Raw genomic sequence first — 131759 nt, 5'->3', positions numbered from 1 at the left:
TCAGCGGTATCATAAATCATAAATGTTATTATACATACAGAATCTGGACCGGTTAATAAACTAAAACAAACAAGAAAGAAAGAAAGATAATTGCTTCTTTTAACTCTGAGGATTTGAGTCTTTAATCAAAAATGTTTTGTAGGAGTGAACTTTTAGATGTGGTGTATAAACAGCTCTGACTCTAAATTCTGATTGGACTGGTTTTGTTCAAAAATAGTCAATATATAGCCTATATCACAATAAACTATGGTGAATACTAATACTAATACTACTACTAATAATTATTAATTAAACCTTTTTGTAGGTAATATTGCTATTAATATTTTATGAAAGAAAACTTTTCACCTACCCAAATGTAGGTTTTATATCTTACACCACTAATTTCTACCTTTTAACTAACGAACCGTTAAGAATTACACAATGTTCTTAATGTTCTGAGATATTGAAGTTATTCAGCTTTTAAACTGGGGGTCCTGGGTTCGGTTTAAAATCACTTCCAGTCAGTGTCCTGCGGTTAAGAGTGTGTAATACTGCCACCAACATACATCACTTTTATTAATAAATCCAGCCGGAAAGCCGAAGCATGTTGGCTAAACTTCGAGGGGAAGCCGGTGTCTTACGGCGTCATACAACCGATGAGTTTGCTTCAGATGAAAACCTTTTTGAGTAAGTACCGCAGAACTAGCACACTTAACCAGGTTCCCTTGCCGGCTTGTACTAAAGCAAGTATTTTCCAGCTCATCCGTGGATCTTCAGAGCATCTGACGGAGCTAAATTACTGGTTAACCTCAGTGAAGTTTACTTTCCAACTCCTGTGCAGTATGAGGAGTACAGAGATGTCTATGTTACTGCACCAGGTGCGTTAGGTTCTTCATCTTAAGATGCTTCATATGCATTGATATTCACAATAGTTTCATTTTAAATTTATGTTTATGCTTTGTTTTATCAGTGTACTCATTACAAGAATGCTGTATACGGTTAATCAGGAGTATGGAGAGAAAAAAAGACATCTGCAAGCTGGAAATCCCCGAGGGTTTGAGAAAGGACCTCAGTCGTGATCCTGATCTACAGAGAGACATTCAGATTTTAGCTGCCAAGAGATCAATAAATGGTTCAAACTGACCAATTTCAATAAAACAGGAAACAGAACTCATTTATGATGTCATGTTAAAGTGGCAGGTCCTCATACTTTCACTTTGAATTCAGTTTTTTTATGCAATGACAGGACATCAGCACTTTGTTATACATTTCCTCGACCAATCAGACTCGAGGATGGTAACTTACTGTTGTACATGAAAACAACATATGGGTTGAAAGAATTTCACTTTTATTTTTACACTAAAGAACATTAAATTATATGACATCTCAGTTTTTATACGTGACCATTTTGCCCTTAAAAAATATCAATGACAGCAATATACGTATTTATATTTTACGATAAGAATTACTATTTTTATGATGATGAATATTGCACTTTGGATACAGGCATATAGAGGTCCCTGAATATTATGTTCACAATTATTTTGTAATTTTTTAGTTTATTAAAATGAGCAGCCTGAAATAATGGAAAATATTTTGACATTTGAAACTGACTGCATGCTGCTTTAACATTGTTTAGTGAATGTTATATTGTGACACCAAAAACTGCAGCAAATAAAACTGCGTTTAACTACATTTTAAAATCTTTGCGTTATGATTTCATGATTTCATTTTTTTTTTTAGTAAGAGCATTTATTTTTTTATTTATTTTAAGTTATTCATTAAGATCCCATATACAAATCCATATTAAACAAAATGTCTCAGGCTTCATGTACAGTTTGTTCGCAATCCATAAATACTGATTCACAACAACACCCAATTAATTATGAAAAATCACAATGGAGTACAGATCACACTACAGTTGACTAAAAACAGAAATCTAATCAGCAACACAGCAGATCACAATCAGGTTTGAAACATTCACATTTGGCCATTAAATTACAAATACCGCTTTGCAAGCTGAAAGTATGCAGCTGGTTGGGAAACTACAATAGAATAAGAGTGTCTTGACTCTTGAGGAGCTTCAGCTCAACTAATGGCAGAAATTAAGCAAAGTGCAAGGAGTTTGCAGTTAATGCTCAGTTAGAAGAACAGCACACATACTCCATTAATTCTGAACACTGCAAAGAACTGCAATGCAAAGAAATTAATGTCTTATATTCAGTGCATTTTGAAGACTTTTATTCAAATAAATGTTTCAAATTATGTGGTCCACAACGTTTTTTGCAGAGATCTGCAATGCTTAATTTGGATACTAATTAATAACACATTTTATGAAATGTTATTATTATTATCATATAATTAGTTTCAACATTATTGTACATGGAATCTATTAAATTAAAGAATATGATTTTTATACCACCCCCAGCATTGCACTAAGAATTCACCTTAAAAAGTGAAGAGGAGCATCAAACATTCAGTGTTTCTTCATGGAGTCGAGGATGCGCAGGATATAGATGAACAGGTTGACTATGTCCAGGTACAGATTGATGGATGCCAGGACGTGCTCCTCTGGTGACAGCTTATGCATCAGCAAGTGAGTATCGAAAATAATGAACCCACAGAACAGCAGAGCTCCGGCCCCAGCGAAGACCAACTCCATTGTGTCATTGTAGAAGAAGAGCTGAAGGACATAGAGTTGCGCAGTTGATGAAATGTGTCTTGAAATTAAATAAAGTGAATTGAATGTATGACCATTGACAAATTAAAATCAATCAATTTGATAATGTTGAATCCTATTAAACAATATAATATATATCTATAACTTGTATTAAACCCAGAGCATTCTGTTGAATTTAGCCTTAGACTCACCCTCATAAAGCTTGCAATGACCAAGATCCACAGGCCAGCAAACAGACTAAGAAAAAAGATGACCAATTAGGATTTTTATAATGCATGTGCATTATTAAAAACAAACAAACAAAACAAAACAAGGGACAGACAACATGCTGCAGCAGGTTGTCTATTAAACAGACCAATAATATGACTGAAGAAATTCTTCAAGCCTCCTCACAAAAGACATTCATTTTTCCTCCCAGCGACTTCCCATGCCGACAAGTGGACCATGCATCATATAACAGAGTTATGACTCATGGAGTCCGATTATTTTTGTTACATTTCATTTAATGACTGGAAAGAAGAATGTTTCTCCAGAGACAATTTCTGCCACAACTCAAGAACATCATTCCGCACGGATTCAGGAGTAAATCGATTAAAACAATAATTCTTGCACTCAGTTACTGTGATGAATGTGACAGATCCGGGCCTTGAGCGGACGAGAAAGAGAGAATTACCTGGCTCCGAGCTTGCTGAAGTCTCTTTTAGACTGGAAAGTGTAGGCAGTGAGACCCAGGAACACAGCAGACGTGAGCACAAAGGCCTGGAGCACTATGGTGTACTCATAAAATGTCACTGAAAGCAGAAAAAGATAGTATCAGATGATACATCAAGGAAGTATTCATTAATATGTGACTGGACTTCTATAAATTAAGAAAATGAATGAACATACCTGCAGTGGCTACAGACAGAGATTCCAACAGAGTCTGCATAAACATTTACAGCCATTACATTACAGTACTTCATTATATATATATATATATATATATATATATATATATATATATTGCAATACAATATTAGATTTATTCTTTTTTGTGGCATACTCACAAATCCAAACAGCAAGTAAAGATTGACGGGGTGCTGGTGACGGTACACAGCCAAGGCAAGGAGCAGGATAAGGGACCCGATAGCAGATATCAACACCAGGGAGGGACTGAAAAATGAACACAGTGCATCACATTAATATATTGACATTGATTAAAGTGCAGTTTGTACCATTTAACAGCCACAATGATGTGGTGAACCTACAGGGGAGGATGTGCTCTTCTTACCTTTCGTGCACAAAGTTTTTAATGGGGTTACAGAGCATGAAAAGGGCAGATACAGCAGTGGTGATGATAATCTGCAGTGACAGGATGGTGTAGACCTTGCGGAGGAAATCTAAAGAGAAATAACACTTGAGCATCAACTCTTCAACCATACATATATTCAATTTCATAAAATTTAACACAAGATGTCTGGTTTGTTGTTTGGCTTCACTGGGTTTATTTACATTCTCAAACAAGATGTCTACCATTCACACTAAAAAACCTAGATAAGCAGGTTTGACAACTGTATAAGAAACGTATAGTCACATAATTAAAAAAAATCAATAAGGAGCCTCATGAAAGACTGAGTATAAAATAGTAGTTTCTTGAGGAGCTTCATCTCGGCAGAAATTAAGCAAAATCCAAGGAGTTTGCTCTTAATGCCCAATTAGAAGAATAGCACACATACTCCATTAAATCTGAATCACGATGAAATAAATCACTGACATGAAACAGGGATCCCACTCCAGCTGTTTCACATGTTATTCACTTCCAAGCAATGTTGTTATATAGATTGTATTACTGACTGCGTAGACACCAACGGCTTTTAAAAATATATAAATTGCGACTCACCCATCCGGATGTGGACGCTCGCCGTCGCGACGTTCGTGCCATAATTAAAATCATCCTCAATGGATGATCGCGGATACTTCTCTTGATTCATGTTTGACCGAATTAAACGCGTATCATGTACTCATAAACACTAGAGATGATAAGACGCCCTCTTCCGTCTTTCTGTGTTGTTTTTTTTTCAGTACGTAGTTCAAAGATGTGCTTACTGCCACCTACCGGATCATAGAAACCACTACCAGTAAGATTAGTATTTGTTTTTAATGGATAGTGAGATATTCTCAAATACACTTTACAGTCAGTAATAGTATACTTAAGTTACATGACTGCTAAACAAAACTTATAAAAAAGTTTAATTGGCTGCCAAATGTCCATGTAATACTAAATTATTTAACATAATAATATAAAACCTGTAGCTAAATAATGTAGCTGTATATAATTTTGATAATATAAATTATTATTTTATCCTAAAAGTAAATCTACTTCTACCCTGAAAGTGGAAGCTAGCATAATGCATCGTTTGATGCTCGATTGAATCGGTTCTATTGAATGAATCATTCGCTGCTTAGTAACGGTGTGAATGATTCGCGATTCAGTCAGAATCGTTTACAGTTCAAGCAGGCATTTAATTACTTGAAGCGGTAAAACTACAAGGGGATACGAATACAAGTACAAAAACAGTAGATAAAGTAGAAATATTTACCTATCTGTTTAAAAGAAGACCTACTGTTTGTCAGTGATGAAGAAAATAATGATTAAGAGTAACACCTGCAGCTTGTGAACGACTCGGGTAAAGGCATTTTCCAAACAAATAACACGAAAAAGTACTTAATACCAAAAATTACCACAATGTCATATGATACATGAATACATTTAAGACCTATATAATCATGTTTATCATTGTTTGTTTGTTTTTACAAACTTTGAAGAACCATATAAATACAACAATTTGATAACTAATTGACAATTTTGACAACTATATGGGTAACGTTACATTTTTGCATCGAAAATGGCATGGTTTCAGTTTATAGCCTATAATGTTTTTCATAAGTGTACGGTTACGTAGTTGGGCTAGTTGCCAAGCTTAAATATTATTTTGGTATTACAAGGGAAGGATATTTGCCTTGGTGAAATTGTAATCTATGATATGGACGTGTGTATGATTGCTTTAAAAGAATGTTAAGAATCATATTTTTACAGATATCATTGTGATATCCTCAGCACAATCAAGAAAGGATTTTTTTTGAATCATTATTCTGCCTTAAAGATAATTTTAGTGATTTTAGTTGATGTTATGCAAAACTCCAATCTGTGTGAATATTAAATATACCTTGAAAAGATAAGAGAACCCGCATTCTAGTTATTTCAAATGTTAAAAACAGAGACAGTTTCCCCATTTTGACTGTTGATTTTGATCATTTCAGTCACATCCTTGATCAGGTTAACTTTAAATTCGAATATATTAAAATCATAAAAATATCTCAAACCATGTACCAAACATAGCTGATAGCAAATTAACGTGTGCCTTGACAATCGGTTATTGCCAATGAAATACTGAAGAAAAAAAAGAGGACACGTTCAAAATCTACACAAGAAAATTACCAAATGATGCTTGTCGCATGGTGTTGTAATAAACCATTTTTTTTCTGTTGTGTAGATTTTAGAAATAAACTTATAATGTTGACCGTAGCATTTTTTATTCATTACTTTGAACTCGGAACCCTGTCGTGTCAAAAACAGACACTGAAAAATTTTGGGGACATCAGGGTAATTTCAAGAAAAATGGAAACGGTTGAACAACATGTTTTAGATGAGCTGTTCACATAATGGATAAAAAAATATAAATATAATCAACATGAGTGGACATGAAATGTACCATAAATTATAGAATGACTGTTAAAACCATCTTATGATAACACTTTATTGGGATTTTTTTTTTTAAACCCTCAATATTACCCCTTTCTTGTACACACCGCAATAGTACACATTTTGGATGTCTCCCTTAACTGCTTTTAAGCTTATAAGGTTATTAGATGTAGACCTTGTGACAACTTGACCCGGTCTTCCTGATTTATACAATTCCTGACATATGACAATGTAAATGAGAATAAAAATGACAACATTTGGAAGACTAGTTTTGTATTTTCTAAATATTACCAATCACCCCCAAACGCTTGCACCTCTAAGTATACACTATTATATATAGGCTACAGCACAGGTCATTCAGGAGATGACCTGGGAGGACATGAATTAGCGCACATCGTGATTCTTCTTTACATCATTCCAAATGCCTTAATTTAAATTTCCCAACAGGTACGTTGGAGAATCCACACAATCTTCAGTCATCTTTTTTCCATTCTCAGAGGGGTTTCCTGCACCTGCTTCCTTCCTTTGAGGTGCTAATCAGCTAGTAAGTAAAAGACCCTGCGGAGAGCTCATATTTAACCAACACATGCTCATTCTCAGATGATTCTTTCTGCTATTTTTAATATTCCACTTGTTTTATAATCCCAGCAGAAGTCGCAAAGTAATTTCTTTCAGGTTTAATTACAACCTCATCTCCAAAGAGAATTCTGTTATCTTTCTCTTTTGTGCACTGGTTTCGGCCATGCAATGACATGCCTGTGGGATTTGTTTAGTGCCAGAGTTGCTGCATAAGTTGCTCACTGTCTCTCTTGGGCATGCTTAACAAAATGCACCATTGCCCGTTGCTTTCCCTCAGGAGCTTGAGGTGGAAGCCAGCTCTTTATGAGTCCACACAGCATTTCATTAAAGTCTATGTGGAGCCAGCCTCAGGGACATGGCCACATAATTCATTTGGAAGTACACTGTCTGCTGCATCCCCTGTATCCATTCCCAGGTGTTTCTGAGTAACCTTATGGCTTATGGCATTCAGGGGATGCTTTCCATCACATCAGTTCTTTCATGTGGCACATAGCAGTGGCTCATTTTCTATTTCCAATCCTTGTTTTTCCTTTTACACTATATCAGCTATTACAGGCTAATAGAAAAAAAGTATAGTTATATTACCAGCAATCTTAACGGAATAGTTCACCCAAAAAAATGGATATTTGCTAAAAATGTACTCAACCTAATTAAGATGTAGATGAGTTTGTTTCATCATCAAAACAGATTTGGAGAAGTTAAGCATTGCATCACTTGCTCACCAATGGATCTACTGCAGTGAATGGGTGCCGTCAGCATGAGAGTCAAACATCTGATAAAAGCATCACAACAAGTAAACCAAATGACTTCGGTCCATCAATTAACAAACTGTGAAGTGAAAATCTGCATGTTTGTAAGAAACACTTTAAATCGTGAATATTTCTCGTAATCCATAATTATGCTTCCTCCAGTGAAAAAGTCCATTTCCTGCTGTCCTCTCACATCAAAATCCACCAACATAATTTAGACATGTTTTGGTTTGTAAATGGTGCTTGATCTGTGCATATTTCTCTCCTGATTCAGACGAGACTAATTTTTCACTTGAGAAAGCAATGTTATGAATACATCACTTGTATTTGAAGCTACAGTTTTAAGTTAAAAACACCTTGATTTGTTTATTACAAACATGTAGCTTTTTGCTTTACAAGACACGTATTCTGATGTCACCCATTCATCCTAGAAGGTCCACTGGTGAGCAAGTGATGCAATGAGTCTATAAAATCTGAAGAACATATCTTTTGTTCTCAACATCTGTTCCAATGAAGAAACAAACTGGTCTACATCTTGTATGGCCTAAGGTTGAGTACTTTTGGGGTGAACTATTCCTCTAAGGCCAAGAAAGTCTTTAAAATCATCATGCAGGCAGAGGAACATAGCTTATCTTTAATTTAAGGCATTTTTGTAACAGCTGGTGTGATTCAAATGAGATCTTATTTAAATTTCCAACATGCACCATTCATCTTCGTTATAAAGAGTAATTCTTGTTACACAAAAACAGCCGCTCAGTAGATTAAAATTCCTAAACCACCAAAAGCTTTAGAAAAATAAACAACCTTGGTTATCATAATTGCCAGGGAGTCTGTACCCCGAGTGACCACCAGATAGAGTTCTCCCTATTAACAGCTATGGACACGACCAGAGTAGTTTTAGGAAAGCTGCTCTGAAATGGTGCTCGTCAAGCTGTAAGCTGCTTATAATTTAAAGTAGTAGAAATGGTTCAAACAAGTGAAAGCTTAATGGTTATGTATCTGAGCTTCTAGGAGAAGAGATAGTGAGATCGATCCCACTCCATCAGCACGACACTTACCACTTGCTTACTCGGGGAGACAAGAGCTGGAAATGCTTTGCTGAATGGAAAGCATCTGGTAGCGAAATGGCAGTCAAGTCTGCTAAGCTTACAAAAACGGACATTAATAGTCATTAATGACTATGACATATATCATACTGTGATTTTGACACGTATCGTAATGTAATCAGGCACTAAAAGTTCTTTGAGCCAATGGGTTTGCTTGGGGTCCTATGGGAGATGATTTCTGATGACACTGGACTTCTCAAATAATTTATTTAGCTTAAAACATCCTCCTTTCTTGCGCTCGACTGCATGTTTGCATGTTTGACCAATATGAACAAAGTCACCACTTTTCATGTTTTTTTTGGGCCCCAGTAAAATACAGCTGTGATCCAGTAAAATATTACTGATAAATCTTTGTCTGATGATGATTGCCTCTCAGCCATTGACATCCATTAAAAAAGCCAACCCGTTCTCACTTGAGAGAGAATGGGATGAAAAGCAGCCTCGTCTCCTAATACTCCAGGTGGCACACTGGACGAGAACCACGGCGCCTTGGATATCTCAAGTATCGCACACCAGACTTGTGTGCTCACATTTTCAAGTTTAAAGGAGACCTATTATGCCCCTTTTTACAATATGTAATAAGTCTCAGGTAAAAATGTGTCTGTGAAGTTTCCCCACAGATCATTTATTATATCATTTTGAAAATGCCTATTTTAAGTGTAAGCAGAAACAGGCTTTTTTCGTGCATGTCTCTTTAAACGCAAATGAGCTGCTGCTCAACCTTTACAGCGTGTTACACAGATAAAAAAACATCTGTTTGGTTTTGATTATGTCTATTGTGTTGAAATCATGCGTTTTAAACCATATTAGTTTAGACTTCTGATATACGGTTTTCTGAGCGCACACATCCGAAGCACGCGCATAGAAAGCGTCTGTCACTTGGTATGTGAGTCTTCTTTTGTGTCTTGTTGCGCTTAAACTGTCAAATACACACAAGTTTGTTAAAAACACACGAGTTACTAAAACAGATGGTTGTGACAGCTGTTTATATTAGATCTGCGTGGCAGCAGTGTAATATACAGTAAATAAATCAATATCCACTGCTCTCTTGTCTCCTCTGAAGCTGGGACTCTAAATAGTGTTCTTGTGCTCGTCAGTGCAGCCAAAGACAGAACAGTTAGCATGCTTTGCTTGAACTTTCACCACGGCGTTAGAACTGATAAACCGTTGTCGCTTGTGAAAACACAATGGCTGCGCCGTGGGTGGAAACATGCAGATTAAGGGGCAGTAATATTTTAATAAGACCCCCTTTCTACGTCACGGGGGGAGCGAAATCTGAGCAGCTTGTTTTTTCACAAGTTTGCAAACAAATTTACTGGGTTGTTGTTTTTCATTTTTCTGGGTTGGTAGATGCACCGGACACCTGATTATAGCACTTAAACACGGATAAAGTCAAATTTTCATGACGTGTCACCTTTAAGGAAGCAATTCAAAGAAGTGAATCTAATCAATAGTAGGTCTATACAGGCCAAAGTTAACTTCGAAAATGAACCAAATGGCATCAGTGAGTTTCAATTTAGATTTAGTTAGAACAAAAACTGTGCAAACAGAAAACGCAAGGGCAATCAATATTACTATTTCATATGAAGCATAGACATTATTCAAGCCAAGAATCAAATTTATTTGTGGGAAGTGCACTCTTGCAGCCAAGGGTGAAATCAGTATGTACAAATATTTATCCCAAATAATTGTAAATGCAGTTAAATGGAAAATGATATGAGTGGTGTGGCAGGAATTGATGCTGAAGGAAAATTTTTAAGATGTGGTGCTTCTCGTCTAGTGTGTGACCCTCTTTGCACTTTATTTTGCTAATGCTGGAGGCTCTTGTTTGAAGGATATGTTTTATGAATCATAACGAGTGATAGAAATGAATATTATTTATCATTTCATATTCAGATTGTTATTTGACTTTATGGTTCACTATATAATTCCTTCATGTTTCTAACTTGAATACGTGACGCCGTAATAAATGCCCAAATTGGAAATGAGTTTCCAATGCGCACTTAAATACAGTATCAGTCATTTACTATTTGCTTGTGTCCTAATTCTGAACTGTTGTGTCAATGTGAGTGGCAGGGGATACCTGCATCATAAGATGTCAGATTAAATCAAAAGAGCATTTTGGTGTCATCTCTTCACTCGGCATGTTGTTTTATTGTTTCTCTGTTCGTCGGCCATACAAAGGATTACAGCTGTAGGAATCCCCAAATTTATACATAGACGATAAACATCATGCTAACAAAGTATTAAATTTGTACAAAAATACTTTACAGCTCATAATACCTGTCCATTAGAAATAAAAATACAATATTTTAGGGACATAACTGTGACATTGAATCATAAAATTATTGTATACTGAAAATGGACACCCACTATTTTAACTGGCAGTGCTTGACTTCACTAAATGTTTCCACAGATGGAACATTAAAATGACTTGTTTCACTTGACCGGAGTGTATTTGCAGTAACACAGCGAAGTGTTGTAACAAACATAGGTCAAGTAAAGCATAATGAAAGTGACAACTAACTTTTGAATCAGGGCTTGAAAACCATAATTCAACATGTAGCGAATTGAGAAACATCTCTGTGCATGAGTTTGGGGAATGAACCCGTACCTGAAAGTTTATCTGAAATAAAACAACAACAAAAGACACCTTTTCATCATCGTCAAACGTTCTCCATCAAGTGGGCTTGATGAGGTTTTTGTTCGGTTCAGGAGTTGGACCACAATGTGCCATTTGAAAATAGTGAGTAGACAGGATCTTTGAGCACTGACAACGAGGGTGACGTCACTCAATCAAAAGCACAGTTTCACACAGGTGGGTGAGGGTCTTCATTGCCATTAGCAGCTTACCTATGGCATTTTTTTTTCTTTACTAACATTTTTTTCCAAGTATAGCTACAAATGTGATGTTTAGTGGTCTACCACATACGGTAGAACGAATCCATTCTCTCGTGATTTGACACTTTTTTTCTCTCCACAAATGTATTGCGTACCCTTTGGGCTTACACAGTCTGGAAAAAAAATGTCAGATGAGACATATAAAAACCATAACAGTACCATATACAAATTACCATAATGATTGATAACTATTTAAACAATGTGGGGAGGAATACAAAAGTCTTTTCAGGATTTTTTTTTTTTACTCATGGACATCAACCCCATGCTTGCGTTTTTGTCATAAGTGGATACTGCAAATTTAAGCAAATGAGATGAATTTGTTCGTCATAATATTCTCATTTATCACAGAGAGCGGAGTAAACAATATGCGAGTACCTACTTGAACGCTTGTCGTTTTCATTTAGGAGATTGATGTTGGAATAAATAAGCTGTTCTATCCTTTGGGCCAATGATGGATTTCCTCAAAATGTGGGGCGAGAGTCTGGAGACCGCAGACCTACGGCGGTTACCTAACAAAGTACAAAGAGTTTCTGAACCGAATGACCTTCTCCGTGCCATCAATCTGCTCCTGTACACAGTCGATAGCGACCTCATGCAAACCAGCCATCGCTCAAAATCACACGCATCTCTTATAAATCATCTGCCTCTATTCATAAAAATAGACATCTGTCCAATTTCAAGATAAGGTGCCTTTGTGCCACCCTCTCCTTATATGAGCGACATTGGATTTCATATTTACGGTGATATAGTGGACAGAGAACCGAAACATGGTGTTTTTCATGTAGCCAAGCGCGTGTGTTTTTTTTTTTTTTTTGGACAGAAGTACTACAAAATAGTTCATTAAAAGGTCTCATGCATTAGGCTATAACCCACATTCAGTCACAATTGAAAAATGGCTACCGAATTCATTGTGCTGATTATTTTTTCCCCCACGCACAGCTGTATCCTCTCTCTTTGAGCGAGAAAAGGGATCTGACCTTGGCATCAGATAGAAAGAAATACACGGACATACACTATACACACACTTGTGTTTCAGTATCACAAAATAGGAGGATCGACGGTTGCGTTTCGAACGTGGAACTTTGACAGACTTTGTGGAGGCTTGCGAAATAAAGTCTCAGGACACGCGCACACTCATTCAAACTCACACAAATACGGACAATCACAGAGTGGCCAGTCCGATATCTTAAGTAAAAGTCTCAGTGTTGCTTTTATGCATTCTTTTTTTTGAGTCCTCCTTAAAACTATTCTCATTTATTGGCAATAAAAATTAGGGATGGCACTGTTTCAGGTCTCTTTTCTCCACAATTTGGCTTTCCAAGAGGTCAGTGTGGTCTTCGCTGCCATTTTCACAGGGTAAAAACACACCCAGCTTGTCAGTAAAGGACCTCTTCGTCATGGTGGTTCATGCTCTGACTTAGGAAAGGGACTGGGTGTGTGCTATAGGACAACAAGCCCCTCTCGTTTTCCTCCACTAGAGGGAGCCATTTTAGGGAGGGGAGGGTTCGCTTTAGCACCATGAGGAGGACCGTTCCACTGCAGGCACCTGGGAGGAGTTCTGCTATAAAGTCTTGTCGGGGTCTCTGTCCTCTAGTCCCGCTAGTGTGGAGTTGTGCTGGCCCTGCTCCAGCCCTGTGGCGGGCTGCTCGAGTGGGTCCCCAGTGTCAGTCCAGTTCGCTGCCTCGTCATTGGACAATGGGCTCAGTTCTGAGGGCTGCGAGGAAACTGGGTTTCGACTTATGACTAGATCCAGTTTGTTCCCAGACTCTGCTATAAGAGGAACCACTAAGCAGCAGTCAAAGTCTCTAGTCCGGACGTGGTTTATCTGTGGCACAAAGCAAGCATAAATTTAGATAACTTTTTCTTTACTTGGGGCCCTATGATTTCAACGATGCAGAAAGCAGACAGAATTGCGAAAACTAGTCATGAAAATGTAATTTACTGTATAACGCGGAATGTAACAGAATTTGGCAAAAATTGGGACGATTAACTTTGAAGTAGGGCCGTACACATAATTAAATAGCAATATGAACTGTGTCTGTGAATATTAGCAAACAAACTGCCACACAACAAAAAGACTGCTAATTAAATATGAAGTTTGCTTTTGATTTCATTTTAAAAGATTAATACAATTCTTTAAGTTTTATGAATTCACTTAATTGCCACCATTTTGGATTATACATTTTAGTATTAAATGATAAAATACAGAATGGGGGGTTAAATAAATAGTCGTTAACATTTCTATGAAATGCACTATTATCACTATTATTACTATGTGAAATGTTTAAATAATTTTTCAAATGAAAAAAGTTGGAGTTGGGGGGTGGGGGAATGGAATTTGGGCCCTATGTACTTGTTGCATAATATCATGGGTCTGCATCACAGCGGCTCACCTGTAGCAGTCTATCGTATGGCTTGAGTCCTCCGATTTCAGCAGGGCCGCATTGACGGATATTGTTTACATAAACCCCCTTCTCCAAGACTCCGTCAGACACGCTAAACCCGAAGTCCTCAAGGTCCGAGTCCTTCAAAAGGCTCACCTATGAATGTGGGGGCAGTTAAATACATTAAACCTTTATCAAAAAATGATAAAAAAAAAAAAAAAAAAAAAAAAAAAAAAAAAAAAAAAAACTGTATTCCCACCTTATGAAGCTCAACCGGGGTGGGCGACATGATGTCTTTGATCTCCTGCTTCATTCTCCTCATGGCGAAAGCTTTTCTGCCGACGTCAGTGGGCAGCGTGTTGCTGCGGTTAGCCTGTGTGTATTGTTGTTTGTTGCTGCCACGTTCCTGAAAGCTGGCCTGGCGGCCCAGATGGCTTCGAGTGGGCGCAGGATCGTGGTTTAGACTCAAAGAGCTGCCCGACATGATGGTGGCCTACAGGGAAAACCATGAGGAACGGGGCCGAATATGAATAAATATAAGTTCTGTAAAGGTTATAGAGCAAAATGCATTCAAAACACACTTTTAAGTTAATTTTAGTGTTCAAAACTACTGTTCAAAAGTTTAAGATCAGTATGTTTTTTTTATTTAGAAATTAATACTTTTATTCAGCAAGGATGTATTCAATTGATTAAAAGTGACAAGTAAAGACATTTATATGGTTTCAAAAGATGTCTATTTCAAAATATGCTGCTCTTTTGAACTTTCTATTCATCAAAGAATCCTGAAAACAAATATTAATATTAAAATAGAAAAACAGTTTCACAATATTACAGTTTTACTGTATTTTTGATCAACTGAATGCAGCTTGGTGTGCTTAAGATACTTTTAAAACATCACTTAAATTCTTACCAACTCCAAACGTTTGAACAATAGTAATATTGACAGTAAAACACCCATAAACACTCATTATGTCAGTTACAGTACAGATGGTGACAAAGCATTTCATTAACAGTTTGTGTTACATTTGTTTACAAAATGCTAATGGACAACGATACACAAACTTTTAGTAACATGCATTTTTACACACTAATGGGTGGTTTGAACCGCTTCGACTTCCACCATGGCAAGCCAAGGCATGATTAAACAAACATTATGAATGGTGGGCTTTTTTTTTCTTTTTTTTTGATGTTTCTTGAAGTCCTTTGAAGATGATCTTCAAAAAGAACCGGGTTCTGGTTCAGCTTTTGCTGAGGACACTACTACACAAGACTGAAATATTTCCACAACAGTAAGCCTTGCTGCAGCTCTTCCATCATGCTTAGCATGAGCCCACATGCCTTTGTTCTCTTCAATCCACCGTCATTTGCTAGTTTGCGTGAATCTCACTCAAACTGCACGGAATGGGGATTCCAGGTTAATGACAGGTGACCACACAAAAGAGGAAACTCTTCTAAGCCGATGCATTTGTGGTAAGCAGCGTAAACAAATCATTAAACTGGTGATCAGACATGTACATCATGCACCTTGACACGACATTCAGTCAATTCAGCATGTGAAAAATTAAAACATGTGACTTTCGTACAGTGTTTGTCAGGCCGTTTCAAACTCAATAGTACATTCTACTGACACAAACCAGAGGCAAACACTTTCATCGAATCCAATTAGGGCCAAAGGGTACATTCATCGGAAAAGGCTTTTGATTTTATTGTGTTTCCACAGACAAGTGGGATGGAAAGTGAAGAGCTTTCAAAGTGATCCTAACGTTGAGTACTAAAAGCTTCTCTGCGCCGTCGGCTACTCGTGGTCTGCGTTTAACTCAAGGTACCTGATAAAGCGAAGGCAAGAAAATCAATCCGTTTTCATGAAACGTTTCAAGGCTGGCCGCAAAGCATGTCAAATCCAACAATGTGCGACATGACAGCAGATCTAATCTACTGACAAAAAATAAAATGTAATTGACAGGCTAAAGCCATTTTCCCTGAAATTTGTGCTGTTATTTTAATCGTTAAACAGTTCTATCCACGGTTTTTTTTTTCTTTTATAGTATTTAAAGGGCTAATTCACACAAAAATGATAATTCTGTCATTATTTATGTATGTTGTTCCAACCCCATATTTCTTCCACATTAAAAGGTATTTTTTGGCAAGAACACTGTCAAGGCTCTACAAAATCATCATAAAAGTAATCCAAATGACTTAAAGTCATCTGAAGTCTCACCCTTCATGGCTCTCAAATCTAATCTCGTTTGCACCAAGTTGACTTGTAAAACCTCTATTCGAACTTTGCACCAATGAAATGTATTGAATCCGTCACCTGAATTTCACCGTTACAGCTGAACACATTGTGTGTGAATACATGATGTCGAGGTTGATGAGAGATGCTGCCGTGTACTTTCAGGCAGAGCCAAATGTGGCAATATTTCGATTCTTATTGGCATATTCAGTTCTCGTTAGAGTCAAGCATCCCACTAGATGAGGATCTGCTTTATGGTGGGAAGAAAACCGCAATGAGAAACTCAGTCGCTTATCAGACAGATATCAGTGTGTCCCTGTGCCGTCAGAGCACATTTTCTTCACAGCAGGCCGTGCTGTTAACAGGCGAAGACTTTCACCACTTGTTTTTCTGAATAACAACATGTGGAACGATAACGTGATAGCCTTAAAATAGGCAGAATTTGTTCATTAGTCTAATGATGGCAACCTAGTTTTCAAATGTTTTTTCCGCACGCTCTGAGTGAGCGCAAATGTTTTTTTAATTGTTATTTTACAAAAAGGTGTTTGTACTGATGCATTTAATTTCTTTGTTTTCAGAAGAAAAATATAGGTTGTTGAAAGTTAGCTTCTGAAAGGGTAACGGATTGTGTAATTTTCCTAAATGTTTCTTTATGATTTTTTAGGAGTTTCCAGCAGTGTTGTTATCTGGGGGAAAAAAAATTATAAAAAAAATAAATAAAATATCTTATAAATAACTTAAATGAAAATTTTAAATGTTACCTTGGAAATTAACTGGAAAAAGATGAAACAGAAAACACAGTTAATTACTAAAACAAAAATATAAATGCAAATCAAAATATAAAAAATAAAAGCTAATTAAAAATATCAAATAATACTATAACAGTATATAAATAAATTAGTGCTGTCAAATGATTAATCGCGATTAATCGCATCCAAAATAAAAGTTTTTGTTTACATAATGTGTACTGTGTATATTTATTATGTATTAATACACACTCATACAGTATACATATATTTGAAAATATTTACAAAATATAAATATATTTAATCTACAAATAGAATTTTTTTCTTAAATATATACATGGATGTGTGTGCATTTATATATATATATATATACATAATAAATATAATATAAAAAAATGGATAAAAAAAATTCTAGCCAAAATTCAATTTCTAGCCAAAGAGCATGACTTATAACTAAATTATATTCACTATAGAGATGTTCATTTATCTTTCTATTTAAAAATAATAATATTTATAAGTAAAGAATTCAAATATTTTTATGATTTTACCAATACACCTTTGAAATTTATTGAATTTATTATATTCCAGGTTTTTAGGTATATATTAACTTAAGTAATCAATTTTTTTTATTTCATTTTTATATGTGCAAATATCTTTGCAAACATGACTACAAAATTACTATCTATGACTATCATCTCTAATATGAATGTAAATAAGCTTGGAACAACATAATTGTGAATAAATGAAGACAGAATCTTGGTGAACTACTCCTTTAACACGTCACAATTCATTTCGAATGCACCCCTAGGATCTGAAGTGGATGCCAGTAGTGGTTGTCTGTGAGCCCCACCCCCCCTTTCAAGCAGGCCCCCAGCAAGAGACACTGAGCCCATTAGCACGAGAAGAGCACTTGGGTGCCAGCGCTACAAGCAAAAGAGGAAGCCCAAAGAAAGGAAAGGGGTACCAAGATGGCCAGGTTTCTCTTATTCAGAAGCCTGTCTGGCTTGTCCTGGAAAAAGAAGGAGCTGTTACACAAAACCAGGGTTGGTACAGCATGCTACTGAAAAAAGATTGTGTAGGGGGGTTGATGAATGGAAAGAGCTAGACGATGATTGTAGGGAGAGGGGAATAAACACAAACGGATGACATTTTTCTTCCCGAGTTACCTCAAGTTCTCGCAGTATCCCGGATTGGCCGCACGTTTCCAGGTCTTCGAGCGCTTGGGACCAGAAGTTCTCTTCCTGGTCTGGCTCAGTCCCATCGTGTCCCACAGTGAATCTGTTTGAAACACAAATGGGACGTTTTAACCACCTGGTATGTCAAAACAGTGGCAGCCAATGATCAAGCAGGCATTACAGTGATGAACGCAAGGGACGACCAATGATCTGTGCAGGCTATGGTGGGGCTCTTGAAGAGAGACACATACACACACACACACGGTGCGGTCGGACACACTGTGATGGGTGGTGATGTCCTGGTGGATTGTGGGGCTTTGGGTTATGACGTGAAAGGGCCGGATTGGTTTGGGGAAGCAGTGCAGGTTAACAGGCACACAGCACTGAACCTCACCTGCTGTCTGAGATTAAACCGGTGGGCAGCGTGGATGCCCTGTAATGGGAGATCAGCTTCAATCAATAACACAAACGTCAAACCAGTTCATTCAGTCTGTCACAGTGTTTTAGACTTTACATCTTGTATAGAACACATTTTGAGGGCCTTCATTTAAAAAGCATTATAAAACCATTCTCAAATGACAAAGAAATATGTGTTGGAGAAAACGGGGGAAGTTTTGAACTATGCAGTTCTTCATTTTTAAATACAGACGCTGAAAGCTGACAATATATGAAAAGACTGATGCATTAAAGTTGCAGTTTATATTCTGTTTTTTCTAGAGTATATCTGATTTAGACATGTTTTCTAGATCAGTGGTTCTCAAAGTGGTATGCGAGCTAGCACAATTTTTCAGTTGTTTTAAATGGGAGCGCCTTTTTCATGCTGAGCACTCAGGTGTTTTTTTTCTCTGCGAGAGTTGAAGAATGTTCATCTCGTCACACCCTGCTTGTACTACGACTGGACAACAATGGAGAAGTTAATATTGCTTGTCTCCGAGTATTTATGTTTTTAACAGATGGAATTGGCGGAGTACCATAATATTATGATATATAATTATGCTTGGAGAAACATTTAATTCGCGATGGGTCTGCCATATTACTTCAGCGGATATTCCATGTCATAGCAACCACAGCGTCTCAACTGAAAAAACAAAACAAAAATACGCTGCCCTTTTAAGCGCTCACAGCTGGGCGTTTCCAGCTGGCTTTGGTGGACATGTGGCATGATTGTAGTTACTTGCAGCTACACGTACAGCCTGTGTTAAAAGTTAAATAAAAACGGTACTGTACATAAATAAAGATTCAATTCAAATGTATTGTAGCTACTTAAAAGTTAAATAAAAACTAAGTAACTGTACTAAAATGTTAAGTGCGAAACATTTTCATTTAATGTTTATTTAAGTACAGTTTTTAACTTTGAAGTACAGTACAGTTTTTATTTAACTTTTAGGTACAATATTTTAATTCAATAATTCAGTTTTTTATTTACCTGGAACTAAGCACGGTGCAGTGTTAATGTTCAACTGTGTATTAACAATGTTTTAATTGGCTGACAATAATATTCTTATTAGGAATAAAACTGACTCGTTTAATTATTTATTTTTTAACTGTGCATAGTGCTATCGGTCATAATGGTGGTACTTGGAAAGCCAAATATTTTTTACTTGGTGTAAAAAGTTTGAGAACCACTGTTCTAGATGATCTGTTGTAGCTCCATTTGTAGTGGTTTAAAGTCAAAATGAAATGGTTTGCAATATATTTTACCTCAATATTAGAGTGACAAACAACAACAACAAAAATTTGTAAGATTTTTTACAGAGGCATTGTAACTACTAAAAAAAATTGAAAAAATAAAATATAATACAAAAAAATAAAATTAAACATAATTATTATATTATAAATATTATACTAATAAAATCATAGATGATAATCTCCCAAAATGTTTGACACATACATATACATATATATATATACATATATATATATATATATATATATATATATATATATATATATATATATATATATATATATACACACACATACATATACACACATACATATACACATATATATATATACACATATACATATATACATACAGTGGGTACGGAAAGTATTCAGACCCCCTTAAATTTTTCACTCTTTGTTATATTGCAGCCATTTGCTAAAATCATTTTAGTTCATTTTCTTTCCTCATTAATGTACACACAGCACCCCATATTGACAGAAAAACACAGAATTGTTGACATTTTTGCAGATTTATTAAAAAAGAAAAACTGAAATACCGTACCCACTGTGTATATATATATATATATATATATATATATATATATATATATATATATATATATACAAGTATTGTTAATGTTAACTAAAACTATTAACTTTGTTTTTGGTATTTAAAATGAATCTGAAATAAAATAAAATATAAATATTAAATGAAAAATGATAATGTTGCCTTGACAATTAACTGAAATAAATAGAATTTTTTGTTTTGTTTTGTTTTTAATAAATTTAAATAAAGTTTAAGTTGAAGCACTAACATGCTATAAAGAAGATAAGTTAAGGCTTTAAGCTAAAGCACTAAAATGAAACAAAAAGAAATGAAAGCCAAATAGAAAATAAATTAAGTATTAAAACTGAAGTAGAAATAAATGAAAGGTAAACAGAACTATGAAAAATTAAAAATGAACAAAAAATACATTGAAAAACAATTCAATTGAAAACTGAAAATATAAAAATAAAAACTAATAATAAATATTATGATAATAATATATTAATAATACTAAAATAACAGTGATGTCCACCTTAATACCAAAACAAATCTTTGACAGCTGGTTGCATCCGCAGTTACTCACATAAATGCACTGACAAGTGATAATCCTAATCTGGTTGGTTCCCACTCATCTGCTTTTCAGCCAATCAATTACAACTATTGGATGAAAGCTCTGCCAGCTGATTAATATTCATGAGCCAGGCTGATTTATAATGTGTCCAATTTCAGTTCATTCCTACACCCCTGATTTTATTCATCAGGATTTAACTGGATTGTGAAAAGTTGGCACATTATGTGCAGATTAACTGTGCTCAGTAAAACCAAAGATGTGTATTAAGAAACTAAGCAAATGGGGTCAGCTTTGATTTCATGTTGACTTTAAGGCAGCTCACAGTCACCATAAATGGAAACTGTACAATCCTGTGAAGAAAACTCAAAGGGTGATAACTCCAGTGTCAGCTAAATACTTTATAAAGGCCTTTTTCCTTCCTAAGAGCCGCTGGCTTCATTACTGTGCACAGGGGCCCTTTACGCCTTTGATCTACAGCACAATGAATCTGATTTACAAATATTCAACAGTATGAGCTAACAAAGAATAAAGTGAAATCACCCCAGAAACGATCGATCAAAGCTCCAGTAACAGTGCGTTTGACAATACAATGTGCTGCAGCTGTACCGCGCAGATCAGTTATGATGACAGAGTCACATTTTGGGTTGAAACAAAGACTATTACACACAGAATTCAGAGAAATGTTGCTGAAGACCCACTTAATGTGAATATTAAAGTCAGTTCACTTCTAGAAATTGTTTTGATGGCCTCGTCTAAGATTGTCTTTTGAATTTAATGAATTTGAGAAGTCAACAAAACATTTTTATAGACATGGTTAAGCAGCATTGACTTCGCACAATGCCTTTCTGGAGAATCTGGCACTAAACTAGTCCATGATTCAATGGATACTGACACTTCAGTGCTTCATTTTTAGGAAAATAAAGCGGTAATACGTTTTATGGAATAATAATGTCTGCAATGCCAACAAAGTTCATTGCTTCAATCTGTTTCACGCAGAAGCCTTGTACATTGATAATGTAGTATAAAATCCTTTCAGTGAATTCAAGTCATCACATTAACCATCAAATAGACATGGCGGCTTTAATATATTGTTAATATCTCAACCCAAAATGAAGTTCTCTCATTATTTACCCGTCATTATTTTGATGTTGTTCCAAACCCTGACTCCTTTCTGCTTAACAAAAGAAGAATCTTTGGAGATCTTCCATGCAGCTCTTGAACAAAGATAACTGATAAAACTGTCAAGGTCCATAAATGTTTCATGAATGAAATAACAGCATGAGTTTGGAACGACATGACGACTAGTAAACAGTGAACCAATCCTATTAAAAAAAAGAAGATTTTTTATATATACACTGGAATATGTATTTAAATTGTTGTGTCTAATTTGTAAGTAGTATGTTGATGTACCCGCTAGCGCTTGGCCTGTCCCATTCATCCACACCGAGTCCAAAGTCCGGCAGGATGTTGTTCCTCTGCCGGCTGCTGTTCACCGGGGAGAGGCTGCCCCGGCCGGGCTTGGCATTCCTCCACTCATGGCTGTGGAAACTGTAGCCCGACGCCTGGAAACCTGTGGGAGCTGAAACAAACACACATAAACAGAGTCCAAAATTAATGTTTGACACTTCTGCCAATAGCCATAAATGTTTCTTATTCGTCATGAAACTGTATTTTGCACTTTAATATAATAATTGTATTAGCAAAAAAAATGTATACAATAATAATAATGATAATAATAAAAACATTTTAGATAAAATATCTAAATAATTCCACTGAAACAAAACTAATAAATAATAAAAATGGTAGTAATAGTAGTAAAGTGGGCTGTTTGAGCTAAATTCAGTTCCATTCATTGTTCCATTGAAATAATGACCCTACATTAAATTAAGATAAAATAGCTAAATAATTACATTGAAACAAAACTAATAAGTAAAAACTAAAATAAATTACTACTACTACTACTACTACTAATAATAATAATAGTAAGCGGTTTGATCTAAATTCTGTTCCATTCATTGTTCCATTGAAATAATAATAATGGTAAATTAAATTAAGATAAAATAAATTATTACTTTGAAACAAAACTAATAACTAAAATAAACAACAACCACAACAGCAATAATAATAATAGCAGCTAAATACTAATAGCTACATTCAGCTGAATTTCCAACTTCCATGGAAATGATAATAAGGCTATATTCAATTTAAAATAGCTATATGATTCACTGAAACAAAACTAATAACTAACTAATCTTGATAATAATAATAATAATAACAACATTAACACTGATGGCAAGAACAACAAGCTATATTAGCTAAATTATTCAATTGAAACAAAACTAATAAATTATTATTATTATTATTAATAATAATAATAATAATAATAATAAGAGAAATTTAGCTAAATTAAACTGAACTAAAATATTTCAGATGAAATAAACTCAAACCAAAACTAAAATATAATAATTATTACAATAAGTAAACAAACAAACAAACAAACAAATAAATGAACGAATGAACAAATACAAGCTGTATTTGGGGGGTTAAAGTTTAAAGGTTTGGCAATAAACTGTTTCCAAAAGAGAGAACATGTATGCGTTATGCTGCAGTCTCGCACAACACCAACACAGAAGCTCCTGGATGCACAGATTCCCAGGCTCCCATCATTAATCTGGCTCAAGACTGCTGGAGGGCAGAGTGTAGACTATAGGGAGAGCAGAGAACAACATGCTGGCTGTGTTCACACACTCATCTCTGGAGGGAGCCACAGCATTGTGTTTCATACGCTTTGCTCTGATTCTCCCTCGGTGACCACCGACAAACGCTGCATAGCCTCAGGGTTTTCAGATTCACCATCTATTCAATAAGGATTAACTGCTTGTGATATGCTCACCCCTCAGGGCTTGAGAAGGTGGAGGAATGCTTAATAAGACTCAATAGCTATTTTAGTGTTACGCGCCTTTTTCAAGGAAAGAAGTGTTGGAAATGATAATGATACATTCAGACATTAATATCTGTCTAACTGCACATGTGCAGCCACATGCTACTGATGTTGCTCCTACACAGACAGCAATGTACAGAAGCCAGACAAACAAAACCAGCAACAATGTCTCGAATTCGAGTTAAAACGTCTAGCTGCACATCCACTGATTTTCAGTATGGAATTAAGGATGTGAGAAATCTTGTGCATGGAAAATTCAAAGTGCTACTTAATGTGCGAGTGGCGAGAAAAGGACAACAGTGCCGAGTCTGTAGTGACACCAAATGTTACAAATAATTACTATTATTATACACATACAGAAGCATGTTATTTTATATTATAATTATTTTTTATGCCTTACTTTCTAAAGGTCCTGACAAATAAGACATACATCAAAAAGACAAAACAGGTTATCTTGAAAAAACAAGATTGCTATCAAATTTATTTGATAAAAGTCATGGAATACAATGAATAAGAAAATGCACAAACATCAGAAGAGTGATGTAGGCTGAACATTTATTTAATATAGTCTTGTATAAAAAATAAAATGTATTAATATATTCAAACTTTTTTTAAATATAATTTAAAAATAATTTAATAATTTAAAAGTTTATTATTATTATTATTATAAAAGATACCTAGAAAATAGGCTAAATTATCTGGTTAAAGTCTGAAAAATAAAATGGTAAAATAATAATATTTATAAATATTTTAAATATTTTAGAAAAAAATTGTGAAAAATAAAAATAAAAATCGGCTTAGGCGGCCCAAGGTTCTGTCCGACAGAAATATGTTTTACTCAGCAAAAACAAAAATGAGATTGAATTATTGCATACAGGCAGACCATTAATCGTATTACACGTGAGACATATGGTTTCTTTAACTTTCCCAGGTTTCAAGTTCAGAGTCAGTTTTGGCCTTATCTCTGGATACAGCTGTACTAGTTGAATCCCATGAGAGCCAATAGTTTGCCAGCAACCTTAAATTTATGCTCTGTCCACATCATCCATAATTTAAGGGGCAGATTGCTGCTCCCTGTGAATGGTTTCCATATCTCTGCAACCATCTGAGATTCATTTATGTATGGAGCAGCGAGAGAAAGAGAGCAGCGATGCCTGAGGGGGGAGAGCAACCATATGAACCTGTTAACATGGGCGGAAAGTGTCTTTCCACCCCATCAGAGCGAGAGACACGGAAAATAACATACGAGATGAAATGAGGTGGTTTCGAGGAGGTGTATGTCAGCAGCACTGGAATTAATTAATCATCTCTATATAAATTAACAATGACTGATTACATTCTAATTATATTCATATTTACATTTGCATTTCCAAAAGGAATAGTGCTTGCATATTCACTGTTGTTTTTTATTTAAATTTAAGTAAAATACCCAAGTTATTCTATTGAAAAAACTAAATATATTATTCATTTTTATTATCATTACTGTAAACAACAAAAATATTTTCAATTTCAATTCAGTTTAACTGAAATTGTTAAATAAAAATTGCAATAATAATAAAATAAATTTTAGCTAAAATAGCTAAATGATTAATTGAAACAAAAATAACAAATTACATTTTTTTAACCAAACATTTATTACAAAAAATTAATATTTTTAATATATGTGTGTGTGTATGCCATATATACACACACACTTTTTCACACAGGGCCATGTGGGTTTGGATTTAGTTTTCCCTTCATAATAAAAAACTTCATTCAAAAACTGCATGTTGTGTTTACTTGTGTTATCTTTGATTAATATTTAAATTTGTTTGATGATCTGAAACATTAAAGTGTGACAAACATGCAAAAAAAATAAAAAATCAGGAAGGGGGCCAACACTTTCACACCACTGTATACTTGCTTTTGGCACAAGGCAGCATATTAATTGTATACATCGAAAAATAAAATAAAAATATATAAAAATTATTTTTCCTAAAGCATGCCTAAAAATGAAATGATCTACAAAGCAAAATTAGCAGAAAATTGTGGTGAAGAAATCTTACTCCTTACATTGTTTGTAGATAATTAAACCTTGAGAATCAATTTACAAACTGTTATCTCAGCTATTATTTTCACTGATATGCATATACATGGGTAAGCGTGGGAGTAATGCATAAATGAATAGGAAGCATTTCTCTGAATTAAACATTCAAATGTGTGATGTGCCTACTTGGCATTCTCAGAGCAAGCGATGATTGCGATTCGTTTTGACCAGGAGGCCTCAGTGTCAGGAGAGCTGACTGCAATTCAAACACATTACTGGCGAGTTATCCAAATGGCCATGTGTATCCCAGCGCTCATTAGGACTCATTTTCCACTTAGTAAAATAATGCATTCTTCCATATTAGCCCCAGCACTGTACCACCAGCTGGCCTAATAAAAGACACGTATCCCACTGCAGATTACTCCAAATAATTACTTGAGTAAATACATATCTGCAGGTCCAAAGAGAATGGAAAACTCAATTAAACCTACATTAGACCTGCTGGGACTCATCAGAACCCCCAGGATGCAATGGGACCAACATTGTTGGTGCTGTAGCTAATGTGAGAGAACAGGTGGTGTAACCATGGTGACCGTGAGGAACCCATACCAGGTTAAAAAAGCCCGTATTGTGCGTCATTGTGGTAAAATATTTTTTTACGGAAGCAAATATGTTAGAAATGATGCATGATGCAATTTGCCAACTTGTGTCTGATGCACACTTTTTTTAAGGGGTGTATCATTTCGTTAACTTTTATGCTGATGCACCGATGCAAAACAGTGAATCTTACCATCCCTAATATATATCTAACAGTCTGATGTAATTCCAAAACAAAATACTTACAAAACTAATTTTTTTTTTTTTTCATTTTGTCTTGACCAGGATTTTCAATACAATAAAAATTAATTGGTATGAGGGCTGTTAAGCTCCAAAAAAGGACTACAAAGTGATTGCACAACTTAAAATAAGGATCAAATTAATCATATGATCTATATGTGCTTCATTTGAATATATCCAGGTGCCAATGTGATTGGAGTGCTATGATGAATTTCATCATTTTTGCAGCTCCATTTTTATTGCAAATGGGTAAAGAAAACAGTTTGCTAAGATTTTTCCTGTTTTCTGGAAGAAACAAATTTAATGGCATGAATATTGATACTAAAATATCACATTTTGAAAGAAGTATTCTTTGAAAGTTATCATGACAATGTTTCCCTTGAGCTAGAGGCTGCTGGGATAATTTCTATGGCAAATTATTAACTAGAACCCAACTCTGACTCCTGCTTGTCACTGACAATTTGTTATTTTGTTTGCAATTAGAAACTGAAATGCCTGCTGGAACATTCTGAATGACAGATATAATTTTAAACATAATTTACAGAAATAATTTTTGGTTTCATGTTGTTATGCTGAAGTATGTAGCTCCAATCAAATGTTTGCCTAGAGGGTACTGAGACTTATTTACTTTGATAAAGCTTATTCAAAACCTGAAAGGTAGAAACTCTAATTGCATTTCGTAAAAAGTTCTAAAACATTTTTAAAACCACTCACACTCAAATTTACCTTGGGTGCTGAAGGTGGCGTCAATGGCGGAGCCGTCCCAGGATTCCACTGCGCTGTCCACGCTGGGAATGGTGGTGGAATAGATGTCCGAGAGTTTATCAGGTTTCTGCCCAGCCTGACCGTCATCCTCCATATCACTCAGATCGTTCAAACGCCCCGTTACTGAGGGCTGCTTCGGGCTTGTCACTATAGAAAGAAGGAAATAAAGACAACGATTGACTCAGCCCACGGCTCATAGTCAATAGATCAGAGAGATTCAGACTTTACTGGATATTGGGCCTAAAAATCAGTGCTCATTTGATCTTTTATTCTTGGATAAGGAACTTTACCTCGTCTACTGTCAGTCTACAGTATATGATAGATGGAGACAAAAATAATCAGACCTTATACCTTTAATGACTCATGGCTAGGCAGCTTTATTGCTTTTTAGAGCTACCAAGATGTACAGTACTATGGGAGTTAATGGGTGAGAGAAAGAGCAACAGAGACAATAAGAGTGAAAGAATGTGCCAATCAAAAGTTTGGGAAATATAATAAGACAATAATGCTTTAGAAAAATAATAAATAATTCAAATTTTAAAAGAACACAAAAACAAGTATGAGAATTAACTAACCAAAAAAGGTAAACAATTAAAACTAGTGCTGTCAAACGCATCCAAAATAAACGTTTTTGTTTACAGGACATATGTGGGTGTACTGTGTATATTTATTATGTATATATGTAAATACAAACATGCATGTATATATTTAAGAAAAATGTAATGTTTATGTATAAAATATATTTATATATAATATAAAAATTATAATATGAATATATAAATGTAGATATTTTCTAAATATACAGTGCCCTCCAAAAGTATTGGAACAGTAAAGACAAAATTGCTCTGTTGGCTGTGGAGTCAAGACATTTGCAAATATGATTAAAAGATGAATATGAGACAAAACTACAGAATGTCACATTTTATTATTAGCCGTTTCATCACATATATGTTTTACCAAATAAAAAGAACAGCACTTTTAGAGTTCATCTCACTCATTGATGTGAGCATAAGTATTGGGACAGTTGAACATAAGGCAGATATAAAAGATGAAAAGTTATTATTTAGTTGCAGATCCCTTGCGCACAATCACAGCAGTGAGTCTGTGACCCATAGACATCACCAGACTCTTGGTCTCATCCTTCGAAATGCTTTTCCCAGCCTTTAATGCAGCCAATTCCAATTGTTGCTTGTTTTGGGGAGTTTCTGCCTTTACTCTCCTCTTCAGCTGGTGAAATTCATGTTCAATCAGATTTAAATCTGGAGATTGACTTGGGCAATCTAAGACTTTCCATTTCTTCGCTCTTATAAATTCCTTGACTGAACTGGAAGGGTGTTTTGGGTCATTGTCCTGATGCAATACGAAGCACTTCCCAATTAATCTGGTGGCATTTTCTTGAATATTGGTAGGCAAGATGGTTTTGTGCCCTTCCAAATTCATTCTGCTACTGTCATCATACATTAAGTCATCAGTAAAGTTGAGAGGGCCTGTTTCAGAGGCAGCCATGCATGCCCATGCCATGACACCACCTCCACCATGCTTTACAGATGAGGCTGTATGCTTGGGATCATTGCAGTTCCCTTTTTTTGTCCACATTTTTGCTTTCCCATCACTTAGATAAAGGTTCGTCTTTGTCTCAGCGGTCCATAAACACAGTTCCAAATCTCTTCTGGCTCACCTTTGTGCTTTTTTTGCAAACTCTAATCTTGCCTTTCTATTTTTGGTGCTGGTCAGAGGTTTGCATCTTGCTGTGTAGCATCTGTAATTCTGTGTCAAAGTCTCCTGAGGATAGTACATTGTTCTGGAAGTTGTTGGTGATTTTATGTCTTTTAGGGTTAATTTTCACAGCTTTTATGATTTGTCTGTCATCAACTACTGTTGTTTTCTCAGATGATCAGGTCGTTGTTGGTTGCTGGTGTCGCTGGTGGTTTCCAAACTCTTGATTTCTCCATGCCCTTTGTTTTTGCTATAGCTCTAACTTACTTCCTCTTTTCTTTTAGCATCCAAATTGCTTGTTTTTCTCTCAAAGTCAGCTCCCTCGTCTTCATCCTGGTTTGTGTGTGTCATCATCGAATGCAAGATTCAGAATGCAGAAGTAATGGATATAACTGATACGATACATTCTCTGCTTTTAATATCTGAAGTATTAATGCAACAGGACACAGCTGATCACTTAGAAAGACCTGTGAGGAAACTGTTCCAATACTTATGCTCACATCAGATAGAGGGATGAAACTCTAAAAGTGCTGAACTTCTTAGCTGGTAAAACATCTATGTGTTGAATCACCCAATAATAAAATGTGACATTCTGTAGTTTTGTCTCATATTCATCTTTTAATCATATTTGTAAATGTCTTGACTCCACAGCCAACAGAGCAATTTTGTCTTTACTGTTCCAATACTTTTGGAGGGCACTGTATACTGTATGTGCGTGTATTTATATATACACTTTATAAATATACACAGTACACATACATATATAATGTAAAAAAAAACTTTGATTTTGGATGCGATTAATCACGATTAATCGTTTGACTGCACTAATTAAAACAAACCCTTCACTATTCACCCCAAAACATCAATTAAATAAATATTTTTTATACAAATAATAAAATAGTTATTTTGTAAAAAGATTCATGCATAGGCATTATTTATGTTTGTATACAAAATTAGCACAAGCCTTCAGCTTGTAAGGTTTTATATGAGAAGTGAGTTCAGCCCTTTGACCTGTGGTGTACAAATAAAGAGTCATTTGGCCGTAAGTGTGTGTGTCAGCACTCACATTCTCCCTGCTTCTTGATCTTCAGTGTAACGGACTCCCCTGCCATCTGCAGCAGGTGGATGGCCTCACTGAGAGGTTTGCCCTTCAGACTGTTGCTGTTAATGGCCAGGATGCGATCACCAATGTGGATGGCACCGGTCCTGTGGAGACAAGAGCACACCAAATAACTCTTAAAGGGCAACTGCGTCATTTTAAAAGATTTTTTTCTCTCCCCTTTCCTTTTTTGTAGTTGAAAAACTAGTTTTAATTTAAATTAACTAGGGCTTTTCATTCATTAAAATACTTAACTACAATTAATCTCTTATGTTACCTGCTGGTAATACATTAACATATTCAGTAATTTTTGAGTAAATAAAGAAAAATTAATGGATAAATAAATAAAAAATACAACAACAAAAAAAGATGTGATATTTCTTAACTTTTGACAGGCTTGAAGATTTGAACAGAGCCGTACCTCTCGGCCAGGCCACCTTTAGTGAGGCTAGAGATGATGATGGGGTCGAAGGGCTCCTCGGTGCCCGAGATTGTGATGCCCAGCGGCCCGCCGTAGCGTTTCAGCTCCACAGTGTAAATGATGGCCCCAGAGCTCTCCTGCTCGTCTGCAACACAGGCCAACAGCACACGGGCGTCCCTATCAACACTGCCATCACGTAGGATACCTCACAGAGGGGCAGAGAGCAGAGCGAAGACACCCCTCACAACACCGGACAGAGAGAGGAGGTAAGGAGGGGAGGGAGGGAAGGAGGGCGGAGGAGGATTGACCACAAAATAAAAGATACGTGGAAAGAAAACATGAAAGAAAAGGGATTGAAAGGAAAACAAATAGTAATGGGAAAAAAATACTAATGTCAATTTAATCTACCATTGACCATTTGCTAAGTCCCTTAAAAAAAGAAAGTTATTTAGCAACTACCTTAACATGTCATCAGCCATGTTTTTATTTATAAAAAAAAAAAAAAAGATTTTCTAGTGTATATCTGTGGAAGATCTGTTTCTTTTGGATAATTTATATATAGATGTATAATTGCAATATAAATTATTTAAATTACTGAAGATAATTTATTAAATAAATTATAGATTTATTATGATATATTAGAATTTTATTATATTTAGTTAATATTGAAATTTCATATATATATATATATATATATATATATATACACACACACATATATATATATATATATATATATATATATATACACACACACATATATATATATATATATATATATATATATATACACACACATATATACACACACACATATATACACACACACATATATATATATATATATATATATATACATATATATATATACATATATATACATACATACATATATATATATATATATATATATACACATATATATATATATATATATATATATATACACACACATACATATATACATATATATATATATATATATATATATATATATATATATATATATATACACACACATACATATATACACACACACACACACATACACACACACACACACACACAAAAAAGCAATATTAATTATTATTTGCTGAAGATAATTTATATACAAATTCATACATGCATTATTATAAATTATGTTGTTATAAATATAGAAAATTCAGATTGCATATATTTAATTTAAATAAATCAGCACTTCATGTAATTTTATTCAAATTGCTAATTGATTGACAACCCTTAAAACATAACTAAAAATGAAAGAAAGAAACAACTGATTATGCTCACTAAAAGCAATAAACTAGAGCGTAATGGTGGGAAGAATGTGAAAGGAAGTAAAGATAATTGAAGAAAAGAATGATGGAAGATAATAGAAGTGGTGCATCCAGAAAAAAAAGCAAAAAAAGGAAAAAATGAGAAACTGAAAATACAAGGGATTGGCAAAATGGAGATATTCACATGCATAATACAAAAAAATGGGATATTGGCTCTGTGATCCATTTCAAAAATGGATACTGCACCTACCTCTACAAATCATACACGCTATCATCCAAAGCAGAACAAAACCTCCATATCCTGGACCCACAATGCATTTCAAAAGACTAAATGTCAGATGTCAGACATTTCATTTTGCCCAAAGTGACTTAGTGCATTCAAGCTGTATATTATATCAGTATGTGTGTCCTTGGGGGATTCTCGTGCCAGCTGAGCTACAGGAATCATAAAGTAAATTAATTATAAGACTGAACTCATTTAGCATGAGCTCAGCAAACAGACGTGACTACAGCAACAGCGGAATCCACTTTAAAGTGTTTTATAAAATATTTGTGGCACTGAATCATAACGCTCAACATCAATTAAGAGGTCAACCTGCCCATTTTGACATGGCTTGCACCGAGAAGGAAATGCGCTAAAGAGAAAGAGAAAAACGCACAGATCCTCAGGGCAATTGTTGTCATCTCCCACCCGCATCCGCATACTAATGAAGTGCAGATATGCATCAGATCACAGCAGCTCTGGCTGTATATGTTTGTGTGTGTTTATCTGTATACGCTGGGGGTCTGGGGATGTTCGTTAACACGAGGTCGGCTCATTACGCCTTTGGTTTTTTTTGACGATGGTCTAATGGAGAGATGGAAGGGAAATTACCCCCATTTAACACGCCAGTCAGTACAGCCTCTCTCAGACTGATGATTTGTTGTCACAGCTCTAAAAAAGGCTCTATAAATGAATGTCGACCTGTATGTTCCCAGTGAGAAAGATCTAAACGAGCCTCTGGCTTTGGATGCGAGGAACTGAAACATACAAGGTGCCATTTCATGGACACAATGGATGCCCTGGATGAAATATGAATGCCAAATAAAAGTGATTCGCAGTTCTGCTTTGTAGTACAAGCATAACGTCTCTTTAGCAAAGGATTGTGGGTGAATGCTTTGGAGAAAGCTAGATGAGGGCTCCAAGGGTTTCTAATCGTATAATTGAACCAAACGAGCATTAAATTGGAGCGATTAAACCTAATTTTCTTCTATGTGCACAATGGTAATAGTGTTAAGAATGAATTGTGAGGTTGCGGGAGTGAGGGGAGATGTGCATGTTGTTGTAGCCCGGCTGAAGAAGTGAAAGGTTTACCAGAAGGTCTTTTGGAGATAATAAAGATCTCACTGTGACATTTCCAGTAGCAGAGCCACTTCAAACCCTCACAGTCTCAACATGGCGTACCTCAATTTGAAATAGAGGCTAGTTGTGTTTAAGAAAGTCAGTTGGGTTTAGAATGACATAAGGTTAACATTTTAATGAACTATCTCTGTAAAAAGAAGGTTGTCAGGAAGGAACATCATACTTTAATCTGTTAAAAAAAATCATCAAGCAGTAGCTATGCACTAAGGCTGGGCGATATATTAGATTGGTTGAATATATTCATGATTTTGCAGGCGATATAAAGCTACGATTAATTTATTCTGTGAACGAATATGTGCAATAACAGGCTTGACCCATAAATGAATAGAATTAGCTGGCCATGTGATCTCAATATCTCGGCTCCTTGTAAAATCAAACTTTGATGTTCAATTTTGACTGTCACTCATCTTTCTAAAGTACTATTCTTTTAATAATGTATGAAACCCTAACTTTTAAGCAACACCGTGTATATCATGATGTTTGTAATGTACTTTTAACTCTCCATTAAGTTCTCTAAAGAGCGTGTCATTAAACTAATTTCCCAATCTATCCTTGTCTCATGATTTGCAAATATCAGATTGAAAAGACTGATTGTCTGTCTATCCTATCTCAGATTTAGACTGAGGAAGAGCTGGTAAGATCAATTCATTTCCGTGAATCATTTCAAGTTGTCCGTTTCAATTAACCAATTCATTACTTTGATTCAACAGTTCACTCGGGACAATTAATCAGAAATGTTCATGAAAGTCCCTTTTTCTTCCATCTATATATATATATATATATATATATATATTAAATATACACAATTATACACTCATGTAAGGTGAAAAATATCAAAATATACTTGTTTTCTCTATATTGGCCAGCTCCACTTTATACATCTCTTTTCTGGCCTTAAAGGATTCATAGCTAATAATGCTGTCCTTTTTCTGTCCTTGCCATATCTTTGAAACCAGATTACATTAGAGTAAGCTAATCAGTCAGGTTCTAATAGCTTATTCTTTATCTTGATCCTTGCAAACAAACGTTTGCATTAGATGTTTTTCCTGAGGTCTTCTATCCACACATGGGGTCTTTTAGTGTTAATTTGTGTCCGTGTGGGGTTTGTAGTTGCAGAGGCTCAGAGGTACCTGAGTTGTCCTCATCCTTGCGGATCTTGAGTTTAACCAGGTCTTCACACTGCTGCAGGATTTGAACGGCGTCCTCCATGGAGCAGTTGTCCAGACGGATGTTGTCTATTGCTAAAAGCTTATCCCCCAGCTCCAGGGTGCCCGTCCTTTGAAAGGGGACAAGAAAAAAACAGTTACAAGCATAAATGTTTCTGATTTTTTAAACTAACATTGTCTCAACCATGTAACACATCTCCATTTCGTCTTGTGATATTTTGAAGGAAAGGTTATTTTCTCCCTTACGCAGATATTTACACATTTCATTGTAGTCTGAGCTCACATTCTGCAAGATAACACATCCATTATTCAGTGTATTGACCACGGTACAGAGTAAAGAGCAGCCAGAGGCACTGAGGTAGATCTGAAGCAAAAAAAAAACAAGAACTGACTTTTATCATATTGGCCATAATTGTGAGCCGTTCTATATTCAGATTAGACACCGAGATGTAATCTTGCCTGAATTCACAATTATTCCACCACTTCATCATATTAAATGGCTCACTTATTTTTAGGCTCTTTTAATAGAGCTGAAATAGATGAGAGCACGATGTGAAAGACTGCGAGAGCCAAGGCCATCTTACATAGGCGTCTAAATACAAAGACGGATAGACCCGCATTTAACCACTCCACTGTGTACACAGAGGTTCATAACCCAATTCTCTCTCCTCCTCGCATAATTATCAAGTAAACATATGTTCTATTATGTGAAAGCATGGGAAATTAGAGTATGTGTGCTGAAAGAAAGTAATTATACCGGTATACAGCCTCCCCCCAACAACCCTAACTATTACCATGGAGAATTATTATTTTTTTCAGCTTTGTAAGCCTTTGTTAAAAATTAAAGCTGAGCTTGAGAAAGGACGTTTTTAACAAAGAAATTATAATTTTTTAAATAAAGAATCAATTAAATTGGTCAAAAGTGGAAGTAAATAAATGCTGTTCTTTTGAACTTTCTATTCACAAAAGAATCCTGAAAAAAATGCATCAAGGTTTCTACAAAAATATATTGTTGATAATAATAAGAAATGTTTATTGAGCACTAAATCAGCATATTAGATGATTTCTGAAGGATCATGTGACACTGAAGCCTGGAGTAATGAAACGGAAAATGGAAAAGATCAAATCAGTTATTTTAAATTGTAATATTTCACAATATTAAAATGCTTCGTTTTTTTGTTTTTTTTATCAAATAGATGCATACTTCCATAAGAGATTTCTTTCAATAAATTAAAAATCTTACCAAACTGAAACTTCTATACAGTACTGTACCTCGAGCTACGAGTGAAAAGAAATGTAAGCTAGTCAGTAGAGCTAGATTTGATTTTACTGCAAACAGCCCCGTATAGACCTCACAATCAACAACAATGCAGTCAAACAGCACTCTACACCTTCCCTCAGGGCAGCCGCTGAGATTTATGTCAGTATGGAGGGTTACACGTTCTCCCAGCCGCACTCAATCAGAAGCACTCCTCTATAGCCTGGAGAAAATTAGCATTTATATGCATAAGTAAGCTTTCGCAGGTCGATGAAGATAGCATACGCTCCTAGTCATGCTCAATTCTGTGCGCAGATGTCATTACATTCGCCATTTGGGTCTAGTCGATGCTATTTAAGGCACGGGTGAAGTGCTGATTTGGATGAGAGTGTGCCAAGCTGAAGTTTCAGCAGCCATTATTCATATTAGTCTTCAGTGTCCCATGATCCTTCAGAAATCATTCTAATATGCTGATTTGGTGCTTATTATTATAAATGTTGCAAGTTATGCAACATTTATAACATTTAAAAAAAAATAAATAAATTGTCTTTGATGAATAGAAAGTTCAAAAGAACCGCTTTTATTTGAAATATAAATATTCTGTAAAATATTAAATGTCTTTTTACTCTTAAAAATAATGGTGCTTAAAAGGTTATTCGCAGTGATGCCATAGGTCACCAAACTTGATCCTGGAGAGCCTCCAACTTACCTCAACACCTCCCTGGAAGTTTCAAGTATACCTAGTAAGACATTGATTAGCTGCTTCAGGTGTGTTTGATTTGGGTTGGAGCTAAACTCTGCAGGACACCGGCCCTCCAGGATCGTGTCTGGTGACCCCTGCCATAGAAGAACCATTTTTGGTTCCACAAAGAACCATTCTGTCAAAGGTTTTTTAAAGAACCATTTCTTTCTTAACTTTTTATAATCTGAAGAACCTTCTTTTCATCTGCATCGGCATCGGGAAGCACCTTTATTTTTAAGATTATTGGTAAATAAAAGCATAAATTTCTTAAAAAACAAAACCAAAAAATTACTGTGCCTAAACTTTCGAAGCATATAATATATACCATTCAAAATACAAAAATAAGTTAAGGGCAACTCAAAGCAACTCAAAGGGCAACTCAAAGCAAGCACAATCATTTTCAAAGCTTTTTAAAACTTTTCAACTGTCTTTTTTTTCTTTTCTTTTTTTAAGTTATGCTGAGTCAAAATGATCGGAGGATGTTATTTTTTTTAGAGCGTGTTATATTGAGTGAAACATTGTACACTTGGGTAGAAAATTGAATCCATCTATTATGTATTTTTCTTTAATATAGCAAAGCGTGAGATGCTGGTGGGTGTAGGTGCGCTGGAGGCTGTATACTGCCAGAGTTATTAAGCAGGAGATTAGTGTTTCTATAGAATTTAAGAGTACATTTTAAAGGAAATATGGTGCAAGACAATGATTTAATGCTGTACCTGTGCGCAACGCTGCCTTTCTTTATGTCAGAGATGATGAGTGCATCTCCGGGCTTCCTACTGGAAGGAGCTGTGAAGAGAGAAGAGAACAATCAAACTTGTTTAATGGCAAAACCTCTAATTATCTAACTCTGAGTTATTCTTAGTTAACAGCTTAGAAGATTTTTTAAAGGTACAATACATTTTATTGACAAATGTGTTTAAAATTGGAGGGAGAAAATCTGATGACACAGCAAGAGCTTTGTATCGACTTTTAGTGCCTCTCTGATCCAGAACTAGTTGCTTTTGGTAGCGTGAACAAGTACTTGTCAGTCCAGTCAAATTAGAACTGATGGTTTTGTTGTCTATTTTACATTTTTCTAGCTTGGAGAATGACACGATGACACTGCAAAAGATGTCACTCTGAATGACTGACAATGGAGATTTTCCAATACACATTTTCCACAGTGCCAGCTCGACGACAAGTCATACAGCAAATAATAGAGCATATATAAAAATTACAGTCTTTAACTATAAAGAAATAACTCTGCAGAAAAACTTATTTTTTAATCACGATGGTTTGCTTGTCTTAGAGGATTTAAAACTCCTTTAAAACCAGCCTGACAAGCCAAAACCAGCAAATAAACGTAGGCTTTGAATTAAGCAGTTCTTTTTCCCACCAAGGAAGTGGTTTTTAACCATTTTGACTCTAAAGCCCCCCATCATCCAACGCAAAGCTCCTCCCATAAACAGTACTGTAAGCTTCTTCTCTAAAATATCAAAAAGCAGTGACAAAACTGCTTAATTTTAAACTTTACATTAACAGAACCTCTGAGAGATATAAATTGTGTATATATAGTGTTTGATGACCAAGATTGAACTATTTTGTGAATCCAGATATTTATGTTATGTACTATTCATAATGGTAAAAAATGGCTATATATTACTATAATGACACAATCTCCAGCTGGAGTGCCCATGTGCTCCTCTAGAGGGCAATCTATCCCATACCCTTGCCACTCAATCCCGGACTCCATTTCCCATAACCCCCTGCCTAGGAACTGATTACAGACGCACCTGTTTCCCATTAAGAAGGACTATTTACGTTGGACACTCTCACTCTAGCGGACAATTCTAAGCGCATTCTTGTTTCTTGTGTGTTTTCCTGGTTTTTGCCTTGCCTGTGTTTTGACTGGACTGTTCCTCTGGTTTTTGATCATTTGCTTCCTGCCCTGACCTTCGCCTGTTATTTGGATTACTCTTCTGTCTTGCCTTGGATGTAGTTGTTTGCTGGTGTTTACCCTGTCTGTGTCGACTACGCTCTTTAATAAAGCTCGCATTTGGATCCCCTACTCTGTTTTCACACCGTCCATAACATATAAACTATTAAATATATAATAGTAGAAATGGGCCTAAAATGCTGCTGGCTCTCTAGGATTTGGAACACAGCCATTTCGTCAGTGTGAAAGACCTTTTTAGCAGCTTTAGTTGTATTGTGGAGCACAGGGGACAGATGTGAGTGCATGATCACATGGCATTTGGTCCCTAACCCACCAGGAGCATCTGGAAGTGTGATATCACACTTCTCGAGTGATGCGCCGGAGCATTTTTCTCTCAGTCAGAGCTCAGGGTGATTCATGTTCGCTTAATGCGTCACAGACAGACTGGAAGGTTGTGTCTTTTTCACTTTGAATAAGAAAAATAAACTCTTTTGTTAATCCTGCTCACTTTTCTAGCTAATATGCCTTCCAGATGGTGGTACAGTTAATCATCATCAATTCTGATGCTCCGTGCAGCCTGCCAGTGATGGGGAATTGTCCTGTACTGCCCTGTGGGGCTCTGTTCTTTAAGCTTTACACATTGAAATGCCAAGCATGTGTCCGTGTCAGACAGACAGTCCCAGTGGTTTTCTGTAGTGGGTTATGGTTAGCAAGCTCCAATTGACAGAACAGCTTGATAACTTGAGACCTTGATTAATATGATGGAATATCTAAAAGACTAAACAATAAATAAATTAATAAAAATATAACAATAATAAAATACAATTATTAATAAAATATTGTTGAAAGTACAAATAAAACAATTAAAATATTGTTAAATTCAAAATATGTAAATTGTTCTGCAAATAAATAAATGTATTTAAATAAAAAAAAAACAGTTAAACCAATTAAAAACCAGAGAGGTTTGTCTGTAGAGAGAGAAAATACAGGTGGACTCAATGGAGAAAGGTCAAAGATTCAGTCTTGATGGTACAGTCTACAGCACTCTAAAAGAGGAAAGAAATTGCTTTAAGGATGTCAATCAGAGCGAGCTAGGCTTGAACAGCGACAGTGTCAGCAACACAGGTCTTGAGATGTCTCTGACAATTCAATCTCCAAATGTTAGTGAGTTCTCGGACCGTAGAAATAATCATGTTTTCTGCTCAGCTCAAAGAGAGCGCATGTCCGCTGACCTAAAAGGCACCTCTCAGCATATGCTGCATTACAGCAGTGTGATGTCACCTTCAGATGGAGCACATCAAAGCATATCCTTTCAACTCGGCTGAAGCTCTGATGAATTTTACAGCAAGCATCCAGAGCAAAAAAAAGGGGGAAAAATGACTTTACATAAACAGCTTGATAGTTTGTTTTGGAAATCAAGCAACAAGATGATTCTTATTTGTCAGACAAGCTACATTATGACATTCAGAATGGAAGAGCACAGCCATCTTCTGTCGGCTTCCTAGTGGTACTGTGGTTGCCGCTAGTAGCTGATTTGTCATAGTTTCCCCCTTTTGCTTGCACCGCTATTTGGCCTAACCGTGATAAATAGTGTGGCTCATTCAGTCTCTGCACTTTGCTCATATTGGACTGGCCAGGTGAATGCCAATCTTGACACAAGCTAAGAGTCAAACTGGAACAATTGCATGAAGTAAATACTTGCTATGTGCATCATCTGATCTGATTTCTGATGGCCATAGTGATCTTCTTAAGAATTAACCTTGACTTTTGAGGCAATAACAATCCAATTTTTTTATTTTATTATTATTTTTTAAAAAGTTTATTCAAGCCAAATCTGTAGTCCAAGCAGCCAAATATATGCTATATTGAATTTGGATTTTAAGCTGTTTTTGTCATTCATGATGTGGCTTGCATGTAACATGTTAAGTATTAAAAATCAGACTGAAAACAAACTGTACATCTTTTTCATTTTCCAGTCTACAGCAAACGAGATGCCACCGGGAGAATAAAACAAGGTAATCTTTAAGAAGTAAACAAGACATCTATTTATGTGTCCCACTATGGCTTTATTAGTACCAGTGAAATACGGGCCCCGCAGAGGCACAAAGCAGAAAGCCATTAAACTGCTCAGGAAGGCCACGAGAGCTCGGCAAAGCCCATATACATAAACTGACACGTGGATAGGACAGCCTACATCTCTCTCTCTCTCAAAAGTTGACTTTCTCAGACATTCTGCTGGCCCTGAGCCAAGTGGGAGGCATAATTGAGCAGGCTTTCTGTGCTTATATATATATATATATATATATATATATATATATATATATATATATATATATAGTGCAAACTCCATGATCTCGGAATCTTAAATGGATAGTTCAGTCAATAATTACAATAATTTCATTATTTACTCATTCTTACATAGTTCAAAACCCATATGACTTCCTTTCTTCTGTAAAATACAAAATATTATATTTTTATGAATGTTCATGCTGCTCTTTTCCATGCAATAACTATTCATTCTTTAGTCATTCATTTGATTCATTTTCCAGTTTTATGAATCTTTTTAATGAAACTTTTGATTCATTACCCAGTTCACTATTAAGATCCGGACTCGTTTGTTCATAAATTGAATTGATCTGATTCTTGAGGTCAGCTCATTGACTCAATTTTGTTTCAGCAAATCCTAGGTGAAAATCTCACTTGTGGTGTCACTGAATAACATCTTGAATTTCCTCACACAAAGCTATTATACAGTTTATGTGTAATACAGGGTTATATAAACCATTTATTATATTTTAAATGGCACTTTTGCAGCTTTTTGAATCTTGAAAGCTCCACTCACCATTGACTGTAATTGCATGTTAAAAGAGCCATCAATCTAGTCTTCATAATTTCTCTTTTCATCTTGCATAGAAGAAATAAACACCATTTTGGAACAAGGTGAGTAAATCAAAACTAATTTTCTTTTTCAGTTGAGCTATTATGTTTACTGATATCATGTTTTTGAGAAGATGCAGTGGAATGGGAACCAACAGTTCAGGGAATTTTTAATGATCTGAAAAGCAGTTACAGCAGTATGTTAACACGGGCACAATAGTTTGTCTGGTTCATTAAGGAAGTTCAGACAGCTGTAAAACCCACAAAGAAGCTTTACTGGGAAGCGTTTGCTATTATCTTTGGACTGTGCATATCTACATAGCCAATCCTGGGAGAATTTGCCCCATCAAATTAGTAACAAATGCGAGGACTTGTACACGACCAGCAAGATAATAAATACTTTCATTTAGAAAGTGTGGAGGATGACGGGCAAAATTGCTTTGGAGGTAAACAACTCCTCAGCTTCAGAGAGAAGCAATTACTGCTGGGTTGTTGCATGGGGGTCCACCAATGTGTTTCACGAAGATGCTTACTGGCTAATAACAAGAAAGTTCGTATCATATTGCTGTAATGGGGAAAACAGTCAATGTCACAAAACCGAGCTGGGATGAGGTGATGAATCATTCTGGCTTGACAATGCGGGCGGGCATTGATGAAGCAGCTGGCAAAGGCTTCGAGCGTTTGGAGCGTGGGGTTTACGAAGCGAGCTCTGCAGAGCCCCTGACTGCAGGCGGAAAACAGATTGAATTCACAGGCAGATCCGTCTATAACTACCTTTCCAAAGAGTCAGGTGATGGTAAACAAATGACACAATAGGAGATTAGACACAGTATTCTCTGGAGGAAGAAGGGAATGGTGATGGTCTGGAAAGTGGTGTAGAGGACAGAGGAGATAAAAATGCTAAAAGTCAAAAGGGTCCAATGTAAAACTGATATATAACTGTAGTTGAAAGGCAGGATCCCATGTTCAATGCCTTAAATCCCCACAATGCCTTTTTCTCTAAAAACTAAGACACTGGCTGCATCTGAATGCCAAAAAAAAACAGGTTTCAAAAACAGTTTTGTCACATCAACTGTGACTTTTCAAGTAGCTTACAAAGGTAGAAACCAGTGTTGTTATCATTAATTAAAATGACAACTATTAATAAAAATATCTTTGTTAGTTGAAATAATGCTGAAATAAAACAAATATTAGATGAAAAACTACAAACAAAAATTTTGAAATGTTGCCTTGACTGCAATAGGTTTAAGATAGGTCTAACTCAAATAAAACTAGTTATACAAATATTTGTAATTATTTTACATTAAAAAATTACAAAAAAAAAAAGCATTTGAAATGAAAACTGAAAATATAAAAGCTAATTTGAAATGTTAATAAAATTATAATAGTATACAAATAACACTGACAGGAAGACATTGGAAGCCTATAAAATCCCACAATCCTATGTGTGCTCAGAAAATGGTTGAACAAATGCAAATGGAATTTGATATAGTGATTGAAAGAAGTGTTTATAGCAGTTTTCTCTTTTTGTCCTGTTCTACAAGTACTGGTGTCACATTTTTATTTTTTGGTTATCCCTAAAGCTCACTGGAATTCATTATAGATCATTAGATGTGACATTGCGGTGCCCTGGGAGACCTTTATATACAAAAACACTTCACACAACATAGCAATACACTGAAACTGCCTTCTTGTTCTGGACGCAGCCACTGTAACCTACAGTCTGTGCCTAGCAATTAAATCTACAATAGCAATAAATGAGAGATAATATATAATTAGGCACTTCTTTTCATGCAGAACTTCAAAAATGTAATAAATAAGCAAAAACCCTTTGAGTAAGAAAGTTTTTCCAGCACCCTAATAAGCAACAGCTACATTATTTCCTCAGTAACCCAGTAATAAGTCACCCAGATGTGTCTCTTTAATGTCTATGGAACTGAAACAAAGGTTAAATGTCACATATTTATATCTCAGTGATATAAGCAGTGAAAGAAGATCTAATTGTGAAGGCGTATTTTTTAAATTTGTGGCCTGGATAATGCACAGAAAAATGCCGAAGGTGCAATTAAAGGAAAAAGTGGGAAATGATAAGGTTATTTAACAATAGTATCTCACTGTATACTTTCTTACATTTACATTCATACATTTGGCAGATGCTTGTATCCAAAGAAACTTCATTCAGTGTTTTTGCTTGCCTTAACATGCACCATTAAATATAATTTACACCTGGACTGAAGGTCAAGGAGCTCAAGCAAAGACAGCCTTATTAATATGCATAAAACTACTGAGGGAAGCATACATACAGCTGATGGTGATGCCCAGCTCCACACCTGGCTTCTTTGGTAGCTTCACATGGAAGGTTCCACTGCTTGGGATAACTGATTCTGGATGAGACAAGGACAGAAATACAAAAGGTTAATTTTTAGATGCAAGTCTATCCATATCGTCATTGTGGAGTTTTGATAATTCTGAACTTATAGACCATTTTGAAGCCGAAAAGTGGAAATTCAGGCTAATGATCAAACTGACACTTATTAAAAGGCTAGTTCACTTCTAAATTATAGTTCTGTCATCATTTATTCATCCTTGTATCGTTCCAAATGCATGATGATCTTTTTTTCTTCTTCTGTGGAATGCAAAATAAGATGTTTAGTAGAATGTCCAAGCTTTTTTTTTTTTTTTTTTTTTTCATACAATGAACATGTGAGGACCATAGTGGTTTTCATGGGATGGAAAAGAGTAGCTTTTACCTGCTTTGTTTTACATGCAAGAAAGAAAGCAGAGTAAATGGCAGCATAACATTTATTTTTTGGGCGAAGCCTCTCTTTAAAGTGACTTGGAGAGCTGTTAAAAATTCAGTCTTTCAGGCAGAGATGTGGACAATCTTTCTGACAGAAGCCCAGAAAGCTCAGTCTGGGATAGAGAGGAGGAAAAGAAAATCTCCATAAATATGTCCTTCTCCTCTGGGCAGTGAGTCAGAATCAAAAAGAATGACAGAAGTGTCAAAGCGCTCAAAGAAATAAAATGCACTGCTCTGCAGTGACCCGCCATTTCACATAACGACCTCTGCTCTTGAAATGATCATGCAGTAATTCAAGCCAACTCATTTCATCCTAATCAACAAAACTGTCTTTTAAAACAACCACTTGGTCTGAGCAATACAGAATATTGTACAAGCAAAAACATGGTAAAGCTGTTCTCCTTCCAGCGCTTCCTTTCAAAAGCAAATCTGATAAAACATTTACATTTTATTGGATCGCACAGAAAATAGACATTCAGTTTTCAAACTGTGTGGCACAAAATGGAAATAAGTGGGTTTTGCAATTATGGTATGTTCATTTCATGCCAAAAATATGACAAATATAAGTTCCCAAATTCAATTACCTAGTTTTTTAGGGTTTACAGTGGATATAAAAATCTACACACCCCTGTTAAAATGTCAGGTTTCTGTGATGTAAAAAAATGAGACAAAGATAAATAATTTCAGAACTTTTTCCACCTTTAAATGTAAATTATAACCTGTACAACTAAATTAAAAAACAAACTGAAATATTTCAGGAAAGGTGGAATAAAAATAAAAAACTAAAATAAAGTGTATGCATAAGTGTGCACGGCCTTAAACCAATACGTTGTTGAAGCACCTTTTGATTCGATTACACCACTCAGTCTTTTTGGGTACGAGTCTATCAGCATGGCACATCTTGACTTCGCAATATTTGCCCACTCTTTTTTGCAAAAATGCTCCAAATCTGTCATCTCCTGTGCACAGCCCTCTTCAGATCACCCCACAGATTTTCAATCGGATTCAGGTCTGGGTTCTAGCTGGGCCATTCCAAAACTTTATCTGGTGAAGCCATTCTTTTGTTGATTTGGATGCATGCTTTGGGTTGTTATCGTACAGAAAGATGAAGTTCCTCTTCATTTTCAGCTTTCTAGCAGAAGCCTGAAGGTTTTGTGCCAATATTGACTGGTATTTGGAACTGTTCATAATTCCGTCCACCTTGACTAAGGCCCCAGTTCCAGATGAAGAAAAACAGCCCCAAAGCATGATGAAGCATCACTGTGGGTATGGTGTTCCTTTGGTGATGTGTAGTGTTGTTTTTGTGCCAAAAATACCTTTTAGAATTATGGCCAAAAACTTCAACCTTGGTTTCATCAGACCATAACACATTTTCCCACATGCTTTTGGGAGACTTATAATGTGTTTTTGCAAAATCTAGCCGGGCTTGGATGTTTTTCTTGCCACCTTACCCCATAGCCCAGACATATGAATAATATGGCAGATTGTTGTCACATATACTAAACAGCCAGTACTTGCCAGAACTTCCTGCAGCTCCTTTAATGTTGCTGTAGGCCTCTTGGCAGCCTCCCTGACTAGTTTTCTTCTCATCTTTTCATCAATTTTGGAGGGACGTCCAGTGCTTGGTAATGTCACTGTTGCGCCATATTTTCTCCACTTGATGATGACTGTCTTCACTGTGTTCCATGGTATATCTAATGCCTTGGAAATTCTCTTGTACAATTCTCCTGACTGATAAACTTTCAACAATGAGATCCCTCTGATGCTTTGGAAGCTCTCTGCGGACCATGGCTTTTTCTGTAAGATGTGACTAAGAAAATGTCAGGAAAAGCCTATTAGAACAGCTAAACTTTATTTGAGTTTAATCACAGGCACTTTAAATGATGGCAGTTGCGTACTGACTCCTATTTAACACGAGTTTGAATGTGATTGCTTAATTCTGAACACAGCCACATACCGCATTATTTTAGTTTTTTATTTTTACTTCACCTTTCCTAAAAGATTTGTTTGTTTTTTAATTTAGTTGTACAGGTTATACTTTACATTAAAGGTGGAAAGAGTTCAGACATTATTTATCTTGGTATCATTTTTTTACATCACAGAAACCTGGCATTTTAACAGGGGCGTGTAGACTTTTTATATCCACTGTACATAATTAACATCACTGTTCAAAAATTAGAGGTTGGTAAGATTTTTTTATATTTTTAAAAGAAACCTCATGCTCAACAACAAAGATTCAGTAATAAACTGTAATATTGTGAAATATTTTTACAATTCAAAATAATGCTTTTGTAAAATATAATTAATTCCTGTGATAGCAAAGCTGAATTTTCAGCATCATTACTCCAGTTCTCTGTCACATGATCCTTCAGAAACCATTATATTATGCTGATTTGCTGCTCAAGAACAGATAATGAATAGTCAAACATATATATTTTTTTCATTGGTTAATGGACAGGAGGCGGTCTGTGTGCTAGTGCCGGAAGGCTGTGACTACCCTTGAAGATTCCCGATGAGCTAAATAAAAGAAACTAATTAAATATCAAACCAAATTAAACAAGACAAAACACTAAGATGACAAGCTAATTACAGCATGTCTCAAGGACTACAGACATTCCACGCAGCCCATACTGTGATTACGCAGACAAAGCACAGCACGAGATGGAAAAATTAATGTGTGGTGGATTTTCAGATGAAAGTATATAAACAGTATTTTCATGCAGATGTCCATCCGGAAACAGTAGCTACTTATTAAAATCACAGGCCACTTGTCTTGCAGTACTAATCATTTCTATGCATCAAACATATTCCAGATGGTTGGGCTCTCAGAATTATGGCATAACTTTTAAAAAGAAAGAAAAAAAAAGCTCTAGGACAAACGCAGCATGTGGCCAGATGGATCTTTCATCCCCAAACAGGTTTGGAATTGATGAATCGGTACGTGTCCCCACCTGCTACGTCAAACTCAATCTCTAGTGTGACTTTGCTGGTGATGCTGGAGTCCCTCAGCAGCTGATTGGTCTCCTCCAGTGTGCTGTCCTCAGTGGGGATGCCGTTTATTGACAGGATGCGGTCGCCAATCTGCAGGATGCCGCACCTGTGCACAGAGAGCAGATTTAGCTCCATTCCTCTTACACTGGTCAACAGACAAGCTGTGCTGAATGCATAAAATAAAAATAATGGACTGGCGTATAGGGAGACAAAAAGAGGTGGTGGGACCCAGGAAATATCTCGCACCGACCAGCCAACCACTTGTTTTATGCCAGCTGGCGCCGTTAAATAGACATTAGTGAGTGGATGTGACACTTTAGCCAAAACTACAAATGTCCTCTTTGCTTTTGAGTAAAAGCTCTTTTTAATAGTTGAGGGAACAAAAACTCTTTATTGAATTCCAAAATGGCTTATGAGCCAAACAGAAGCAATATTGCTTTTGCTTTCACTGCTAAAAACACCAGCGAAGCTGCTCACCATAATGGATATGCAGTGTTTTGGATGCTGGTATCCAGCGTGGGCTGCTAGCATCACCACCAACAAAAGAATAAAGCATTAAAACGTGTCATATTGTGATTAGCCTCAAGAACCAATGGCGTTTGGTGATTTTAGAGTTACACTGTAGGAAAAGGTTTACTTTTAGGTATTTTTTGTTCTTTTAGAGCTCGACAGCCCCAGTTACAGTATACATTTACATTTAGTTATTTCGCAGATGCTTTTATCCAAAGCGACTTACAAATGAGGACAATGGAATCAAAATCAACAAAAAAGCAATGATATGCAAGTGCTATACCAAGTCTCAGTTAGATTAACGCAGTACATATAGCAAGGTTTTTTATTTTTATTATATAATATATAAAAAGAAAACGGATATAATAGAAATAGAATAGAGCAAGCTAATGTTAGAGGCCTTTTTTGTATAGAAACAGGTTCAGCTGAAAACATGCATACTGTTCTGAGATTGCTTTAATGTGAATGTTATTTTCATCTGGAATATGTCATATTTACAGTGTCTGTTCACTTGTAGTGCATCTCTAAAATTTCTAAATCATGTTGGGCAACATTCAAATATAAGGGGAATTGTTTTTTTACTATTTATTTATTTTATTTTATTTTAGCAATGAAAGCAGTATTCATCTAGCCAAAAAAAGAAGACAGAATATCAAAATACCATATGCAAAATACATAAATAAAATATTATAAAAAGATTGATTTATAGAAGATGGCGGCGCGGTCAGATGCAGCGGCTGCTCCAGGTCCCAAAGATGGTGCTTTTATGTCTTTTAATGTCGTCTGTTCGTCTACTTCATTGTTGTATGTCTGTATTTATGTAGCACCGTGGTCCTGCGAGGCATGACATTTCGTTCCACTCTATGTCCCCACATGTAGCGGAATGACAATAAAGCTCAACTTGAACTTGAAACATTAAACCAACATAGTGGTGAACTACAGCATTTGACTAGATATGTTTTGTAAATTAAGTGAATAAACATTATTCTATATTGTATATCACTGCCAAAAAAAAGTTAAAAAATTATTTAAAAATAAAATAAAAATGAAGGTAATAATTTATTTTAAGGTGTCATAATACAGAGTAATTACCTAATTAAGTACTTAGTAGTAACCATTGTACTTACATGAAACAAAATGTACCATGTAACTAAGTTATGGAACAGCCTGTAATTACAGTTTGTAATTATGTAGATGCATTTATAATTGCGTAGTATAAAGTCTGCAACACATATGTAACAATCTTTTGGTTACATAAGCAGCTGTGTAACAGACTTGGTCTGTTACATATGTGTAACAGTAGCTGCCTATTACATCTACATAATTACTAACTGTAAGTGCAGGCTGTTCCATAACTTAGTTACATGGTAAGTACATTTTATTTTACGTAAGTACAACAGCTAAGTACTTAATTAGGTAATTACTCTATATTATGGACACCTTAAAATAAAGTGTTACCAAAATGAAATGTGTGTGTGTATATATATATATATATATATATATATATATATATATATATATATATATATATATATATATATATATATATATATTCCAAAAATATTGGAACAGTAAAGACAAGATTGCTCTGTTGGCTGTGGAGTCAAGACATTTACAAATATGATTAAAAGATGAATATGAGACAAAACTACAGAATGTCACATTTTATTATTGGGTGATTCAACACAGATGTTTTACCAGCTAAGAAGTTCAGCACTTTTAGAGTTTCATCCCTCTATCTGATGTGAGCATATATATATATATATATATATATATATATATATAACTAGTACACTATAATATTATTTTGTAAATTACTGTAACAAACCGTCATTTATTATATTATATTGTTCTATTCTAACTTACTATAAAATTTTGTATATTGCTGCAATAAGAATGTAAAACACCACACAGGTGTCTCCACAAAAGCTCTAATGAATCTGTGAAATGTTTTTGTGAAGCATTAAAATGATGCATAAATCACAAATAGATTTTCAACAGATTGCACAGTTTGCTGTAAAGTAAATAAACAGCAACAGCAAAAGCTACATTATTTTAAAAAGCTAAATTGTCTTCCCAGTACTGAAAAGTGTAGTTAAGTTGGCAGCATCTCATCGCTTGTTCCCCAACTCCGTCTTTATCACCAACATTAGCAGGTTTATGTCCATCACTGAAATTACAACTTCAGCTGGCAGCGAGTCATCCCTGTTGCTTAGGTCAGTAATTACAGTGAAGTTGGGATGTAAATCCACCTCAGTCGACGAGTAAGTTCATTTGGATGCCAGCTGAGGCTCCGCTGCTCAGGTAATTATAGTTAAGTGCTTTGCTCTATCACGTAACGCCGTAGTCAATCACAGCCCAAGCAGGCTGGAAATCAGATGGTCACGGCCAGGCAGTTATATATCATGTGCGATCATCGCATTATATCATGGATGAAGTTGTGGCTCTGCGGAGGACAAGTTCTAAGCAGTGAGAATGGCGCAGTGATGTAATAACTGTGGGCTTTGGTATGTGTTCAGATAATCAAAATTAGATTCAAGATTAAATATTCAAGATTCCCAAAAGGAAGTTCACACTTCTCTGATAACGCAAACAATTAAGCCGCGCCGAGTGCTCCGATCTGAGGAGGGATATCTGGAATATTAAAACCCAGAGTTTTAACTAGGTCAAATGAGGCACTGGAGAAGCACTGGAGATTAATAAAAATCATGTTCGGAGATCTTACCGCTCTGCCGGGCTGTCGGGGTCTATGTAAGCAATGAGTGGAGGAGAGGACAGGGTTTCTGTGGCAAAGACTCCTCCCTGCAGCTGGATCCCAAAGCCCATGATGGAGTCGCTGATGAGGGTCACCTCTGTTGTTTCTGTGTGGACCACCTGACCGGCCAGTCCTACGGTACTGGAAGCCAGAGACACTAGAGGAATGAAAAACAGAGGACAACATGGTCACAAACAGCAGAAAGTTGATTTATCTGTTCATATAGAAAAGAGCAGCTTGAACATTCTACTAAACTTCTCCTTTGGCCATTAACGCAAGGACAATAAAATTAAAAAAAGTCACATGTTTGAAAAATCAACCAAATTCTAGTGAACAATCCTTTCAAATGTTTCAAACAGCTCTTCTGTATGCATCTCAGAGCAACTTTTCACAGGCTGTCAAGCCATGTGAGTCTTAGCAGTGACTGCGCTGGATTTGTGCCCTCGCTACAGATAAGAATTCAATGTGTGCACTAGTATCTTTGGGCCAACTAGGTGCGTTTAGAAATAAGAAAAGACACTTTGATATAGAGCTAGTGTATTATATCACAAATCAGACCACAGGGATTTGGGGAAACTCTTTCAGTAGATGGTACAAATTACGAGGTTTTTAGAACTTCCTTATCTTACGGGTCTGTATCTGAAATGACTATTATACAGTACTTAAAAATACTGTTGTCATATATATATATATATATATATATATATATATATATATATATATATATATATAAATGTGCCATTTTAATACCACTGCAAAGAAAAATTAAAATCTACTGAGTATGAAGTTATTTTAACAATGAAATTGTTTGCACCAGCATTATTTCTGACTGCTACCTCTCATGTTTTTATATTTTCATTTTATTTATTTTAAGTTTTAATAATTTTGGTAAGCCACTTTTTCAATAGTTTGTTTATATATCTTTCTATTTTCAGTTATAGTCCTAGTAATTTTATGTCAACTTATTTTATTTCAGCTGATTGCCAAGGCAACATTTCTAATTATTATTTAAGTTCTTTATAATTAGTTTCCTTATCTTTATATTTTATTTTATTTCAGTGTTATTTCAATTAACAAAAAATATTTTTACTAGTTTTATTTCATACTGCTATCACTAAGTTAATAAGTATTTTTATGCTATAGCAGGTAACCAATAAATAGGCCAAATTAAAATTATATTTATTTGTCAATTAAAGTAAAAAAAAAAAAAAAATTACAAAGAAATAAACAAAGACACCATTAAAATGTGCATTATGAAATATACATTTATTTGCTATTGACATTTGCTAGTGTTTTTAAAAGTGAACGTTCAAATACTATACAACAGAAAAGACATCTAAATTTAAAAATTGGCATGCGCTGACATGTATGCAATACTGACTGATAATGTTCACTAAAAAAACTGTGTATATCTTATCTATATCTATTAGAAACCCAAACAAGCCTGTGAAAACAGATAAACCCTGTTGTTTTCACCGCACTGATTGAGAGCATTTAAACCAGCTTACCGAAAAGCAGACAGGCACATAAGCATAACCAATGTGATTTATTCTCTGCGCTGCACCCCATTTACAATTGTCTATATCAATAAAGTCTCATGCGATACATCTCAATTGCAAAGCCACACATTGTTACTGGGCGGCAAAAAGACCCAATTTTGTCCAAGCTTACTGACGACATGTTTGTTCGCACTGTGTGCTTTCAAAGAGGCCAGTGAAAATGCGCTCTGACACACAAACGCCCGTCACACCCTTGACTGACCAAGCTTAAACCGTCATCCCAAGCACCAGGGAGCACAGACGGCAACCAAGAGGTCTCTTTCCCCATAGACACGTACGGAAATCTGCCTCTGGGTTATCGACCGGCGCCAAACCAGGCCTGCCGCATTTTTAAAGAGCCTGTTATACTCGCCAGATCGCTCTACTGTGACTGTAGAGTGAGTCTATCCGAGATTGATGATCCTACTCACAGGCTAGATTTACTGCACCAGACACCTTTATTGTTTTAAATGCGGTGACCTTTCCTTTTTTTATTGGACGTGAGAGATGGGAAAGGGAGGTTAAGGTGACTCAGATGAGGATAGGACACCTCTTGGAATGTCTCTTGGAACACCTCTGCGGAAATGCTTTCAGGGACGGGTCTGTGGTGCACATCGATCAACAACCGTTTGGGACTCCTCTTGTCTGAAGCACTGAAAATGATACTGACTGGTCTTTTCGCAAACGGCTCAGGGGCCTGCAGACTGTGAATTGACCCGACAGGGCTTTGTGTGCTTCGGAGTCTTGCTTCACGAGGCGATTCGGTTAAGTGGTGTCTTCGGTTTGTGGTAGACTTCAAAGGCTGACAGACAAGGAAGCACCTGAGGGGTCATCGTCGACAAATCTCAAAGAATCGCCAGCCAGCTGACTCTCTCTAGCTCGTTCACTTCCTCCTCCTTCCTGCAAGAAATCTTCATTTCTGCTTCCCACAGACCAGTGAGTCAGCTGTAACTCGAAATCCTTAGAATGAGTCAGAAGAGTTTTGAAACATCTTTTCTTCGGCAGAGAACAGATTTTGGCAGTTCTAGTAAAATTGGAAAATGCACCTTTGATCTCAAAGCCCTTGATTTGTGTCATTGATTCGGTCGGCAGGATCTGTTCTAAGCTCTCTCTCTCTATATACATATACGTATATAGACATATACCGCTGTTCAAACGTCTGGGGTCAGTAAGATATTTTTTAAAGAAATTAATGTGTTTATTCTGCAAGGAAGCATTACATTGATCAAAAGTGACAGTAAAGACATCTATAAAATAAACTTTGTATTCCTCAGTATCACAGTTTCACAAAACCATTAAGCAGCACAACTGTTTCCAACATTGATCATAATAAGAAATATTTCTTGAGCATAAAATCAGAATATTAGACTGATTTCTGAAGGATCATGTTACACTGAAGAGTAATGGCTGCTGAAAATTCAGGTTTAACATCACAGAATTAAATAACGTTTAAAAAGTAATAATAAAAATTCTTACTAACATAACACTTTTTATCAGTATTTAGATAGCGTGTGGAATCCTGAAATATTTTGACCTTTTCAATTAAAGAATATAACAATATATGAAACTGACAAAAACAAACCAAAATTAAGTAACTTATGGAGTATCAAGGAAATAAATATTTTTATTTATAAAATGAAAAAATATTTCCATAAGAAATGCATATGGGTCATTTTGAACAATTTACGAAAACTTGGGATAGTGCCAAAAATGTATTATTATTATTATTATTAATAATAATAATAGTAGTAATATATTTCCTGAACCAATGACTAACAAATACATACTCAGAAACATACATTTCTGAGGCTCATATAGAAATATTATCAAAGAATTTAATTTTTTTGAACCCCTTTGTGCATTTTAGGGTTCAAATCATGCTTATGTGACATTTCTGTGTGAATACTTTTCATGCAGTGGCCAAAGCGTTGCGCGTGTTGAAAACCTGAGTCACATAAAAGGAACTTGGGAAGAGGAGTCTCTCAAAATTGTGTATGCCGTAGCCTGACCTGTGTCTTGCAGAAGATACCAGGAACTTTAATATCCTCAACACTGTCCTTTAATATAATCTACTTGTAATATAACAACTTATAGTAATATGACAACTGCATGGAAATCATAAACGAGGACTGTGGGCGTTAGCCAACAATTAAATTATGCTAATATTCTCCTGGTGAGAAGACAATGGTGCTAGTTTGGTCACAGTACATTAAACGCAGAGCGGTTTGTTCCGGACCACGGAAACGCAGAGGGGAAATTTGAAATTAGCATGACACCACCTCCAACAGAGGTAAACAAGATTTGGAAAAGACATCAGTGAAAGCTTTTTAGAGTATCCCCAGCAGGAGAAGAGGAGCCAACAGACTGAATGTGTCTGTTTATGGGGCGTGTGGACTAGACAGATAGTTTCCCCTCACATTCACCGCTTCATTGAGTAGACATTTTCCACAAATGGGGAACAAAATTCTTAAAAAAAAAAAAAAAACTTTTTCAACAAACAGTCAGTGATAGGAGGTGCTTAACCTTGAAAAAATATTGACTGTGAACCTCAGGAGGTCAAACTAATTATTATATTTTCAGTTTTTCCCTGGTTTTTGTACATTTCTAACAATTAAAAAAGAACCAGGAGAGCAAAATATATGATATATCCATTTTACACGGGGGGGAAAAAAACCCAAGTGGGTAAAATGGACATTAATATTATTAAAACAATTAATTATTAAATATTAGAATATTAGAATAAATATTAAATATTTTAATCAATAGAAAATTAATCGGCATGGAACTAAATGGACAAAATGAACTATAAAAAAATGCCATTATTATTAGTAAGTGAGTGAGTAAATAAATAATATCAATACATGTATAATATATAGTAATAATAAATATAAATATATATATAAATATATATATATATATATATATATATATATATATATATATATATAAAAAAATGATTAATTATTACATTATTATTATTATTATTATATTAAAATCCAGTATTGTACAATAGAAAAAAAAACTAAATGGACAAAATGAACAATCAAAAAAAGTGTGTATAAATAAATAAGTTAATTTATATTATAGATATAAATACAACATTTAATAATTAAATAGTGTGAACAAAAGCCCCATTTTAAGGGAGTTATGCAAATATTTGATGTGTTTAAAACTAGCTACTTTTCATGCTAGGCTAATTTTATGTCAGTTTATTTAACATATCTAATACAGTAGGTCTCACAACAAAATACATTGGATTTGTCCCTCTAATGCTGTACAAAAAGTAACAGGACACTGAATTGTTCTATCAAAAAGTGCAGTGGAAAATGGCAGCAGTTTTGTGACCTTCTGTTTTTATCGCTCAGTGTGAAGAGATGGCTTGGCATCTCATCCAGTCGTGTCATTGCTGTCTGATGGGTGACTTTGCAGCATGTACCTCCCTCCCTCCCTCCATCTCTCTCTCTCTCCCTATCAGATGTGTTGAACAGTGTATGTGAGCTTTATTCTGTCCCTGTGAGCCAGTGACAGTAAAGGCCTCAGGAGGGACTTTTAACAAACCAGTGCCACTTTGTATGCTAAAAGATGTCACTCAAGCAAAGGCTGGGAATGCTGAATCAGCAGCACAGCATGCAGTGAACCCATCCTCACTCATTTGCCTTTGCGCTATAGTCTGTCAGAACAGATCCTGGGCAATTGGACTCCTTGATTCGACTGCCACGGCTCTGAGCAGAGCTCTCTGGACAGTGAAATCAAGGTGCTATGCAAATAGGGCTCATTTGGAGCACCAATGAAGTTAATCAAGCTTTAATTAAGCTTTCAATTTGGGCCAGTGAGGCAATGAACAATTTGCTGCCCTCTGAGCTTCACAGCAGTGGGTTGAAACAAGGTGATTGCTGATAAGCTGCTAATATTCATTCGCATTTTTAGGCAATTATCAATTTAAATTTGATACGATTTCAAGCATTTTAGCAAAAGGTCATGAAAAACATGATCTTAAAAAAAGCAAAGTGTGTCCAAATCAGTGTTCTTTTGGTTATTTTATTATTTATAGAGTCTTGTAGTATTTTTTCCAGATTTTTAATTCATTTTAGTATTTTCAATTTTAGTATACCCTAACCCTAACCTAATCAATCGATTACATTTACATTTAGTCATTTGGCAGACGCTTTTATCCAAAGCGACTTACAATTGGGGAATACAAAAAGCGATTCATCTTGAAGAGAAACAAAAAGCGATTCATCTTGAAGAGATTACTTAACATTTAACAGGAAGATCAGGAAGCTGGTTTCCCAACATGACCAGATGAAAATTAGCAGACTAGCCTGACTGGGTAAGGAGACAAACCAGAAAACCTGCTTAGGCTGGTCTAATGTGTTTTTTAAAAGGAATACAAACTGTATTTTACAGGACAAAAGCATATGTCTGCTGCGTTTGCCTTTCTAACAGCAAATATTGTTTATTACGCTATGATATGATCTCACTCTGGCGTGCTGCTCTGACTAAGAGTGTTTCATGAGTTAGAGTACAATCATAGTTGAGGAAAGACTCAATATAGCTATTACAGACCCATTATGAAATAATTTTTTCTAAACAAACAGCGTCTTTGAGGGGCTATGCACATGCTCATGGCAGTAAAACTGAAAATAAATTTGTGTAATAGATGAGATGCTCTGTTTCTGTGCGGCAGGTGTATTTGCCAAACACAAGCGGTGAGCAACGCTGTAGGAGAAGCTATTAACTAATGTTCAGAACAAGTGCAGCCAAGTCATAGTAAATAAAACACTTCAAAGTGAGATGAAAAAAATGGACAGTTAAATTAGCCTAAGTGTTTTGCCATTTTAAAAGACCAGTCTCAAATTCCAGTTTAATGAGACAACTAAGCAAGCCATTTGTTGGGGCATTTCACATCTGTGGCACTATGAAAACCTCGCTATGTTTGTTCAAACAATGCAAATTGTTAAACTCTGGCTCAACCATTGACAATTTCAGGACAAGAGAGATGAGGCATTAGAAGTGCTTTGGAGACCTGTTTGGAAACAATCATTATTGTAATTCTAATGGTGCCACAGTGTTATGTTAGTATTATTTATATACGTTCAGGAGAAAAAGTGTACAAGTTGAACGCAAACAACGCTGATTATGTTCTGGGTAACGTGCACACATGCGTTGTGGTACTCTCCAAAATGGCGGAAGATGGTAACTCTGGGAGAAGAATTTTTGAATAAATTGTTATTTTTGTTTTCTTTGCGCACAAAAAGTATTCTCGTAGCTTTGCAAAATTGAAGTTGAGCCACTGATGTCACATGGACTGCTTTACCGAAGTCCTTGCTACGTTTCTGGGTCAGGGAACACTGCAGTTGCGTTGCTGTCTATGCAGGGTCAGAGATCTGTCAGATTTCATCAATAATATCTTAATTTGTGTTCTGAAGATGAACGAAGGTCTTACGGGTTTGGAAAGACACGAGGGTGAGTAATGAATGACAGAATTTTCATTTTGGGGTGAACTATCCCTTTAAACCTGCATTGCATATATTTGATTGAATCGTAGCCTTTGTGAATTCACAATAGCATTATGCTTTATTATGATTTTTAAATGGGATTAATATATCATGCAGCCTTGGAAAAAGGTCTAATAATGGTAATGATTCTCTTTCACCACTTCCGGTATTTTTCCAGTTACTCGACACAGGCATATTTTGACAGCCCTATCATATTAATTATTAATGTCTTAAATCAATTTTATTTTTAGATTAGGTTTTCTACTGCATGTGTCCAAACTCCACTTCCTCTAACATCTACAGCAAATAACCAAGCAGCAACGAAAAACAAACTCAAAAACAAGTCGGCTACTGAAAGTTAATGTGAATGCGGTCAGCAGTGTGGGCAGCTGATTAACCATTTTTCCAGTGCCAACGTTTGTTTATTGGTCCGGTTGACAAAGCCCGCAGATAACAGCCCCACATGGTATGAAAGTGTGGTCAGGTAATTATCTCCGGCAGAGGCGGCGATGGGGACACTGCTCGGTTGAAGGATATGAAATCTCTTTCAGGATCTAATTACTGGGTAGCCAGAGGTATAATTTCCCTCTTTCGCTTGGCGTCTTCAGATATGGGAAGAGAATGCTGAATGTGTTCACTTCAGGTAAGTGCTATCACACTCGTGGATCTTATTCAGATTCAGAGCCCAGCCGTGGAGAGGAAGGGAGGATAGGAACCATGTGCAAGAGGTCTGAACGTACAGATAAAGACAGACTATCATAGCAGAGACAGGAAGAATAATAGACGTATGGCCTTTCTTTAATATCAACTAACCTCTATGCATTTATGTTGGAGTGTTATTGCTTCTGTCGTTTTCAGCGGCTTGACCAAGCTTTTCTTCGCACAATTGCATGCGCTTAGCATAATGTGGCATTTATAAAGGTTTGTTTCTGAATTACCGTGGGCGGTACTTTCAACCTCCTGACTTCTGTTTTGCGCAAAGAATGGCAAAGGCAGCTATAAAAATTCAAAAGCTAATATTAAAGTCAAGACAAGAGCCTGCATGGAGGTGCTGATGCATTAGAGAAGTTTTACAGGAAATCAATAACCAAGCCTTTTTCTGTTTACTTCAGCCATTTGGATAAAAACGGAAGGTTTTAAAGAATGAATCAAAGTGGAACTAGGCCAAGATTGAGGGGAAATCTCTTGTAGAGAGGATAAAAACCCATGAAGAACGTCTACTTATTCAATGTACTATACAGAGCAATAAAGAAGGTCTTTGTGGTATTTGTAGGATGGCACGTCAAGGTAAAAATAGTACTTCAAAATTTGTTTCAAGACCCTTTTCCATTCAGTTGCATTCCATAAAGCTATTCGAAAAGAATGCATCTAACTGCACGTGAAAGCTTTCAAGCTTCAAAAAGGATGCGGAAGCACCATAAAAGCAGCATAGAAGTGGTCCATACAATGGACCAATTGAAGTAGCTATTCCTTGGAAGGAAAGTTGTTTTTTGAATGATCCGGTTTACAAAACTGATTGATTCTCTCTCAAAATTATTTCATTTTCTTGAGATGACTCAGTGATCCAGTTGCAGCAATGAACTCCTCACTAGAGGTGAAGATCAGTGAATAATGAGATAAATCAAGTCGATGTCTTTCTCACAAAGCTGTCACTTTTATGGTGGTTTTGCATTCAGTTTGAAGCCACAGAAGTCAGTCAGTCATAAAAATATTGTTAATTTAGTCTTTTTTTTTTAAAATTTAGTCTTAGTCTTTATTTAGTTTTTTATTTTATTTAGTCTTAGTTTTTTTTATTTAGTCAAGTTTACTTTTTATTTATCATATTTAGTCAACCTTGTCCTGTTTTTTAGTCAAGTTTTAGTCGACTAACCCCCGGTTTCACAGACAAGGTTTAAGCCTAATCCCAGACTAAACTCTAAATCTAAAAACTGGTAAAACAGTGAAATTCCTAATAGTAATTCCAATAATTCCAAATTGGAGACACACAGAATTCACACTGGCTGAATGACACTTTCATTTAAATCGAATATCTCACATGGAGATCTCTGAACTTCAGCTTACTGGTTTGTCAGTGTTTAGATCATCATCTACACTTCCGTAATGAAGAGTGAGCACGTGTACATGAGAATTGTGTAGGTTTTTTTTTTTTAAAGTCTTGTCTCATCTTTTATCGTCAACAATACTGCATGTTGATATAGTCACAGTTATCATATATTAACCTTATTGTCGTCTCGCCATTGTCTTGATTTAGTCATGGGAAAGAAGCTCGCCAAATACTTTTTTTTTTTTGTCATAGTTTTCATTAAAGAAATTAACACAACATAAACATTTGGAATGACATAGGATAAATTAATTTACATTTTTGGGTGAACTATCCCTTTAAGAATGAGGCCTCTTTTTGAATTTTGTGGAATGTTTTGTTCTTGATCAATAATAATAAAAAAAGACTGATCCCTATTAGATATCAGAACATTCAACACGACTGCATCAAACATACTTGAGCTCTTGTAGTCTTTCTTCTTCAGTTTGCGTCTCATCATGGTGCCGCGGGGACTTGTGGGATACATGGTGCGTGGCAGCGTGTTCATGTTGAGTGAGCTCAGACTGTAGGCACTCATGGAGGTGGGAGAGAAGGATGAACCCAGAGCTGAGTAGGAAAAAGAGAGAGGAATGTTTTAGCAAAACTCTCATTGTCAACTTTCAATGAATCATTTCAAAACCTCATATATTTAGTATATAAAGTTCAGTTTTGCTTGGTAAAATGCTTCTGTTTTACATTTTTTCCTCATTTACAACAACAATTTGAGTGAAAATCCAACAAAAACACCATGATGTCATAGTATTAGGTATGTCTCTCTTTTGCTTTACTGGAGCATCAGGATCTTGATCTTCAGCATGATTTGAGATGATCCAAAGAACATCTTGAGTTTCTTTGGAAAAACAACATCTGATCATCTGTACAAATGTACCTAAATTAGTGACCTAGAACCTATTCATTTTATTTTTAACCATGTTTAAATCCCATATTTTCAACTGAACTTTCGAACCCCACTGTATCTTAACATTTTCTAGCAACAGGTGCAGGAAACGAGAGCCACAGTTTGTCACCAGTCGAGGAAATGCACAAAACAACTCATTAAAGCACTACAGACTGCGCCCTTGCCTTTGACACTGTGTGAACGGTGGCAAGTCTTCAAAGCACATCTCTAAAAATACTCCCCGATGCCTAAAAGCCACTTCTTATCACAGAACAATGGCTAAGAACCAAATCACAGTTCATACTGATCAGATAAAGAGCTTCAAATCTGTTTTTAGCACTTGCAAAAAAAAAAAAAGAAAATCTCAACTGGCAAAATGTTCCTACTCCAAAAAAATATGTTTTATTTGGCTGGGACACTGGCGATGCTGACAACATCGCAGGTTTAGAACAGATTACAGTCTATTTTTTACAGTATGTCTGCTCTTGGCAAATGAAAGGACATTCTGCTTTCCTCTCTCTCGCTCTTTTTTTTTAAAAGCCATTAAACCATGTACAGCTTTAAGAGCCATAATGAGGCCTTCTGGTCCACTTGTGTATTGTATAGGATGAGCCCTTCCTAATCCAAACATTAAGGAGTTAATGTCCAGCAAATGCGGCCTAATTTGTCTTTAGGGAAAAAGAAAACAGCGGCTTAAGTAATACAACTCGCAGGGGAATTTTGCTCTTTCACGCGAATCAAGGACACATCTTCCAGAGATGGAAAAAGCCTTTGAACTCCCATAACCAAGGGGGATATATAATCCAGGAGTAAAAAAGGAGACTGTGACTAAAAAGTATTGATGGAATGACAGTAAATGATGTGAAGCCACCAGCACTGAAGTGCCCGCGGCATCTTTACGACCCTCCTGAATGGAGAATCTGAGACATGACTGTGAAGGTGAGAATAGGTGCCGAAAGCAATTTTAGCTGCGTTGCAAACCTCAAAATTCAATCATACGTGTGATATAAGTGAAAAGCAGCTCAGAAGCTTGAGGTTTAAAGGTCGCTGTACCATTGGTTGCTACAGGGGTTTTTAAACTGCAGCACAATGTTTAGGGGTCTGCAAAATTATCTTTTTTTAGGGTTGTCAGAATTCATATGTAAATGTAAATCTATCTATCTATCTATCTATCTATCTATCTATCTATCTATCTATCTATCTATCTATCTATCTATCTATCTATCTATCTATCTATCTATCTATCTATCTATCTATCTATCTATAAATATAACGACAGCGTTTTAGTGCCACGTAAAAACAAATAAAAAATTCTAAAATTACGAGATTAAAGTCATAATATTTTGAGAAAAAAGTTGTAATATTTAAATTCGTAGACTTTAATCTCGTAATTTTAGATTTTTTTTCTTCTTTTTACGTGGCACTAAAACGCTGTCGTTATATATATATATATATATATATATATATATATATATATATATACTAGAATAAGGTTGAAATATTACGAGAATAAAGTCAAAATGTTTTAAGAATAAAGTCGAAATGTTTCAAGAACAAAGATTATAGTTATAATATATTTTGCGCATGCAAATGGCCTGGATTGGGAGCACCGGGAGATATTCCAAAGTCTCAGCTTTCAAAATATGTCAGGTTTATAGCGAAATACAAACAATATCTAGGCTATATTGCAATAATGTGTTTGTTAAGCGGCATGTGAGTCAATCATCTTTCCGATTACAATAACGAACGACGAGACATTATTTTCATTATAAATTAGGCTAAACTGTTTTTTCATGCCTTATGATGTTCCTTCGCTATTATATCTTGCTATAAACTTGAAATAAATAGCAAAAACACATTTATAATTTGTATTTCGTTATAAAACTGACAGAATTTGAAAGCTGAGCTGTGTGTAAAAGCAACAAAGCACAAAATTGTTGCGATTACTGGTTGGCTGGCGCGCTAGAAATAATGAATGGAAGATTAATATTATGTCCTCATTTACAGTATTATACTATGAATAAAACTGTTTGTGAATAGTCACAACGTTTACAGCAGACAAGACAACAATATAACTTATGTTAACAAATTTGAGTCCACTTCAACCTTTAGAACGTTTTATTGCTGTTTAATTAAACAGGCTATGTGAGGAATGAAAGTTTGGACGCCACAGACGTTTTTGCGGAGTAGGTGGTGGAATTTTCACAATAATTTAATGAATTGATTCACATAAATACAGCGATCTGTCGCCACATTAAAGAGCTTGAAAATCACATTATTGTAAGACACAATTTGTGTATCGCTATAAAACTGATTTTGAAAGCTGAGACTTTGTTTTATATTAAAAGCACTAAAAGCACAAATCTTAAGCTATTGCTATTGGGTGGCTGGCGCACTACAATGAATGCAATGGAAGACATGAAATATTATTTCCAAGCATACTGTCCCCGCGAGTATGACACATGGTATGATATCTGCTAATATCCCCGCATATATTTGTAGTGTATTAAAAAAGGAATGTTGATTGAGTGTGTGAGCTGATAAGATAAACAGTTGTTCTGTTCATAAAGCTGTGCAATATTGTTTTACATATGTGCAATACATATATAGCTACACATAGTCTCCTGTGGTGTATTGTTTGATGTATTTATAAACCTTTCTCTTGTATGTTACCACGAGGCGTTGCAATTGATTCTCTTTGCGCAATCGTGCAATGACAATAAATAAAGTATTCTAAGTATTCAAAGTTAAATATCTTATTCTTGATATTAAGCTGTTTCCGCGAGTCCTTAAAATTGACTCTACGCATCCCAGTAAAATGGTGCGGCTGCTCGGACGCAACAATATTCAAATCAATTCTGGTGGCCTGGAAACTTCTCCCAGTGCTCTTAATGCGGTCCATTTGCATGCACAATATAGGCTTGAAGGTCATTGCACACTGAGTCCGAAATTTTCGCATGCGTTTTTTCTTATTCCCCATCCTTTCCTATCAAAATGCATGCTACAAATGCGAAAATGCAGAAAATCTAACCTGATCCAAATTTTTTTTGACGGATGTGATACAATGTGAGGTCGTATTTATTTTTTAACGTGCGAAAATTTCGGACGAAAAATTCGGGCTCAGTGTGCTACTCTCAAAATATTATAACTTTAATTTCTACGATTTAAATTCTCGAAAGATTTCGACTTTATTCTTAATATATTACGATTTTAATTATAAATTATATGATTTTTTTTAGATCAATTATATACGTTTAATAAAATGTTTTTTTTTACAAATGTTTAAACTATCCATTGAAAATATACATTCATAAAATAAAATAAAAAACTAGGCAGCTCCAGTCGTAAGTTATTTAATAAATAGATAAAAAGTATAATAATAAAATAAAACAAAATATATCAATGTAAAATAAAATGTTTAAAAAAACTTGATTTAAAAGTTTATATAGCTACATTACTATTACTCTAAAAGTGTGCAGAAAATAACATTGTCTTAGCATGACAATATAATATGAGGTTTTATCACATAAAATTGGTATAAATTGGTCTTTATAAATGAAATGATATGGCTATTATATTTTCAGAAAGGATTTCTTCACAAGTTGATCAACCCAGTTTGGGGTCCTTGGCATCAAAGCGTGTAATTGCTCACTTACATAAAGCTAAATTACGCTAAACTTGCAAACCGTTGTCAGTGTAAACGAACAAGCACAGGTCATCTCTAACAGCCTCACAGTGCCCTTGAAGCGCTCCGAGAACCAACAAAAGAGATCGATAAAGCCCTGATGGCTGGAATTTATAGTAATGAGCCTGTATCATCAAATCAGACTCTGTAAGGCCGCTGAAAGAGGAAAAGCATGACCTAAAACATAAATGCTTTGTGGCGAATGACAATCTTCGCATCTTATCAGCCAATTAGGCAGGGAATCTAAGGCCTCGGGATGTCAATTATCATTGACTACATGTCCCAGAATGTACTTGAGACTTAAGTCCACCCATGACCGCACAGGGAGAAATGGTCAGGTCATGTTGCAAGAATGTCAATAGTGCAATATCGCTTCCTTAACAAGGATTATGTTCCATATCCCAAAGAATGGCACCACAAAGGTGTCCTCTGGATTCACTGTGTATCTTCTGCACAACAAAAACCACACAAGTCTCCCTGAATGGCTCAGTGCTCGCCTGGCTTTGTACAGCGACTCTGAGCTTTTCCGTAATGTGCTCTCGCCTCTGGTAGAATAGAGCTCAGCTACACCACAGATGGAGAATAAAGGCCAGATATAATACGGAAGAAGAGAGCAGCAGAGGGAGAAAAACAGTCTTTAGCCTCAGCATAGTTTAGAGACAAGGAAACAGCCAGGGAACAAATTAGTTCTGCTCTGTTTTCCAAAGAGATTAAATAAAACACTAAAAAAGACAAAAACAAAAACAGACTTATCAAATAAAGCACAAAGGAGACATTTGAACGAATGGTATGGAAACAGCTCCAATTAGGGTCTGCTCTCCCCTCTATGCAGGACATCTACCTCAAACTATTCACTTTGCTTCCATCTGGTAAGCGCTTCCGTAGCCTGATGGCAAAAACTGAGAGACTTAGGAGGAGCTTCTTCCCCCAGGCCATCAGGCTCCTAAACTCTAACTCTGTGTCATAACATCACATGACCCCATGTAAATATCACCATATCAATAAGCTATTCATAATTTTTTCTACCTTATATTGCTGCTATTTAAATACCCTGTACAACTTTTTTGCACATTCCTCTTATATTACTATTTATGTCAACAACATACTGACCTGCACATTTATATTTTTTATCTTTTATTTTTTTTCTACTTTTCTTTCTCTTAATATTTGTATTCTATACAATTACACTGTCCTTGGAGCGGACCTGACTTACATTTCACTGCTGGTTATACTCTGTATAATTGTGTATGTGACGAATAAAAGATCTTGAATGCAGTCCTGTATTGCATATCACATTCCCGTGGATGCCAAGGTTGTGGGTTCGATTCCTCAAAAATATATGACTTAAACTGATTAAAAAATTTAATTGCGTGTGTTTCTTTGTGTGTGTGTAAGTTGCTTTGGAAAATAAAAAATTATAATAATATATCAAATAAAATAAAAATAATAAAATAAAGAAAAAAATACAGGATGTACTAATTAAAAGTAACCTTACATCTTTCATCTTCACTAACATTGGCTGTCGCTGCTCATTTGCATAAGTTGAATACTGCCCAACTTGGCAACAGGTTTTTTGCTCATGTGGTATTAAATAGCCAAATCTCATTGAAAATATATGTTTTTATTAAACAATGAAAATGAAAATCAACCTGGCAATATTGAAATTATAAAGTCAAAACCCATAAAAGAATGGAATAAATCGGTTTATCTGTGATACTAATGAGAAACAAGGAGTGATACAAGAGGATGAGGATGAAGGAGAAGGGAAGGAACATTACAGGGGTTGTTTGGAGAGGTTTTCTGCTTGGTCTGGCTGCGGGACTGGTCGGGGTGGTAGGTGTTATAGTGTTGATAGGGAAGGAAGTTGCTGTTGTTGTTGGTTCCGGATTCCCAGGGCAATGGCCGGTTACTCCTCTGCACCTTGACTGACCACACGGAGAGGAGAGAGAGAGGGAGGACGTGAGCAGGAAGAAACATACAACACCACATCAATTCCAGTCTACAACAGATAAAACATACAAGGAGAGACATTTTTAAGGCTTTTCAAACTGCGATTAACCCTGGAACAAAACTATGGTTAAAAATGAGCTTGGTTTAACAAAGGGTTATTTTGTCTGCTTTGAGATTAGGCTTTCTTCAATCAGCAAGCACAAAAATGGACAAAAACAAGCACAGGTAAAACACGACATATTCCAAATATTTGTAGCAAGGACAGTTTACTAAAATGCAAAAAGTTCTGTTGTTCCAAACCTGAATGACTTGAAGGAAATGGGTCAAAAAACAAAAATAAAATACAATTTTGGGCGAATTATACCTTGAATTACCAGAATTATAAATGTTCTCGGTCGAAACAACCAATGTCACAAATAATGTAGATCTCACCATTAGCAAAGGTATGAACAAAAGACAAGCACAAGTTATTAAAAATAATAATAATTGGGAAAATTGAGGGATAGTTCATTAAAAAATTTAAATGTTTCTTGTTCTAAACTTATATTCTTCTGCATAACACAAATGAATTTTTTTTTAACCATTTAATAAAATCAATGCGTCCACAAAATAATAAAATGAAGTAAAATTTATCCCTTTTAGCAGTGTTCTAGGTTGAAGCAACCAGTGTCTCAAATAATGTAAACCTCACCAAAAATGCACCTGCATTCAGCAAACAGCAATATGCAAACAGCATCTTCTCAGACTTTAGGACAAGCAGACTGACAATATCTGCAGTAGCAGGCATAAAGAATAAAAAACAAGCACTCACATAGAAAGGTCTTAAATAACCAACAGCTAGTGCTCCCCTCAAAGCGTCCTCGTAGGAATACACAACTATGGTCACCAGCATTGATCATTTTCCATTTTGTCTCCTTTCTGTTTCACAGTTAATTTTAGCAGTATGTTTTCAAACACAAGCATACAGGCTGGAAAGAGAGATTACAAAAGCAGTCTGAGAGAGAAGAGAGGCAAACTGGAGGGCAGCGGCTGCAGAGGCGATTACACAGGAAAGAGAGTCGGTGAGAGGTGAAGGAGGAGTGTGTTTTTGTGTAAGGCAGGAGACCGGGGATCCATCATTACGATAGCATCAAACAGCAGCACAGGGTTGAAAGACAGTGAAGAATCCATTGAGACCGTAGGTAATCAGGCCTGAACAGATGAGAGCCATTACTTCTACAATTATGTGTGTGTGGGAAATAAAGAGAGAGATTGTTCATGAATCATAGAGAGAAGAGGTGCAAATGACAATATGATTGGTGTGTTTGCAGGCATTAATGTAGTAATCATGTAGGCACAAATGAAAGTAATCATGATTAATCTCAAAAATTCCTCTAATCAATTTCAAGTTTTGATTAACTTAATTTATAATATATAATATATTTGAATGTTGTAAAATATAATTTATACATAGCATACATATTTGGACATATTTAACATGCTCTATAAGCATTTTTAAATGGTCAATTCTTTTAAACACAATATAGTTAATACAATATATTCACTATACCAGGGCTGTCAACTATTAAAATATTTACAATAAATCATATAATAATATATATTTTTTTCTTTGTTCAAAATTCTTTGATTTATTCATTCAATAAAATAACAATTAAACACACACACACACACACACAACTGGTCATCACAGGAATTAATAAAAGTAATTATTTCATATTACTGTTTTGATCTAATAAATTCAGCCTTGATGAGCATAAGAACATTTTTAAAATCATAAAAAACAATTAGCGTAGTTGTATATATACTTTTTTCATATATTGTATACTTTTCTAATATGCATTATATTGTACAAATTATCAACCACATTATATATGCATAGTATGTAAGTGCTTATTTTCAGGATGTATAATATACATTTGGTAGTGTGCACTTGCAAAATGTACTACAACAAACTACATGCACATGGTAGTCCAGCGAACAAATTGTGTTCAGTGTTTGCATCAGAAACAAGCAGGGACTGGCCTGGAGGGACAATATTTACGTATTCATCAGTAGATTGAGATGTTTTCAGTGACACGCACACTGCTGCCCACAGAAGCCCACAAACCGATGTTGTGAATGTATGAGTATGCGGTGACTAGGTAGAAAGTGTCTATGCACTGGCATATGTGTGTTGTGGTTTCAGCCAGCTGTCTGGTGCTGTGATGTTTCTGGCATTAGCCAGCTGTCTGGAGTTTCACAGCGGCTGGAATTTAGATCTGTGTTAGTGTAGAACGCTTCACTGCACTAAAACTGCTTGAGCTGAGGAAATAGACTACAAGTCTGCGTGTGTGTGAACTGCGTAGTGGACGTGCCTCTGCATAGTAATGCCAGGAGCCTGACATGCCAGAAGACGTGTGCGGCTCTTCACGGGAATCAGGAGTGAGCTCCGTCCACTCAATGTGTTTGGATGGTGCTCTAAACTCAATTTCCTTCCCTTAAGAGCCAATCAAGACGCCTCCCACCAGCTGACCCGAGGGTCACTTCATTGTTTTCTAATGTGAGGCCTCTGAAACCCCCTAACAGTGAGCTACAGGATGCATTAGTATGCTGTGCGGGTTCACTTTTATTTATATGCTCAGGGCTCAGGCTTTATTCCATGTTCTTATTAAGTTCATAGCATAAAGGTCGCACAGCCACTGACCTTGTGGACGTTCTGCAAAATAATTCAATTTGTCAATAGGATTTATGTTTATTTTTTATTTTTTTACTCAGTGAAGGGCATCAGCAAAAAAATCTGTATGGTACATATATGATGTGTTTTTGACCTCTTTTTTTGGCAAGCAGATCAGTAAACGTACAGATACTCTAATCAAATAGTGCTTAATAAAAGTATTAAAGGGGACATCATATGCCCATTTTCCACAAGTTGGTATGATTCTTTAGGGTCTTCGTGAAATGTCCGGTAAATACTTTGGTTAAAATTCCTCAATGGTCGTGTAAAACAACTCCCTTTATACCTTGTCAAAAACAGCTGTGTTCACAGTGACCCCGTTTCGGTTCATGTCTCTTTAAATAATAATGAGATCCTGCTCACCCCACCCCTCTTTAATTTTTTGGTGTATTTTGTGGCGCTTTACCTTCAAAAACAAAGCTAATCCACTACGTCCTCTAGTGTCATGAGAAAATGAAGACTCTTACAGTGTTCATTTTTACATCCAACGATAAAACATCCACATTGCTTACAAGAGATTGTTGTATAGCTGCTCAAGCGTTGAGAAAATGGAGGACAGCGCGCAACTGGCTGAGGGCGGAAATATGCTCACATATAAAATCACAATGGCTAGAAAATTGAGACTGTTTAGGTTTTTGGGCATCAAAAAAGAGTGATTTTTTTTTTCTTTTTTTTCTGGTCATTCTTGCCTGGCTGTGCTCTAGTGTGGCCTTCCACATTTTTGTGCTATAAATCTAGTCCTATCAGGAAGCACAGCAGCGTTTAAACCTTTGTCTCTGCGTTTGAACGTTAGCTTCCTGCTCCTGATAAGACGTGACAGGGCACACATTGGATGTCATAAGAACGCATTCTCTGTGAGAAGCATCGTTGCTCGAAACTTCTGATGTCAAACAGCATTTGGTGGAGCACAGCCAAATAAAAACCTGTCAGGTGATAAGAACGAGCGTTTGAACACCACATAATCCCTGACAACCTGAGACACAAGCAAGATGCACTATCCACACACGGCCCTGTCTGCATTACAGATATCTCTTCAGGAAAGATGCTTAAATATCGTTAAGATAACCGTCACACCTGGCCTTGCACTGAGATGTCAAACACTGCATTCAGACAACCTACTGTAACTAGGAACTACAGGGTTGATATCAAAGACACGCAGGAATTATGGTAGGCATCAATTATGCATATGCCATCACTTTCAATAAATCGATTAACTCGTTAAGGGGATGGTCTCTGAGGTACGGCAATCTAAGATGCACAACATAAAACCTTTCCGAGAACAGCTCTCATTAATACATGTGACCAAAAATAAAATGCTGAGTGAGTAAAACTGTTCTCTAAATAAATATGCACTTATCCACTTCGTTTTCCAATCTGCATCACTTTAGTGGTTTTACGCGCTAGAGAAAGCCCTAATGGAGTGTTTTAAGGGTGTAAAAAGAGCCAAATCAGTTTGAAATCAAGCAAGGATACAGTGAATTGCCTCTCCTGTATGCTTATAAAACACTATCCCCATTAAAATCAATGGATTTGATGTGTTTTTGATGAGTGAGTGTGTGGGTTTCTTACCATGTTCAGGTCCTTTGAGGGCCAGTCTTGTCTGGTGGTGGGGCAGGATCTCCATTTTAACGTGTTCAGAAGCGCTAGCTAGCAGCTGGGTGGCCTCGGCCAGTGTGCAATACTCCATACTTGTGCCATCCACCGAGAGGATGTGATCACCTGCATGCAGTGCACCACACCTGCAAAAGCAATGAGATCAGATTCCCATTTTTCCAGCTCTAAACATCCACTGAATCAAAGTACTTTTATTTTATTTAGGGAAATATATTATATTACAATTTTAAGCAAATTTTTCATAAAAATACTTTTTTGCAGCAGCAGCAGAAATGCACATAATGGTTCCAAATTGGGCATCTGAACTGGCACCCTGTTGATGGGAAAGGGGTTTAAGATGTATTTATAATTCCCACCCAATGTTTCTCCCAAGAGCAAACTCTAATCTGTTCTGATGGAAAGGTTTTCACTTGCTCAGCACTCCGCCACCCTTATTATTGTTCCAGGCCTTTCTGCCGGCGTGAAGGCTAGATGAGTTATTGAATTTCTATAATTAGTTGCTAAGCTTTATGCATTTCAAACTTTGAAAATTTCACAAGCAGGCATCAGGTTCCTGCAGTGCACATTTCTCTCCTCTCGATGCATTGATCTGGCTCACAGAACAATGGAAACATGATGAGCAATGACGCTTCTTTCATAAGGAACCAAAACGGTCGCCTTCCTATGCATGTGGGAAATGATTGCGGCTGTAATTACCTATCGGCGATGCTGGCTGGTTTGACCTTGTCGATGATGATGACCTGCTTATTGCAGTACATGGAGGTAGAGAGAGCCAGACCTAAACTGGAGCCCATGGACTTGGCCACCTCCACCAGCAGCGGGCCTGAAGCTGTGGCTACAGAATCTATAAAGGAGGAAAAAGACAGTGATTATATTCAGAAAATGACATTATAGGGGTACAAAGTGGCTCATAACCTGTGGCAGAGCTTGCCTTTTTGGTATATTAATGCAAATCTGAAAGCTTAGGTTAGGTGTACACTCCAGAAATTGGATAAAGCCTAAATCAAAAAGCTGCACAGAGGAAACTGTAACTGTGGTCTGAAATTATTCATGATGAATATGAGCTAATAACTAATTGCATCTTTTTTTCTTTAATGACTGAAGGCCGGTATCACTGATACCAATACTGATTTCCATATAAAAAAATCCCTCCTAATATTTATCCATTGACTATAGCCATTCAACATTACATTATAATTAAGAGCTATCTATTATAACATTTATTACGCTTTAAAAATAACTGCTAATTTAGAGCACAAGACTTAGAGCATTAATTTTCTCAAAATAGTATTACACAGCATTATAAATATTGTGATTTTTGCTCTGAAAATATTTCTATTTCACAATTTTACTCTCATAATATTATGACTATTCTTGAAAAGCTTTTTTTGATGGCATATTTAGGTGAGTGTGAATACACCTGTGGTTTGTCTGCTATGTGTGAACTTGAACTTATTGCCTTCATACAGAATCACATTTACACCACTAAGCTAACAACTTAATTTGATATTCTGCTTCCAATGCAATGTATGAAATTATATACATTTGTAAGTGTGGCTTAAGTGCCCGAACACCTGGAAGAAAAAAAAATTACGGATGACGGTTATACACCCACACACACACACACACACGTACACACACCTCATTACTGTGAATGAGGGTGAGCGGCTGCGGTTAGACCTGTTAAAGTCTAATGGAGGTAATTCAACATCTCAGCTTAGTAATGGACCACACTAAAAGACCTGATTACACCATACGTCTTCAGAGCACGGAGGAAACACCACACGTAAACACGTGTCACACGTCCACTCTTCCAGCACGTTCACAACATGTGCCGATTTCACTTGACGCCCATTACAAAGAGAAATAGCTCCTGCTGTTTTGTGTGGAGCGGACAGAATGAGCAGCCTGTCTTTAGTTAGAGCGGGTGTACAGCTGTCGGCTGTCAGGTGTGTCAACTTCCTCCCTGCGTTCATGGTAAACATACTTGCTCTCATTGCAAAATGCCAACGCACTGGGGAAACTCCTGCACTAGTCTAGAAGATGCTGTTTGGATCTGTAAAGCGGGACTCAAAGTCTCAAACATGTGGTGATGTGTTTATAATATTAAACAGTAGTGTGAAAGCTCAGGATGGGAACAAGTACTCAAGAAACAAAGAACTGTGATTGTTTTAAAGCATTCAACAATGAGCAAGAGTCCATTAACTACATGCAAATGTGCCAAAATTGACTTAACAGTATGGTGATATTTTGTTTGGAATATTATAATCTGAACATAGGAATTCTGCAGGTTTATGAAGGTAAATTTAAGACTGAGGAAAACCTTTTTAGGACCAAGTAAAGAAAATGTAAGAAATAAATTGAATGGAACACAATATGCCAATATAATATCTAAATGTAAATGTAATGTATTAGCCTATGCTTCAAAGTTAAAAAATACAATCTGCAACTGATCTATACTTTTATAGATCTATTTTACTTTTATAGTTATATACAGTCATGGACAAAAATATCAGCACCCTTGGTAAATATGATCAAAGGCGGCTGTGAAAATTAATCTGCATTGTTAATCCTTTTGATCTTTTATTTAAAAAAATTCTCAAAAATCTAACCTTTCATTGGATAATAATAATTTTAAATGGGGGGAAATATCATTATGAAATAAATGTTTTTCTCTAATATACATGGGCCCAATTAACGGCACCCTTTTATTCAATACTTTTTGAAACCTCCACTTGCCAGTTTAACAGCTCTAAATCTTCTCCTATAATGCCTGATGAGGTTAGAGAACACCTGACAAGAGATCAGAGACCATTCCTTCATCCAGAATCTCTCCAGATCCTTTAGATTCCCAGCTCCATGACGGTGCTGCTTCTCTTCAGTTCACCTCACTCATTTTCTACAGGGTTCAGGTCAAAGGACTGGAATGGCCATAGCAGAAGCTTGGTTTTGTGCTCAGTGACCCATTTTTGTGTTGTTTTTGAGGTTTGTGTTTGGAAGATCCAAACATGGCCCATTGTAAGATTTCTAACAGAGTCAGTCACTTGTTGATTTTTTATCTGTGGGTATTTGATAGAATCCATGATGCTATGTGTCTAAACAAGATGTCCAGGATCTCCAGCAGAAATATAGGCCCACAACATCAAAAATACAGCAGTATATTTCATTGTACACATGGGGTACTTTTTATCCCTGTGTTCACCAAACCCATCTTGAGTGTTTGCTGCTAAAAAGCTCATTTTTTTGTTTCATCTGACCATAGAAGCCAGTCCCATTTGAAGTTCCAGTCGTGTCTGATAACTGAATATGCTGGAGTTTGTTTTTGGATGAGCTAGGAGAGCTAGGTTTCTTGAAACCCTCACAAACAACATGTGGTGATCAGAGCCGGCGCCAGCGCAGCACTTATGAGGGGGCGGCTGAGGTAACGAAAGGGGGCGATGACGTAGTACAAAATAAAATAAAAACAAAAACATATGTGGCCCATTCACGTATTTGTCGGACCGTAAACAAACCTGCCCGCGCTACTATTACAACTATTAGAATACTGGGTTCACACATTTGTTTTGGTCGTGAGACAGGTCAGTGGAAGTTTTTTTTTTTAGTGCCGTGTTTTAGAATGATGTCTTATGCGCGGAGAATCTGCTATAAAAGACGAGAGCACAGCATTCAAATTCAAAGACATCCATAGCGCATTTACTTTGAAATACAATGAAAAAGAACGCAGTGGAATGAAAAATGCATTCTGAGTGAATGACCCTACTAAAAGGTAGCCTACTTAGCAAATACAGATGGCAGAATAACCAATAATAAAACAAAATGGCATCAAATTAGAAAATCTGACATCCAGGAAATAAGGCAGCAGTTTTACCACAAATACAGTCTACAGAGAAGTGATACCACCACAACCACCAGAAATACTTAATTGTGTGTTTACAATGAAACACATTGCGACCGATTCCCTGACATAACATTCATTGCGGCTCATTTAACAGATGCGTCATTTTAAGTTTAACAAATTGAACAGCAACAAACAATACAGCAAAATAATCAACTAACTGCGATAATCTAGCCCTCTATTAAACATTAAAAATGTATTTCATCATAGCTTTATCTTAGTCAGCAGTGCTGCATAATGCCTGCATTTAGCTGAACTGCTTGCGGGAAGTTTGTGTGTCAGATTGTTCTAAATTGTTGCTATAGTAGCATCATATTAATGCTAGAAAGCCTATTCATTTGGCAATTGTGTTTTTAAAAAATAAACCATTATATTTCATAAATAAAATCTATTTTCACACTCATCTTGAGTGAAGGGGCGGGATAGTCCGAGTGAAGGGGCGACACCCCCCCGTGGCACCGGCCCTGGTGGTGATGTAGGTGCTGTTTGACCATTTTTTTTTAAAGGTTTTCTGACCCCGAGACTCAACTATTTTCTGCAATTCTACAGCTGTGGTCCTTGGAGAGTCTTTAGCCACTCAAACTCTCCTCCTCACCTTGCATTAGGACGATATAGACACACGTCCTCTTCCAGGCAGTAACATTATGTTGACTAGAAATTCTTAACTATTGCCTTGATGGTGGAAATGGGAATTTTCCAGTGGTGGGCCGTGAGGGCCAGCAAAGCCTTCTTTTCTGGCCTAAACACTATCAGAATCACTGCCTTAGTTTTAATATATTTTTTCCATGAATGTGTATTAAATTATTTCCAATAGTCTATTCTTTTCATTTCATAGCTTTTCTCTCGGTTGCGCTGCTTCCAGTAGTGTATGTTTATATTAGAGCTTTTATCCAATCATATTTCAGCAATTGTGTTGCCAGGGACAAAGAAATCTGCCTAAGGCCTTCAGAATCAACAGTGCAGGCGTCTGTAGCTTAAAATCAATAACAATGAAATCGTTGCTTTAACCAATCAGATTTTGAGTTGGCAGCACTAGGGCCATCTAGCAGGCTTACGATAACGTCAGCATTTCTCGTTCTTTGATTGGATGGTCAGAGAGCGTACTAGTCAAAGCTAGCAAACAGCATCACTGTAAAATTTTTGTTTTCACAGTATTTTCACAGTTTCTCAGGTTTCTTACCGTATATGCTGTGTACAGTGCGTTATTGTATATTTTCAGTGCATTCTGAAAAATATTCGTCTTCTGTAAGTCTAAATACTAAAGTACTAAATGGCCGCAAAAAACAATCACACACTTCCATTTCCTCCCGCAGCACGCTGGCAGACCGCTGCGGCAACTAGTTGAATTGTCTTAATTGGGTTTCTAGCTTTAGTAATAGCATACATTCTCGCTACATAAGATACCTGTCTGTGATGCAATGCACTGTTATACTGCATTTCTGTGTAATATTTATGATTTCAATAGTTGTGGCATCATTATGATGGTATTAAGAGGTTGATTAATTCATGTAGGATGCCATTGAAGGCCTAGGTGTAAAATGCACAGCCTGCCACTGGATTTTCACTGCTCTTTCTTAAAGCCACTTCAATAATTTGCGAAGCTCAATTATCTTTTGCTGCACATCAGAAATATATTCTTTGGTTTTTCTCATTGTGATGGATGATTAAGGGAATTTGGGCTTTGTTTCCCTCCTATTTATATTTCTGTGAAACAGGAAGCCATGGCTGGATAATTTCATGTTCATAATCACCCTGGAGTGCTCAAAATTGTGAATATGAATGGGAATATACTTCAGAGATATTTTACTCATAAGAATGTGTAGGGGTGCCAATAATTGTGTCCAATTTGTATTTGAGAAAAACATTTATTTCATTATGATATCCCCTCCCCCATTTTAAATTCTTATCATGCAATGAAAGGTTAGAATTTTGTGAAGTTTTTAAATAAAAGATCAAAAGGATTAATGCAATGATTAATTTTCACAGCCTTCTTTGATCATATTTACCAAGGATGCCGATATTTTTGGCCATGACTGTATAAACTTTATCTATATTTAATAGTTTTACTTTTATAGTTATACTTTTTAATTAATTTTATGAAAAATAAGGCTTGAATAGCTATGCTCTCAAATTGTAAACTATGGAAATAACATTTACTGTACCTTCTGATCACACAGCAAAAAAGTATTTTTTTCAGTATTTTTGTCTTGTTTTCCTGTGTAAATGTCTAAAGACTTGCTTTTCACAAAAATCAACTAAATTCAAAGGGCAAAAGTCTTCACCCTACTGACAGGTATATGTTCTTGTTTTTAGCATAAACACTTGTTCAATTTCTCAGATAACAAGAGCTCATGTTCAATTTGCATCTCAAGTAAATTTAAGGATGTTTAGATATTTGTATTGGAAAACAAAACAAAAATACATACTTATACATACATAATACATATACATATATATTGTTGTGCATGCAGCATTTAATAACATTTCTTTACCAATTTTAGACGTTCTGCTCTGATTTAATACCTTTTAGGGCTTAATTTGTGGAAAGGCAAATTAAGACTTTTTAAGACCAACAGAACCGCTGAACAGGAAACTGATCGGCTGATTGTCTGAGTAGACAAAATGACCAACCAGCACATCTCTTGTGGAACTGTGAGATAGCTAAACATGCTAAATGGAATCCAAGTGATCTCATTGAGCCGCCATGACAGCTGATTATGATTAAACCCCTTTTTACAGCCCCCGATTTCCACCTTCACCTTCCTGCCAAGCCTCGCAGACCCACCTGACACCAGCTAAACCACAAGGAACGGACTATCCATTAATAAAACCAGGGGTGGGGAAATTGTTCAAATCACATGGGTGCCATCCGGGTGACAGAGGCTTGGTGATTAACGTGCCACCGTTAAATGCATCGCACTGATGAGGGCTTGATCGAGGGGTTCATGAGGAGCGTTCATGTTGCCATGGAGGGCTGGAGGAGTGTGTGGCGATGGGAGGAAGGGTTGTTGTAAATTGTGATGAATGCACAATGCATGCTTGGTCTCTGGCGATTAGTTTTAATCAAACCTCGTAACTGTATGTGTCCACTGGTGCAGAGCTGAGCAGCCATTTTTAGTTCCTTCTCGATGGAAAATTGTGGAGCAGAGCAAGCGGTATCAAATAGATGAGATAATGCTCAATATTATGCAAATGAGATATGAAAAAAGCTGTCCAGCAGCCGATCGCTGAGAGCCAAAGTCAGTGACGTCTGTCATGGACTCGTAAATAAAGCTGGTATCTTTCTGACTATAATTGTGCATATATTAATATTTTATTGGATGTATACTGAAAGCAATCATAGAATATATATTTTACAGAAAGGGAGCGATCCCATTTACCACTGTTCAATGATTTTTGAGATATTTCAAAAGGAATCAATGCAACTGTGAACTTCATGAACATCAGGGTGAAAGATTTTTTTTTTCTTTGGGGATTTTGGAATGGATTCAGGTTGCTCATACGTATTTGCCACGTAAAAACAGAAAGCTGTTTCATCAATTGTTTTTTTTTTTCCTAAAATTTTGAAATAAAATTAATCATTCTTTTGAGTTGGCCTTTTTTAGTGAATCATCAGAACCGGTTTACAAAACAATCTGAACAATTCACTCATAAATCGGACTGAATTATTCCGAGCGGATTACGAATCAACAACTGACTGATTTATTGAACAGAGAATCAGCTTTTTTCAAAATATCTGATTCGCAACAAGTTCGTTAACAAACAAGCTGATACTAAGAACACTACCTGATAATGTATCAGGACACAATGGTGTATGCTGAATATTTTTTTTTTAAACGGTTCATTGAAATAAACCGTTCAAAAGAGCTCATTCTCAAAAATGAGTCACACTTTTCAGTCTTCCACACCAATGAACACACACTGCACCGAGCATGAGAGTTGAAAAAAACAGAAAGAAAAAGTGTGAGGTGAGGAGAGAGGGTAGAAAGAGGATATAAATTATTTTAGGTGGGGAGCTTTATTTCAGACAGAAATCCAGAACAGAATAATCTTTAAGTTACACAGCAAGACTTAAACTCAGAAGGAAAGTGCACTGACCAAAAACACAGTCGAACAGGCCCTGTGGGGGTAGTGAGCGTTTTATGATGTTCAGACAGTGCTGTTCAAATAGAAGGGCATATCGGTGCATTGAAGCAGGATGTGACTTTCCACTGGGCACAGCAGAAAGAGAATCTATCACTTCCGGGTCAGAGCCCAACAAAGACATCGGAAAGATGAGTTACAGCCATGGGCCACTTCAAATATCAGAGAATTTCCTTTTCATTTCGGTTCAGCTCACTGGCTGTCAACCTCTTTCTTGTTTTTGTGCACCTCATTCAGCTCGTTGACACACTGTCATTATCCACAGCGTGTTTTCTCTGACATTTACAAATGCTACAAAAACATATCGACATTCAAGAGCTGGATAACATAAAATAATTGTGATCTTTTTCAAAATTGCTAAAATGCTACATTCTGTAATTGCTGTTTTCAGTCGATATGTGTTTACAATTACTGTAATGGTCTTCCAGCTGGAATGATTAGACCTCAACAGATGTTCAAAAACACAACAGAACAACTGGTCTTCAACAAACCACGAAGGGCACTTTCTTGACAAAGTTACGGCCATTAAGGAAAACTATTAAAAGTCCTTGAAGGGAACAAAACAGTAACATAACTGTAACTAAAATTGAAATTAAAATCAGAGTTTGCAAAAAAATTAAGATAAAACAAACTACAAATGTGTACTACACTACAAACAAAATCTAAATAAAATGAAAAGGAACAAAAACATTTTAGAGATCATTTTTAATTAGTTTGGGTTTTAAATTTTTTTGCAAACTCTCATAATAAGTGAGTAAATAGAAATTTAATTAACACTTTTAGCAACATCAATTCATTTTTTTTTATAATACCACCACCACCACACATAACAAAATAAAAAATATGTATTTTTAATTTTCCTAATCTCTCTTCTGCTATTTCATTTGTAAATCTATTAATACTGAAATATTACAATAAAAACTGAAAATAAAAATTGCCACTGTCAGTAGAGTTGGGTACTGAAACCCGGTACTAATATGGCACTGGTACCTATGTATCCCGTATGTACTAGAACCGAATCAGAATGCAGATTTTGGTGCCTCATTTCAGTGCCATGCCTGAGCGATCAATTTAAATATTTGTCCTTTGTTTCCCCAAACGGACATAAGCATCATCATCACCGGCACCACACGTGAAAAATAATTTCCCAACTGAGAAAATGCAAGCAAACCCAATTCAGAAAGCTCTAATAATACAAGTCCAACACATCTTTGTAGTAATGCGAATGTGCTGTTTTCACATTCCGAGTAAAAAGCACAATTTGGGAAATGAGAGCATCCGAGGAGCGCGTGAATGCAGTAATTACACTTGCTCTGATGGCAGCAGGTAGCCTTCCATTAACTAGCTAAGCTACTACTACTCCATAGGCTACTAATACATCGATTAGCAATGGATTATAAATATACTTAATTATTTTGAAAATACCAGAGATGGCTTGAATAACACAGATAAATTATTCATTGTCGTAGTCAAGTGTTTATTGTATTTATTTTAACATTGAAAACATTTATATCTTCTGTTTACTCAGTTACAGCGATAGAAATGCCTTTGTCCATATACCTGGAGCTTCATGAGTTCCGCTACTTCTGTGACTAGATATGTGGATTTTCTGTGCGAGGGCGCCCTCTGGTGTCCAGTATGAATGAAAACGACATCATGCATTTAGTGCTAATGGCCAATCCAATTATTATTTGGTAATATAAGCCATCGGTACCGTTCGATTTGGCACAGATATCCATAAAAGCCCAAACGATACCCAACCCTAGCTGTGAGCATGTAAGACATACTGCTGCTGCACATATAACATATGAAATAGCCCCCATATATAATATACTTGAAATTACCCCATAGTAGATCTATACAGGTGGAGCTGGGGAAGGTGAAGGGTTTCTGCAAGCACTAGCAGAGTATTTGAATGTTGAGCAGCAAACTCATTGGCTGCTAATACGAAAAGAACCAATCAGCTGCACTATGTGAATAATAATGTCATTATGTCAGATTGAGTTTGGACTGCACCATCTAGAGCAGGGGTGTCAAACTCAGTTCCTGGAGGGCCGCAGCCCTGCAGAGTTTAGTTCCAACCCTACTCCAACACACAAACCATGTAGTTTTCAACTAAGCCTAAATGACACAATTAGCTGGATCAGGTGTGTTTAATTAGGGTTGCATCTGAACTCTGCAGGGCTCCGGCCCCTGAGTTTGACACCCCTGATCTAGAGTTTCACGACAGAATTTTGGATAAATAATATTGCTATCTCCTTTATGATAAATCCCATCTGTATTTTCCTCATGAAATTAAATAGAATTTTTTTGGGATAAAAATAAATGTGAATTATCTGGGGGCGGAGTGAATTGGGTGTGTCCTTACCCATGACTGACACATCATACTCTATGAGAAGAGTGGCTTCCTGGCCGCATTGTTTGAGGATGCTCATGGCCTCTGCGAGAGACGCTCCATGCAGACGAATTCCATCAATACTGAGCAGCCTGTCGCCAGGTTTGATGGTACCTTCCCTGAGAGAGAAAACAAAATACAATGAAGACTGAAATGGCCTATCCGAATTTCAGAAGAAATATGCGGTACACAAGAGAGGCACCCAGAGACAAAATAGCATTTGTATTGTGTGTCCTCTGTTTGTTTGCTCGTAACAATAAGCTTTTAAAATGCCGGAAAGGTTACAGGCTTTGCTATTCCACACATTCCATCTGTTATCATGGCAGGCAGGTTACATCTGTGTTCAACACACCAGAGACCTTCCCGAAACCACAGTAATTACTAAACTGTTAAAGCCAGGAACCGTACTGAAGCTCAATAGGTATAAAAATAAACTCATGTACTTTTTCGATGTACTCAAGAATACGGGGAAAATTTGACCATCTCTATTACAGCGTCTGGTACTCAACATTCTTGAACTGTCTGATGCACACAGCACACAAAACTGGCATATTCTAGCTGATCTATCTAGTGCCAATCTGATTGGCTGACTTCTCTGCTTTTTTTAATCAGTCTCCCTGGAAACAAAGGTGTGTTTATGAGATACTGCTGCAACAATGATTGCTTTTCAGGAAGAATTAATAACTGGACTTTCTTAGGTTTTCCTAGGTAGTAGTATCAATTCTTTAGTCAGTTTTATTTAAGATAGTTTACTAGCAAGCAAATTCGATATCCATCAGCAGAATGTTAATGGTTTAAAGTTTGAGGTCAGTAAGATGATATACGATATCTAAATACTATTATACAAAAATGTAAAACTTTTATTCAGCAGGATTGCATTAAAGTGATCAAAAGACAATAAAGACTTTACAAAAGATTAAGAAATAAATTCTGTTCTTTTGAACTTAACATTCAACGTATCACAGTTATAAGCAGCATAACTTATTTTCAACATTCATAATAAGAAATGTTTCCTGAGCACCAAATCGGTATATTAGAATGATTTCTGAAGGATCATGTGACACTGAAGATGGGAGTAAATTCAGCTTTGCATCACAGGAATAAATAACATTTTAAAATATTTAAAACAGTTATTTAAAATTGTCATATTTTACAATATTTGCTGTACTTTTAATAAAATAATTGCAGCTTTTGTGAACATGAGAGACTTTTATAGTATAAAAATCATACCCACCCTAAACTTTTAAATGGTTGTGCAAGTCTGTGAAATAATCTGTATTATTATTTCATTATTAGAGTATTATGAGTTTTTTCCAATATTAGTGGAGGCTGTAATTACTGTGGCACAATTTATTTGCGTTAAAAACAATAGCATGTAAACACAAAGGTAAACTGATTAGTCGGTTTGTGAATCTTTCTATTTAAGTCTGGCTATGTCAGACTACTGAGCTTTGTGTGAGGACAGTTTCAAAAAACATTTTAACCCCGGAATAACGGTGCACCACAAGAGGTGAGTTTTGGTTAGAGGCTTGATTTATGACTCAAGCGAAATGAAATTTGCTGTTTTTATTTTTCAAGGGGGCCATTCTCTGTGACTGCAAGATGTCAGAGGCCAGTCAATACCAAATTGCAGAGGAACAGAACACAATATTTACCCAGAAAAACAGGAGCCATGCCACTGAACAAACGAAATGGGAATACTCTCTCGGTAAGAAATTAAATTACCAGTATGCAAAGTGAATATTGATAAGGGTTGTGGGGAAAGGGAGAGACGGGTTGGCGTGTAATGACGGTAATAACAGAACAGTTCAAGCGCCAGAGCGAGTGAAATATAACGCCGGTCCATTTGCAATTCTCAAGCAAGTGCTGAAGTTGCGGGGGCAATCTATTCCAGTTCCGAAAGGAACTCCGACTGGGAAACACTATTTTCATCAAGCAATTTCTTGCCATTTCACAAAAATGACTACAGTTCAACTATGCTATACCAGTAAAGATAAAAGCCCAACCCACGCACATGGGTTAAAAATAAGCATTTCACCATTTAATGCAACATGCAAAAATAAAGTCAGTAATTGAAAAATAACAATAAAAACAAGCATCGTAATTGCTACTAGTGACTCATTTTTAAACACGTTTCCAAAACCCAGTAAACTGCCGACAGACAAATCACAGCTGCATTCTTAATGCCTATCCATAAAATAAGAAAATTAATTATGCTAACCCTCCCAATAGCTTTTTTTGGCCAATTTATAAATCTGTATCCTTAGGGACAGAAATCCTATAATCCTGGGAGAAGATAAAGGCAGAATAAAGATTACTGATATACTTGCATATTTATAGTTCACCCTGAAAAACATTAAATCAGGCTTAGATGGTCAAAATGGTCTATTTGTGGAAGTTTAAGGAATTTAGGCCTCTTTTCAGCTGTTTAAGCTTAGCCGGCCAGCTAAACCAGCTTGGAGAACAGTTTACACCAGATAAATCCATTTTAAACTAGCTTACACCATCTAAGATGAGCAAAACAGCTTAGGCATTAAATAAGGTTTTAAGATTTTTTTAAGAATTATTGTGAGTGCTATATGTATTTTCATGCTTATTAGAGTACCGTGACATTAGCTAAGCAAAATGATAACACCATACTCCATTGAAATCTATAGTGAGTCTCTATTTAGTCACTTCTCACTCCATTTCATTTAGGATGCCCTTTATGTTTTGTAAAAGAGCTTTAATTGTCAGTGCTGATGAATCCAGTTCAGGACCAATTTACCTGTCAGCCGGACCGCCGGGTCTGATTGTTGTTATGGTAACTGGGCGAGATTTGTTTCTGTCTTCATGGGCACCTCCTACATCATGGAAAAAACAACTTGTTTTGACACATTTAACAAATGTAGCCATATAATGAAACCTTGCATTTACACTCCAGGATATTTACTCAACATTATACAGTTTAACCTACTGTACACTTAGCCTACTAGCTTAGTGGCACAGCCCAAGAGCCATTTGCTCACCTCACTGAAATTTCCATATCATTCTCAACAAAAGCACCAGATTATACATATTTAAAGGCTCTGCTCGCTATAAAATTGCATACCTTTGAATTCACAAATGGAGTCTCAAAGATGAAAAGAAAGACCTCAAAATTCCTCTTTGAGACAGATTTAAGAAAAGGAGCAAAGCTAACCAAGACCTTGACGGGAAACCATTTTTCCTCTCTCTCTTCAAAAGACTTCCTACTCTAGATGGATCTGAAAAATGGTCTCTTTCTTTTAATGAAGTCTAAAATGCTGCTTGGTAACTATTTGGAAATTGAGCGTTAGCGGCACGACTGAAAGCTGCTTCATCTCTTTTCACCAGGCTCAAGGGTAGTGAAAGAAATCTTCAGAGAAATATGGTCTTTTTTTGTTTGATGTAGATGTGAATGAAAGTGTGTTGATGAGGTGAGCTCAAAGACATTTGAACTGGGATGTGAAGGCTACAGAGGCACTCACCTCTGATGACGAAACCGAATGTATTGCCTTCTTTGTGCAACGTCACCTCCACGTTTTTGAACATGACCCCTGAGCCCTGTACAGCTGAGTAAGGAAACGAATAGTTCAAAGATCTGCCAAGATCTCAATGCAAGACCAGAACACATAAATGAACAAACTAAATGGCCATTTACGTCACTGAGAATGAGGAAACTCAGTTTAAGATTGCGGTTATAAAAACGTCTCATTTTATTGCTATTTTGTTTTTTCAGATTAGGATTTTGTCATATCATTGACACTTGTTTGTTTCAAATAAGTTTACATTTTAGAAGATTAAGGACTTAATTTAGAATAAAAAAAAATTCTATACATGATATTATTCAATTGTATATTTAAAATTATTCATTTAGCAGACACTTTTATCCAAATTGACTTGCAAATGAGTACAATAGAAGCAATCAAAACTTAATGTAAAATATGTGTGTGTACTGTATGTATGTTTAAAAATGCTATTATTTACTTAAACGTATAAATAAATAAATGTGTAAATGTGTATAAATAAATACATATAAACCCACATGTACATAAACACAATTATAAATGTTATAATATTTCTTTATATATTATACATATTTACAATTTTGGAATTGTGATCAAATTCTCTTATCAAATAGTAAAAACAGTTTGTACACATACAGTTTATACACATGAATTGTATTTTATGCATTTATACAATTTTATGTACACACAAATACATATGAACAATTATTCAAATAAAAATATGAATAAAAATATATTATATTGAGCATTAATATAAATTACATGTGAAATATATATTCGGTTTAGGAAACGATTCTGTATGTAGGAAATCAGTTTCCTAGGATAACATTCAGCTGTGTTTGTTTAGCATACAGTTTATTATACAACATTTACTTGTGACGGACCAATCAGAGTCAAGTATTCCAGCTGTGTTATTATAAGTAATACAGTAATTTCTAATCTCACTCACAGACAGGCGGTAGCTCGTACTCGACCTCCAGGACGACCCTCTCCCCCACATTCTTCAGCAGACTAATAATCTCGTCATGACGAAACTTTGTTAAATTGATTCCATTCACAGACTTTATATAGTCCCCTACGTTCAACTGGTCACTCCTGCAAAGAAACAGACCAAGAAAAAGAGTCTATACATTTGCTGGAGAAAATATGAGAGGAGGAAATTGCATAACTGAAAGAAGGATGAAAGAACACAGTAAACAGGCAGGAGGAGAGAAAGGAGCGAACAAAGAAAGAGAAGAAATAAAGACAGGCAGAACATAAGGCGGAGATGGAGTCAGGTCAAGCTCGGAGGCGATTTGATAGCTGATCTGAGCCCATGAAGGGAACACTTTGTTCTAAGGAAGCATCAATAAAGGCTGCTCCAGTCTCCATCTCGCTCTCTCTCTGACACACACGCACTCAGTTGAAAGCTCTCGCGTTTTACAAGGCAGCCTGTCTGTCAACAGTTTCTGAAAGAACGAGTGTGATGTTAGGCAGTTTATTTCAGCTCGAGTAAAATTATAAGGCCAAGCGTCTCTGTGGTAATAAGATATAAGAGTTGATACGCAGTGAACCGTTTAAAGTCAAACAATGGATTTAAAGAAGAAAAGAATCTGTGATTGAAGAAGAGGGCATTAAACGTGTGCGCTTCACTATACGACATGTGCAGTGTTTGTTCTGGGATATGATTATGGATCCATTTTCTGAGGATTGTGGGTGTGTTTTTGGGGAGGGCTGATACGCTAGCGAATAGTAGGCCGTCTGCCATGCCTGACAGCCAATAGGGAAATGGAAGAAGAGTTCTGGCTTATGCAGTATTGATTAAAAGATTCGGTCTACCTTATTCACACGCACACACACACAGAGACAGTGTGTACAGAAAAAAAACAATGTGCACACACACACAACATACTTCTAGACAGTGCTGCAGCACACATTGATCTCTCTGGGCCTGTCTATTGATGCTGTCTAATCAAAAATCATTAGCATAAACATAAAAAAGATAACAAAAAGCTAACAACACAAAGCCTCGAAGGTGAATTTTTGCAACACTAGCATCTACAAAACTGAACAAAGTCAATTCTTACATTTTCTAAACAATATTTGATTGGTGCTGGCTAGCTGTACAAAACTAGCCACAATGATGCTAATGTTAAGTTAATATGAGTGACTGCTGCAGTATGCAGGGCATTTTAAATGTTTTTACACTGTGTTATGTGGTTGCTATTTTATGATATTATGTTCTCTAGATATGACTCGAATACCTCTTTCAATGTAAGTCATTCATGTCAATAACAGCCTTAGCAAACAGCACCAATTACTGTTTCCAAATGTGTTTCCCAGGTTTCGAATCAGAGATGTGACATCATGAAAACACAGCAATGTTTTCAAAGTGCAGCAGTGTTTTGCAAAATCAGCCTCGCTAATACTGACCTCGCAGCGATGCCACCCTGGCGCAGGTTGGAGACGCGGGGCTTGCCGTCTTTGTCGATGCCTCCGGATACTGTCAGGCCCAGGGTAGTGCCTTCCTTCTTGATCAGCTCCACAGTGCTGGTGCCCTTAAACTCGTCTGTGAAGCACAGGGAGGGATGAGGAGGAAGGTCATTGGGGGAGGTGGGAGAGGAAGAGCAGAGACAGGAGATGAGAGGGTTACAGGAGCAGAGGAGGCCAGCCGCTGCCATACCCCACTCTCCTATAAATGACTGTGATCAGGCGTCCCAGACTGGCCCTCTCTCACACACTCTTTATCTCTCTCTCTCTCTCTCTCTCTCTGTTGTTCTACCCTAGCTGGTAATTAGTTATACACTCAAGAGTGTATTCTCTATATATATTGAATTTATAAATGTGTATGTATATATATTTATGTATGTATATGTGGTTGTACACAATAAATAAAAGTGAGTAGATGAATAAAAATGCATGAAAAATGTAATAAAATAAATATAATAAATGAGCATACATGCATACACATACAAAAAATGTAATTATAAAATGATTATAAAAATAAAAATTATATATGCACACATTAATATATATAGGGGTAGATGTCACTGAAATTATCAATTAAATAATTATTAAATAGACAAAATAATAAATAACTTTCATTTTCTAGCTATATAGAAATTTATTAATTTCTAATTGTTCTTTTTTTTAGATAAATAAAATGATTTAATGAATAAAAATTTATTTATAAATGAATGCAATATAATAATAAGTACATAACTAAACTAAAATAGATAAATAAATAACATATACACAAACAATTTTTATTGTATAACCATATACATTTATTTTTAGGGTTATTACGTAGCTTGAATTACCTTCATATAAAAAAACAACTGCCTCCCTTATATCATTTTGTCTTATATTTATCGTCTCTCTCGCCGTCTTGCACAGATATTGCTGGTCAGGCAGACGCGTCGCTCCCCTATCGACTGGCTGTCATTCAATGCCTCAGTGGGATCGTCAAAGTCACATTAAGAATACTGCATATCTGTGCAAGCAGGGCGCTCTCACCCTTCCTCTCTCACACCCTACCATCTCTACATCAGCTGTCAAAGCTGGAGAAGAAATAAAAATAAGGGATTTGTAATCCCTCTCTCCTGGCTGGAGGAAGGAAAAGATGGATTTATATGAGTTTGTTCACTTTCCTTTCCTCTCTCAGTATGTCTTTCTGTGGCAGGATAGATAGTGAGGGGAGACGAGGCTCTAAACCCCCCTGAGGCTACTGACAGAACAGAGTTGCTGACCATCTCACCGCAGGAGGACGGCAATAACGGGACACGGGCTACAAAAGAGCCTCTTTGGTGCTTAAAGGCTATAATGAAAGACACTTACGCTTCTTTACGAACAAAAAAGCATCATAAATATTCTGGGTAAACACCATTGATGGGTACAAGTACTTAGAAAGGATAGCCATGATAAAACATGAAAGCACATTAATGGTGTGACTTGATTTTGAACTTGAAAACATTTCACACCAACCCAAGTCCAGTAACTACATGCAAATATGCCAAAATGAAGCCTCGCTTTTAATTTTGTGATTTGTTACAGCGGGTGGGACCTAATTAAGATGCATTTTGAAAAGTTGAAAAAAAGAACAATACTTCATGGAACAACTGATTCAAATAAGCACAAGCAGAACTCAATTGATCATCATAACATTTCTTGCAACGCTTCAATATCTGTCTAGAGGACGACCATTTCAGCATGCATGCATTTTCAACCTGTTAGGTCAGCCTTCACAAACCTTGCAGTGAACAATTTCTGCACAGACAATGAAATCGTGGGATCTGTGTATCTGTTACAAATCCATTAGCTTAGTTTTGCTTTAAAATCCATAACTGCTCTGATGCCCTTTGCATGCAAATCACCTGCGCAGTAACCTCAGTAGAGGAAGAAACAGATTTGACATTGCACTCTGCCTCCGATCGATACCGCTGCCATATGGACATGCGAAGGGAGCTATGTCGAAACATAACCCGGGACAGAGTGAGGTTAGCATGGATCTCAATGTCTGGCCTGAACCCGAACCTCCAGGCAATCCTTTGGAGCCGAGCAGGGCTCTCGCAGTGCAAACATTCTGATATATATCAAAGACAGCAAAGTAATTAAAAGAGAAATTATAATGTGCCAACAGGAACTGCTGAATAATTTAGTGTGTGTGATTTTGTGTGTTTGGGAGTGATAGAGGCAAAACATCTTGTCATGAGAAAAAAATGACAATCAATATTCAAACAAGAGTTCAATCTATAACAAGCCTCGTGTTGTGTGCCAGTCTTGTGATAATTAATTGTAAAATAACTACTCAATTTGCCTTCAGCTTTCATCAAATAATTTGATTAAAAAGAACTGACAGAACAGAGTTGCTTAAAACTCAAGTTGCTCAAGTTCAAAATCAAGTCACACCATTAATGTGCTTTCATGTTTTATCATGGCTGTCATTTCTAAGTACTTGTACCCATCAATGGTGTTTACCCAGAATATTTATAATGCTTTTTTGTTCGTAAAGAAGCGTAAGTGTCTTTCATTATAGCCTTTAAGCACCAAAGAGGCTCTTTTGTAGCCCGTGTCCCGTTATTGCCGTCCTCCTGCGGTGAGATGGTCAGCAACTCTGTTCTGTCAGTAGCCTCAGGGGGGTTTAGAGCCTCGTCTCCCCTCACTATCTATCCTGCCACAGAAAGACATACTGAGAGAGGAAAGGAAAGTGAACAAACTCTGCTGGGGATTCGCCTGACAGCGAAAAATTACCGTGGGGCGAATTATAAATGTCGCTGTCTTTTCTCTCATCTCATTCGGGTGAGGAATAAATTATGGGTCTTTCGGAGGTTTGTGGCAGCATTAAATTAAGTCCCTTTACATGTGGAAGACAGGAAAAAAAAGTGATATGTTTGACATAACATTCCTTCTGTGGCCAGAAACATTGATGTATTTCCAGCAGAAATACTTGCAACGTTACATAACAATATCTTATAATTGTTCTTCTGACATGACAATTGACCCGAAAAGAAAACTAAGCATAGTAGACAACCATTAAAGCAAATAATCAACTATAGTAGGGATATGCCAATACCGGCCAGAATTATCGGCTGATAACCAATAAATGGCTGATATTAAAATTCAACAGTATTATTATTATAAAGCTAAAAAGAATAGTTTAGAATGGCACAAGTACAGTGTTAAATTTAATATATAGCAAATCTCAAAATGAATAATGATTTTTTGTAGTGTTATTAAATTTGTTTTTACAGATTGACATTATATATGTATATATACACTCACCTGCCACTTTATTAGGTACTCCTGTTCAATTGCTTTGTAACACAAATTGCTAATCAGCCAATCGCATGGCAGCAACTCAATGCATTTAGGCATCTAGATGTGGTGAAGACGACTTGAAGTTCAAACCGAGCATCAGAATGAGGAAGACAGGGGATTTAAGTGACTTTGAACGTGGAATGGTTGTCGGTGCCAGACGTACTGGTCTGAGTATTTCAAAAACTGCTGATCTACTGGGATTTTCACGCACAACCATCTCTAGGGTTTACAGAGAATGGTCCGAAAAAGAGAAAATATCCAGTGAGCGGCAGTTGTGTGGACGAAAATGCCTTGTTGATGTCAGAGGTCAGAGGAGAATGGGCAGACTGGTTAGAGATGATAGAAATGCAACAGTAATTCAAATAACCACTCATTACAACCAAAGTATGCAGAATACCATCTCTGAATGTACAACACGTCGAACCCTGAAGCAGATGGGCTACAGCAGTAGAAGACCACACTGGGTGCCGCTCCTATCGGCTAAGAACAGGAAACGGAGGCTACAATTCACACAGGCTCACCAAAATTGGACAACAGAAGATTGGAAAAATGTTGCCTGGTCTGATGAGTCTCGATTTCTGCTGCGACATTCAGATGGTAGGGTCAGAATTTGGCGTAACAAACATGAAAGCATGGATCCATCCTGCCTTGTCTCAACGGTTCAGGCTGGTGGTGGTGGTGTAATGGTGTGAGGGATATTTTCTTGGCACACTTTGGGCCCCTTAGTACCAATTGAGCATTGTTTAAATGCCACAGCCTACCTGAGTATTGTTGCTGACCATGTCCATCCCTTTATGACTACAGTGTACCCATCTTCTGATGGCTACTTCCAGCAGGATAATGCACCACGTCACAAAGCTCAAATCATCTCAGACTGGTTTCTTGAACATGACAATGAGTTCACTTTACTCAAATGGCCTCCACAGTCACCAGATCTCAATCCAATAGAGCACCTTTGGGATGTGGTGGCACGGGAGATTCGCATCATGGATGTGCAGCCAACAAATCTGCAGCAACTGCGTGATGCCATCATGTCAATATGGACCAAAATCTCTGAGGAATGTTTCCAACACCTTGTTGAATCTATGCCACAAAGAATTAAGGCAGTTCTGAAGGCAAAAGGGGGTCCGACCCGGTACTAGCAAGGTGTACCTAATAAAGTGGCCAGTGAGTGTGTATATATATATATATATATATATATATATATATATATATATATATATATATATATATTATACTTATATAATTAACATAACATTATATATATATATATATATATATAAAATACTAATTCATTTAATTATACTAATTAAATGTAAAAATGTGTATTTTTAATTTCAAAGCTCTTATTGTGAAATGTCTTACTGAACTGTTTCTTTTTCGTAAACACCGTCCAAGCCAATGCATCCTTCATGCATGTTGTGAGCCCTGTCGCGCAGCTGCACCGGGGGGCCCACTGGGGGTCATCCAATATCCAAACAATTTGTGGCACAGTATGCCATGGTCATATTACAAGCTCTGTCTTAAGCTGTCTGGGAAAGTGTGGTTCTCTCAGTTCACTGAGGGTTCAGCGTAATATCTCGGCCCAGAGCAAGAAAAAGGGCCGCTGGGATCTAATGAGCTGTGCTTTGAGGGCTACACTGGGACAGGTGTGGAAGTTGATAAGTTGATCCCATTACTCGTGGTCTCTCATTTCATTCCATGCCCTCTCTCCCACCTTTCCTGTTTGAATGAGGCACACAGAGCTAGTGTTGCCTTGCCATGTTGCCACGGTGATGAGATTGGCCATCAGCATTCTCAAAGCCAATAGATTTCTGTGGCGGAATCGAATGCTGTGCCCATCAGACAGGTATTGAGGGGAAGAGACAGAAAGATAGAGCTTGAGACAGCATGTGCGAGAATGATACAAAGCAGGAGATAAAAGTACAGATGGAGTGTATGACGGAGAGGGCAAGATATAAACATCTACTCTGCCAGCTGAGGCACACGCAGGTTAAAACAGTTATCACTTTTCAAGCTGTGACAGTAAACGTTAATCTGCGATCGCAGACTGATCTAGATAGCAAACTTGATAGATAATGCACAGAAAAATCCAACCAAACACAGGAAGAAAAACAAAAAAAGTGTACAAGAGGCAAACCAACACTGTATCATTTATTGTGAAAAAGTAAATTTATTCATTTAACTTAATTTTTTAAAATATAATTTATTAATTTAGAAATAATTTATATATATGTGTAAGCCTATGTTATATATGTAATTGTGCATGCTCAGTTATTGTATTGTACTTTTACATGTACATTACCTTTTTCCATTGTCTAATGCTCACTTAAAATTAATTTTTTTAAACAAAATTAAATAACGTAATAATTAACACTGTTAGATGCAATCTTGAGAAAACATCAAAGTGAACACCAATCATATTCAATGACTGAATGAATATTAAAATGAAAAATGTTCTTACTGTGCATTACAATGTTGTGATGCATAAATTAACTTTTTGTCCACGTAAAATCATGGGTTTAGTGTTTTATTATTTTATTTATTTTAACAAAAATGTATATAATATCAACTCAAATATCATACATCTTGATTGGATGCACAACCTTTAACACAAACAGTAAAAGTTATGAGAAGACTTTTCTCCTTTCTTTTAAAAACTTTCAGGCTCTGTCCTAATTATGTTTATTTGTATTTGTTTGTTAGCATTCAGCATCGTTTATTCCTGCTGTTTACCACGCTATCAGAAAAAAACCACCAGCTGAGAACCACATACAGTATTTAGGAAAACACTTCTGTTTTCTATGAAAAGCTCAGACAGGGACAGCAGCGAGGAGTGGAATAAAGATTTATTTTGTCTGTAACATTGCTTGGAGGTGTAATGAAAACATTTGGTTAAATGCCCACTGTCAGTTCACGGTTTAACTCTCTATGAAGGCTGTAGGCGTACTAGCAGGTGGGCTGACTGAATTGGCTTTCCAACGTTGAAACTTTTAGCAGTCGAAATGACAAATTGGGCCATAATTCAATATGGAACCAGGCACGACTAATGGTTGATGCTAGCAAACATTTGCAGGGATATAAAAACAAACATATTCATAAACAAATGCTTCAATTACTTAAATTATAACAAGGACAAAAAAAAGACAATAGGTTGAATTCATTACACAATTTCTAAACCGCCTCTTCAAAGGGAAGAAAAATTATCAGCTGCAACTAATCAAATAAATAATTGAATATGATATTTGCAATCTGAGAATAAATGATCTGGTGTTTAAATAATGGCTCTCTTTGATTATGTTCAATCATGCAGACTATTACATTGACACACGCAATTCCCTTTTGTTATATAACTCTATTCAGTGCAGTAAAATTGACACACAGTGGTTCTTAAAGGCTGTTTTTCCTTCTGATGGACACCATTTTGAAGTTGTATGTGAGACAGAGATCATTATTCCCATACAGAAACGGTTTAGAGACACTCAAAATGGTAGAAAAACACCACAATAAAGCACTTTTTTTACATCAGCCAACCACAAGCAAGAACTACTACAATAATTTGATAAACTGTATGTCATTTCAGTACTTAAAAGTCTTAATTTGTGAAAAACCTGCCTATACTTATTTGTATGCTGCACTAACCTCTCCACAGGAGGACAAAACACACACAGGCAAATGAAAAACACTATTTGTTGGCTCCTGCGTCAAACAGGGTCTTCTGGGAGAAAAAGTTTGAGCGCATTTATCATGAAGATTTCGCACAGGTGCGCTGAGGTATGAAGTACTAGCCTGCACATCTGCTTGCTATCTCTTTACTCATCTGCTTCTGACAGTTTTAAACCTTTCAGAGAAACACAGTTTGCTTTGGAAGGGTCATTTTAAAGGCTGTGGTTTTTCAACTACGGCCACTTTTGGATTTGAAATGGACTCTTAATTGTATTAACACTCAGTAGTCCATTTCATTAGTTTACTAACAATATATAATATACATAACAGGGAAATGTGTGCAGTAACATTGTCGTCAAAGGAGCCATTTTATCAAAAGAATAATATTTGATGACAATGATCCATCATTTCAATTATGATTGCAGACTTTGACTTGATAAGGCAACATTCTTCGCTAGTATTGTATATTACAGTATATACAATTACTGTAAATAATATTGTATGCATTTAACCTATACATTCACAACTCACAAATGCAACCTTGATGAGCATAAGAGACTCAAAAACCATTCAAAAAAAAATTCTTCAACTTATTATTTAGTTTATTATAGATTTTCTAGTATTACATTGAACATATTGGTGTAGGTCAAACAAATGCATAAAAGTACATAATGGTACTTTTACATAAAAATACAATAAAATATAAAAAGTACATAAAAATACATATGAAAAGTAGAACAAAATGGGTAAAGAGTTTCAAGACCATTTTAATGTGACCCTCTGCTAGTAACAACCTAAGGGACAAAAAAGTGCCTGAAGTTGAAGAAACACCCAACAACAAAACAGTCTAAACTTCCCTAAGAAACTCTGCTCACAAGAAAGCACCACAAACAGCCCTTAAAATGAGCCACAACCTCCATTATACTTTCACACCTTCGACAGCTTGATAACAGACCTCAGGCAAAATTAATAGCAGTCGCACCCTGCATTACATGCGCCTCTGAAAGAGCTGAATCACTTTGATGCAACAACATTTTCAGCTTGCAAGCCAGCTCCCAATGCCATCCACAGCCAACTCATCTGTCAGCAGCCTGTCTCTCCCTCATTCATTCTGTGCCTGCCCAATGAATGCTAACATGGCATTTAAAAAGAGATGAGTATGCCAAGGGACTTGTATCTCGGATAAGCGTGAGCTAGTGTTGTAGCTGGAAATTGAGGTTATACATGAATGATGCGTTGGTATCTCTTCAGCAGCAGCCCAATGAGCTTTGGGATGCTCCTGCACTGCAGGCCTCGGCTGCTCTGTATGTTGCTTAAAACATATTGTGATTATAACCAGTTAGAGAACACGACCCCCAGCGGATTCATTTGCGAAATTCCAGGTAACAATTTGCTAATCCCCTCATCCATATTAATAACAACGCAGAGCACTAATGGAGGGGATTTAAATGTCCAGAGAGATTGGTGACGGTGCAAGAGTGGAGAGACTTCAGCCATTCTCAGCTTTATTTCACAGAGGTTTGAGGCTCACATGATTGAGTGACTCTCCTGGGCGTCTCTCTCAGTGCTATAAAAACAGAGATACAATCTTGGAGAGAGAGAGAGGAGGCTTGTTGAAGTCATCAAGCTTTTCTAGCCAAGCTATCTTTATGTTTTGCCTCTGATTTTCACTAGCAGGTTTGGGAAAGACTCTGAATTTTACCTTTGGTTTACTTAAGTTCATTTATTGGATTGTAGAATTGAATTTCAACAGGGAGTTGAATTTGAATATTAATTGGATATTGGATAAAATATTATTACAAAAATCTTTTCAGCTTTTCCACTAATTAGTTTTATTCTGATATGCAAAATATGTGTCTAAACTAGGTTCAATACACTGAAATTAACATTAAAATAACTTTTAATCTAATTAGCATCTTAACACATACATATACAGTCTATACAGTATAAAAAATTAATTAACGCTGGTTTTAATGTTTCTGAAAGCTACTGTTCAGTAGGTTTAAAAAATAAATAAATAAATACTTTTATTCATCAAGAACACATTAAATTGATCGAAAGCGACAGTAAAGAGTAAAGACATTTATAATGTTTAAAAATAAATTCCCTTTCAAATGCATTTCTTTCTATTCATCAAAGAATCCTGAAAAAAATGTATCATCGGTTCCACAAACATATTTAGTGTTTCAACATTTATGTTAATAATAAATGTTTCTTGAGCTCAAAATCACCTTTTTTAATGATTTCTGAAGAATCATGTGACACTGAAGACTGGAGTAATGGCTGCTGGAAATTCAGCTTTGCCATCACAGGAATAAATTACATTTTAATAGAAAACAGCTCATTTATATTCTAATAACATTTACCAATCCTACTGTTTTTACTGTATTTTTGATGCAGCTTTGGTGAGCATAAGAGACTTTCAAAAGGTCTTTCAAATCTGACTGACCACAAACTTTTGAATTGCAGTGCATGATAACTTGGGCTTATGGGTAATTCATACTAAATGCATTAACTACACTTCCAGCAGCTTTATACATTTATTAACACTTTCATTCTACTTTCTTAGATTCAAATTTTGAATTACAAATCTACACCCTGTTTGCTACCTCAATTCAAATTCCAAAAGTGAATCTGCATTCAAATCAATTCCAAAAGCAGTGACTTTCCGAATAGTCTCAGGTTGAGGGGCACAGCACAAAATTCAACATCAGTTGCTACATAAATTCATTTCCACTATTCCATCATATATTTTTAAAACCAACACTTTAAAAATTCAGAGTATCCACACTTACCAAAAACATTTGCAGTCTTTGGAAAGTCTCATGGAAAACTTGTTCTTTCCGTCTCTCTAAAACCATTCAGATCTAGCCACGCTTCAGTTTCAATCCTTTGTTTTAATTGATTTTATTATTGACAAACAACTCATGAGCATTAATTCTTTGCATAAACCAAGACATACACTTAGTGATGTACTGTTCTAATTATAAGCATTCCCTCAAATCATATAAACGGCACTTATCTAACATGTCTGGAATACTAAATAATTTAAGCAAAATGCGAATGGACATCTTAAAGCCATTACAAAAAGACTTTATCATGCAAGTTTTATAGCGAGTAATTGTGATTGCATAAGACTGATTGAGCAAGTCAAGAACAGCCAATGAATCAAATCTAAAAAAAAAAACCAACTTCCTCACCTTTGTGTATTTCCGCTTTTAATATTAGTCGCATTCCTCCGGCATCATCCTATGTCTGATGTATGTGAAGTATTTTGTGACAGTAGCTTCTAATCCCACTCTTGGCAGTAAGTGATTTTTCAAGGATGTGCCACCATCTCAACCGCAAAACCATCACACCGAGCTCGGCAGGAGCATCACAGTCTGCGCCTAATCTGTCTTCAGAAGGATGGTTTAATATGGCAGTCCAAAGAACCCGTGTCTACGGCGTGAAGCTACATCAGAACGTGGGCACGAGGCCCCAAAGCCGTCATGCTAAACGCTAACCGCTTCTGAAGATGGGTTTGATGTGCTTAGAGCTCTGTACTGAGAGATTATACAGGGAATTTATTTCAACACCCTCTGAGACATTTTTACCTCTAGCATGAAAATGAGCGTCGCTTCAAAACGGATCTTAACTAACACAAAAGGGGCGCTGGGTTTGTGTAAAAAGTCATAAATGAACATAAGTACTGCAAACGATTTGTTCACCTCGTCACATAACCGGAGAACCAGTCACACATCAATTGATGTATTGGCACATTATGTACACTATTATGTTGAAAAACAAGAAACAGGAAAAACAAACAAAAACAGTACAAACACTGAAGAGCAACGCACAATAGCTGCCATCAGCGGCGCCATCTTGGTTTAAAATACGATCAGTTTTACCAGAGAACCTGCTGAACATTCGGCAGGACACACCACAAAATCTTTTACCGAATTTTGACTTTTCGGACGTTTTGCTGGACATTATAGTTGGCGGAGCAGTAGCTCTGGTCAAACGCTTCAGGACGCTCGTGAAGCTTCGACAGCGCGGATTTTGAACGGCTTTGCCTAGCATCCATCTGGCGAATCTCCTCTCTCTACCCAACAAAGCGGACGAACTCCTTCTGCTCTCCCGGACAAACAAGGATTTTTCTAACTCTGCTGCCCTGTGTTTCACGGAAACCTGGCTAAATGGTTACATACCGGACAGCGTACTACATCTGCCTAACTTCACGCTGATCAGAGCAGATCGGGACGCAGAATCAACGGGAAAATCGCGCGGCGGCGGGATGTGCTTTTACACCAATGAGAGGTGCTGTCAGATGTAACTGTGTTAAAGAAGATGTGCTGTGTTCAGATCTAGAAATGCTCTACATTACCTGCAAGCCGTTCTATTCGCCGCAGGAGTTCTGCTCGTTCATTCTCGTGAGTGTCTACATTCCACCGCAAGCGCACGTGAGCACATCTTTACAGAAACTCGCTAATCTGATCACAGACACAGAACAACAACACCCAGACTCTGTTCTAATCATTCTCGGGGACTTTAATAAAGCAAATCTCTCCCGCGAACTGCCAAAATACAGACAGCACATCACATGTCCCACCAGAGACAGTAATATGTTGGATCACTGTTACACAACAATAAAGGATGCATATCACTCGGTTCCACGAGCAGCTTTAGAACTCTCTGATCACTGTTTGGTTAATCTTATTCCGACCTACAGGTACAAACTTAAATCTGCAAAGCCTGTATTAAGATCTGTTAAAAGATGGACTAATGAAATTGTCCGGAATCTATAAGCCTGTTTCTCTCTCACTGATTGGTCTGTTTTTGAAGCCGCTGCCATCGATCTGGACGAGCTCACAGAGACTGTAACATCTTATATCAGTTTCTGTGAGGATATGTGCATTCCTAACAGGACTAATCTAATCTACAACAACGACAAACCATGGTTCACTGCAAAACTCAGACAGCTCTGTCAGGCCAAAGAAGATGCTTACAGAAAGGGGGATAAAGTCTTGTACAAACAGGCCAAATACACACTGGAAAAGAGGAATTATTCTGACAAGCTAAGGAAAAAATTATCTTCCAGTGATCCTGCTTCAGTGTGTAAAGGAAATGAAGGACATCACCAGTTACAAAACACCATCCCCCAGCACTCTGGAGAATCAACACCTGGCAGACGACTTGAACGAGTTTTACTGTCATTTTGAAAAATCACCCCACACCCGCCCTGAACACCTCTCCACACAAGCATTAACACCTCCAGCAACCCCCCTCTCCCCCACACCTACAATTCAAATCAGCGAAGATGATGTGTGCCAGGTCTTCAGAAAGAACAAAAGAAAGAAATCACCAGGCCCAGACGGTGTGTCACCAGCCTGCCTAAAAATCTGTGTTGACCAGCTGGCCCCCATCTTCACACAGATCTTCAATAGATCACTGGAGCTGTGTGAAGTCCCCTCATGCTTCAAACGCTCCACCATCATCCCCGTCCCAAAGAAACCCAAAATTACTGGACTTAATGACTACAGACATGTGGCCCTAACGTCTGTAGCCATGAAATCATTTGAAAGACTGGTTTTGGCTTATCTGAAGGACATCACCGGACCCTTACTGGACCCCCTGCAGTTTGCCTCCAGAGCAAACAGATCTGTGGATGATGCAGTCAACATGGGACTGCACTTTATCCTGCAGCATCTGGACAGACCAGGGACTTATGTGAGGATCCTGTTTGTGGACTTCAGCTCGGCCTTTAACACTATCATTCCAAACCTCCTCCTGCACAAACTAACTCAGCTCTCCATGCCCACCTCTGTCTGTCAGCGGATCAACAGCTTCCTGACAGACAGGCAGCGCAATTAATTTTTCATATATGAAAATTATTATATTCAGTAGCTTATCCTAGTTTTCTATAGGCTATTTAGTGCCAGTTTACCAGGAAGTGATGATTTTGTTCTCTTTAACTTGTTGGATGGAAACGGTGTTCGTTCGCAAGTATTTTATGCAATATTCCAATTTTGCGCATAAGCTAAATTTGCAACTTTGGATGGAAACCCTGCTACTGATATCAGAAACACCGCTCTGCGTCTAAAGTATTTCAGTATGTTTGAAATATCACAGTTCTATGGAAGCCCGTTTCCGTCACTAAATAAAAAATAAAAAAAGGTTATTGCGACTTTTTCTCTCACAATTCGGACTTTTTTTTTTTCACAGAATTGTGAGATAAACTTGCAATTGTGAGATATAAACTCATAAGTTTTGAGGGGGGAAAAAAGACTGATATGTTCTCAGAATTGCGAGTTTATATCTCAGAATTATAGACTTTTTAACTCGCAATTGCGAGTTTATACCACTCAATTCTGGAACAAATAAATACAAATAAGTTCCTTGAGAAATATAACTTCCCGCTCATGTCCATTGCAGTCATAGCCTTCACATTCTTTCTGATTGGAGTGATCCTTTTCTATCTAGCTAGCTAAATATGTTTAACATGTGAATTCTTGCTAAATATGCAGTTATATTACGGGTCGTCAGCATGAATTGTACTTGTGATGGAGCGGTGATGGAGCGCTCTTGGAGCGAGTGAAAACCACGACGCTCCGACTTTTAAAAAATCCGGTCCTCGCTCCATTCAAAATCACACCGTTCCACTCTGCTCACATACTCTGATTGTGAGTAACTGTTGCTGTCATGACAGATCTATTTCAGAACCAGCCGCTATCAAAATAATCTGGCTACGGGCGTGGGCCAGATATTATTGCTGGCGGGCCACTTTTGGCCCGTGGGCCGCCTGTTGCCGACCACTGCAGTAGAGTATGCTAAATTATGTGTTTTAAATAATCTTGTAAAGTATTGCTGACTGCAAAAAAGGAAAACCAAAACCTCTTCTTTAATACGGTCACTAAAAATTAAATTCAGTAACAACCAGTGTAGTTAATGTTAACTAAGGCAAACTATTAAAATAATAGCTTTCACAATAAACAACAGTCATTTTGAGGAGAAGTACTTACTAATGTTGAGTTAATATTACTAAGTTAATATTTCAATTTTTAACTTTTGAGATGCAGGTGTGTGATGTCACACAAAAATAAAGGCATCTATACACTCACTTCTAAGCAAATAAAATGCACAAATGAGACTAAATTTCTAAATTTCATGATAATAAAGCCTTTTAGCAAATATTTGCAAGGACTGGCGAATAAAACAGTAATTATTTTCGTATAATCGTTTCGATAAACGTACACCTGCAAAAACGCAATTTTGTTACATATGTCACTTTGAGCATCATACTACACCACACCTTCAAATAAAACCCAGGATATTTTACACTAGTACAGCAGTGACTAATCAGGCGTTGTGCTTTGTACCTGGAATACTCTGTCTCCTAATTGCCAGAGCGCCATCTGGTGGCCTGGAGGGATTGGAGTGTTTAGTGTAGGGCCCCTCATCTGAAAAACACAAGAAAACCAAGACATTTGAAAGCCACACAATGGTTTTCATTAGCAAAACCTTGTCCTTATTTTCACATTCAAGCAACATGTACACAAATTCAAAGCCGCTGAAGTGGGCGTTCTTCACAGGAAATGATAGCTGTCACATATACACAGCTATTACAAGTGCCAACACACTCTCAAAGAGACGTAGCCTTCAATAACAATCATTTGAACTTGAAGCTGTCAGCTTTTCACGCAAACGCTCAAATGTAATAAAAAGGCACATAGACACTACTCCTACATGTTGAGCAGAGAACAGTGGCATCCAATCTGTGATATACGGTGAGTGCATCACCGCTCTGAGTGTCAGCAGTTCCAGCTGTGGCCATCCGATTTAGAGCCGTGGAATAGCGAGCAAAGACAGCAGGAATCCCGTCATAATGGAGCCCTTAAAGAACAGCACACTGAGCACTATTTACTTTGACCGCAGTAGCAAACGCAGCCAGACTCGACAGCAGATCACACATATGTGGAGAAGCGTGTAGGTGCCCAAGAGACTGGATGGAAATTTATGCAGCGGGAAAAGGATAACAATTATAAACATATTGTATCCCATCATTTCTGAACATAAGTGAGTCGCAATCTGCTTGGTGAGGCATACGATTACTCTTGTTCACACTAAGGGTGAGGAATCACAAACCCTTAATTATAAGTATTAATGCACTACACATTTAGTATGGAGTTAAGTAGTTTGGAGCACTAAGCCATGCACATATATTATTGGCTTTCTAGTACTGTTAATGCCCTATTGTATCTGTTAATGTGTCTTGACTGTAGGGTGAATATGTAAATTACATGCAGATGAGGTCATGTATATTGACCTTAATCTGCTCATGTTGCCTAAAAATGTAATTGCTAAATCGTGTGTCAATAAATCCAAGGTTTATCTCCAAGGCTGCATATATTTGATCAAAAATACAGTAAAATCTGTAATAATATAATACATTCCGACTGTTTATAATAACTGTTTTCTATTTGAATATATATTTTTAATTATTTATTCCCGTGATGGCAAAGCTCATTACTCCAGTTTTCAATGTCACATGATCCTTCAGAAATCATTTTAATATGCTGATTTGGTGCAATTATACTTGAAAATATATTGAAATGTAAAGCAGTTATTTGAAATTGTAATAATATTTCACAACATTAGTTTTTAACTTATTAAATAACCTTTATGAAACATTTAAAAATCTTCATTTCAAACGTTTGGCTGGAAGTGTGTGTGTTTCAACTCCATCTCCATGAGTTACTTAGTTTGTTAGTAAGTTTATTTGATTTGATTTTTTTCCCCAACATAGTTTAGTAACACTGATGGAACATTGTGAAATATCATGCAAATATGATGAAATATTTACAATTTAAATAGATTTTAAAAAGCTACTTGAAAAGAGAAACTATAGAGACTATATAAATGAGCTTCACAAGCTTTTTTGACAGTCTCATTCGAGATTAGAGTAAGCGTCTCATTTATTCCTGATCATCTGTCATGGTCAGTTTGACTTTAGTGTGGTCAATAGACTGGACACAAATCATTGAGCACATGAGAGCCCCAAATGAACGCAGCATCCCACTCCTGCTTTTTTATCCTGATCCAAAGGCAGAGAAAGCTCTGAATAAGGCTGTATTAAAAATACCCCCTCATTAATAAATCATTTCATGGAAATGAGTAGAGGTCAAAATTAAGAGGAACCTTCAGAAGACCACAGCGGATGAGAAATAAGTCTCCTCCATTTTCTTCAGTCAGTAAACAGCAACTCCTGGGGCATTTCTATGTCAAATCAAATGCACCAAATAGCTAAATGAATGAATGCGTACTGAACTAAAGTACTACTTGAAATTAAAGCATGACAGAGTGCTTTTACTCATGGAGATGAAGCTGAAATTATAAAAGCACATTCCTGCTAAACAAACATGCAGAGGGCTCCAAAAGTCAGAGACTAAGATGAACAATCTGGTATTGAAAATCTAATAAACACCAGGGAAAAAACAAAAATGAATGAATGAATAAATACATAATAAAATAATAGGAACACTATGGCACTAAAATCAAACAAATCAAGTTTTTTTAGTATTTGTAACAAAAAAATTATTAAACTTGAAATAAAAATAAAATTTATAATTCTACAGTATTTAGCTATAAAAATAAAAATACAATTAAAAAAATGTAAACACTTGAATCAGATCAAAGTTTTCATGTTAAATCAATGCTGTAATGCTTATATGAATTTAGGCATCTCAACATTTCATACAGCATGAAATTTGTGTCATTTAGAGATTAGAATGATGAGAAAGTTCTTAAAGATATAACACTTAAATATTTTTACAGTTGCAAAAAAAAAAAAAAAAAGGATTAAGTGTTATAAAGAATAATTGATTTTCTACCTCAAAATTTCAAGCTCAATTCAATTGAGTTCTTTGAAATGTTTTGTTTACTATACTAGCAATTTCTAATTTAAAATTCTTTCTATACCTTTTTTTAAAGTGTATACGAAAGCAATATTTAAGATATGATATTCCTAAAGTTAAATCTGGGCAAAACTTCAAGCTTCATCCAAAGAATCCAAAATTAAACTTCCAATATCATCTTATACATACAACACAGAGAGTGAGAAAAAAATATATACGGTATCTACGAATAACCAATATGTTCCTGATGTGTTCTGTTCCTTTAAATGTTTTTTTCCAGGGCAAATGCAGCAGCAATTTGTTTTTATTTCGATGGTCTGAATGATTGGATGATTTGAACCTGCCATTTAAATTGCCAATTGATTTGAAATGAATTGGAGATTCAATCCAGTTTACCCACCATCCTCTAATACAATCTGCTGGTTAGTCCCTTACATAAAAAACAGCCTATTGACGGGCACTGCTCGCCGACTATGACGACAACCGACTGCTTGCATCTCCCCAGAGAGCAGAGCAGACAGACTCATTTAAAATGCATAGAACTGTAAGAACAGTGTCTATGAACTAGCTGATGTGTAGAGACGTCACCGACAGCCTCCTCACACAGACCTTCAGATGTTTCAGCCATTTAGTGCAAGCAAGCAATGACCAGACCAACAGAGGGGTCAGTAAATGGATTATTAAATCAGATTTCTCGGAATTTTCCACAGGTTCTGAGCCGAAGGCATCATGGGATGAAGTTTACCTTTATTTCAGTAATCTGATCATCGGCATCAGCGCTATTTTGGAAAATCAACACGGAAGAGAACGTGGGAGCAGATTTGATTTGTTTTCATGCGGTGAAAAGCAAGAATAATCCATCAGCAGTATGCAAAACGCTCCTACACGCGAAAGTTTCAAAGCATTTCATGGACGTCTACTACGCAGACGTGTAAAACAGCATGTGGGTGTTTTCCATACAGTGGCCCAAGGCTTCGCTCCTTCATCAGAGCGTGTTACTGTGAATGAGGATAGAAGAGATGCTGCTTTTATTCATTATAAGATAAAACACTGTAGCAACATGGCTTCCTCCATGAATTTTAGAGCATTTTTCTAGCTATCCCTTTTGCTGTAGAACAAGTTCGTTTGTCAAATTGGTTTGATCTGTTTGATCAGTGCAAAAGCAGTTTTTCAAACTTGGGCGGTCTGAGGCTAGAGTTTTCGCAATTTTTGATGCTAGGAAATCCCTAAAAGGGAGGTAGATGAATGTGAATATAATAAAAACTAAAACTATTCAAAGAATTTTCAGTAATTAAAATAAAGCTTAAATACAATAAACTAGATGTATTAGATGAGAAACCTAAACTTATTTATTTCAGTTATTTGCCAAAGACACACTTTAAGTACTAAATTGACTAAAATAAGTGAAATTAAAATAATTAGCTTTCTAAAAAACATACTGAAAACTGAAAATATAAAAATATACAAAATATAAATAAATGCTTTAATAGTATATAAATAAATATCACTGTTGCACAGGCAGGGTTTAAGCAGAATAAATGATTGGGAAAAGTCTGTCATTTCATGCAAAGATTTGAGTTATGACATTTTTAATTAAAAAAAAAGAAGAAAAGAAACATGCATGAATGATTAATTCACAAAAATATTACTAACATGCATTTAGAAAATTATTTCATCCCAACTTGTAATAATTGGCTTTTATATTGTCTATAAAATAGTATAATAGTATCTGGAAAGTATATAAATATAATTTTATTCTACCCCCTAATAAATATAATAGTTGTTGAATGAAAATAGATGGTGGAAGAAAACTCTGGTTCGAACCAATCAATCCAACTAAACATCACCTTTTTTGTGTCTTGACAGTGTCTGGCACAAATTATTGAGGCTGAGAAACAAATCAATCTCAGTGTCAGCGAATTGTGTGGCGTTCAAAAGCTGTTGGATCTCAATGATTGTGTCTCTTTTCCTGAATCTGGGTTACAGAGATGGAGAGAGACAAAATGAATGAGCACCAGAGAGAGGCTCATCTTGGCATCTGAGCAGAAGGTGTTAGTACAAAGTGGCTCTCGCCTGTCTAGGTTACACCATCACATGAAACGCAGCCCTCCAAATTAAAGCCTCAGTGCTTGTGATGTGCAGATCTCACACAGACACACAGAAATAAGAAGGCAAAGGAAACACAGGACGAAACCGTGAAGAACTGAATGTAGACCACCAGGAACACAAATGCCTTTGTATCCTCAAATCTTTGACAAAACACAAATCTCCCACTCCACAGATGCAGATGATGGATATTTGTTATACTGATTCCAGCAATTCACAGTTGGAAAAATGTTCCACATTCCACATGAAAAATGTTCCACATTCCTGCTAAACAAACTTGCAGGGGCCCAAAAGCCAGAGACCACAATGAAAAATCTGCCATTCAAAATCTAATACAAGGGGGGAAATTAATAATAATAAAAAAAGTAAAATAATGGCACAAAAATAAATATTTAAGATCATTCAGAATTTGAAATAAAAAATTACATATTGGCTAGAATTTTATTATATTGGTTAAAAATATAATAATTAGAAATAAATAATAACCAATAAAATAATGGTTAAAAATAACAACAAAGAACATAAAAAATAAAATGAAGTCAAGTAGGGATGTGACGGTATGAAAATTTCTTATCACGATTATAGTGACCAAAATTAATTGTCAGTATTATCAGGGTATTGTTACAATGTGCTGGAGATGTTCAAAAAGTACAGACACATAAATCACTTCTCCCAGTTTTATATTTAAAAATCAACAAACAACAAATAAAAATGACTTTCTTTGCATAAATCACTAAAACAATAAAACTACCAATGATGTTCAGATTTTAAATGACAACTTGACTGACAACAGTTTAATAGCGTGTTCAAATATCTAATGTAAATGTTCAAATAAAGCTTTGTTTCATAAAAAGGTAAACCTCACATTTCAGCCTTTAAATAAAGAAAATGGTTAAGTCAAAATGATAATTGATTAATAAATGATTATGTATTTTATCTGCTCCAAAAATAATTCTAGATAGCTTATCTGAATTGTTTAAATGTGTAGAATCCACGTAAGCTTGTTTTTCATCAACCGGCTAAAATTTGCAGCAGGGCATGCAAATTCGGTCTGTTTTTGGCCAGACAGAAACTGCACACAGACTGAATGTAAATATAAGTCTGTAAATCCACTCTCTGACAGCAGGTGGCGCTTATGGAAAAGTTGAATTAAGACCCCGATACACTTCAAACAAAGTTCGTTTTCGTTCTTTGTTTGGGGGCAAAAAGAAGTTTGAAAAGACTGAGCGACGGTACACTGTTTTCCAACACCCCCACGCTGCTGGAGGCGGGGTGTAGATTAATGTAAACGTGTCGCGACACTCGCGCGTATGCCCTAAACACAACAACAATGCAATGATGGTGTATTTAGGTCTTTTATTAAACTGGATAAATTATTACACGTTTTTACATTTTATGTGGTGTCATGATTTTATAAAAACAAAGGTTTATTATTGTATGTTCTTTTGGCATTTCATTTATTGTATACCTTTTAAATTCGTTTATTGAAAGAACAACAACAGCAGCAGTATGGTGTAACATTTATTTGAAACACGTATTTGGTACTTGCTACATTATATCTTTACTCTTTCGTTTCATTCTTTTCATGGCTTTGGAAAACTTGCATCTGATGTTTCTCTATGTCGCTTTTTGCATAACTCCGGGTCGTCGACACCAAGTTTCGTTGCAATTGCTTTCTTGGAATTAAATGCTTTCTCTGAATCTTTAAAGTCTCGTACAGGTGCGGATATATTTGTGGCAGCTCAACTATTTGACAGTGTATTTATGTTGCTAGTGACTTGGAGATGTTGTTCTCCTGCCTGACCTCCGTTGAATGAGAAATTAATCGGGTAAAAAAAAAAAAATCACACGTCAAAGGCGGCGGACTGACCGAACCCACCCACCGATTGCATAATCGCCACGGACCAAGAAAGTTCGCTTTGGTGAGCTGTTTCGAACTGCCGAAACAACTCAAAACTAACTTTATTTTGGCCTGATTTTGTTCGACATGACGTCATATCAGTTCGTTCTTCGATTTCATTTGAAGTATATCGGGGCCTTTACAGCTAATTCCGGTAAACTCCGTGGACAAAGCAGTATTGCGATTAAGAACACTTCCTTTAGGTATTACATTACAAAATGCCAGTCAGAACCTTCAGAGGTACATTCATAAAATGTATTTGTTCATATATTCATTTGTGTAATTCCCTTTGCACTCTTTTAAAACCTCCCAGCTTTTCCGCCCTGTTTTTACTCAAAACGAAACTACTCTGCGTGCTGTGACTGTGACTTAAAACTTTGCTTTATGCTGGACAGTATTTATTTATCGGAGTTGTTCAAATACAAAATTTGTATGAAATTAGCAAAATTAGCATAAAGCCAGATGAAAAAATGTACAATAATCAAAAAGAGCAGTAACAACAAAAACCAAAAAAAAACATACAGAGGGTCAGAGCAAGTTATACAGTAATTTGTTAAAGTTAAGTTTCTATGATCAGACTTGCAAAGTTTGCTTGGTGGGCAATAAAATGGCATCACGGCAGTAACTTTTACACAGACAAGCACCCCTCACACGTTAAGAAAGAAAAAAGGTAAAAAATCTAGTTATTGCTATAGACAGATGAACATTAACTGTTCAGCAGCCTGATACACAGCATGACAGACTGGGGCCATGTGTAAGAAGTCTTGAGAGTAACCAATCAATCATCACAAGCTCAGCTAGCTAAACCAATCAGCTGATACAGCCATGTCTCTCGGATCATTCAGACATTATTATGTAGATGACATTCAGGCCTGACCGGATAGCTGAATGTCTGAATATGCATTCATTTCAGGATCAAAGACCACCAGAAAATAATGAAAACCGATTATTCATTTCTTGGGTTTAAAAAAAAAGTAGCTTGCAAGATAACACAATTTCCACATTTAACATGCAATTTTCACACCAAAATTTCATCCCTATTCTGATAGATTTAGCAGTTTATCAAAAACAAAGCCGCGCAGCGGGATATTAATTAACAGTATTAGCCAAAGCCTATTTTCAGCATCCAATCGCTCTTTCTCTCAGTGTCACCATCCCCGGCGATACTCACTGACATCACTGCGGAAAGCTCTGCTGACACCACACAGGAACGCCATAGGGTACAAGTGCTCTACAACACTCGGGGGTCGTCTGAAATCCACCTCGCCCTCCGGAAACCAAGACTAACCGTCCCAGAGCTCTTCAACCTCAGCGGCTGTCCAGCATCTGTGTTCTGCATAGTTCAGCCTGGCACGTGGAAACGTCCACACAAAACCGCACACACATACGAGCTCGGGGAAGCGGGATGATGTTCGGATGAGTGCACCGGTAGGTTCTCCGGCAGTGGGCGTACTAAAAGTGCTGATGATGGCCCAACATTTTACTTTTTACTTTCTCTATTCAAAGACTAAACCCCAGGGCACTTAGGCACTCTAGATTAAAGAAGCCGCAAATCAAAAATTGCACAGTCCGATGGAGTGGAGAACCATTAGAAAAGTTCTTAAGAGATCAACAAGTACACCAGTGGCGGTCCAGGTTGGCTCTGCGAACGTGAACGTCAGGTGGCGAAATTAATAAATGAATAAAACCCTGGGTCTCAAGGCAACAAGCATTAGCACAAACTGAAGCGAGATGAGAAATTTCGGTCTACAGCACAAGGAAAATGGAAGCAAGAGGGTACGTTTGCGCACGACAAAGAGAGAGAGAGAATGGGACAAGATGAGAGATGCAAGCAAAGCGGCCGTCATCCTGTCAGGTCACAGTATGCTTGCTCATGCATACCCGTACATTCATTTGGGGAGTTGGAGGACATGAAAGCAAGGTACAGGAACACTTCCTAAAAGCTTCCTAAAAGATCTGGAACTTCTGCGAATTGGAGGCTTGACAGGCTGTCTTTTTTTTTTCCTCCCAGCAACCCCTGCTTGTAGACTAAATTATTTGCGACACAAATAGTGACAAGCATACGAATGCGGCCTTTGCGGCCTTCAAAAATAACATGACATTGCTATTGTTTTAAATAAATTATGTTAAGAACAAATAGGCAGGAAAAATAAACACTTCAACTGTCCTCAATAAGAACTACAGTATTTTCATGCAAAACGACTTCAGAATCTGGTTAAAACCAGACTAAAGCACGGCCAGCGCTACCCCAGGGGAGAGTGAAGGAACGGCTCTATTATTTTTAGCTGTGATCTCAGACTGTGTAAAGTGGGATGACAAAGCCCACCCATCCTGGTTCAAAAAGTGGAACTACATCATACATAAAAGGGAGCAACAACCCCAGCATCCTCCTGGGCACTGTGGAGGAGGGTCTGCCCATATTCACCTCTAAGTGGAGAGGCGGGAGGACCTTGGATTAAATGCCCTGAAATATTAACACGGGTGGCCTGAGCAGTCACTTTCTGTCACCCTCAAACACCGGTGGTTCAGATGAGGTGGAACTACAGTTGGGATGAGGGCGGCACCTCTGGGAGACGAAAGAGATAAGAGTAATGAGAAAGCAAAGAGTTTAGATCATCTGAGAGGGTCTAATGAGTCGCAAACTCAGACCCATAATTAATTCACTGACCATCTATAATTCACTGATGCGAAAATGGCAAGAACTTTATTCTTCACTGCAGAGAATGACTTCTTAATGAGTTTTTTATTAGTCTTCTTTTACCTATTAGCTAGAAAAAATATGCATTTTAAGATTTAATTTCCAGTGCAGTAAGACAAAAGTTCACTGGTATTACGGAGAGATTCTCTGAAAACTCATGCAGCACTGCTTCGAGTAAATTTTTGGATAGTTATCTGATTTTTCAGCAGCCCTTACTCCAGTTTTCAGTGTCACACGATCCTTTAGATATCACTATATTTTAATTTGTTGCTTAAGAAATCATTATCAGTATTGTGCTGATTAATATTTTTTTTGGAAAACCATGACATGCTTTTTTTTTCAGGATTCAGGATTTATTTGAAATTCTTTTGTAACAATGTAAAAGACTTTACTGTCAGTTTTTGATCAATTTAATAAATCCTTGCTGTATAAAAGTATTAATTTCTTATAAAAAAATAGTTTTGAACTTTTGAACAGTAGTGCATATTTTTGTTGTTGTTTAGAGCTTTTAAAATGACCTTGGACTGCTCAGACCCCGAAAACAACATGAATGTTGACTTCACTGCAGCATTTGATCATAGGTGTGAAAAGTGTTTAGAAGTGTGCAGACATCAGAGCTATAACTCATCCTCTGGTCAGAACGTCTGTGAAGGAAGCTTATGTAATCCTTCACCTCTGGACTCAGTACTGGACCCAAAGCAGCAGATGATCTCAGAATAGGTTCACATGGTTGGGCAGCTGAATTGGTGGGCTGCCAAATGAAGAATATCAGAAGATAAATAGAGAAAAGTGCCCTATAGCAGTGGTCTGCAAAAATATCTGGCCCGTGCCCGTAGCCAGATTATTTTGATAGCAGCTGGTTCTGAAATAGATCTGTCATGACAGCAACAGTTACTCACAATCAGAGTATGTGAGTGCGAGTGGAGCGGTGTGAATTTGAATGGAGCGAAGAGCAGATTTGTTTTTTTTTAAAGTCAGTGTCGTGGTTTTCACTAACTCCAAGAGCACTCCATCCCCGCTCCATCACGAGTACAATTCATGCCAACGACCCGCTATATAACTGCATATTTAGCAAGAATTCACATTAAACATATTTAGCTAGCTAGATAGAAAAGTATCACTCAAATCAGAAAGAATGTGAAGGCTATGATGACTGCAGTGGACATGAGCGGGAAGTTATATTTCAAGGAATTTGTTCCTTCTGAATATTTTCAGCTGACAGCTGACTTTTTTTTCTCAGAATTGCGTGATATAATATCGCATTTCTGAGAACATAAGTCTTTTTCCCCCCTCAAAACTGGACTTTATCTCACAATTCTGACTTTATAACTCGCAATTGCGCGTTTATATCTCACAACTCTGTGAAAAAAAATAAAATAGTCAAAATTGTGAGATAAAAAGTCGCAATAGGCTTTTTAAATTTTTTATTCAGTGGCGGAAACGGGCTTCCATAGAACTGTGATATTTCAAACATACTGAAATACTTTAGACGCAGAGCGGTGTTTCTGATATCATTGAGCAAAGAGTGGAGCGGGAGCGGAGTGATTATTAAATGCTCGGAGCGCAGAGGGGAAATTGTTGACGCTCCACTTCGCTCACTTACTCTGATCGGACACCGCCACACAAATGTGGCTTTTTGTTAATGACTGTCGCAGGATTTTACACAGAGTAACAGCTCACTACCAGTTACAAAACACACTAACAGTCAGTCACAGGCAAATCTGGTTGCATTATTCATCAATTAATATCTTACATTATCCTTTTTTTTTTGGCCCGATGCCAAACTTACTTGCTGACCCCTGCCCTATAGCAAGTTCTCTCTGTTTACAGTTCTTCAGTCTTTGCATACTTGCGATTTTCCAGCCTATAATGAACAACAATGCTGATGTGGAAAAATGCAGGGGCGTCATGCACTTCATTGTGATTATTTATTATATTTGTTATTTTAGAGGTCGAGAGAGGTGCTCCTGTATTACTTAGCCAAAAAACAAAACAAAACAAAAACAAAAACAAAATAGTCGTTTAGTGGTACTGTTTTATTTTCTATATGTTATATTTAATAAGGGTGTCATGCACTTTATTTTTATTTTTTTATTTTAAAAGTCTAGATTGGTGCTTTTGGCCAAAATAAAAATACAAATCATAAAATAGTAGTCTTATGGTACAGTTTTACTATTATTATTGTTATTATCTTTGTGTTATTTAGGGGTGTCATGCACTTAAATATATTTATTTTATTTTATAGGTCAAGAGAGGTGCTTTCTTGATCAATAGAACAAAAAAACCCATAACAAAACAAAGAAAAAACAAACAGTATTCTAGTGGTACAGTTTCGTTTTATTTTATCTTTATTTTATTTTTTGGTGGGGTGGGGGTGGGGGTGAATTTGCACTTAAAATCCATCTGGCTCACAAATTTCCCTCTGTTTAAATTGGCATCATTTGACTCAAAAAATGGCATCACATTTTAAAGAGCAAAATGTGCATAAGTTGCATTTTCTGTTATTTGGTAAACTGAAAGCGAGGAAGATGTTAGGACCCCTGGGAGAAATAAAAACAAATGACTCTTCGTACAAGACAGCTTCTCATTCGCTAAGATTCCCCAAAGTGACACCAACCATCTCAAGCAGCCAGCCCTTCAGCAGCCTCCCTCTTGTAGATAAGTGGCTAACTCTTCAGAGTGATTCTACCTTTCGTTTCAGCCCACTGCATTAGGCGCTCGTCTCTGAAGCTTATCTGCTGAGCAGGTGAGAGGTGCTCCGGCTCCCACTGAAGGCCACTGCAGTGGGTAATTGGCTGTGAGAAGTACTTGAGAGGCCAATCCATTTAAAAGCTAAAATTCAAACTACAAGACATGTTAGAAATTCATGAGAAGCCAAATGAATGAATCTAATGAAAGTTACTCTTTGACCTCCATAAAGGGAAGTGCACAGCGTTTTAAAAGATGAAAACTGCTGCCAGCCATGGTATAGTATTTCTAAGAAAATGTGATATTATAAGCACCATGTGTGTTTAATGTCAAGATTTTCTCAGCGGGCAAAAATCTGATAAAATCATGTGTCCAAAGGGTAAAACAACTTATCTCCAGCAGAGATAATAAAGATTGTCTCATTTTCACCACTGAAAAGAGTTCACACAAAAAAGCAAAAATCAATTGAATCTTCTGAGCTGGATTGTTTTGTAAATCAAGGTTTACAAACCAGGGGAGTCACTGACTGAATCAGTCTGATGAATCTTCCACTGAATGAACTGAATCAGTTGGTGTATGGTGACCCATACACAGAACTTGTGCTCTGCATTTAACCCATCCAAGTGCACACACACAGCAGTGAGTAGTGACCAAACACACACACACACACACACACACACACATTTATGCTGCGGTGCCCGGGGAGCAGTTGGGGTGCCTTACTCAAGGGTCTCACCTCAGTCATGGTATTAAGGCTGGAGAGAGCGCTGGTTATTCACTCCCCCTGCCAGACCTGAGACTCGAACTTGGGTTACTTTCTATCCATTAGGCCACGACTGTTACTGAAACAATATCAAATTCACCTATTGCTTTAAATTTGCACTTCGCAAATATTTGAAGTTCCTGAACACATCACTTATTAACGCCACGGGTCTTTGATGTTCTCTGTAAACCGAAATGTGTGCGATAGAGAGCAGCAGGCACCACAAGTGCATTATCTTAGAGAAGCACTCTATAACATTGCCTCACAACTTCAGTGCAGTGTGTAGTGTAGAAGAGAAAAAAAGAAATCAAAGCAAAGACGATGGTGGAGGGGGAGACTTGCTCACTAGGCAAGAAGAACAAACTGTCTGTTCTCTCTCACTCCACCAACTCTGGAGGAATCCTAACCAGGAGAGAAGATTGAGTACGACAGAGAACACATCTACCTCTCTACCTCATCTTCCCCTCTCCTTCACTTCCCCATTACCGGCCGCTGTTACCAAATGTTGTGCTTCTCCCCACAGGACCAACCCTCCATCCGGACTGTTTCTCCAAAGTAAAACCCACACAGTCCGGAAAAATAAAGGGATTTTTGGAGGAAAGATTTTGCTGAAGGGTTCAAGTACTTTGGTAAAGTAGGTGACCACTCCAGGCTTTGGATTGCAGGTAACTCTTAACAGTTTTGCAGTAAATCCACACAAACTCATCTCTATATGTGCTGTGAGTTCGGGTCAATTATACTGCATTTGGGAACATAACATGTGCCAAACATCATATTCTGGTTATGAGAAGTGCTTAAAAAAAACAGCTATTCTCGACAAAAGAAAAGCTTTAAGGGCTACAATGACAAAATAAAGTGTAAACATTTTCGATAAAAAATTGCTAGCAAATGTCACAAAGAAACCGCAAGTAACTCATTAAATTAAGTGTGAAATTTTGGAATAGAAAGTCTGAAATTGTATGTTCTTATAAAACCGACCTTAATCATCTGTTTTATTTACAACTTTGAAAAACAAACTTTTTTTAAACTTTATTTTACAGTTGAACTGTGAATAATAATATTAATATTTATTATTATTATTTTCTTAATTACTCTATTATAAAACTTATTTTTATTTATTTATATATAATTAATGTATGGTTTCAGATTTGAGGTGGGTCCTGTTTGTACTGGTGTCCCATAGGGCTCAGTTCTTGGTCCTTTGCTCTTTAGCATTTATATCTACCTTCTTGGTCAGCTATTAACCATCTCTTGACCTCAGCTATCACTCACTCAGTGCTGATGACACACAGATTTATATACATTTTAAACCTGGTCAGTTTGTAGATGTTTCTCATGTTTCCAACTGTATAATTGTATTTGCATGATTTGGCTGATCTTTTAACACCTTACACGCCAACTCACAATCTGCGATCTTCTCAGTGGTCTCTTAGCTGTTCCCAAAACACTGCTTCATTCCAGGGGTGACAGAGCCTTCTCATCTTATGCTCCAAATCTATGGAATTCTATCCCAGCTGACATTAGGGAAGCAAATTCATTATATATAGTTTTAAAAATTATCTTAAAATAATTGATTTGGCTGTGTTTGCCTTAGTTTTATGTATAGCGCCTTGAGAAAATGGCGCTATACAAAATAAATGTATTTTTATTATTATAATAGTATATAACAACAACAACAACAATTATTATCATCATTACTATTATTATATTTTCTTCAATACTTTTTTTTTTACATTTATCTTATTTCTAATAATTATATAATAACAATAAAAAAGTTCAATTGACTTATAAATCACAAATGCAGCCCTACAAACAAGCCCAGCTAAATAAATAAATAAATGCAGTCACACTTATCAAATCAAAAAATTGTAATTTGTAATTAAAAGATTTTCTTAAATCATGTAGCCCAAGCTAACCGTTTAGCTTAGCGAGAATGCTACCATAAATGCATTTGTACTAAAACAAGTGTATTTAGACACAATATTTGATGTGTTGCCAATGTTTACATTGAACCACCAGCCAAAAGAGTCTATTGACACTTTATTCACACCGGCTGTTTGTGTTTTCCATCAGCCTGGCTGTGTTCAATTTCCATGACACCCTACAACTGGTTCCAGTATTACTATTCAGACATATGGAAGCAGCTGATTACACCCTGCAGGCAGCTTAGCTAATCAGATGACACACGACACATTACACAACCTGTCAAGAAACAATGCTGACACTACTAAATTAAGTAAGCTAGAAGCCCGAGCTCTGACACTCTGGGTCAGAACAAGAATTTGGAGAAATTAGCTACACACACGCAGCACCGCTCGAGGACACATGCAGTGCAGCTGACACAGGCAAAAGCAAAGCAAGCCTTGCATGTAATGAGGCTAATGAAGGCTTCTGTTCTGAATCATGACTGCTTGTTTGTGATCACATACGCCGTGTTTATAAGACCCTCAACGGGTTGGCGCTAAAAGGAATGGCTATTCGCTAAATTTGGTGCAATTTCTCTGAAGAATGAGCCTAGTCCAGGTTGACGAACATCATAAAACCAAAGCAGACTGTTTCCATTGGCCGCCCAAACCTGCAGCAGGCTTCAAGACCAGCTGGAGGCCGTCAAGTCCTGCCAAAATCGGACACGGGTAGAAATTACTTAATTGGGCCCGGGAGAAGAGACAGCTGAGGAAGGACTGCCATTTATGGGTATATTTCTATATTATTAACCTGTCTGAGAAGCACACCAGGGGGGTTTCTCAAACTGAGGTGATATTTAAACCCAGCCAGAGCTGAGATCGAGGAGTGCTTATCTGTCTCCCATCTGAGGTAGCACCAAAAAAAAAAAACCTGTACACTTAACCTTTCGAAAACTCTGTGACATTCATAACCTTGGGGAAAAATTACACAGGGGCTACAAAGTATAGCGACAGAGTGTAGTCCATTCAAAATAACAGACTTCCTCTAGGCACAAAGGTTATTCTACTGAAAAAAGACAGGGCTGATTGAAAACACAATGGAGTCTGAGAGGCTCTCGTCGCCTTGATCGCCTCACATATCAGCCGAACGACTCAACGCCCTGACACTTCATCGGCCCATGCAAGGAAGGTAACGTCACAAAGCTGATATTGCAGACAAGAATTATTTACTTTAACCTTCCTTTAAAGTAAAGTCGTGACGTATTGTCAAGTATGGTGACCTATACTCGAAATTGGTGCTCTGCGTTTAACCCATCCAAGTGCACACACACAGCAGTGAGTAGTGAACAAATGCACACACACACACACACACACACACACCGTGAACACACACCCGGAGCAGTGGGCAGCCATGCTGCGGCGCCCGGGGAGCAGTTGGGGGTTCGGTGCCTTGCTCAAGGGCACCTCAGTCGTGGTATTGAGGGTGGAGAGAGCGCTGGACATTCCCTCCCCCCACCTACAATTCCTGCCGGCCGGGGGCTCGAACTCGCAACCTTTCGATTACGAGTCCGACTCTCTAACCATTAGGCCACGACTTCCCCCTACTTCCACAGCCTGCCTTGCTGAAGTAGGGGACGAGCAAACCACAGAGTACAAAACTTTAGCACATAACTCTTGTGCTATTGACATTTGTTGGATGCTATTTGTTTTCTATGCCATCTCACTCAATTTTCACTAGGTGAACTATAAAACTAGTGAAAAATGTCATTGATTTCAGCCCCAAATAGTGAAAAGATTTCATTGGATTTTGACTAAGAATCAGGTTTCTTGCAACTAAATTTTAACATTCTGGAGGTGAAAGTGTTTGTGTTTGTTTTAAGCAGTAAATAATGTATCCAATTACGAACAATTATCAATAAGGGCCCCAAAATACAATTAAAATGGTTGCAAGTGTGCCATGTGTAAATAAATAAATAAATAAATAAATAAATAAATAAGTGTGAAAATTTAAATCTTAACTCATACAAAATAGTTTTGCTGTATAAATAAATAAAATGAATTATAGAAATTAAAAAATGCTAATTATTTTTTTTAAATACAAATATTTAAAATAAAATACTATTGGTAACTGTTTAGCATATAAGGTCCAAATAAGTTTCTTTGAATAACAACATTTCACTATTTTTTTTTGCACCCAATCAAAAAGCATGCATGAACTCGAATTAAAAATAACTGACTTTTTGTCAGTTTGAGTTTTCAAGCTAGCAGTGTGAATGAGGGTTAACAGAAAGGACCCAGAGCACTCAAGAAATAACCACTCAGATTGCAATAGCAAACACATAGCAACCCCCTGGAATTGGTCCAGAGAGTTTTGCCCAGGCAAGAAGCGCTCATATTTTCTTCAGAAAAGGTAAAAATCTAGTTAATTAGTACACTTGTTTCCTATGACACATTTTACTGGTCACAAAGGCTGATGGTTGACACATCAGGACCCTGAACTTCAGGCTTAATGAGCTCTGTTCTCCTTTCCTCCATTCCATATGCCATGATTTAAATATAGGACACTCATTGGAAGCTGTCAAATCGTAATGCGTCTAGGCTTTACAGTTTCAAAACATGTGCCCATAACGCAGGAGAGCCAAAACAGCAGCTCCATCACCACCTCCTCTTCGTGGCACTAAATCCAGCTGTCAAGCAAACGTAAAAGGATTGATGGAGGCTGTTCAAAGTGAAAGCGGTGGAGAGCAGGACAGATGTGTGCCAGCAGAATGAATAAGAGCCAGATGCGGTGAACACAGCATCTCATCTCAGAAGAAAAAAAATAAATAAATACTGACAGATTTCTTTTGAAACTCCAGCCTGGTGAAAGAGCTTGAAGCTCCATGGACTCTTCTGAAACCATGATGGCTCCTCCGGTGTGTGAATGAAACAAGAAAAAGGTGTGATGCTCATGTGGATGCACAGCAGCAGCAGCTGTCTCTGCTGTTGAATCCTAGGGATGTGTTAAAATACATATTACTGAAGTAGTCAGTGTTCAGTTGTCTGAACAACAAGTCCATTTATTGATCTTAAGACATTTTATAGGGGGAAAAATGTTGTTAATGTCAAAATGTATTACGCAAGTCACATAAATTATAGGTCATATATACATATTCTATATTATTATACATTAAATTAAATGATCACAAATGAATTATTAATATATCAATTTTGGTTGCACCATTTTATATTATGTGTACTTACAGTGTACCTACCTAAGAAAGAACTGGTAATATAAGGTAACTACATGAGGTAGGGTTAGGTTTACAGGGTATTCAGGGTTAGTACCTGGTTATTACTAGGGATGGGACGATACACCAACCTGTCCGTATGAATGCGGCGCAGAATATCGCACTTTAATAACAAATTGTCTGAAACCACCACTCACTGTTACCTACATGGAAGCAGAAATATAATAATGTGTAACTCTAATAACTAGTAATTAATAATATTCTAATAATAACTCTTTCAAACTTGCGGCTATTCAGTGTCAAACAGTTGTTTGTTTTTTGTTCGTTTGAGTTTTCCCCCTTTCCTTTGCCTTTTCTCAAATAGCTTGCCTTTTGCTCAAAAAGCACTGTGCGCATTTTACTTTCACTTTTAAATTAGCAGTAAATTCGGCAATCAATTCAAGCAACAACAAAATACAACGTAGAACATAACTTTTATTAACAAAACGAATATAAATGCACCATGCTATATGTCTAATATAAAATAACAATTAACTTACACATTTTAAAAGGTATACAAAACTGAAAATCAGTAAAGACTGAGTAACAAATAATTATAAAACGTAGAATGTTTTTTAGCAAAACGATTAAGGACTGCATACACCTTGATGTAAAATATTATCTCCATTCATGCAGACTGCATGCCATGAAAGACAGCACATCCAAAAATGATGGGAGTATTTTGAGCTCATTCTGAGGAGAAAAAAAAATTTAATAAAATAATTGCGCGGGCGCCCCCATGTACAGTAGGCTAAGCGCGGATTGATATAAAAGCAGACTTCTCCTTATCGGTGTTTTATGGCGGTTGGCAAGCCAACTTTTGGTGTACTACCGCCACCAACCGGACTGGAGTGTGAAGCACTAATGGGCAGTGGGAAACAAAGAAACAAACAAAACTAAAAAATAAATAAATAAAACAGCTAAATTCTCCCTTTTTAATCCAGTATCTTTAACGAATTTCATTATTGTACTGTATACTTCATATTGTCCTGCATTTTCTTTCCAAAGGCTGTGCATACTAAATGTTTCTATGCCCATTCTGCATATTGACTTGACAAGTTTTAATCTATGAATTCAGTTTTTTTTTTCAATGCTTTTTCTAAGTGTAAGGTGCACCAGGACAACAAAACAAACCAAAAAAAAATAATAAAAAAAAACCTTGAATACAAACTTTTGTTCTAAAATATAGCTTAAAGAACAGTTTTAAAAATGTGGCATTAGTTTGGATTTAAGTAGCTGTATAGAAATCCAGAAGGCTGCATGTCTCATGTATGCCATATATCCATTTCAAATGTACAAATTTACACAGTACTGTAAGTGGGATATTGATTTAAAGAGACTGTTTCTAAATGTTTGAATTGAGGATACAGTTGATCTCCCAATACTTGGCTGCATGCTTCGACCCCCCTCAGCCATTGTAAGTAGAGATCGACCGATATATCGATTTACCGATATTTTCCCCGATATTTAAGCATTTTTCCATAATCGAATATCGGTTTTGCAATATCGGATTCCCCGATAAACACCGCCATCTTGTGGACGTTTTCAGAATTGCGCGCAGGATCGCAATTGCAGCGCATCTGAGGGGAGACCAGACAGCAACGGCGTGCAGGTACTTGATTTGCTGTAGTTAGTAAACTATTTAATATTACAGGCATTAATGCACAAATTAGATGTATTACATAAATGCCTGATATATAGTTTAAATGCAACTTGGCTCTAAGAAATATGATAAATAAGATACTCTGTCAAGCCCTGTCCCTATAAAGATAGGCTATAACTTTGCCTGAAATAACACAGCCATGAATTAGCACATGGTGGAAATAAAAGCGCTGAATTTAATTCTCTCTGTGGTCTATTAGTCTCGTGAAGTTGGAGTCACATAGATAATCCGTCAAGTCCTCTCCCAATAAAGACGTAACTTTGCATGAATTAAATAATACAGCCATGAATGATTGCATGTTGGAAATAAAAGCGCTGAATTTAATTCTCTCTCTGTTGTCTATATGCTCATCATTAGTCTCGTGAAGCCGCTTTCATATTGCAGTTCACTCAGCTGTTGATGCTCAAGAAATGCTCAGCACGGCCACCGCATGTAACTTTTAACAAGATTCACTTTTTTGAAGCACCCTAAATTGTATTAACACTTACTATATAACCATTATTTCGTTTATAAACATCTAAATTAATACAACTCTATGGAAATTAATTATTTATTATCTCCGCGATCGATCGCAGTTTGAGTAGCCTATAGTTCTGTGTAAAGGCATAGATAAACCGCGCTGTCAGCAGCATAATTTAGAGCATGCCAGTTGAGAAATGCAATAAAATACAATGCTTGTTATATTCCAATATTCCAGAGAATATTATTCCGTGAATTAACATTATCCAGTGAATTATTCTTCACTCTTTATCCTATTAAACAGCTTATAAACCTACTAAAACTGTAGTTAAAAATGAAGTTGATATGACTCCTTTCCTTTATTTTCTCCATTTGAAAACATTAGACTTTCTATGTTCATTTTGCTTACTGCTAATATTAGTGTTGCTGCTAAAGCTTTTTATAAATAAAATGTTTTTTATTGTTGTAATACGAAGATTAAATTTAACATGACAGGGCTCTAGACTGCGACCAAAATGGTAATTGTTTGCGAGTTAAAATTTGACGTGGTCGCATTTGTAGGAGTGCCAGGTCTGCGCTGCTCCAAAGCGTCTGCTTCATACAGCGCGCGCTGCCAGCCGCAGCACATTATAGCAGGAGTCAGATTTCACTGATCACGTGAAGAGAGGTGCTTTCAGCACGAGCACTTAGTGGGTAGAGCCTGGTTTATACTCGCCGCGTCAGCACGAGCGTGAAGGTGCGCGTCGCGGATGGAGCGCAACGGATGGATTTGTTTTCAAACTAAAGTAAAAGACTGTTTCTTAAACCAGAGAAGGTGTACGTGGTGGTATTCTTGTAGAAAAAACATGCAAGTCCTGTCAGCTACAGCCAGTTTAGTTTTACTTTTCTTTTTGTTTTCGTTTTGAGAAGCTTGTTATCTTTGCTGTTTACCTCAGGTTATGCTATGGAGGCTTTCCTTAATTAAAACAAAATATATATTAATATTTATTTGCTTCCTCAGAGTTTGCTAAACATTCTCTAATATACTAGGTATATAATACAGCATGTGGTGTGTCCTATGCCATGCCTCCTCTTATTCGTTTTTGTTGATAAATGTTATGTAAGAGTTTGTCATTGTCAACGTACTGTTTTATTGTTGTTGCGCTTTTTAATTAAGAATAACAATGAATCCATCTTTTGTTTTAGTCTTAAAAAGTTAAAGGTGTATAGATATAAGCAAAACAGACAATGATCTTTTCTTGTAAAATGTGACAAAGATCACAAATTTGAAAGTAAAAAGTGCACGAAAAAAGGAATTCCTGTTCACAAAATTTAAATCACAAATAATACAGATGAAAAAGAACGAGTTGAATGTTGAAAACTTTCGTCACCATATAACTATAAACTATGATAAAAGTTCATCAGCATGCATTGATTAATCAAATGTTGTAGCAAAAACAAAAAACAAATTGCAACCAAATTATGTGCTCGTGCGCAAAAGTCAGATCAGTGGGAAGAATGAGTCTAGAGCCCTGCATGAAAGACTGCTAATTCTCAAAACATTTTTTGTTAAGATGACTGAAAGGAGGAAAAACCAAAGTGAAGTATGGACTTACTTCACGCAGTCATTTATTTACTTTATAACAGTAAATAAATATCGGTTCTGCATATCAGTTATCGGGCACATAGACATGCAAATAATTGGTATCGGTTATAAAAAAGCAATATCGGTCGATCACTAATTGTAAGGCCATGATTGACCACATGGTCCACAATAGTGGCCCTTATTTGATCTGATATGCATCTGTTTTGCCTCTGTACCCTTCCACCATGCATCCTAACTCCCCTTCTTCCCCTCAGCCATTGACCCTGATCATTTCCCGGATGTCCATCCATTGTCAGAATGTGTAACTCTTGTGTTGTCCTCTGTCTCTATTCTTTTCAATTAAAGGTTCATGAAATGCACCTTTGAGCAATTTCAGAGCATTGGTTTATCATTGCTTGATTTACATTATTTTCATTACTGAAAGTCAAGATTCACCTGCACAATTCATGGTAAATTTACAAAAAGTCAAATAGAATTACTTTACAGTTTATGACAACTAGATCCAACATTTTTTATTTAAAGACTTAAACGATGAACTAATGACTAGATCTTTTGAGGGGTAGGACTATTGCACAAAGAGCAACAAGTTTTCTAAACACACATTTTGAGCAACAAGACATTAGCAACTGATGATGCAGGAAACCACAGACAGATGTACAAAAGCAATCACAATGTGTTCAAAAGCTTGTATGATGTGCTGTTCATTGCACAGTTAAACAGTTATTCCAGACACATTGCTGCTATGAGTATTGGAATTTTGTAATCACAGATAATGAACAGAAGTTTTACACATTGGGTTGTTGGATTTTAATGTTTTATGGGAAATTTCTATAGACAAGGGTTTTTATAAATACCATACAGACCATAAAATGTAATGTATGCACTGTATACCACGGACACATTATTATACTATTCAGCCCAATATTGATTTTTATTTGCACTTCACTTTTATCCAAATGAACAGAAATTTTTGCACATAATTTATCAATGGGACATGCGACTATTATACAATGCTATATAACCAAGAAATAATGTGTTAGCATACTATAGCCTATATAGGCTAGCTCACATTATTATATTTCTGCTTCAACGTAGGTAACAGTGAGTGGTGGTTTCAGACAATTTGTTATTAAAGTGCGATATTCTGCGCCGCATTCATACGGACTTTTATTCTGCCTGACAGCATTTAAACCTGTACTGAAAGCGGAGCCATTTGGCCAATCAGATGAAAGGGGCGTTTCAGTGCCGCCCACGTGTGCAAACGAAATATCGAAGCTAGAAACCGATTTGTGAAGTGCGAACGAAACATGAGAAATCAAGCCAAAATTTTGTTTTCCGTTTGTTGAATTAAACAAAAATACGAACAAACGAGCCGTCTTCTCATTTCTGGTTTTTCTGTTCCAAATAAGGCCAATATTCTAAAATCTGTTATTTAGAAAAAAAAGATACCCTGATTCTTCCGTTCATTCAATTTTTTTTTATTTAATATTAAAAACAGAAAAATATTAAAAACAGAAAAATTTTCGTTTTTCAATTTTTCCAAAAAAAACAAAATAGAATTATGCTTGATTTTTCGTTTTTGGTCAACCAAACATTAAACTGTGCCGTCATTAGTCTTCCACAGTTCTGCGCAGCAGAAAACAGTCCTGCTGCTACAGTTGTATGCATTCTTAACGTGTTTATTGCAACTATATTTCATCACTTTCTCATCAAACAACCAGACTAACAAATGGCTAACAAATAGCCCGTACCGAGGCAGAGCCTATAGACGGCTTACTTCTATATAGGCATAATTTGGGCAACCTGCGCGAGAAATAAGTTATTAAAAAGTTATTATTTTCTCATAGCTTAATATTAATTTATTCACATCTGCACTCACAGCTACCCCCTAGCCTACATCTTTGGCACATCGCCTGTTTTATTGAGCTGAGTTTTGGACAAGAGATGAAGCTGAAATGATATAGATATGTAAAGATATGACATTATTTCATATCAGTGTAGTATATGGTCTATTATTCTATTTTTAATATTATTCTAAAAGCATTGCCTTCCATTCTGCTGAATGTGCAATGAGGGAAAATGTCATAATAATATATAGTAGCCTAAATGAGCAATTTTTTTTCCATTGTTATATTTTAGGGGTAATGTTAGCCGTTAGCCATTTGTTAGTCTGGTTGTTTGATGAGAAAGTGATGAAAGTTGCAACAAACGCGTTAAGAATGCATACAACTGTAGCAGCAGGACTGTTTTCTAAGAACTAATGACGGCACGATTTAATGTTTGGTTAACCAATCATCGGAATGGGACGTTTTATTCCCGCCCACATGCAGTAATCAAAAATTCAAGCTGTTTATTCATTTTCTAGCCCTGAATGTAAAAACGGAAAATCAAGCATAATTCTTGTTTTTTAGTTTTTTTGACAAATTGAAAAACGAAAAAATGAAACGTTTTCTGTTTTTAATATAAAAAAAACAAAAAAACGAATGAACGGAAGATACCCTGCTTATGAAGCTATACTATATATAGCATATCTTCACAAAACAAAAACAGCAGATGGGCTGAATGAAAATGCAAATTCACGCTCTGCCAGCAGGTGGCACTTATGGAACAGCAGTGATACAGCATTCCTTTGGTTGCCGCTGTAAACACAGCAGCACTACACTTATGAACACTAGTTTAATTCAAATGAATATAATTAAAAATGTTTAGGGTAGGGTAACGGTGCAGCCCGAGCTGGTTAAAAATCGATACAAATGTGTGATAATTCAAATCAGTTGAGATGTTAAATGAATCGTGATACAGTAGGAGGTGGGAGTTTATGTGAATGTATGTCTGAGGAGAACTGACTGTCTTTAGAAAAGTTTAGATGGTATTTGGTATACACTGTTAACACTGTTCAATAAAAGTGCTTATTTATGCGCCTTTTGGTTCATACAGTTAGCAGGATAGCTACTTTCGTAGCCATTTTGCCCATGCAGTTGCTTACCCTCAGTAGGTGTGGGTTTCGTCTTTCTATCTGGTTTGAATCGGAGCTTATCAGCAGGTTCCCATAATGCAGCTCTACAAACTGAGCTCTAAATTGTTTTTCAGTTGGGAAGCAGGTGGCCTGAGCCACTGAGCTCAATGCAAAAGGGTTACAGTGTACCCAATGACTGCTGAAGAATGGAAATGGAAAATGTCCCTTATCAGAGTCAGGAAGCGATTAGCATACCAATTACTACAGTAGGTACGGTGTGACACTGCTGCCACAACCAGACACACAAACCTGGACGCGAACATAAGCTCACAGACAGAAACACATGAGCACACAACTCCCACACAAGCACAAATATACAATCTACAAAACAAACAGACATTTTTCCATGACTACTATATAAGATATATCTTTGTGTCCCCTGAAAGCAACACAGTTGTGAGTGGCAGTGCGGTTGGCTCAACTCATTACCATACATGCAACTAAAATATAATTGGCACAGCTCGCAGAACACCTGCAGAGGTGAAGGTAGGCATGCTTATTCCAGTCGGTGAAAAAAAAAATTATGGAATACATTAATTTAAACAACCTGTCAGTAGTATCCCACCTTTCAGGTTGGCAAAAATCATCTAATTAATATTGTTTTTAGGCACAAATTTCTCTGTTTCTGTGGAGTAAAATGAAGAGGAAACCAACACCTTGAGCCTCTTTTTCATTTTCTGACTGAATGCCTGCAAATGTGTAACAGAGATATAAATCCGACAGGCCATGGCACCATAAATGCCACGACCAAGACAAATGCTGCATACGGCTAAGAGCCAGGAACACCAGACGATCTCAAATGAGATGACAATTCATCAACAACAAGCTGCAATGGACCCTGGTGAGAGGAAAAAAAGATGAAGCTGTTTTTTTTTCTTTGGATAGAAATCATATACATTATACAACTCTTAAAAATAGGTTCCAAAGGAGGGGTTGTACAGCAAGAAGAACCATAGAAGAACAACTCTCAAAAGAACCTTTCAGTGGACAGTTCCATAAAGAACCATTTTTTTGTAGTGTGAAGAACTTGAAAAAAATCTAAAAGAACCTTTAATGGAATGGATAGGTTTCATGGATGTTAAAGGTTCTTCATAGAACCACTGATGCAAATAAAGAACCTTAAAGTGAATGTGATCTCTGAAATACCTGATTCTGATTGGTCAAAATATGTCCATTTATGTGTTTATGTGGTAAGTAGTCATGTATATTCCGCCTGCCATTATCCTTCAAGGCCACACAAGAACCCTCTGATTATCCTTTACTTCAATTTCAGTGATTCTGTTGGCTTTTGATGTTGCAAAACATTGACTAATATCACCAGACAAAGCAACATTATGACATCTCTGATGTAATGAAGATTACACATTGCTTTAACCTTTTGTGTCCAGGAACCATCAGTCTACTGAAACTCGACATCAGTGTCCATTAGCTGACATCATCTTGAATAAGTGATTCCTCATATATGCTTTCATTTCACCTATAACAGATGACTCGCTGACTCATCAGGAGTCAAATGGCTCTACCTAAGTGTCCAACAACACACACACACACACACACACACACACACACACACACACAGAGAGTCCAAATGAAAAGCTACATTCACACCGTAAGCAAAAGTGGCTGTTTTTTGTAAGGATCTTTATATTACCTTTTAAATGTGCCTCATATAAGACAAGTCTAAACATGTCCCATTCCTAAAATGACCCACAAGTGAAAAACAGCATATTCTAGAATATTCATAATGACATCAAATGTCTTAATATAAAATATGATATGACATTTTATATTTTCCAGTTCCAAAGGCTTAAAATGGAATGAATGTTTTAAATATTTTTAAAACCTACACAACATTGGCTTATCAAAACAATTATTATTAAAACATGCTTCTTAGGACTATAAACAGAGCATAACAAAATGCATCAGACTGCAGGGGGCTTGAGATGAATTTTTAAAAATAAACAAATGCTAATTGCGAAAAACAGCAGGCACATAACACAAAGGCAATAATATTACTTAAAATGATAATACCGCTTAATCTATTATATATATATATATATATATATATATATATATATATATATATATATATATATATATATATATATATATATATATATATATATAAAAAAGAATTGTTGGTCATGCCTGACTTTAAACCTGTGAAGAATCCTATTTTCTCTCCACATTTTGAAAGTGTATCAGATTTGAACTGAAAATGTCAGAATCGCTGTGATTTCCGCAGTTCACACTGTCATCCACAACATATCTGTGTCATATCTTTAAAAAAAAACATATGGGACACATTCAGCCGTGTTGCAGATGCATTAAACCCCAGAATGCATGATCCATAGGGGAAACTATATGGCTACTGCACAACAGCATCATGGGAAATCAGATGTAAACACCTGCTGCCCCAAGTTTACACCAGACACCTGTATAAGACCAGAAATCAGTACATACAGAAACCAGCATCCAGTTAGAAAAACGGTTTGTCCTCAGATGAAAGGGATCTTCATTCTGGCTGAAATCATCTGTTTTTTTATTTTTTTTAAACAAAGCCAACTGGGTATTTACTCATCTTATTGAGGTCACGTGTTTTCCCCTGAGGGAGGACAACTTGCAGTATTTATGACAACTCCACCATTTCGCATCTCTTAAGCAATGCCAAGTTGGCTAGCTCACACAAACCACTACTCGTCAAGGGAATAATAGACAAAAATATTTCATTTGGTGTTGCAGTCCTCTCATAGAAAACACTATTTATGCTCATTGAATATGAGGGAAACAAAAAAAAGCCTTCAGTCAAAGAAACCCACCAGTCAAAATACAAGTTTCCACTAGAGATGCTTAAAACAAACCCAGCCTGTGTTTCACACCAGGATCAGGAGAGCTTCTCATCCCACAGACAAACACTATTCCCAAACCACAGCACGAAGCAGTGTGCCTTCGGGTAAATAATTAACAGGGGAGAAGCTGTCAGGCAAATACAAACAGAAAAAAAGATAGCAGCATTGTTCTCTTACAAGTGCACTAAGCAGACCACCAAACTACGGCACTCTACTGTTAAATATTAATGAACGGGGGGCGGGCGAGCGATACTTCAGTGCGTCTTTTTTTTTTTTACCCCCTAGCTTCATGCGAGAACATTTCAAAACAAAGGCGCGAGGCTTGATGACCATAGCTGCTCTCCACCAGGTCCGGTGACCCCGCTCTGCGTCTTTAAATGCCCTGCGTAAACGTCTGTTTATCATACAAGAACGTGTTCGCGTACCGGGGAGGATGCATAAGGTATAGCGAAGGATGAAAACAACCGAGACCGTACCTTTGTTCACTCTCCGCAGTATCTGGCATCGGCATTTAAAAGAGACGGCTATCATACTAGCTCAGCCGAGGTGCTCATCCAAGGGCTCCGATAAAAGCGATTCCTCGCACACACATAGCACAGGTGCCGTGTGTCCCACCGGGGAAAGGCAGACTCCGTACGCGGTGCAGAGCTCCAATCATGCACTACGTCCCTGCAGCGCTGAGATCCGTGGTTTATAATGGCAAATCATATTTTCCCCCCTCATATAAAATCCATCGGAAAGCGCGCAGAGGAAGAACACGCAGAGCGCGGCTGATGCGTCTCATCTGAGACTCGGTCTGATCTGAATGGGCTTTTAAAGTTGCATGCTTGGTGTATTCAGTAGTAGCTGGTACCTGAGCACAGCAGGAGACGAGCCACTCTTTCGTCGATGGAATAATTTGCACGAAGTGCCAGAAATCAACTTTTCCATTAAGAGAACGGACTTTATCATTTATGAGGGCATCGTTTCAATTCAATCAATTCATTAACATAAAATCTCAAATAATTCGATTTGAATTTATTACTTATAGAGCTGTACAGTTTACAGTCCATTAGAAACTATTTAGCCTATTTCAGCCATTCCCTTTGGGTTTAATAAGGTACAAAATAGCTGTTTTGTATTGATTAACATAAGTTTGATTTATTATACTCGTAAAATCAAGAATTAAATAAATCCAGGAGCCAAAGGAAAATTAGCATCCTCTGTTGACCTACAAACTGGCAATCGTAGCAGCTCAATTTCCTATAAAATGGAACAACAACCGAAAATGTACAATTACTTCATTTTATGTTTTTCTAAAGAGAACTGCTTGCCAATGCAAAAAACAAAAACAAAAAACAAAACAAAAATCTGGGCCGTTTCTAGGGTGTTGCTATGCAATTTCTAAGCTATTGAAGGTGGTCACTATGGTTGCTAGTCTCTTCTGTTTTTTTTATATCCAAAAAGAAAAAGCAGCATAATACATAAGAATAATAACAGATGATTGCCTAAGCAAGTACAATTAATCAGTAATATGCCAATAATAATAATAATAATAAAAGCAATTAAAATGCCAAATAAAATGAAACAAATAATTTTTTTGCTTTATATTATATTATGCAACATTTAATATTTACAAACTTATTATATAAGCATGTGGGATAGAGGGATGTTATCATCTGCTTTGCTTTTTTTCCATTTAGATGCTTATTTAAGCTGGAACAAAATCAAAGATAACCTTATGTAAGAGCACAATTAAAAGCCTATCAATTCCCCTGACAGGAAGGCAGAATAATTTTCATTAGGAAACTAAAATAACAAAGCATTTTTGTCACTTCAAAAGCAGAAAAAAGCTCATTTTTGAATATGCAACAATAAGACTGTTTCCTTCTTTCAAATACACATTTCCGAACCGTTAATTAGCCAGTAGTGTCTGTTTATTTACTTCTTAAATTTGCATAATGCCAATCATACCTTCCTAATTCAAATCAAGAGTCAACTGGGGTAGTTTGCAGGCCAGTGCTGCTGTGTCCAGTGCTGAGCAGCAGTCCTTTTTATAACACAGATAGCATGCATTTAGGTCAGTGACGGTATCTCTGTGTATTATCAGACATTTGGAGGCACGATAAGCCTAGCGACAAGGGACCGTGTATTAAAGGGGTCTGTCTCTGTTTGTGTACAAAATACGCCTGAATGAGTCTTTAACGTGAATTAAAGTATTAAGGTCATCGCCACCATACTCCATTCCTCCCTTGACGCTCGTAAGAAGAGTCTGAGATAACAGCCCAACTGCGTGTCTGAGATCAAAGTGGTCTAATCTCTCTTTTCAACCCCCTCGTTTTTATATTCCCTTCATTTTAATCTTGTCAAGCAACCAGGCTGACAGTCCAGCTGAGTGGTTCAATGTTCCTGAAGAGAGGGATGAGGTTTAGTACTTGGATTATGCATACTGATCAGATTACACACATACAGGGACTTGTCTGTCCATTTGGATAAATAATGCGCTGGACTATCTCCATGTGAAGATGAGAGATGCATTTTGAGATGCCATGCATGTGGTTCTCTGTGGACAGAACATGCAAGAGCATTGCAAAGCCTGTCTGTTATGTGTTTAATTTGATCTGCACACTGTTGTTTGAAGGAAATGCGCTGGCACAAAGGGAGATCCACCGGTGCGGGAGGAGATGGGAGTGTAATGTGCAAATTTTATAGAGACGTCAGTGAACTAAGGCACTCTCTCCAACTGTTTAAGACCCACCAGTGCCACATACGACCATCCTCTATGTGCTCGTATTAAAAGAATGTGGCCCAAGATGAGAAATAATTTGAGTAAACCACAGTCATTTCCACTGTGGCCAAAGATTAAAAATTAACTTTTAAATTAAAAAATTCAGAGGCAAATAAAACTTTAAATCTATCTTGACTCTACCCAGTTCCAGCTCTAATTTATGCATCCCGCACAAGAAACCCACAAGACAAATGTTCCCTGCTTGGGATGTACATTTGCATATAATATTTAATCAACAAGGCATCA

At 36.6% G+C, this 131759-nt stretch overlaps 2 protein-coding genes across 2 annotated transcripts; both read right to left on the bottom strand.

The window, feature by feature from the left end:
* Positions 1–101: 101 nt before the first annotated feature.
* LOC306861485 (protein lifeguard 4-like) lies at positions 102–4721 on the bottom strand. Its single transcript, XM_079403754.1, has 8 exons — positions 4539–4721; positions 3930–4038; positions 3706–3811; positions 3548–3581; positions 3333–3450; positions 2851–2896; positions 2427–2662; positions 102–1065 (listed from the first exon to the last, which is right to left on the bottom strand). The coding sequence occupies exons 1-7, from the start codon at positions 4627–4629 to the stop codon at positions 2456–2458; spliced, it is 711 nt and encodes a 236-aa protein (XP_079259880.1). The 5' UTR covers positions 4630–4721; the 3' UTR covers positions 102–1065; positions 2427–2455.
* A 6239-nt stretch (positions 4722–10960) lies between these two features.
* Positions 10961–109069, bottom strand: LOC306861861 (glutamate receptor-interacting protein 1-like; the record flags this gene model as incomplete). Its single annotated transcript, XM_079404338.1, has 25 exons — positions 10961–13561; positions 14130–14276; positions 14380–14613; positions 18266–18377; positions 18669–18707; positions 22471–22639; positions 27591–27776; positions 30412–30551; positions 30866–31010; positions 34672–34817; positions 37424–37493; positions 43803–43883; positions 47251–47396; positions 50526–50712; positions 60089–60238; positions 66033–66179; positions 70487–70656; positions 71228–71375; positions 80938–81083; positions 83732–83807; positions 84453–84536; positions 85441–85586; positions 86904–87039; positions 101312–101392; positions 109024–109069. 25 exons carry the CDS (start codon positions 109067–109069, stop codon positions 13298–13300), a joined length of 3396 nt encoding a protein of 1131 aa, XP_079260464.1. The 3' UTR covers positions 10961–13297.
* Between the last annotated feature and the right edge of the window lie 22690 nt (positions 109070–131759).

This window comes from Barbus barbus (assembly GCF_936440315.1).
Source record: "Barbus barbus genome assembly, chromosome: 42".
NCBI lineage: Eukaryota > Metazoa > Chordata > Actinopteri > Cypriniformes > Cyprinidae > Barbus > Barbus barbus.
The sequence above is the reverse complement of the archived record's forward strand: the minus strand, read 5'-3'. Positions and strand labels throughout refer to the sequence as shown.

Coding starts and splice junctions, on each gene's coding strand:
- LOC306861485 (XM_079403754.1), bottom strand. CDS start 4,629: ATGAATCAAGAGAAGTATCCGCGATCATCCATTGAGGATGATTTTAAT. Junction 3,582..3,705: donor TTTACTTGCTGTTTGGATTT/GTGAGTATGCCA, acceptor ATGTTTATGCAG/ACTCTGTTGGAATCTCTGTC. Junction 2,663..2,850: donor TCATTGCAAGCTTTATGAGG/GTGAGTCTAAGG, acceptor TATGTCCTTCAG/CTCTTCTTCTACAATGACAC.